This window comes from Bos indicus, chromosome 9 (genome assembly GCF_029378745.1).
Source record: "Bos indicus isolate NIAB-ARS_2022 breed Sahiwal x Tharparkar chromosome 9, NIAB-ARS_B.indTharparkar_mat_pri_1.0, whole genome shotgun sequence".
NCBI classification, from domain to species: Eukaryota; Metazoa; Chordata; class Mammalia; order Artiodactyla; family Bovidae; genus Bos; species Bos indicus.
This window is the reverse complement of record NC_091768.1, coordinates 95,828,841-95,957,310: the sequence shown is the minus strand read 5'-3', so window position 1 is coordinate 95,957,310 and position 128,470 is coordinate 95,828,841. Positions and strand designations below refer to the sequence as shown.

At 46.8% G+C, this 128,470-nt stretch overlaps 1 protein-coding gene across 1 annotated transcript; it reads left to right on the top strand.

Annotated features, from left to right (window-relative positions):
• Positions 1 to 26,223: 26,223 nt before the first annotated feature.
• LOC109563595 (T cell activation RhoGTPase activating protein) lies at positions 26,224 to 114,567 on the top strand. The gene is made up of 14 exons (XM_070796464.1): positions 26,224 to 26,380; positions 40,925 to 41,007; positions 50,156 to 50,314; positions 77,501 to 77,671; positions 105,144 to 105,185; positions 105,771 to 105,855; positions 105,945 to 105,998; positions 106,287 to 106,353; positions 107,608 to 107,771; positions 108,448 to 108,609; positions 109,083 to 109,192; positions 110,602 to 110,797; positions 111,539 to 111,653; positions 112,536 to 114,567. The coding sequence occupies exons 1-14, from the start codon at positions 26,309 to 26,311 to the stop codon at positions 113,789 to 113,791; spliced, it is 2,736 nt and encodes a 911-aa protein (XP_070652565.1). The 5' UTR covers positions 26,224 to 26,308; the 3' UTR covers positions 113,792 to 114,567.
• The last annotated feature ends 13,903 nt before the right edge of the window (positions 114,568 to 128,470 follow it).

The window sequence follows — 128,470 nt, the reverse complement described above, 5'->3', positions numbered from 1 at the left end:
CTTGGACCAAAAGGACAACCATGGAGGGGATGAGAACCAATGAGACTCTGGGAACAGCTTGAAGACACAGGTCGGATGATTCTCTGACTAACTGGATGAGAGGGAATAGAGAAAAAAGGGAACCGGCAATACCCAAAGTCCTACTGGTCTTACCCTAGTCATTAATTCTCCACTAGGGTGTTTTGTTATTTCAGGATTTCACTTTTGGATTTGGTTTTAATAAAATGATCACAGGAGAAGCAGAAGCTCACAGGGAAGGCTCACCAAAGGGTAGTTTCCTTCCTGTCTCCCTTCCTCCTTCCTTCCTCATGAAATACACATGCATTCACCTGTCTCCACAGTTTATTAGAGTCACTTTCTTCTGTGGACATTTCAGAGTAAAGTCTAATGCAAAATCACCTCCAACTTTCCATTTTGATGACAACTTTCCATTTTAGATTAGAACAACTGGCCATGGACTGTTCAATAGTAAATGAAATAACTAACTTTTATGAGTCCGAATCCTGATTTGATTACAAACTTGAGAGTGTGTTTAATCTTAAAACTCATAAAAGAAACTTCAAAGTTTTCTCAAGCCTTTTGTCGTTCTTTCACTAAGTTGTGACTGACTCTTTGCAACCCCATGAACTGCAGCACACCAGGCTTTCTTGTCCTTCACTGTCTCTCGGAGTTTGCTCAAATTCATGTCCATGGAGTTGGTGATGCCATCCAACCATCTCATCGTCTGTTGCCCCCTTCTCTTCCTGCCCTCAATCTTTCTCAGCATCAGGGTCTTTTCCAATGAGTCGGCTCTTCACATCAGGTGGCCAAAGTTTTGGAGCTTCAGCATCAGTCCTTCCAGTGAATCTTCAGGGTTGATTTCCTTTAGATTGACTGGTTTGATCCCCTTAAAACCTTTTAAAAGACCTCAAAACACCTGACCTAAGAACCATGGTCATCTATCCTGAATGTGATCATCTCAAAAATATAAGCTGTCTGAAGTGTCCTTCCTTCTGGTCATTTCTTTGTCTATTCTATTGTTGCAATTGTCCTGAAAGACTTTATTATTTTTTCACATAATTTCTTAAGCTCCTAGTTGTTGCTCTATTTTGTTTAAGGAAGTGATGTCATTCTTGGGCTAAGCAGATCATCAGCTATTTAATTATGATCCCTTACTAGCCTGCCTCCAAGTTATTTCTATGGTTTATGCCTAGCTATGCAAATCAGTCTATGTCCACACACACCATCTCTGGTTCTAGTTAATTTTTTAAATAACCATGCATTCAAAGAGTTCAGCACTCTCTGCACACATTGTTATGGCATTCTTATGTGGCAAAGTAGATTAAAATGCTCTTCTGTTTCGTGTGGAGAAATAGAAACCAAGTTCAAATGCCATCCAGGACCAACTCCAGGAGGGTGTTGACAGCGTGTGTCTCAGACTGTCGTCCAACATCAAGTCTTATTCTGGCTTCAGTTTGGCTCGTGGCTCTTTCGTTCCTTTTTAAGCCGTACATTTGCGTGTGTATCTTCACTGTGACGTTGTACAATACCCATTACACGATGGCGATGTGCACACGACGTTTAAAAGACTCGACACAGAAATAGAATGAAGGAGAAGGCGTACTCATGCCTACTTGGGGTGATGTGGGGAGAGCTGAATGCACAACAGACCTGGAGGAAAATATCAGCCTCTTGGTTTCCATAAACAGAGGGGAAAAGGGGAAAGAGAAAAGCAAAGTAAAATAATGCTTCCCCCAGATTTCTGGAGCAGTGACCATTTTGTTCCACGTCCCACAATAACCTCAGAGGCACCACTCTGATTTTACAGAGAGAAAACTAAGGCCCCGAGAGGGCGTGTATCTTGCTCACCCCACTAGTGACCCATGATGGTGAGAGTCCAGCCCACGCATCTGACCCCAAGTGAACACCTTTGCCATGGCACCAAGGTATCACTGTGGCATCTCCATGGCATCCATCAGATTCTCATCAGGACCAATCAGGACCAGATTCTCATCAGGCAGAGAGTGCAAATAAAAATATGTTTGCCTGCCCCGTGTCCCCTACATTTATCAGACACACCTCCTTGTCGTCCAAAAGGTGAGCGATCCTTCTGAGCCAGCACATACCAAGACCTGACTACTACATCATTCATCTTCCAGGGTTTGGAAGGTGCTCCTTAAACACACTGTTGTGAATCCATCAATGCCTGACGCTTGCTTCCTCTGCACAGAATTTCTGACTTGTTCCCCCTGCAAGGCAGTGTCAATGCAAGTTCTCCTTCGTACAGATAGCCCAGAACTTTGTGAAACATTAAGGATTAAGACATCATATATCTAGCTTAGCATAGAAACTGTTAAATATTCTGAGAATGTTTCTATTGCCATGATAGACAAGCCAACAGACCTGTATCATGGGGTCATAAGTCACACCTACTACAAATGGAAGCAGCTAAATATTCCAATTCTGTTCTCTATCTCTTGTCAATGGGCTTAGGGCTTGGGCTACATTGAGGGAAATCATTCATTAATATATTCCTTTGTTGTTGTTGTTCAGTCACTAAGACACGTACAACTCTTTGGGACCCCATGGACTGTAGCATGCCAGGCTCCTCTGTCCTTCACTATCTCCCAGAGTTTGCTCAGATTCATGTCCATTGAGTCAGTGATGCTATCTAACCATTTCATCCTCTGCCACCCCCTTCTTATGCCATCAGTCTTTCCCAGCATCAGGGTCTTTTCCAGTGAGTCAGATCTTTGCATCAAGTGGCCAAAGTATTGGAGCTTCAGCTGCAGCATCAGCCCTTCCAATGGATATTCAAGACTGATTTCCTTTAGGATTGACTGGTTGGATCTCCTTGCAGTCCAAGGGACTCTCAAGAGTCTTCTCCAGCACCACAGTTCATAAGCAACAATTCTTCAATGTGTATTCCTTTATAGGACCTTTATTGAACAGATATTTTTGTGTCGAGTGATGTGTTAGGGTCCGGGGATACAAATGTGGCTGAGACTCAGGCAGCCCTTGCCTCAAAGAGCTCATGCTCCAGGTCAAAGAGAAACAAGTTGCAATCCAGAGCGCCGTGATCTTAGATCACAGAGCTCACAGGAGTTGTTCTCAGTGTTGCCTCTCTCTGTGCTGCGCTTATTCGCTCAGTCATGTTCAACTCTTTGTGACCCCATGGACTGTAGCCCGCCAGGCTCCTCTGTCCATGAGATTCTCCAGGCAAGAATACTGGAGTGGGTTGCCATGCCCTCCTCCAGGGATCTTCCAGACCCAGGAATCGAACCCAGGTCTCCCGCATTGCAGGCGGATTCTTTACTGTCTGAGCCACCAGGGAAGCCCTGCCTCTCTGTACCCTTACCTTATTTTCTTTTCTCCCCAGTGCTTTAAACCCTGTGTGTGCATTCCATAGGCAGACATCAGGTACATCCACTCTAATTCTGTGTGATTGAAGGAGCCTGGTTGTGGGGAGGTGTTAATAAATTGGGGTGAAACAAGGGCTCAAAAAGTATCATCTTCGAGTTGCAGTTGGCAGTTTCAGAAGTTGGCCCAGGCCGTGTGCTAAGAAAACACGTATCTGGCCACCTTCCACCTGCCTTTGCCTGACCCCATCTCATACCCATGACTGAACAGTTACCCAAAGATATTTCAGGCTTGGTATTTTGTATTTCTGCTTTTTTTTCTGTCTAGTTTTCTGAAAGACTGCATTCCATTTATTCCAAATGCTAGTGGCTTAAAGCAACACTCACAGAGTGCTCTTCATAGTATCTGTGGGTCGGGAATCTGGAAGCAGCTTGGTGGGGCAAACATGCCCTCTGGCAGGTGGACTGAGGAGCCGCACCCCTCACGATCCACCCCCGTCTTGGCTCTGATACCCACTAGATGTGGATGCTGCTACCAGACAGGGGCTCATTCATCCATTCAAGCCTAAATTATCCATTCAAGATTGAAAATGTCAAGTTGTTTAGACTGTGATGTGCGTAAGGGATTAAGCGATACAGTTTCGAAGGCAGGACACGGGTGGTAACAGAAGGATGTAAAGGCAGCACTGGGGCGTTCGGATTTGCTCTGAAGGCCAGAGGAGGGCACTAAACAGAAAGTGCGCCAGCTGATCCGAACGCACTCACTGTGCGGCACAAGAGAGACAACCCGGGCAGCACTGTCCAGTGGCAAGCAATACAGTCTTACAGGGGTTATGCTATAAAAGCAGAATTGCACTCCAGAAAGATGGATCGGGCAAACGGATTGGATGGGGAGGGACTCAAGGCAGAGTGGCAGCAAGGAGGCTACTGACACAATCCAGGAGAGAAAGCATAAGGGCCTGGGTGAGGGTTTCAGGAAAGAGGTAAATGCATAGAGAGGATACTGTGAGAATTAACAGAGTGTGGTATAGGGCTGATGGAAAAGAAGCTTTTATGGGCCCCAAGATCAATCTTTGGGCTTAAAGAAAGGCGGAGATTAAATCCAAGTGCCCCCAACCACTACAGCAGCCTAGAGTTAGAGACATCTTCCATCTCTACAAAACAAACACAAAACCTCTCCAAACAAAAGTGCACCCCAAACACCCTGAGAAGAGTCAACAGAAACAAGACTTAGGCTGCCTAGTACTTTAGATATTAGATTATTAGATTCAAAATGTTAAATGATTATACATGATATGTATAAGAAGTTAAAATAAAAAATAAATAATGATTTGATCAATAGCCAAAACAACTCATAAATGAAAGACACTTCCATGGATAATAAAAGTTGAGTGGATAGTTAAAGAGCAGATTAGAAAGAGTAGAAGAGACAATTAGAGAAGTAGAAGACTGGTCAGAAGAAGTTACCAAGATTGCAGCACATGGACACAAAGAGAGGGAACACACTAAGAAAGAGAGCACCTACAAAGGGCCAAGTCGAGGAGCAGTCTTAACAACAGGAGCCGAAGATGGGGGGATAATATCTCTAGACTTTGAGAGAAAATGACCTCAAGTCTAGAATTGTGTGCCTAGCAAAATTATCTTTCAAGAATCAAATCAAATAAAGGTGTTTTCAGACAAATAAAAAGGAAACAAGGCACAAATAAGAGTAAATAGGAGTTAGGAAAAGAAGACACCATTGCATAAACAGCAAATATTAAAAGCAAAAGAAAATATTATGAATTATACAATTGTTTTATCTGTTCATCATAATTACTTGATCTCATAAATATAATGGTAGTACATTTGAAAACTTACATGAAATAGATTCCTGGAAAACTATCTTACTAAACTTGACTCAGGAAGAAAGAGAAGGTCCAAATGGTCCTACTGAAACAATTATTAGAGGAATTTAATCAGTTGTTTAAAATCTTCCTGTAAAGAAAATAGCAAGGTCAGCCAATTTTATGAGCAAATTCTACATAACTTTCAAGGAAAAATGGTTCCTATCTTCTAGATAGAAAATGAGGAGCTGCTCCTCCAGAAGAATTCCATGAGGTTATATAACCTTAATGTCAAAACTAGACAAAAATGAAGTGATAAGAGAAAATTAAAGACATTGTAATGGATAAACATTGATACAAAAATCCTAAGAAACATTAAAATACCAAATCTGGTCAAGCATAAAAACAAAAATATATCTTGTCCAAATATGCTCCATCCCAGGGATTCAGGGGGAGGTTTAACATTAGAATAAATATTGTCATTCAGTTGCTATGTTGTGTCCGACTCTTTCCAGCCCCACGGACTGCAGCCCACTAGGCTCCTCCATCCTTCACTATCATCCAGATAAATATAATCTATCACATTACTAGATTAGAGGAGAAAGAACATATGCTCTTCTTATCTGACTCAGAAAAAAGTATTAGATAAAACTTAATATCCCTTCATTTATTAAAAAGTCTTAAGAAACTCAAAACACAAGGCAGAGTCCATAAACTGATGAATATAAAGATCCTCTCGGAGTTACCCAGTTTTCCTGGGTCTCTCCCACAAACACATGCTATTAAATTTTTGCCTGATTTCCTCTTGTTTAAAAAAAAGAAAAACTCCACACAGCAAACACCTTCCTTGATTATGAAATATAAGAAGCATGGGGTTTCCATTCTCATCAGCTCTCTATACAGGCAGACTTGGCAACTAACCTTTATCTATTTCAGGCACTTGGCAATTCCTCGGCTGTCAGTTGCACTGCTTGTCATGTGAAAGGCAGTCTTTTCCCCGTATCTTAGTAACAAGACAACACAACTTCATCGCCCAAGTGATCCTCCTTTCTAAGATCCTATATAACACGCAGCGGTCATCAATTTAATTTTGCTTTGTATATTCACATACAGTTACCATACTGGCTGTCAAATATTTTGAATAGTACTTCAGCTCTTACGCAAAACCTTGCAAAGCCCTGTGCCAGCATTATAATTCTCTCTCCTCTGGACATTTTCCATTATTCTCTAAATTTCAAAAAAAGTAGGTGGAGAGAGGAGAGGAGATAAAGTCAAATGTGCTTTTCCCCTATTCACGCTGCAGAATGTTTCAAGAAGTTGATGGTGGGCATAACTTCAATTTCTGCATACTCTCCCTGGTACATCCAATTCCTGGTCGTTAAGTTCTCAATATTGTTCAATGTTATTTATGGTTCCCATTATCCATAAATCACCTGGGGCAATGAACCCCACGTGTATTGCTTTTAGTGATGGAATTTGCCCACATGGAGGATCTGATTTTTTTTCATATGCCTTCAAATTCATATGCCTTCTGCTTCTACAGACAGTTTTCTTAATATACATTTAAAATAAGAATAAAGTAATTGGCAAACATGATGTGAATTAGAGGAACTTTTTGTACAATACTTGCCTGTTTTTTTGCTGATACTTGATGATTATGTCATTGTTTACAGTTGCTAAGGTGACCATGTGAGAATATTCAGTTTTGGAATACTTCAAGTCCAAGTTTGTGGTTCATATCCTTTGTGAATCACTCCACTTATAAATAAAATTAATTTAACCCTGGGCCATTTCATCAGCTACACTTCTGGCAAGATAATACAAGCCTGTCGCATTCTAGAAATAATAAATAAGTTATTTATTGGCCAACCCATTGGAGAAAGTGACATTTCACTTACTTGTTTGGAAATAAAATCACTCTATCAGGAAATCAAAGTGGCACTGTGTCAGAAAAACTGAGTAACACCACACAACTGTTCAAAGAAAATCAAAATGAAGCCCCAAAGCCTCCAACTGTTGGTGGAAGTTTAAACTGTTACTTCAGCTTGGAAAGCAACTAGAGGCATTTGTCAAAACATTAAATACACATATTCTATTATTGACAAACAAGAAAGACATGCCCAGGCTAGATTTGAAAGAAAAACAAGAAAATATAGCGTTAGCAGAATAGGATTAATAACAAGTTCTTGCTTTTGAACTGTGGTGCTGGAGAAGACTCTTGAGAGTCCCTTGGACTGCAAGGAGATCCAACCAATCAATCCTAAAGGAAATCGACCCTGAATATTCATTAGAAAGACTGATGCTGAAGCTGAAACTCCAATACTTTGGTCACCTGATGGGAAGAGCTGACTCATTGGAAAAGACCCTGATGCTGGGCAAGATTGAGGGCAGGAGGAGAAGGGGATGGCAGAGGATGAGATGGTTGGATGGCATCACCGACTCAGTGGATATGAGTTTGAGCAAGCTCTGGGAGTTGATGACGGACAGGGAAGCCTGGCGTGCCCTAGTCCATGGGGTCACAAAGAGTTGGACACGACTGAGGGACTGGAAAACAACAAAAACGGGACAGTAGAGCCTTAGGGCAGAAACATTTAGGCAGATTCTTTAAGGTACCCCTTTTGGCACAGATCATCCCCACCTGTTTTCCATTTTTTGTGTTTCCCAGGAGGCAGTACCTGATTGGCTTGGTTGGGTCACATGACTTCACCTCCCCACAAGAGAACAGGATGCCAAGCTTCTTCCCCAGACAGGGCAGGCACGGCCCCCGCTGTATTTGCTTTTAAATAACAGCAGAAGACAAACATTTGAGGTGTTTTCTTAATACATCTCCATTTCCCCAAAGGAAAACAGGGATGCTATTATCAGAAAGAAAGAGAATGAAGGCTTCAGTTCAGTTCAGTCGCTCAGTCTTGTCCGACTCTTTGCGACCCCAAGGACTGCAGCACGCCAGGCCTCCCTGTCCATCACCAACTCAAACTCATGTCCATTGAGTCGGTGATGCCATCCAACGATCTCATCCTCTGTCGTCCCCTTCTCCTCCCGCCTTCAATGAATGAAGGGTCAGAAGATCAAAACACACCAGATCAACCTGAGTTCTGTGACAGCAGCTCCATGTCAGTCATCCGTCCAGAGAATCTATTCATAGGTGTCACGGAGATGGTAAACAATATTTTTGTAATACTATTCTTAATAGTAGTTAATACAAATAATAGGAATAAAAGACTGGTTCAAGATTGTAAATCCAGACCCCAGAATTCCAGGCAGCAAAGAAAATCAATGGATTGAAATGAGACTGACTCAGGGTGATGTCTCATACATGCTGGTAAGTGACTAGAGGATATTTCAAAAGAGTGTGGAAAGTATAATAATGGTGATGTAAAAAAAAAATGTTAAGATGTATATGGAATAGGGAAGCCTCACAAGATTTGATAAGAAGATGACTTTATTTTTGTCTTCCACTCTTTAAAATGTCTGCAGTGAGATCAGGTCTTCTTCTGTCTCAGGGGGAAGACTCAGGCAGGGTTATGACTTCTGTGAACTCTCAGTCTCTGTCTCTCTGTGTGTGCCTGTCTGTCCGTCTGTGTGTATTTCTTTCTCTCTCTCTCTCTCTCTCTCACACACACACACACACACGAGTGAGTGAAGTCTCTCAGTCGTGTCCAACTCTTTGTGACCCCATGGACTGTAGCCCACCAGGCTCCTCTGTCCATGGGATTTTCCAGGCGGGAGTACTGGAGTGGGTTGACATTTCCTTCTCCAGGGGATCTTCCGACCCAGGGATCTAACCCAGGTCTCCCGCACTGTAGGCAGACGCGTTACCATCTGAGCCACCAGGGAAGTCCACACACATATACACACACCCTAATCAAAGCTTATGTGTGTATATGTATACCTGCGTGCACATGCATACCTGCACGCACAGTCTCTCAGTCGTGTCCGACTGTGACCCCATGGACTGTAGCCTGCCAGGCTCCTCTGTCCATGGGATTTCCCAGCCAGAATACCTCTCCAGGGATCTTCCTGACCCAGGGGTCAAACCCACCTCTCCCGCAGCTTCTGCACTAGCCAGCAGATTCTTTACCACCGAGCCACCTGAAAAGCCCATGTATGTATATAAAGTTGTTTAAAACAATGTGGAAGGACACAGTCTGTATCCACCAGGGGCCTGGAATTAGAAGAGAATTTGTCTGAACAGACTACTTATAAAAGGGAGGGAAGAATTTGGGGGAAAGAATGGGGTTTAACGCAGAACCAAAAAAAGCAGGGAACCATGGAGCCCCAGGGACCTGGAGAAGGTGGCTTTTGGAGAAGACAACTTCTGGCATTTGGTGGAGATGCAACCAACCCACAGTGACCCAACAGGGAGGAAACGGGGAGGAGTAAAAACCGTGCCATCAGCACCTCCCACCCTCCAGCCTCCTCCTGGCGCCTCCAATCAAAGGCTGGAGAGTAAAGCGGTGGTCCCCACCTCCAGGATCTAGTGCCTGAGGTACAGCAGACATAATAATAACAGAAATCAAGTGCACGATAAATGGGATGTGCTTGAATCATCCTGACACCATCCCTCCCTCGCCCAGTCCATGGAAAAACTGTCTTCCATGAAGCTGGTCCCTGGTGCTGAAAAGGTTGCGGATGGCTGCCCTACATTACTCAGTAAGTGCTCACCAGCATTTAGAGCTAAGGAAATCTCAGTGACATGTATAGCTAAGCATAGGCCATTCAGAGCTCTACACGGGAGTGTGGCAGAGACAGCTGAAACCCACCCCCTGCTGTAGCAGAACAATGACCCCCAAAGATGTCCTCATCTCCTGAACCTATAAATGTGACACCTTGCCGAGAGAAAACAGATCCTGCAGGTGTGATTAACTAAGAATCTGGCGATGCGGGAACTATTCTGGATTAGTTACTTGGGCCCAATGTGATGAAGAGGTCCTTAAAAATGGAAAAAGGAGGCAGAAAGTCAGAGAATGATGTATGACAGGGGAAGCAGAGATCAGAGTGATGCGATCATAAAACAGGGAATGTGCACGGCCTCTAGAGACTGAGAAAGATTATTCCATTGAGCTTCCAGAAGGAGTGGACCTCTGCCAAAACCCTGATCCTCAGACCCCCTTCCAGCTTCTCCGACCCCTGGGCCAGAGTGACTAGCTGAGTGACAAAGGGCCCAGACCCCGCAGGGCCCCATACCATCAAGGTCTGAAGCCCGGAAAATGGATACAGCTTCCAGTGTTGGTCCTTGGCTTCCAACTTGCTCTTGGTTTCCAAGATTTTACATCCATCTTAAGTTCCCTGCTGCCTGCCTTTCAGACTTCAAGCTCTAGCATCACACATAGGCAACAGTTCCAGAAAGATCATTGCAGTAGCTCCATGACTGCCTGTGGTCACAGGTCAAATCTCTATAACTGAGATTTATGTATCTGTATATCTATCACTCTATCTATCTGTACGTGTGTGTAGTTCTATATCTATAGATGGGCGTCCATAAGTATACAGACAGATGCTAGACAGACAGACCGGGAGATATAGTTATCTCCCCTAGAGGGTCTGCTTCTCTGCTCAAACCCTGACTGACACAAGGGGCTTGTCAACAAGTCATTGTCAATATCACTGTTGACATTATCCATCATAAAAGCCTTGGTTTTCTCAGGTTGTGCTCTATACTAGCCAAAGTCCTTAAAAAGAGTCATCTATTTCCTATTCTTAATAATTAGCAAGGCAAATAACATCCACCTTATACTACCAAGGCAATGGCACCCCCCTCCAGTACTTTGCCTGGAAAATCCCATGGATGGAGGAGCCTGGTAGGCTGCAGTCCATGGGGTAGCTAAGAGTCGGGCACGACTGAGCAACTTCCCTTTCACTTTTCACTTTCATGCATTGGAGAAGGAAACGGCAACCCACTCCAGTGTTCTTGCCTGGAGAATCCCAGGGATGGGGGAGCCTGGTGGCTGCCGTCTGTGGGATCACACAGAGTCGGACACGACTGAAGTGACTTAGCAGCAGCAGCAGTATATACTACCAATAGGAAAAGAACTTCGTAACAGAAGTCCCTTAACGAACCAGTGTCTGACACACCCACCTTTCATCCATGAAGGAAAGACAAGGAGGAATAACTATCTGGGCAAACGGGTCCCTCACCCTTTTCTACCTTGAAGAGGTCACAGGGCCATCATAGCTCTGGGCCAGATCAGGAGCTCAGTAAGTAGGATGCCTTTATGTGCATAAGAACTAAATCCTTTGAATATTTTGCTGTGAAAGGGCTGACCTCCCTCTGCTTTGTTAGACAAAACTCTTGTGATTAGTTCTAACCAGGCTTGAATTGGGGATTACCTGGCCTTGGACAAGATGAAAAGTGGAGCAAGTCCAAGCAAAGCAGACCTCAAGGGGGTGATTTTTGCACAGGATTTTTCCTACTTGTTGGTTTAACCAACTCTTTAACGTCCCTGAAGGTCTAAGATAGACTTTCTAGAACACACACGCATTGCAGAGCCTCCTTGCACCCATCGAAGTGTCATATGCTCAACGTAACAGCTGCCCTCAGCATCATCGATTGGGCGCTTGTCCCCGTGTTGGTGCTGCATATGGATCTCAATTCTTCTTTTCTGTAGGTCACCTGGATTTCTGTTTTGATGCCTCCTCCTATCAAGATGAAGGGTCATAATCTCAGTTGCTGCTGCTAAGTCACTTCAGTCGTGTCCCACTCTGTGCGACCCCAGAGACGGCAGGCCACCAGGCTCCTCTGTCCCTGGGATTCTCCAGGCAAGTAGACTGGAGTGGGTTGCCATTTCCTTCTCCAATGCGTGAAAGTGAAGTCGCTCAGTCGTGTCTGACTCCTAGCGACCCCATGGACTGCAGCCTACCAGGCTCCTCTGTCCATGGGATTTTCCAGGCAAGAGTACTGGAGTGGGGTGATAATCTCAGTTAACTCCCCTCATTTCCTGAAGTTTAGGAAGCTCAGAGGCTGCACCGTCTATGGGAAGATGCCACCTGGCTGTTTCATCTAACCTCACGAGGGCCCACTGAGACGTCTCACATCCCTGACACACCATCCTTCATACTAGTGGGTCTTCCTGTGAGTTCTGCACCACGCTTGGGACACAGGGACCACTTGGCTCCTCCAGCACTCCACAGGTGGGAGTGAAACAGGAGGGAAGTGCGCAGGCCACAGCCTTAAAAAGAATGACATAGCCGTAGGACATGACAGAAACTGGTTAGAACCAACTAGGTCCAAGATGGCAGAAGATCTGCCTTCTGGGAGAAGGCAATGGCACCCCACTCCAGTACTCTTGCCTGGAAAATCCCATGGATGGAGGGGCCTGGTGGGCTGCAGTCCATGGGGTCGCTAGGAGTCGGACACGACTGAGCGACTTCACTTTATTTTTTCACTTTCATGCATTGGAGAAGGAAATGGCAACCCACTCCAGTGTTCTTGCCTGGAGAATCCCAGGGACGGGGGAGCCTGGTGGGCTGCTGTCTCTGGGGTCGCACAGAGTCGGACACGACTGAAGTGACTTAGCAGCAGCAGCAGCAGCAGCAGCAGACCTCGAGCCTCATTGTAATACTTTAGCTAAATGACACTCCCCCCCACCCCCAGTGCCATGACAGTTCTGAGGCTGACTATAGTAGGCCTATGGGGAAGGAAATGGCACCCCACTCCAGTACTCTTGCCTGGAGAATCCCTTGGACAGAGGAGCCTGGTGGGCTACAGTCCTTGGGGTCGCAGAGTCGGACACGACTGAGCAGCTGACACACACACAGTAACCAAAAAGTGGGCAGTGGTCCCTTTCTGGAAATCCCTGCTCCTTTCCCAAGAGAGTTGGAATCATTTTCCTACTCATTAGCCTATAAAGTTACCCAGCCCATAAAAACTAACCATGCCGTACTTCGGGCTCTCTCACCTGAGATGGCCCACGCTCTGTCTGTGAAGTGTGTTTCTTTCTAAATAAATCTACTTTTTACCTATCACTTTGCCTCTCAATGAATTCCTTCTGCGACATCAAGAACCTGAGCTTAAGTCCAGACACCAGGTGTGAGAGCTCAATTAAAAGCCTGTGGTTCAAGTCCCCACCTGGATTGCATGCTTTCCGGAAGGGCAGATGGCAAACAATGACTGGAGAGGAAAGCAAAAGACGGGCAAATGCGTCTCAAGTTATATCCTGCCCCCAAGTCTTATGGAATTTTATTCTGTATGCCGTGTGTGTGTGTGTGTGTGTGTGTGTGTGTGTGTGTGTGTGTACGCATGCTCAGTTGTGTCCGACTCTCTGTGGCCCGTGGAATTTTCCAGGTAGGAATACTGGAGTGGGTTGCCATTTCCTGCTCCAGGGGATCTTACTGACCCAGGGAGCAAGCCCATATCTCTTGCATCTCCTGCATTTGCAGACGGGTCCTTTACCCACTGTGCCACCTGGGAAGCCCGTGCTTTACATGTCCCAAACAAGATTTTGATTCCCTCCAGGCCATCAGCTGTGCCTTATAGCTCTACATGTCCTTACTGGCCAGCAGAGGACCAACCAATGCATTTTTAACTTTGACCATAATCCTGTGTAGATTACATATACTTAGGTATGTCTGATGCTTTCACCATGCAGGGACCTGTGACTAGCAGAATACTCCAGATGTGGACCCCATGGTGAAGACTCATGTGCAAGAAATGTGCTGACTGTGAAACTAGTTCTCCCAGGGCCAACTGGGAAGTGTGGAAGGCAAGATAGGGGTCGGGGAGGGGGTGGGCCAGCAAAGGCTCAGCCTCAAGCCATCACACACAGGGGCTCGCTGCAGCCTGATCCCTCAGAGAAACCTCGGAGGATAAATGACACCTCAGGGTGGTCCCACAGGAGCCACGGAGCTGGGTCTGTGAGTATCAGGGCTAAGCTGCTCCCATAGCCAAGGGCAATCCTTTAAAAAGTTTCAGGAAGCCCACAGGCATGGAGGGAAAGGACCCAAGAGGATGTGAGCAGAGCCTGGGCACTGACCTGACAGGGGGAGCGAGAACTTCTGAAAGCAAGTACCGACACTGAAGCGCTCCACGGCTCAGTGGCTGTGAATGTAAGACAAACAGAGGGAGAGAAGAAACTGCTTAAAACACTTCAGACAAGGGTGTGCACCCCTCCGGTTCACTGAGATCTTTTCATGTATCATGTCAGCAGTACTGTGACTTTTTGAGCCATGGATTCGAGCCAAGAATTTATCAACTAAAACTGCAAAATGTCACATAACGCAAATCATGGTTGTCAACACACACAATGTCAGCTGGCAGGTGCTAGGACACAAAGTAGAGAAAGAATTTTATCTGTAATTCAATTTACAGGAAATTGGAAATATTGATAGTATGTAAATAATACTTATTCATGCAGATATGATACATAGTTTAAGAAAAAAAAAACTGGTCTCATAAAAAATTCTGGAATTCTTTTACAATATTTTATCTCTAATATTTTAAAGGAGCACTTTTTCTAGATAACTTGGAAAAGTTGGAGAGAAGACTATTACTCCTAACTTTGAAACACCTTTTTCCTAATTTAGAACAATGGTTCTCAAAGTGATATCAGGGTGCTTCCAGGTCAGCAGCAACAGGTCATCCGAAAGCCTGTTAGAAATAAAGGTTCTCAGGCCCCACCCCGGACCTGAAAAGTGAAAGTCTGTCAGTCAGTCCTTGGGATTCTCCAGGCCGGACAGGATTGAGTAGCCTTTCCCTTCTCCTTGGAGAAGGCAATGGCAAGCCACTCCAGTACTCTTGCCTAGAAAATCCCATGGATGGAGGATCCTGGTAGGCTGCAGGGGATCTTCCCAACTCAGGGATCCAACCCAGGTGTCCTGCATTGCAGGCAGATTCTTTACCAGCTGAGCCACCAGGGAAGCCCAGACCTACAGTCATAAATGCTGAGGGCTGGGAAAGCCTGTAGGGGGAGCTGTCACCCCCCACCATAAGTTTAACATACTGCCTTATTATTGGGCTTCCCAGTTGGCACAGTGGTAAAAAATCTGCCTGCCGATGCAGGAGATCCAAGAAACAGAGGTTCGATCCCTGGGTTGGGAAGATCCTCTCGAGGAGGAAACAGCAACCCACCCCAGTATTCTTGCCTGGAAAATTCCGTGGATAGAGGAGCCTGGCAGGTTACAATCCGAGGGGTCACAAAGAGTCAGACACAACAGAGCACGCGCACGCATACTTAGTACTGGATACATAAGCTGTTTCCAGCACTTCACTATTTTAAAAAAATACTTATTTGGCTGCATCTTCATTATGGCCTGGGGGGTGGGGCAGGGGGGGTGGTCTTTAGTTGCAGTCTGCAGGCTCTAAGTTGCAGCATGTGGGATCTAGCTCCCTGACCAGGGATCAGAACCCAGGCCCTCAGCATTAGAAGTTCAGAGTCTCAGCCACTGGACCATGAGGGAAGTCCCCATTCCCCAATTTCGAACAGTGCGTCAGGAAGCATCCTTATGCTAGATTTTTTGTGCAATTAGTTGAGTAGATATTTCACAATCTCCTCTCTCCCTCTCTTTCTGCCTCTCTCAAACAGAAGCTTTAAAAATGAGGAAACTGTCTTGCCTCCGTGGCTTTCTCCCTCTCTTACTCACTCTATGCCAAACCCCAGAATACATGCCAGGAACATGGGCAGGAGGGGAACACAAAAATAAGAAAAGATGGTATTAAAAGCACTTGTTCCAAAGATTATATTAAGAACTCTAGCTTTTGATCCATCCCCTTGTATTTTCTTTTTTACCTCCTGTGGAAAAATCTTGCCTGCCTCCCTGGAAAAGCAGCCCATAATTTTTCCTGAACTGAACCGCAACTGATCCTGTCCATTTCTGTTCAGAGTTTACAGATAGAACTCACAAGGGGGCAGAAAGAGCTACGTCCCCTTTTAGGGTAAAGCCAGGGAGAGGAAAAGGAACAGGGGGAAACTGAAGAGAGGAGAGGAGCAGAGTGTACAAAGGGGTGGGAAAAGAGGTGGGGACCTTTCACAGGTGCAGAGCGAAGTAAAGTTGCCACCTGGTGCCCTCATCCCTGGAGCATCCGTTATACATACTTTACAGAGATACCCTGGCAATGTGTGCTTTCATAAATCCTCCAGCGTTTTTTCTTTACAACCTCAAACAAAATTCCATTTCTGCTACCGTGGCTGCAGGCCATCATAAATACATCTCCAGTAATCTCAGCTCCTGATATTGGCAATGTCCTTGGGCTGAACTTAATGTGAAAAGCTGAGGTTGCAATCTCCTCAGTGGTAAATGTGTTTTCCCTTTGACCACATAATTGGGATAAGAAAGGTAACACCCATGGGAATATAAATGTGCCTCTGAAATTGAAAAAAAAAAAAAAAGATTAAATGAATTATCCATAGGCCAGTGATACAAATTCATCCACATATTTTCCATTCTATTGTGTCACTTGCACCGCTAAACTGCCAACTGCACAGCTTCCCAGTAAACTTGCTGGGGCTATTATAAGTAAAATGTCAAGCGTTACCTGAGCAAGAATGTGAAAGTGACTAAAAATAATATTACTATGCTACCACCCTGTCTGCAGTGACGTCAATCGGCTGTAGCTGGTGGCTTCACCTGCCACCTCTCCTCCTTGATACCCACCAGGCTCCCCCTGGGCCGCCCCCCCACCCCAGACCCCTCACTGTGCAGCTGCTGGTCCTGGAGATGCCGCCCCGCTCAGCTGCCACTGTCTCCGCCTCACAGATCACCTTTCCAGGGCTGCCTGCTGGCGCCTCCGCCCACCACAGCGGGGCTCAAGGTGGGTCACTGCTGGGTTTATTCAACTCTGACACTGATGTTGCTGACTGTGTATCTCCTGCCTGTCCCCACCCCCCACTCAGACCCCGAGTCCTGTGAAGATGGGGCCAGTGTCTCTGTCCTTGCTATTTGGATGTGGGGGAGATTTCTCCCAGAGTCCTCAAGCCCTGGACTCACACCCCTTGGCCTGTGAGTTTTCAGCTTCTTCCTGCCCGGCCAGGTGGAGTCTACTCACCACGTTGACGCTGGGCTTGGCCACGTGAGGCATCTGGGCCAATCGGACATCAGCAGAAGGAGCCCAGGCCAGTCTGGCAGAGGACAACATATGATAGCATCTAATGGATGGCTCAGGAAGGAATCTACCCTAGACCAGCGGGAGGAGGTGAGTGATCATAAATGTCCATGTGTGGAGACCAGTGGCTAATTTACACATGAACAGAACAGGGACTGTCCTAGTTTTCACACACTTTGCAACCTCTGCTTGTTGTTCAGTCACTCAGTCGTGTCTCTTTGTGGTCCCCTGGACTGCAGCACGCCAGACTTCTCTGTCCTTCACAATCTCCCGGAATTTGCTCAAACTCATGCCCATTGAGTCAGTGATGCCATCCAAAACCATCTCATCCTCTGTCGCCCCCTTCTCCTCCTGCCTTCCACCTTTCCCAGGATCAGAGTCTTTTCCAATAATTCAGCTCTTCGCATCAGGTGGACAAAGTACTGGAGCTTCAGCTTCAACATCAGTCCTTCCAGTGAATGCTCAGGGTTGGTTTTCTTAAGGATGGACTGGTTTGATCTCCTTGCAGTCCAAGGGACTCTCAAGAGTTTTCTCCAGCACTAGAGTTCAAAAAAATCAATTCTTTGGTGTTAAGCCTTCTTTATGGTCCAACTCTCACATCTATACATGACTACTGGAAAAACCATAGCTTTGACTAGATGGACCTTTGCTGGCAAAGTGATGTCTCTACTTTATAATACTGTCTAGGTTTGTCATAGCGTTCCTTCCAAGAAGGAAGCATCTTTTAATTTCATGGCTTCAGTCACCATCCACAGTGATTTTAGAGCCCAGGAAGAGAAAAATCTGTCACCACTTCCACTTTTTCTCTCTCTATTCGCCATGAAGTGATGGGATCAGATACCATGATCTTAGTTTTTTGAATGTTGAGTTTTAAACTAGCTTTTTTACTCTTCTCTCACACCCTCATTCAGAGGCTCTTTAGTTCTTCACTTTCTGCTGATAGAGTGGTATCATCTGCGTATCTGAGGTTGTTGATATTTCTCCTGGCAATCTTGAGTCCAGCTTGTGATTCATCCAGTCTGGCATTTCACATGATGTACTCTGCACATAAGTTAAATAAACAGGGTGACAGTATACAGCCTTGTCACACCCCTTTCCCAATTTTAAATCTCTACTTATACCCTTCCATATGTTATAGATACAGAACCTGTGCCTGTAGGCCCTGGTGAGATGGCGCCACACTTTTAAAAGTCACTTACTGACTTTACAGCTAATTAATTTGGAATTAGGAGACACCACACACCTGTGTTTGGGTATTCAGGTTGGAGTCACAACACGTCTGGAGTTAGGAATGCCCCATTCGGAACTCAGGGTCCCTGATGGAGTCTTTCTCAGGGCCTGAAAAATCCAACCTCTAACCAGGTCGGCTCTACGCCCCAAGGTGGCCAGGCGCAGGCCACACCTCCCACAAGCCGGCCACACCCTCACAAGCCTCCAGGCCTCTCAAGAGCCAGCCACGCCTCCCAAGCGCTGGCCACACCCTCACAAGCTGGCCACGCCTCCCATGGGCTGGTTACCACCTCCCACAAGACTGCCTGTGGGTACCTTCCTGCACCTGTACACACTGAGGACAAGGGCCATGGGCCAACCTGGGGAGCCTGCAGATTTCTTAGCCAGGCGGACTGGGCCATGTGATGGCAGAGGTGCCGCTGATAGGAGACTCATCCTATCAAATCCAGGGGCCTGGGTTCTTCAGGAGGAGCCTGGCATGCCATCAGACCTGGTGAGCAATGGGTTTACCAGACACTGAGCTCCCCCTGGAGGCCAGTGGACCTGAGGACACTACCGGGCCACTTCCAGATGACAAGAGTGAGGCTCCAGAGCCCTGGACCGATGCACCTGAGGTACCAAGGCGGGCGGAGGTTTCATTCCCAGCTTCCCAGGAGTCTTAGCAGAAAGGTCACTGCTGGGATGCAGTGAAGAAAAGCAGTGTTGAGGGCCACCTCGCAGGTGAGACTAAGGGGACAGTGTCTGCTCCTTGACTGCCCTGCTTTGCTGCACTGCATTAATTATTTTAAAATCCCACATATGTCTTTCCCTACAGTTTAGTTTTAAACTGTTCTTGGGCAAGGATCACATGTTACACTTTTTAAAGCGCTAAGGAAAATGCTATGAGCAATGTGAAATACATTTTGACTTGAATTAACATGAAAAGGAGGAACATACCCCAATATCTATTATTTTAAAATGATTAGAGATCAGGTCTCCACTGACAAGGTGAAGCAGAAAGCAGAGTTTCTCTATAGCAAAGTAGGTTTTTAAAATCCAGAGGATTCAAGTCTGCTGTGGGGAGCACACAGTTGAGTCTAAACGGCGAATACCTTCTGGGTGTTTCTGGCTCTGCCTTCGACTAACTGCTGGATGCTGGGAGAATGACTCCCTCACCCAGGCCCCAGTTGGGTCATCTCAACATGCACAATATTGGGGCCACTTTTAAAGGGAAAATGTGCTCCCCCCCCACAGGGGATTGCTTCATTTTCTAGAATAACACATAAATATACACAATGATAAACAGTAAATAATTTAAGACTTTCCTGATGGCTCAGATGGGAAAGAATCTGCCTGCAATGCAGGAGATCTGGGTTTGATCCCTAGGTCAGGAAGATCCCCTGGAGAAGGGAATGGCAACCCACTCCAGTGTCCTTGTCTGGGAAACCCCATGGACAGAGGAGCCTGGTGGGTTACACTCCCTGGGGTCGCAGAGTCAGACACGACTGAGTGACTAACACACACAAAGCACCTGCTGTTGTTGTTCAGTCGCTAAGTGGTGTCTGTGTCTTTGGGACCCCATGGGCTGCAGCACACCAGGCTTCCAAACACACGTCTAAAACATTTTAAAGATAAAGTGTAGCAACACCACAAGTCAGTAGAACTCAAACGGTAAAACTGACGTGAGAGAAAATGCTGTATTTCTGAACCACACTGCCTCTCGCCACCCCCCCTTACCTCCAAGTGCAGTGTCGACGGTACAAACCTTTTATACCGGCTTGCTTCTACTGTAGTTGCTGCTGTTGTTGAGTCGCTAAGTCGTGTCCTTCTCTTTTGCAACCTAGTGAACTGTAGCCTGCCAGGTTCGTACTGTCCATGGGATTTCCTAGGCAAGAATACTGGAGTAGGTTTCCATTTCCTTCGCCAGGGAATGTTCCCCCAACCAGGGATCGAACCCAGGTCTCTTGCATTGGCGGGTGGATTCTTTACCGCTGAGCCACCAGTAGCTGCGTGAAGACCTTGTATGGGTGCAGGGAGCCTGAGTCTCACTGGGTCTCCTTTAGCCTCGCAGTAATACCTGGCACCAGCCTGACCAAAAGCACAAGAACAAATGAGAAAACAGTACAGTCAGGTAGTGCTTAGAAGGGGGCCAGCCACGTAAGAAGTTACTGGGCCATCCACCAGTAACTTCCCTGGTGGCTCAGAGGGTAAAGCGTCTGTCTACAATGCGGGAGACTTGGGTTCGATCCCTGGGTCGGGAAAATCCCCTGGAGAAGGAAATGGCAATCCACTCCAGAACTATTGCCTGGAAAATCCCATAGACAAAGGAGTGTGGGAGGCTACAGTCCATGGGGTCGCAAAGAGTCAGACACGACTGAGCGACTCCACTATTCACTATCTCCACGTAATACAGACTATGCTCCTGTTTTACATTGCCACTGAAGTCAAAACGAAGTCTTAATCTGATAGAGAATTCAGAGAGACTTTCCAAAATTGTCATAAACGCTAGCTGGAGAAATACTGGAATCAAAAACCTCTAAAAATCCTTAAAGATTCTAAAGTCCCTTCCATTCAAATCTAACCCTGGGCCTCGGAAACATCAGTTGCAGTGCACAGACCTGCCACCAGAGGGAAGTACAGAGCCATCCCGGTAAAGAAGAGGCAGCCGGCAAGCCGCCTCCTCCTCCATTTGTGGGAGCAAAGAGCTCGTTGGCAATTGCTCCTCCTTCTCTTCGCATGGGTCCCAAAGATAGGGTAGTTCAACCGAACTAAGCATGATAGGGGCTCAAATAATACGAGTGCATTCTTTTACTCAAATAAGAAGAGTTTTCTCTTTTTATTAGTTTTCTATTTATTTGCATCTATTGAACAAACTTCCGTCAAATGCCTACTATGTGCAAGAAAAAGATACGTGAGAAGAAAAAGTTATTCACAGAACTCTAAATACACTTCCAGCATAAGCCGAATTGATAGCTCTCAGAGATTCTCTCCAGAGAAGGCAATGGCACCCCACTCCAGTACTCTTGCCTGGAAAATCCCATGGACGGAAGAGCCTGGTAGGCTGCAGTCCATGAGGTCGTGAAGAGTTGGACACGACTGAGCGAACTCACTTTCAATTTTCACTTTCATGCATTGGAGAAGGCAATGGCAACCCACTCCAGTGTTCTTGTCTGGAGAATCCCAGGGATGTGGGAGCCTGGTGGGCTGCCGTCTCTGGAGTCGCACAGAGTTGGACACGACTGAAGCGACTTAGCAGCAGCAGCAGCAGCAGAGATTCTCTCTGCAAAACTCACTAGTTATTGTCTTCAAGGAGCATACAGAGTGTACAGTAGAAGGAGAAAATGATGCCTTGTTTGAAAATAACAAAGTACCACCACTGACATCATCAACTCAATGGACCTGAGTTTGAGCGCCCTCCAGGAGATGGTGAAGGACAGGGAAGCCTGGCGTGCTGCAGTCCATGGGTCGCAAAGAGTCAGACAGGACTTAGCAACTGAACAGCAAAGAACACCACGGGTGGCTGTACTCAGAAGGAAACGCCCTGCTTCCTGCCCACAGGGCCCATCTCTGTAGAAAATCACTGTTTCCAGCCATTCACTCAGGGAGCAGACAACTCTGGAACATCAAGCTGTGTGCTGGCAGCCCACACTCCGTGGGGTCGCCAAGAATCAGACATGACTGAGCAACTGAGCCCACATGCACTCAGAATGTGCTAGATGTTTTTGGTATTGAAAAAGAAAGTGAAACTGGGTCCCCATCCTCAAGACTCCCTCATAACCTAGAGGAGTAAACAAAATTAATATGCAAGACAAGAGAGAAGCAAGGACGAAATTGAGGGATGGGAAAATAAATGAAATAAGAGTTGGAAGGAAGGGAAAGACACTATTGTTAGTTATGAGGGACGGGACCCTTAGAGGAGGTGTGGGAGGAAAGGAGAAACGGGGCAATCATACCTGAAATGCAGGCAGCTCAAGATGGTGTGAAGTGATGTGGCCTTATCAGATGTATCTCTAAGACTATTTGACTATCCTAACAAAAAAAAATTATATCCTCTGTGGAAGGGAAGTGTCCCAGGGCCTCGCTTGGCTGAAGAGTGAGGCTCAAAGGCACTGGGACTCAGGCTTCAGGATCACCTCCCTGCCTCTCACCCCAGTCTGTTCTGCCCACAAGTATGTGATGGCATCTCTACCTCCCACATCCTATGCCTTGGGCTTCCTGCTGCTGAGCTGAGCATGGGGTAGGAGGGGAAGGGAATGGTCCCCTAATTCTTTGGGGGATTGAGCTTCTGTGCCCCCAAAAGCCACATCACCCGGGCTGCAGGTCACAGGAAGCAGCTCCACTGACCTGCCAGCATCTGCCTGCAGCCTCTGTCTCTAGAAAAGTCCCCACAGTCATCCTGCTGGCCGCCTCCTCTCTCCACCCAGACTGCTCCACCCAGACCCTCTCGCCTCTCTCCAGCCACAAAAGAAAACCTCATCTCCTTTTTAGCACACGAGGAGTCACGCACTAGCTTGTTCTTCTATGTGACCCTTGGGAAGATGGCTGATCCCAGATTCTGTAAATGACTCTGACCTTGACAGGAGGGCGTGCCCTGTGAAAGGAGCCAGGCAGAGAGGCCAGGGTGAAGAATCAGAATCAGTGTGTAGGGCTGGCCTGCTCCAAGAATGATGGCAAATCTAGTTTACGCACAAAGTTTTGCATCAGGAGAGAAATCCTACCCGTTGGGTAGGAAAATTTGGTAATGTTTAAATTGTCAGAAATTATGGTTTTACTTCTATAAACTTGAACTTTCAATTCTCTTCTAACTATACATCCACCCATTCTTTCAAAAAGAAACAAAAAATTGTGTATTTACAAAATGCCAGTCCCTGCTGAGCCTGGACCTACAGAGAGAAATACAGCGTGGTCCCCATCCCGGAAAATGCAGCGGGTCAAGGAGGCAGTGAAGTGTGTTAGTCGCTCAGTCATGTCCGACTCTTTGCAACCCCATGGGCTGTAGCCCACCAGGCTCCTATCCTTGGGGTCACAAAAGAGTCAGACGAGACTGAGCCACTAAGTATGCATGCTGGGGCCAGTAGAAATGAAGGCAGCACCCTAAGGACTTGGATAAGAAACATTTAAGGACAGACAATAGACGAAGGACCCCACACAAGCGAGTTGTGAATAACAGCTGTGGTGTCCGAGGAAACCCAGCAGGGACCGAGAGGAAGGGACCAGGGGCTGCTTGTCAAACCTCCTGCATCTCTGTTTAGCAGTCAGGGGAAGGGGGGAAAGTCATGCCTAACCAAATAACAAAACATGCCAAGGAATGGGTGGTATAAATAACAAAGACCCGGCTCATAATTTGGGCTTAGGGATAAGCAAAGCGTGTTCAAGAACCCACAAAGCCGACAGCCTGGCTCCCCTGGAGAAAGATGGCCCAGGAAGCAGATCAGATTGGATAGTGGGTTAATCCACTCGGCTACCACAACAGACTACCCCAGACAACAGACGTTTGTTTTCTCTTGATTCCAGAGGCTCAAAGTCCAAGATCAAGGTGTATACTTGCTTTCTCACAGTGACCTTGCTCCTTGGGGTGTAGGTGGCCACTTTCTCCCTGTGAATTCACGTGTTCAAACTGTGCACCCTTAGAAAAAGTCTGTAAAAAGTAATTAACCGCTGTCTGGGTAAATGCCATCTGTAGGTTATATCTTTTTTTGTTGTTGTTGTTTAACCTCACAAAGAAAAGTTTTTGATTTGTCTTCCACATCTCCTTTAGCAGAGAATTCCTTGTACAAACGAGATAATTTTGTAGAAATCAGCCCTAACCCCTCTACTTCTATGATGATTTATGGGAGTTAGGGATGTCAGTTTGCCGGGAGGATTCTGGAGAGACTCACAAAACCCAAAATCAGAAAACACGTGGGCCGGGACAGGCTGCTTCTGTGAGGGTCCCCACCTCGCGCCCGCCCTCTCTGTCCGCCTCACTCTGCTTTCCCGTTTGCAGACTGGCTCCCTCCTCTTCCCCAAAACACATGGGGATCAGTGGTCCCTTGAAACACCTCCAACTTTCCCTCTCACAGTCCCTATGCCCACGAGGTGGTTTCTTCTCCTCAGACCATTTGCAAATTTCCTGGGAAACAACTCGGTCCTATTTTGGGTCTGGTGGTTATTCCTGGAGCGAGAATTGACTGTGGCCAGGAGCCGTGTGGAAAAACTCTTGGCCCAGCCAGACCCGACCAGCCACAGCAGCAGCCAGGTCAGAGAACAGCTGCTCCCGCCCAACCTGGGGGACGAGCCCCAAAGAACGGGGTGGAAATGCTATCCCAGAATAGATGCTGACACAGACTAATTGGCCAGAGGCAACATTTATTTCAGATGATCTCACCTTTCAATTGATAATCTCATGAATACTGCCGTGTGGAAAAGGCTGGAAGAGAAGCTGTTTAACTCTCAGAACTGAGACCCTGTCCTAGTTCACTCCAGTTTCTCTTTTCCCGCACTGACATTGCTTTGTTCCTCCCACATTATTTCAATGAAGTTAGAAGGGATAGGCCACCCACTCCATTATTCTTGGGCTTCCCTTGTGGCTTAGCTGATAAAGAATCGGCCTGCAATGCGAGAGACCTGGGTTCAACCCTTGGGTTGGGGAGATCCCCTGGAGAAGGGAAAGGCTACCCACTCCAGTATTCTGGCCTGGAGAGTTCCAGGGACTGTATAGTTCATGGGGTCGCAAAGAATCAGACACAACTGAGCGACTTTCACTTTCAGATGGATGAGGCATGATGCTTTCAATATGCAACCTTAACACAAGGGCTTCATTTTAAATATTTAATAGATCCTCTCTATTTTGAAACTACCATAATGGGTGTAAATCTCTGCAAAGATAAACATAGTGGTGTCTGCCCTTGCTTCATTCCCGTCCTTATGTACGACACACAGACTACACTGGCATGAAATGCTCCTTTTGCACCAAATCCCACTGATGCACGCAATAGCAGAGAGTGTGAAATAACATGCACGCAACAGCAGAGAGTATGAAATAACATTCGGGTAAATGGTAGCAGCCAAAACCACATCAGGCTGCTCGGAGAACTTGAAGAAATTATTGATTTTGAACCTTAGTTTCTTTATTTAGAAAATTGGGAGTTGGGACCAGGTTATCTTTCAGGTTGCCACTAAACCCTAAATTAATGACTGTCACAGTTACTGATAGAAAAGTCTTAAGAAATCCGTGTGTTCCGTTGATCACCAATATGAATGGATTCAGCCAAAAAGGGGATCTTCACCAAGAAAAAAATTTTTTAATTAACGCTCTCATGTTCTCAGAAGAAAGCAAATCATTCGTTCGAGCTTCTATTCTCTCTGAAAAGGTTTCTCTCTGCAAAGGCGGGGAGCCCAGCCCTCCGCCTTCACGAGGGGCTTGTACCGGCCACCTGTGCGCGCTATAAAAAGCAATCGCTCCGGAGCCACTTCCTACTGGACACGCAGGGGACCCGTGCACTGCTTTCCATTCACTGGTCTGCACTGTTCTTTTGGGTAAGAGTGGCCAACAGTTGATGGAAGCTTCTGCAATGAGAGATGCTGGGCGACCCGTTTGGGGCAAGTCACATTTGCTGAAAACAGACCCTTGTGGCATGAAGTTCTTTAGAATTCGGCAGGTCAGACCAAGTGCAGGGTGAAAGAGACAGAGAGAGAAAAGGAAGGAGCGAGAACTCGCAACTTTCTAGCCAGTTGGCAGATAGAGCGAGTCCCCGAGACAAAGGGCAGGCGCATGCGTGAAGCGCCTGAGTCCTCGGCTGGGAACAGCGCTTCTGACCGCACCACCGCCCGGAATGACCAGCGTGGGTCCGGGCTGCTCAGGTCCACTGTGGTCGTGAGACTCTGAGCTCAGCTCCTGGCTCTCCTGGAGCTGCCCCAGCATGCCTGGTCCCCAGGCTCCGAGAGCACCCCCAGGGAAAAGCCGTGATGGGGTCCCCGCTGCAAAAAGCATGGTGAGTAGGGAGGCTTAAGCCTGAAGGTCCACTGGGAACCCAGATACTAAGGGGAGTCGAATATAGAAAGTCTTCCCCCCGCCAAAGGGGACTAAAAATAGACTCCAACTTAAAGGTCATTATTCAGAACAGTATATATTGGTTGACCCAAAATTGGTTTATGTAGCTATCTAGAAGAATATATTAATATGAAGGTCTGAAATAATCTCTACTGGAATGTTAACCATGGTTAGTTTACATGTAAGAATTTTGGTCGATTGTGCATTTTCACTATTTATGTATTACCCATATTTTCTGTTTTTCTACAGTGAACATATATTTCTTATTTTATTTTTAAAAGAGATTTATTTAGAAATCTCGAACTAAAACTCTAGGGGGAGGAGGGGGCCATTTGTTGAGGCTCAGGGTTGGTATTGTATATCTAAACCCCCAAATCTACACCTCTCCTCCTTATGTTGTTGGTGTCTTCTGCCCTTTCCTGTTTATTGTTTTTAGCTCTTCCTCTAAGTACTGGGGGTAGGTCGCACTAGATACTGTGATAAAGGGCTCTCAAAGTGATTTTTTAAGTTCACTTTAAAAGAAACATTTAGCATAGAAGAGAAAAAGCAAGTCTTCACATTTTCAGGAACATAAATCTCTGACTTTAGCTTACAGTCAAGAACAGTCATAATTCTGTGTACAGAGCACCAGCCCAGGCAGTAGGCGTGATGTTAAATGATTGTGATTTGTTAGTTCATTTACAAATGATGTTAAATTGAAATCAACAGTTGCTTGTTGATGCTAGATCAATGTAACACTTGTTAAGTGAAATGAAACTTCTGTTTATTTAAGGAGTGGATATCTTTCTTAAAGATGACTCTGTAGTGTTCACATGAAATGATACATCTTGGAGCAAAGGGAAGGAGAAGGGATAAGAGGTTTAAATGTAGACCACCTCAGCCAAATTTAAAGGCGCTGCAGGGGCACTTGACTTGACCCAGGGCAGAAGTCGTTAGGGAGAAACTCAACCACCCCATAAGAGACAAGGCTAAGGATTTGTGTCACCTCTTGGGACAGCAAGAGCGTGACTCTGTCTGAAGTAGACCCACCAGGAATCTTCCATCTCAGCTGGCCAGTGTTCTTGGAAATGAAGCTTTAGGGGTTGTTTCTTCTTTGTAACTGCACTTAGCAGCTGCCCTCTCCACGTAGACACTTGTGCAGGTGACAAGCATGGATCAAATGCAGGCACGTGGAGGACCTTGGGGCAACCAAACGGAGGAGCCCATGGCTGGTGGAGAAGCCCAGCACAGACTCTGGACAGTGCAGTGAGGTCGCAGGTGTCAGGGGAGTACAGAGAGGAGGCCTTCCCCACGGGGGCTTCTAGAAGAGATGCCCTGGGCCAGGTCTTGCAGGAAGCATAGGAGTTTGCCAGGCAGAGAAGGGACTTGCAGGCAGGGGAACATCCGGCCACAGACCTGGATGGAAGGTGTGTCCAGGATGTGCTGTTGGGATGCAGGGCCTGTGCTCCAGGTGAGGACTCACAGCTCTACTGCAGGAAAGTGGCGTGTACAGATCTGTGGTTTAAGTGACAACCTGAGGGATTTCCCTGCAATCCAGTGGTCAGGACTTCACCTTCCGATGCAAGGGGTGTGAGTTCAACCCCTTGGCCTAGGGATTGATCTAGGATCTAGGATCCTACCTGCCTCTCTCGGCCAAAAAACCAAAACAGGAAACAGAAAAGATATTATTAAAAAATTTAATACAGACTTTAAACATGGTCCGCATAAAAAAAAATTTTTTTTAAGTGACAATCTGGCAACAATAGAGAGCGCAAGTTGGAGGGGGTGGAGAGCAATGACAGGAACACCTCCTGATCTTAATGTTCCTGCAAAAAGAGGAGCAAGAAAGATGAGGGCCTAGGTGGGAGCCCAGAGGATGGGGCGTTTTGTGGGACATTCTGGAGGCAGAAGTCAACAGGGCTCACTGTCAGGTGAGGAGGAGTGGATGTGGGAAATGGGCCACCGTGCATGCACAAAGCTTTTGAGGGGAAAAGGTTGAAAAATTGATTATTAGTTAATAACAAAACTTCTCATTTGCAAGAAAAGAAAGACTGGTTAGAGTTCAACTTTTTAAATCATAAAGCAAAAGTAGTCTAGGGCCTGTAATTTCAGGAGCATTAGTTCAAACAGGCTTCTTTTAAGAACCTTCTGGATGCTGTGGTCCCAATATTTGAGTGGAAGCAAAAGCGAGCTAAATTTTTGCTTTTCCTTCTTTGTCTCTAAACGGTTTTTTCATTGCTGAGGATAATGACCTCAAAATTGCAACAGTATCAGATTCTGGAAGAAAAGACAGGGGGACTCCGGGGACACGTGGAAGCCTGTTTGATTTGAAAGAGCTCATTCAGGTCACCAACCTGCAGCAGCGGCTCGTGTACCCAGCCCAGCCCAGCCCTCACCCTCCACCCTCCATTCACCACTGCCTGGGGTCAGCACGGGGTGGAGGGGGGAGCCTTGCCCCTTCTGCTGTTTCTCTGTAATGATAAACTCTGGCTTTTCTCTTTATTGCCTAATTTCTTTCCATTGTGTGTAGCCTTTATTAAAAAACAAAGGCCACGATGGCTACAGGGAAAGCCAGTGGAAGCCACCAAGGAAAAGGTCTGACGTTTTGTCATCACCCCTGGCTGGGGCCCTCCCAGGGAGTGTGAGCTGCCCTCCCAGCGCCGCCTGGTGCCCCCACTGGTTGTAGCCAACCACCTTGGATCAGGCTGTGACACACCCGTTAGGCTTCACCACAAGCCAAGGCCACCATCCCAACACTGGATCTGGGGTTGCGCCTGGTCCTTGATCCCATTTCCAGCTTCATCAGGCAACATTCCACCAAAGAGGGCCTGACATCAGCCTTCTGTCTCTGCTTCTCACAGCCGCCCCGTTGACTTGACTCTGGGAACTGGTTCCTGTGAGCTTGAGCATGTAGTCCCTTGGGGACACCCAGATCCAGCACTTCCCTCACCTCCTCCGATGTTTGGTGGCTCGCTGTCCACCCCATGACCCCAGATTCCATATTGTCAGTGACGATCACCTACAGAGGCATGGTGGTGGTCCTGCCAGGACCTGACTTCCTGTTAACACACACCACAGCCCCTGAAACATCACTTCCGTATGAGTGAAGGCCTGAGATCGCAATAAGCGCTGTTGCTGGGCGGTTTGTCTGACATCCAAGCATGACTGGTGGGAACTCAGAGTCAGGCTATGGTGCTTCAGATGGATTGCTCTGCAAATCCACAAAGGGAAGAGCCCCTGGGCTGTGTCTTAGAAAAGAAGCTGTATTTTGTCAAAGGCTTTCTAACTTGTGATCCTAACTGATTTCATAGGAATGCCACGTGCCCTCAAAGAGGTGTTGCTGAGTGACCTGTGGGAACGTCTCTGCTCCCTTCTCCTTGCCAATCCTCCAAACACAGAAAGCCCTGGGATTCCTGGTGGGGTGGACTTCAATCAGCAGGGCCCTCGTGGGTGTGGGACCTGCCCTTTGTTGTTCAGTCTCTCAGACGTGCCTGGTTCTTTGCAAGCCCACAGACTGTAGCCCACCAGGCTCCTCTGTCCATGGGAACTCCCAGGCAAGAATACTGGAGTGGATTGCCATTTCCTTCTCCAGGGGATCGTCCCAACCCAGGGATCAAACCCGGGTCTCCTGCATTGGCAGGCAGATTCTTTACCACTGAACCACCTAGAAAGCCCAAGACATGCCCTTACACAGTTACAATCCTACAAAGGTAGTGATGCATCCGGGCCTGAAGTCCTGCTGAGCCGCCCAAACCACCCACACTTCTACCTCCTCTGTAGGGAGCTGGCCCATATTCATGGATTCTGAATTATCTGCTCAAATCTAAGGGTTGGCCTGGTTCTCACGCCCAAACTGTAACTTCATAGAAGCAGGCTATGTGAGAAAGGCAGCCTTGCTCAGCAAAATCACATCTCTGTACCCTCCAACCATGCAATCCATTTCCTTCAGATGTATTTAAAATTACAAAATTTTTTCCCATTTGGAAACTTTCTTTCCAGTGGGGCACAGAATTAAGATAAGATTCAAAGTGTAACAGTCCTTTTGTTAACTTGTAACAAACATGCTCCAGGCTCTTCCTAACAGACAAACATGGGCCAAATGTGAAATAAGCAACCTGAAAGAAAGCAGAATGTAATTCTTTTCCTCAGTAAGCTTTTCAAAAAGGTGCACCTGCTGTCCAGAGTCTATAAAATCTCAAGCACATATACAGCAGAGCCCTCAGTAAGTGCCCGGCCCTGTTCTGAGCACTCTGGTTAAAAACAGTTCATCCAGGGATTTCCCTCGTGGTCCCGTGCTTAAGACTCTGCACTCCCAGTGCAGGGGGCATGCGTTCATTCCCTGGTCAGGGAACTAAGAGATGCCTCATGCATGCGTGCTAAGTCCCTCCAGTTGTGTCCGACTCTTTTTGACCCCGTGGACTGTAGCCTGCTGGGCTCCTCTGTCTGTGGGATTCTCCAGGCAAGAATACTGGAGTGGGTTGCCGTGCCCTCCTCCAGGGCATCTTGCTGAGCCAGGGATGGAACCTGTCTCGTGTCTCCTGCATTGCCAGGTTCTCTATCACTAGTGCTACCTGGGAAGCCCAAGAGATGACTCAAGTGCAGCAGGAAATTAAAAAAAAAAAAATCCAATACCCGTAATAGCGCTGCGGGGATAGTTATCATTATTTCATTTTACATTTACATGTGAATCACTTCATAATTCAATAATAATTGTCACTATTACCATTTTACAAATGAAAGAGAGAGGCATGGAGGTGAAGTAACTTGCCCAAGGTCATGGCTACTCCGTGGAGAGCTGGATATGAACCCATTAAAGCACAGGCTCGGCTCTACAATCCTGGTCCTCTTTTAATGGTAAATAACAGAAGAAGTCATCTATTATAAATTACTTTGTGACTCAGCAGAGGAAAAACAGAGGCATCTCAAAACGTCTCAACCAGTGTCCTCTGGAGTGACCCCCATGGGTCCTGCAGTAAGGGTCCTCCGTCCCACCTCACAGACCTGACCCCAGCCTCCCAGGCACCAGCCCGCCTCGAGGTTCCCCCATCAGCCAAATCCACACCTCCCACGGTAGAGTTCCTTTTCTGGGCCCTGACTCCTTTTCCAAACAGCTGTGCTCTCAGCGTTGACCCTTGTGGGAGGTTAGAAGAATCTCTCTAAGGCACAACTGACCGAAGGCTTTGGTAAAGCATTTGCCTTTTTAAAGAGGAGCTTCTCTGGTGAGTAGAAATACAGGCTATGTGGCAAAGAGAATAAAGAATTCAATTTGAGACACAGTTTTAAAACAAGCATTTTAATTGAGTTATCATTCACATGCTCGGTGGTTCAGCCATCGCCACTAACTCCAGAACATTCCCATCACCCAAATCAGAATCCCCAGACATCAGCAGGGAACCCCCCATCCCATTCTTCCCACCTCCTGGCAAGCATTAATCTACTTCCTGCCTCTAGAGATTTGTCTATTCTAGACACTTCCTATAGGAGAAGGCAATGGCAACCCACTCCAGTACTCTTGCCTGGAGAATCTCATGGATGGAGGAGCCTGGTAGGCTACAGTCCACGGGATCGAAAAGAGTCGGACACAACTGAGTGGACTTCATGTCACAGACACTTTCTATAAATGGAATCGTATAACACGTGGTCTTTGTGACTGGCTGCTTTCTCTTAGCACAATGTTTCCCGTGCCTGTTGTAGCTACATAGTGCTATGTTCCCTGTTATGGCTGAATATTGTTTCACTGTGGGAATAGACCACATTTTGTTTATCCACTCATCAGTTGATGGACATTAGGTTGTTCTCATTTTTTTTTTTTTTTTGGTGATTGGGAATAACGCTGCCATGTACATTCACATACAAGTTTTTGTGTGGACATAGATTTTCGTTTCCCTTGGGTAGATACCTAGGAGCAGAATTGCTGGATCATAGGATGACAGAATGTAATATTTAAAATGGGAAGTTTAGAAGAACCTATTAACTCATAGCATGTAGGTGACTGCCCACAGCCATCCCACCGCTTACAGCTGTGGGACCTCAGGCAAAGCACGTGACCTCTCCAAATTTCAGGTAGCTGTTTTGCTCTGTCTTTACTGTTACTCTTGTTTTGTATGTTAAATGTCTTTGGAAACACATTTGGCTCTCAGTTGTGTAGACAAACTAGGATATATACATAAACGTGTTTATAAACAGTGCATTGTGAGGTTGCTGAGCTTTTATCCCCACAGTCCATGTCAGGCAGGGTGGCCATTGACGTGAACCATCCTGCATGCTGGTGTTGGGAATCAGGGCAGTTCAGTTCAGTTCAGTTCAGTCACTCAGTCGTGTCCGACTCTTTGCGACCCCATGAATCGCAGCACGCCAGGCCTCCCTGTCCATCACCAACTCCCAGAGTTCACTCAGACTCACGTCCATCGAGTCAGTGATGCCATCCAGCCATCTCATCCTCTGTCGTCCCCTTCTCCTTCTGCCCCCAATCCCTCCCAGCATCAGAGTCTTTTCCAATGAGTCAACTCTTCGGAATCAGGGCAGGCAGCCCCAAAATGTGCCTCAATGACATCTCGGTTATTTTGAATTCAAGTTACTTAAGAAATGGACAATGCAAGACGGAAACCCAACCCTGTGTTTCTTTGTCCTGCCAACTCCTCACAAATGCATTGCTTCTTGGTCTAAAAAGTATAAAAACTAAACCTGCTCTCATTTCTGTGGGACCTCCATGCCTGTGAATTAAAATGGGTTTTTATTTTCTCCTGTTAAACTGTCTTGTATCAATTTTACCATTAGTCCAGCCACAGGAACTGAAGAGGGCTAAGGGTGGGAGGGCCAGCACATCAGGGGATGGTTTGTTTATAGTGCCCTTTGAGGGTCTTTGCAAGTGTTACTGCAGTGTAGGTACCTTCTGCTAAGTTGCTTCAGTTGTGTCCGACTCTGTGCGACCCCATAGACGGCAGCCCACCAGGCTCCGCCGTCCCTGGGATTCTCCAGGCAAGAACACTGGAGTGGGTTGCCATTTCCTTCTCCTCTCCTTAAAACTGGTCTTGCTCACAATTTTGTTGCACTAACATATTTCTTGCTTTCATCACTCTCCTGATCCAGAACTTTCCATGTGTATAATTTGAATCCTTAACCCCTTAGCCATCTGGCCATCCTTACTTTCCATTCTTACCTGCGTTCTCACTCACCCACTGACTCCTGGACACCCTCCGATTTCCTGTCCCACGGCCTTTGCTAGAACTTCTCCCCCTACCAGCCCATGCCTCTCCCCACCCACGCCTGCCACCATCTGCATCATCTACCCCAACACCATCTCAGATCAAAGGTCAGGTCACCCTTCCAGCAGGTTCTATCAGATCTGCTCCCACCAGCCCCAGCTCCATTCCAGAAATCACGTTTCCTCCCTGTGTTCCCATAGCAGTCACAGCATTCTTCTAGAACATTCTTTCTGTGTTGTGATTATTTGAATACATGTCTTGTTACCACACTGTGAGTTTGTTATTGTAACACTGTCCTTCATGATGTAGCATTGCTAGGGCCTTGCAGATAGTAGATATTTAAAGTTTTTTGAGTTGAACAATTTGTACCCTTCAAAACAATGGGGTTTTCATAATATGTCCTTAAATAACAAGTATCACCATGCTACAAATCTGTAAAAATAAGAACTGTAAGTCCTGCATTCTGTTGTTAAGAGTCAGCTCATGTCAGCAGGCATACCTTGGTTGATTGCTGGTTATGTAAACTTGGGCAAATTCTGAATTCTTGGTGTTTCGATGTCCTTTTGGTAAAGATGAGAATAATAACTACCACCTCCGAGAGTAGCTAGGAGGAAAACAAATGGGACCATCTACACAATCCCCTGGGAAGGTGCCTGACCTGCAAGAAGTCTTCAGTAACTATTAACTGTTACTCACCCCAAGGGGAATTTCCACTGGACTCTGCCGAGAGAAGTCTGGAAAATGGCCCTTTGGGTGCCGCAGTTACCAACTCTGACCAGAAGAAGGCGCCCAGCCTCCAGAGCTGTAATCATTTAGAGTCCAGCTAGAGCCCCGCAACAGAGAATTCCGTCTGGGGGTGGCCGGTAGAGGTGTTTAGAAACATCAAGAAAGCCTCGGATTTTAAAGGTCACCACAAGGGCGTTTGGCAAGTCCCACTGCGCCTCCATCTCCACCCACCACCTGTTTAGAAAGGGCAGTGGTGCTGAGGCGTGGGCCCAGGGACCCACCAGGAAGAAGCTGGGTCTGAAGCTGGGGACACATACATATACTGGTTTTGAGATCATGATTTCTTCCAGGATTAGCTAAAGTGTATCCATCCAGCCTCGCTCGTGTGGTCACCTCCTGAACGTGGGATACAACGGGCCATGTGAAATCTCTTTCCTGCCCTCTAGTTCCCCCGTTTCCTCCTCCAGACAGACTGTTCATCTATTCCCTGGGCCTGAGCATCCCTGTCCACTCCCAAGTCCCACGTGCCCATTTTTATCGTTCAGTAGCTATGTCCTGTCTGACTCTTTGAGACCCCATGGACTACAGCATGCCAAGCTTCCCTGTCCTTCAGTATCTCCTGCCAGAGTTTGCCCAGGTTCATGTGCTTTGAGTTGGTGATACCATCCAACCATCTCATCCTCTGCTAACCCCCTTCTCCTTTGACCTTCAGTCTTTCGCAACATCAGGGTCTTTTCCAATGAGTTGGCTCTCTGCACCACATGGCCAGAGTATTGGAGCTTCAGCATCACTCTTTCCAGTGAATATTCAGGGTTGATTTCCATTCGGATGGACTGGTTTGATCTCCTTGCAGTCCAAGGGACTCTCAAGAGTCTTCTCCAGCACCACAGTTGGAAAGCATCAATTCTTCTGCATGACCTGCCCCAATCCTGCTGGTATTTCTAGGTCCCGCTCATAAGCCACCTCCTCCAGAAGCCTGCTCTGACAGCTGTAATTCTGCTGAGCATCTCCCATTGGCGTTTCCACGCAGTCAGATATTATCCCCAGTGCTGCCTGTCAGAAGCTTCCCTTTTCACGTAGCTGCCTGAGGACAGGACACGCCCCGTATGTGCCCTGCCAGTAGTCAATGCAGGATCTTTCATGGAGCACCATAGCTGGAACGACTGGAGAAGGGCCAGGTGTCTTGCCAGTGTGCGAGAACGAATGGATGGCTCCTTAATCTGCACCATAAACAGAGGAAAAAAAAACCTATTTCTTCCAACTCTGTAGTCAAAATATGACACATGAAAGCCACTGCAGTTATGTCTTATGTAGCTATGGTACCTTACCTGCTCAATTCCACACTGCCGCTGCTGCTAAGTCACTTCAGTCATGTCCGACTCTGTGTGACCCCATAGACGGCAGCCCACCAGGCTCCCCCGTCCCTGGGATTCTTCAGGCAAGAACACTGGAGTGGGTTGGAGTGGGTTGCCATTTCCTTCTCCAATGCATGAAAGTGGAAGTGAAGTCTCTCCGTCGTGTCTGACTCTTGCAGCCCCATGGACTGCAGCTACAGGCTCCTCCGTCCATGGGGTTTTCCAGGGAAGAGTACTGGAGCGGGTGCCATCGCCTTCTCCCTCTTCCGCACTGTCAGTATGTATTGATGCTTTGTTCACTTGTGGTTGGCTTTATGCATTTAGCGTTTGGTGAGTAAGCCCACTAGATGCTAGATTGCTGGCCTCCACACTGCTGTCAGCCTTGTGCTAGGAAGACGGGGAGGGGAGCAGATGTGCTCTGCCCACCAGGGACTCACGTCCACCATCACCAACGTCGTCTTGCACTTATACACACCTGGCCCTAGGCTGCAAGTCTCTGGGGAAAGGAGATGGAATAAGAAGATACCGTCTCTGTCTTGGGGACATGCTATCTGATGGGGACACAGCTAACCCAGGTTCCAGGCACTCAGGCTGTCAGCTTCTCAGAGGATCTGATGGAGGGCTTAGATAACAGACTTGATTTGATACTGTTCTGAGACAGGAACACTCGGAAGCCTGGAGTAGTGACAGTTCCCTGGTGGCCTAGTGGTTAGGATTCCAGGCTTTCCCTACCATGGCCCAGGTTCAGTCCCTGTTTGGGGAACCACGGTCCCACAGTCTGTGTGGTGGCACAGCAAAAAATAAGTCAGTAAATAAAATTTTAAAAAATAGACAGCAAAGTTGTAGGGATGTGTTGAGGGAATTAGTAACCCTTTACGCCTACCTCCACCTCCCAAATCTCCTACCTGCTCTCTCATATTCTCATTTCCTTTCGTAAGAAAATAAAGTATTTCATTTCACAAGAAATCAGGCTTAGAAAACTGATTTAAATGAATATCCTATTCCTGTTGAAGGGGTAAGGAAAAGCAGGAGAGAACCCAGGGCATGCCCATTTTACAGATCAGGAGACTGAGGCTCCATACAGAAGGCTCAGCAGCTTGGCTCAGCTCACAGGGCAGGTGGCAGCACTCCAACCCAGACCTCCTGAGTTCAGACATCCCTCTCTCCTGGTCTTCACTTCCTTCTGCGTGCCAACTCAGAGCCCGAGTTACAGGGTATTTGGGGCCCTCTGCTGCCTCAGGGGATCCCAGCAGGATCAACTGTCATGAAGCCAGGTGGAGAGAGGCTGAGGTGGAAAACTGGTGTGAGGCCACCTCCACGCAGGCTCCCAGGGCCCAGCCAGCCCCCCAGCCAGTGGGCAGCACCAACCCCTACTCCTGCAGAACCTGCTGGAAGGCACAGAACCACCATGTCTGGAGCCAGGGAGCTCAGCCCACGCTTCAGGGCAACGGTGCGAGGGAAACAAAGAGCGTGACCTCCCTCTGGCTGAGGACTCAGGCGGCAACCCGCCCACCGAGGGCAGTGGCTGGCCCCCGCAGTGGCATGGAGAGAGGCCAGTGTGGAGTGTGCCCGGCCCAGACAGTACCCGGCCCAGGGAGTGCCCGGGATGGTTCAAGAGCTTCCCACTGGCCTCTGTAGGTCCTGCCAGGCCCAGCATGAGCGTGTTTCTCATGCTCACAGCTTCCCTAACGAAGCTGGGTTTCCCTCTGCCACTACTTTGCCTTTCTGGAAAGGGCAGCAGAAAAAGAATGACAAGATTTTGGGGAATCTTCCAAAGAGGCCTTGCCTGACCCCCAGAGCTGGATAGAGCAGAGTTGTGAGGTCAGACCTTCTTGGTTTGCAGAGTAGGTTTCCAGCATCTTCAGCTTCACCCTACTTCCCCTCTTAGGAAAACCTGCTTTTAGGGAAAGAATAAATCACAGCCTGGAGGTTTAAATGAGTACGAGTGTCTTGTAATGTTATCTTTTATCGGGAGGCAGAAACCCTTTTGGATGGGAATGACTCTACAGGGTTGGCTTTTAGGCATAGCTGGGACACAGAACAGGTACTTCAGAGAAGAGAGCCCCCTCTTCACTCCCAACACCAGGCAGGTTAGAAGCCACTTCCTTTGTCCTTGTTCCAGTTCAGTCAGAAGGTTCTTCACGTACCTGCCACATGGTACTCTAGGGAGAGATGGCCCAGCCCACCAGCATATCTTCCTGGGGACCATTCGCCTCGATTTTGCCATCTGCCTCCCTTCCTCCATACACATGTGAACTCCTCATCGTCCCCGTAAGTTCACCCAAAGCTAGAAAGCCATCCCCTACCCCCCATCACTCTACCCTGCAGGGTCAGCGTGGTTGATGACCATGAACTTTCTGTTTGACCTTGGCATGAGTTTTTGCATGTGATTATCAGAGAGTGGGTCCAATATTTAGATTTCTCCCTTTGGTGAGATCTCATGACACGCCTAGAAAGAACCACATCACTAAATGCTGAGCCTAGACCGGGAAGGCCTGGGCACTGGACACCAGGAAGGCACGCAGTCCCCTCTGCTCCCGAACTAGCCGCCTGCAACCTGGGAGTGGCAGGTCCCCCTCCCCTGCCAGAGATCCCTCAATGCCTACAAAGTGGGAGGAAACAGTGTGTGTGCGTGCATGTTGTCCCTTCAGTCGTGTCTGACTCTTTGCGACTCCATGGACTGTATCCCGCCAGGCTCCTCTGTCCATGGGATGCTCCAGGGAAGAATACTGGAGTGGGTTGCCATTTCCTCCTCCAGGGGAGCTTCCCGACCCAGGGATCAGACCCACATCTCCTGCATTGGCAGGTGGGTTCTTTTCCACTGGCGCTGTCTAGGAAGCCCCCAACAGAGGGTGTGAGATGTTTATAAAGCACAATAGATTGGAATAGAAGCCCCCACACACAATTAAAGCTGAAATGTGGCTAAAGTCTTTAACTGTGTGAATCACAACAAACTGGAAAATTCACTGAAGAGGTCAACAGGAGCTGGTTGGATGGCATCTCCAACTCAGTGGACATGCGTGCGTGTGCAGTTGGTCGTATCCAGCTCTTTGCAACCCTTCTGGACTGTCGCCTGCCAGGCTCCTCTGTCCATAGGGTTTTCCAGACAAGAAGAATGGAGCGAGTTGAGTTTGAGATGGAGATGGTGAAGAACAGAGACGCCTGGTGTGCCGCAGACCATGGGTCTCAAAGAGTCGGACACAACTTAGTGACTGAACGATGACAACAGTGTGGCAGAAATCTGTGGCCTTTCTCAGTAAAGTGCAAAACAAGACTCCTTCACACACACGCAGCTAGGTATCATTGAGAAAACACTGCTGCTACTGCTAAGTCACTTCAGTCGTGTCCGACTCTGTGTGACCCCATAGATGGCAGCCCACCAGGCTCCCCCGTCCCTGGGACTCTCCAGGCAAGAACACTGGAGTGGGGTGCCATTTCCTTCTCCAATGCATGAAAGTCAAAAGTGAAAGTGAAGTCGCTCAGTCGTGTCTGACTCTTAACGACCCCATGGACTGCAGCCCACCAGGCTCCTCCACCCATGGGATTTTCCAGGCAAGAACACTGGAGTGGGGTGCCATTTCCTTCTCCAATGCATGAAAGTCAAAAGTGAAAGTGAAGTCGCTCAGTCGTGTCTGACTCTTAACGACCCCATGGACTGCAGCCTACCAGGCTCCTCCACCCATGGGATTTTCCAGGCAAGAACACTGGAGTGGGGTGCCATTTCCTTCTCCAATGCATGAAAGTCAAAAGTGAAAGTGAAGTCGCTCAGTCGTGTCTGACTCTTAACGACCCCGTGGACTGCAGCCTACCAGGCTCCTCCGCCCGTGGGATTTTCCAGGCAAGAGTACTGGAGTGGGGTGCCATTGCCTTCTCCAAGAAAACACTGGGGATCAGTATTTTGCAGAAATAAAACCAAAGTGCTGCTTAAGGGTTGTTGAATTGCCACATCTAAAAGAGGCTGAGTATACAACTTCAGCATCAGTGTCTCCAAATTGGGCCCAGGAATCAAGCCTCTTGACTGTACCAAATGGGCAAAAGACCTCTGGAGGGGGCGTTGTGGGCAGAGCCTAGGCAGGGACTCAGAGACCCAGCCTGACTGCACAGAGAGGGTGATGGGGCGGGGGGACTGGTGAGAAGCCCCCCTGCACCTGCCGTGCCGCAGGAGAGGGTGCTCAGGCCAGCTCCACCCGATGGTCTGGGTGTAGAGGTGCGGCCTCCCCACCTCCCCTGCTCTGAGGACTTGGTGTTTCCTGAGGGTGGCACTTCCCTTACAAAGGGGCAGAGCAGGGCAGCCCCCTCTCTTTGGGTTCTTCGCGCATTTTGGCTTTAATGAAAGATATTCCTATGGACATCTTTTGCAAGAAGACTTTGTGGATGCCTGTTTTCCCTTCTCTCGAGTACATTTGTACAGATGGAAGTTCTGATTATGATATTGTGATTTGTGACATGTAGATTTGGTCATTCAGATGAGTAATACAGGACTTCCACTCACACGCTGTTTGGCAAAACTGACCTCAAGGACTTGTCTAACAACACGGTGGCTGAGAAATTAGAGGAACGTGTGGCTATTAATATAGAGCTATTAAGAGTGAAGAAAGAATTGTTGTTGTTGTTGTTGCTAAGTTGCATCCAACTCTTTGCAACCCCATGGACTGTAGCACACCAGGGTCCTCTGTCCTCCCAGAGTTTGCTCAAATTCATGTCCACTGAATCAGTGATGCCATCCAACTATCTCATCCTCTGTCGTCCCCTTCTCCTCCTGCCCTCAATCTTTCCCAGCATCAGAGTCTTTTCAAATGAGTCAACTCTTTGCATCAGGTGGCCAAAGTATTGGAACTTCAGCATCAGTCCTTCTAAGGAATATTCAGGGTTGATTTCCTTTAGGATTGACTGGTTTGATCTCCTTGCTGTCCAAGGGACTCTCAAGAATCTTCTCCATCACTATAGTTTGAAAGTATCAGTTCTTCAGCACTCAGCCTTCTTTATGGTCCAACTCTCACATTCCATGACTACTAAAAAACCATTTGACTATATGGACCTTTGTCAGCAAAGTGAAGTCTCTGCGTTTAATACGCTGTCTAGGTTTGTTATAGCTTTCCTTCCAAGGGTTAGGGTTAGGCATTCCACCATGCAACTGCATGTGGAAATTAAAATGATTACAAGTGAAAAATATAATTGAAAAAAATAAAAAGACAACCCCACTCTGCTTTGTTTCTGCAGCTTGGGAGCCTGACCCAGCGCCGCCCCTCGGTGCCAGCAACTGGACTGGGCAAGGTGTTCAGCAAGGCATGGCTCCCCGCCAGGTAAGTGGAGACCTCCCCACACCCCGCAGGGAACCACAGTAGTCAGATGGGGAGCCTCTCTGAGTGGAGGTGCCGCCGGGTTCTCTTCTCATTTCGTAGCCCATCACTAGGGGGTCTGTGTCTCCAGGGCACCATCCCTCCCACAACAGAACGGGTCATGCTGGCCCACATGAAGGTGGACCAAGCAAAGGCCTCAGTTTACCCCCAGGCACCAGGCACCACAGGGGCAGAGTGTTGTTGGGCTGCTCATTGGCTCACCCCTGGGGTCTTGGCATTATGTGGGTACCCTCCAAAAAGGACCAAAGAGCAGGAAAGAAACAGTTCACCAAAGTGAAAGGTGGAGCTGAGACTGATGTTTAAATTCAATCTTTTCTTTGCTGAACTGGTCCAGGTTGGATGAGTGTCCATGTACCTCCTGGGATCTCACTCACCCCAGGAGGTACCCAGGGCAGAACAGCAGCAAGGAAGAACTCCTATTCTTAGGCATTTCCCATACGATGCTGCTCCCCGTCACCACGTTGCACCATTTACCCTCCAGCTCTCCTTGGGAATGGATCCAATTTTTATCCCAACAAAAGTGGAGGAGGTTGAGTAACTCATCACAGGATGACAAGGACTGGGAGCCCAGTTCAGATCTGAGTGACGCCAGAGTCTCAGGGCTTCCCTAAAACTCTCTGCACAGAGTGAGTTTACAGGGACCTAAAGCAACATGGCAGGACCCTGGGAAGATGACCAAGCAGAGCCCGCCCCAGGCAGTGGACGGCACGTGGCAAAGCCCGAGCACTCTCGGAGAAAGGAGGCCACCCCTGTGATTCCACAGTGGTGGCCTCCTTTATCCTCAGACCTCACGCTTGGGCACAGAGCCCCCATTCCAGGATGCCATGGACATAGAACTCACACCTACTGAAACACACGAGAAGGTTCCCAACTCATGCTGGGGGCCAGGCTGCACTTGAGAGCCCCCGGGAGCCCTGTAGAGTGCTCCCTCCCTTCCTCAGAGCCTCCCTGAATGTGAAAGCTTAGTTCTTGCAGACAGGTAGTTACTGCTTTCACACATCTCCTGGAAGCTTTTGGGCGGAAGCCATAGCACTTGATGGAAGATAAAATTTTCCATCTGTTTCTAAAATCCCTATCTCCTGTCGTTTAAGAATGAAGGTCATACAGCTACCATCCTGATGGGAGCCTTTGAGTTGTTACGTTTGATATCATGACTTTTGTGAAAGGATGGTTTGGGGGCAGGGATCAGAGGGCAGGAGAGGCCTGAGGGGACACGGCAGACACAGCCCCGCCTCTATCCACTCAGCATCACCTGGAAGAGGTGCTGATCTCAGAAGGTTGCCCTGGCAACAGAGCCGGTGCAGGTGATCAGGATCCCAGGAGGGGAGGGGAGGCTGCCCAGAAGGGGCTGGGAGCAGAGCAGAACACTTAGGGGGCTTGCCTGAGGGTCACTGAGCTGAGTCAGCAACCCTGAGTCACAGACATGTGGGCTCACGAATGAGACACCATGTTGTCATTGTTGAGTAGCCAAGTCGTGTCCAACTCTTCCCGACCCCACGGACTGCAGCATGCCAGGCTTCTTTGTCCCTCACCATCTCCCAGAGTTCGCCCAAGTTCATGTCCATTGAATTGGTGATGCCGTCCAACCACCTCATCCTCTGTCACCCTCTTCTCCTTCTGCCTTCAGTGTTTCCCATCATCAGAGTCTTTTCCACAAAGACACCACAGGTGATGGCAGATTCTCTGGTAAAGTTATGGGAACTCATTGTCTCCATCAGGCAGATGAAGACGGCTTTCCTAGGCTCTCCAAACATGGGGGAGAGTGGACTGAAATCGTAGGTGATGCAGTTGGCCTACAGGAGAGCAAGGGTACCTGGGGGCGGTCGGGGGACCACAGCATCCCACACAGCATGTGTTGCCTGGGAAGGCCACTCCTCACCCCTCCACTTGGGAGAAGATGCCCGAATCTCACAGGGTGGAGGGAGGCCAGCAGAAGCCCTTTGAGACTGTGGCTGGAGATGGTTAAATTCTGCTAGCTGGGTACCAAATATTTGAATCCACATATTATGATTTTAATCATCATCTTTAGTGGTTAAAACTTAGCATGAAGGTTTCAAAGAATATAGGGACTGTAATGGTCTCTCATAAGGTAATATCCACAACAGGGAAGGATGAGAAAAATCAGGACTGAAAATCTGGTTAAGAGAAGAGACAATGATGGTGGGTGTTGAGTAAAACTCTCAAGTGGTTAAGCGTATTCCAGGAGATAAGTGAAAGTAAAGCGTGTCTGGCTTCACTAATGCAGACAGGTTACGTACCTTTCCCGCCACATCAGCACCTGTTTCACCCAGCGCTTTCAGGGGCTGCTTTCAGGAAAGAGAGCAGGTTCTTTCCTCCACTTACGGATCATCTACGACACGCAAGGCACTCTACTGCATTTCCTGCTGAGAGTATGGATAAATTCTGTTTGACTCAGCCAAGCTCATATCAAGCTTGAGGTCTGGAGGTGGTCCCATAGCCACCACCAGCGTGCTCCTACTTAGATACTCTTAGAGGTACCTGTATGTCTTAAAGCTAAATATCTGGTCACAGGGCAAGATAACCACATTTCTTTGGTAAGTCACTGGAAGCAGTGTGATTTGACTAATGAATCGGGTTGTTTATTGATCACAGAAAGCAGCACCTGGAAGTGTTAGTTGCCCAGTCATGTCTGACTCTTTGCGACCCCATGAACTGTAGCCTGCCAGGTTCCCTTGTCCCCGGGATTCTCCAGGCAAGAATACTGGAGTGGATTGCCATTCCCTTCTCCAGGGGATCTTCCTGATCCAGGGATCAAACCTGGTCTCCTGCACTGCAGGTAGATTCTTTACCATCTGAGCCCCAAGGGAAGGCCACTCCTGTAGCTACACTGTTTGCTCAAACCTCAACACAGATAACAGTAGCGATTAATTGTGACTATTATGGCTCAGATATGCAGATGACACCACTTAGGGCAGAAAGTGAAGAGGAACTAAAAAGCCTCTTGATGAAAGTGAAAGAGGAGAGTGACAAAGTTGGCTTAAAGCTCAACATTCAGAAAACGAAGATCATGGCATCCGGTCCCATCACTTCATGGGAAATAGATGGGGAAACAGTGGAAACAGTATCAGAATTTATTTTTTTGGGCTCCAAAATCACTGCAGATGGTGACTGCAGCCATAAAATTAAAAGACGCTTACTCCTTGAAAGGAAAGTTATGACCAACCTATTTAGCATATTCAAAAGCAGAGACTGCCAACAAAGGTCCGTCTAGTCAAGGCTATGGTTTTTCCTGTGGTCATGTATGGATGTGAGAGTTCGACTGTGAAGAAGGCTGAGTGCCAAAGAATTGATGCTTTTGAAGTGTGGTGTTGGAGAAGACTCTTGAGAGTCCCTTGGACTGCAAGGAAATCCAACCAGTCCATTCTGAAGGAGATCAGCCCTGGGATTTCTTTGGAAGGAATGATGCTAAAGCTGAAACTCCAGTACTTTGGCCACCTCATGCAAAGAGTTGACTCATTGGAAAAGACTCTGATGCTGGGAGGGATTGGGGACAGGAGGAGAAGGGGACGACAGAGGATGAGATGGCTGGATGGCATCACTGACTCGATGGACGTGAGTCTGAGTGAACTCCGGGAGTTGGTGATGGACAGGGAGGCCTGGCGTGCTGCGATTCATGGGGTCACAAAGAGTCAGACACGACTGAGCAACTGAACTGAACTGATTATGGCTTCCAGGTTATCTTGCCAGTTGACCCCTGGGACCAGATGTTTAGGTTTAGGAGGTTCAGGTACCTCTAAGAGTATCTAAGCACGAGCACCCTGGATGGTCTGGCTGTGGAACCACCTCCAGACCTCAAACTTGATATGAGCGTGGCCGAATCAAACAGAATTTACCCATCCTCTCAGCAAGGGATGTAGTAGAGCACTTTGCATACAGTAGGAGATCTGTAAGTGGCTGAAATATCTGCCCTACTTATCAGGGTGACCGCACCATTCAAATGCAAGTGACAGTGTTCATATGACATTTACCAAGTCCTGTGTTAATCAGGCTAACCACATCTTCTGACCTGATTTAGCTCGGAATTGGTTTTTGTGTCTAATCTTAATAGCCTAGCTTCCAGGCTGTCAATCAAACAACAGATTTACTGAGCACCTTCTGTGTACCTGACACAGAGCTGGATGCAGGGGAGCTGCGCGATGGATAAAACAAAGGCCCTGCTCTCGAAATGTTCCCACCATAGTGACAGGTGAACAAGTAACCACAGGAGAGCAAGACAGGTGTTCGAGACAGAGCAAGGTGCTGGCAAACTCCAAGGAAGCACCCCCTTGTGCCGAAGAGTCAGAGCTGGTTTCAGTTGGATGGAGAATGGATTCTGATAGACAAGAAGGAATTGGCCAGGCTAGAAGGGGCCACCGCAGGTACACAGGGACATGTCCTAAATGGCTAGTAGTAGTGTGTCGTTTATACACTCGTGAAGTCCCTATGGAATAGTGAATCCTAGTTAGGAGACATAAAGTCCTTTGGGAGTCTGATTTTTTTAAATGATGTCCCCAGCCCCCACGAAGCCACCCTTGGACTCCTGTTTAGAAAATCCTCCTGCAGGATATTTAGAGTCTAGAGACCTGGCTTTATCTCCTCCCGTCAACATTTATCTTCTGTTCCTCACATTTCTGAGCCTTGGGTTGCCCATCTATAAATAGGGCTCACGGATTCCTGCCTGACTCACCAAGTAGATGAGAATTAAAATCAAGAAAGGCCATGTGGGCAAAGAGTAGTCTAAACTCTAAACCATCTGAAAGCCATGTATGAATTTTAGAGAAAATATTAGAGAACTAATGATAACACAATGATAACTAATGATAACACAAGGGCTTCCCTTGTGGCTCAGCTGGTAAAGAATCTGCCTGCAATGTGGGAGAACTGGGTTTGATCCCTGGGTTGGGAAGATCCCCTGGAGAAGTAAAAGGCTACCCTCTCCATTATTATGGCCTGGAGAATTCCAAAGGGGTTGCAAAGAGTCAGACATGACTGAGCGACTTTCGCACTTTCACACGATGATAACATCACAGGAGGAAAAGAGGCTCAGACCACAAGAGCCCTGAGAATCTCAAAGGCAGCGGCAGCTCTGCAGCATTTTAAGTCTGGGACTAGATCAAGCTCATACACTTAAAAAAATCCCCAGAGAGTTATGTGGAGGATGGAGGGGCTCAGAGAGTCAGGGGAATTCAGGTCTGAGACGAGGAAACCCGGAGAAACTATTGAGTTATGCAAGACAAGGCTTACACCCAGACTTCAGGGGAAAACACCTTGAAACAGAGTGCCTGGAGAGAGAGAGGTGTGTCTACATCTTTACTCCGGGCGGCTCCTAAAGCAGGCCACCCCAAGGTCCTGGGGAACAGAAGGCCCACGTCTCGGCTGCCTCTAAACCCCAGCCCCTGCGACACATGACCTCCAGCTCAGGCTTTCTACTGCTGAAATCAGTTTAAGAGCACTTTGTTCCTTTTGAAAAACCACCAGTCACTCAGAGAACCCCTAAATGCTTCATCGTTCTCCATTCCTTATGTCAGATCTAGAGAGAGATTGAGTTCAGGTCAGAGAGTTGGACTAGAGTAGCCTGGTACCTGGCCCTTCCAGTGAGTGGTCCCTATGAGCATACTCACTCTGCTTCCATGAGAAACTTCTTTCTTCCCTTTCTTGAAGCAAAGTGGTGCTGGAGAAGACTTTTGAGAGTCCCTTAGACTGCAAGGAGATCAAACCAGTCAATCCTAAAGGAACTCAGTCCTGAATATTCATTGGAAGGACTGCTATTGAAGCTGAAACTCCAAAACTTTGGCCACCTGATGCAAAGAACTGACTCATTGGAAAAGACCCTGATGCTGGGAACGATTGAAGGCAGGAGGAGAAGGGGACAACAGAGGATGAGATGGTTGGATGGCATCACTGACTCAATGGACATGAGTTTGAGGAAGCTCTGGGAGTTGGTCATGGACAGGGAGGCCAGGCATGCTACAGTCCATGGGGTCACAAAGAGTCAGACACGACTGAACGGACTGACTTGAAGCATGCTCGCAAGCTTGCTCAGGCCAGGAGCTGACTCTGAGTCCAGCAGGGGCCTTCAATGTACTATATAAGTCCCCAGGTCAGGGTCTAGGGCAGCGGCTCGGGTCTCATAAAGCGCAGGCAGCCAGCACTTTCACTGTGAGAAGCTGCCATCCGGCCCCACTCGGCTGGAAACTCATCACTACGTGGAAAGGCAAAGGGCAACGTTATTTCCATTCAGCATGTATTTGCTACATCACTCGTTTCCTATTTCAGCACGTTTAAAAAATTTCCCCTCAGGGGAGAGTGCTGAGGCGCCTTTGTTGTGAAGTATGGTTAACACGAGGTGCTTTTTTTTTCATGACGTCACTCAGAGTGGGTCTCTGTGTATAGGAAAAGTAAAGCCTCTGTGGCTGTACAGTCCTCTGGGATATCAAAGAAATGCAGAGAAGAGGGAAGGGATGGTTAAGGGGAAGAGCAGTGAAATGTGAGGGGAAAGAAAAAACAGTGTCTAGACCAACATCAAAATGTGGAAAAGTGCTTGGCGGGGGCAGCATTCTAAAAAAGAAACCTCACCTACTTCCTCTTGCTGGTCATGGCTTATCTCTGTGTCCATAGTTTTTAAAGCTGAAATGAATAATTATCTGACAGGTTTAGATCTGTTACTCTCAATATAGCTTGTAACATCAGATTTTAAATATTCAAATATTTTGCTCAAATCATCAGAGGCTCTGTATTAATGTTTTTATGTGCTCTAAAGCTGCAGGTGACTAAGGCTGAAAAGAGGCCAGCAGTCAGAGCATTGCCCTCCTGTGTTTAAATAAATGCTTAGAATCACTTGACATTTAATAAGATGCTGGCTTTCTGGCTTTTTAAATAGCCGGCAGGGACGCTGGGCCAACATTCCCGTATGGTGCTGGTGGACCACCCCCTTGGACACAGCAAGACTTCTGCCATTTTTCCACAGACCCCACCACTCCCCATTACACACCACAACCATTCACTTTGCCCACCTGGCACCCAGGCATTTGAGGGTGCAGCCTCTGGGTCAGGCAGTGAGGCAGGCTCTGCTGGGTGTAGCCAGTTGTCCTTTGTACTAGTGAGCTTCTGTCCCTCCAACATATGAAAATAATTAGGCATTTCCGAATAAACTCAGAGGCAACCAAAATACATTTATTTATCTCTTTTTAAACAATGTGGGTTTTTTTAAATTTATTTAACCATAGTTGATTTACAATGTTGTGTTAGTTTCAGGTATACAGTTTCAGATTCTTTTCCATTATAGGTTATTACAAGATACTGAATATAGTACCCTGTGTTATACAGAAAATCCTTGTCATTTATTTTATATAAAGGGGTGAAAGTGAAAGAAAGTGAAGTCGCTCAGTCGTGTCCGACTCTTTGCAGCCCCATGGACTGTTGCGTACCAGGCTCCTCCTTCCATGGGATTTTCCAGGCAACAGTACTGGAGTGGGTTGCCATTTCCTTCTCCATATATAAAGTGGTATGTGTCAGTTAATAAACACAGAAGGGAGTTCTAGTTCCTGGGTCCTGTGGTTTGAGTCCCAATTTCTCTACCCTTGGGCTTCCAGGGGCTCTCTATTTAGGGGCTTCGCCGGTGGCTCAGATGGTAGAGAATCCACCTACAACGCAGGAGACATCAGTTCGATGTCCCTGGCTGGGAAAGATCCCCTGAAGAAGGGGATGGCTACCCACTCCAGTATTCTTGCCTGGAGAATTCCATGGACAGAGGAGCCTGCCAGGCTACACTCTACAGGTGGCAAAGAGACACAGACAGACTAAGTGACTAACACTTCTCTACCCTGGTTCCCTCCCTGAATAGTTAAGTAACCATCAACCAAGAGCTGGAAAGGCTCTACGGCACACACCCCCAGGCTTCACCCGGGTCCCCATCATTTCTGGACCGGAGCTTGTGCTGAGAGTAACTAAGTGAAGGCAGTGGGAGGTGTGGGGTGGGTGGAAAGGTCAGGAGGCAGAGTGGGGTTAACCAGCGGGAACTCTTCATCAGGGCACTCCGTCAAAGACTCGTGCCACATATCATTGATTTCTGGAGAATGCAGAGTATTGAAAATGTTCACGTTTGCTTTAAATAACAGAAATGTGTCCTTAAGCCCCAGCACAGCTTTATTCAGACAACACATCTGAATTAAACAGGTTCCCGGTATAAAAGTTCTGCCTCCAAGAGTCAGTACTGCCGCCTTTAGGATGGAAGGAATGTGAGCAAAATGTTAAAGCAACCATAAAACAGGCCAAGCAGGCAGCCATCTTGGTAGGCTAGTTCCCGAGTCACATAAAAGAGTTGCGCGCCTCGCCTTCTCTCCTTCCACGCACGCACGTAGGCACGTATACACGCCCGCACGCACGCACACTGAGGTCATCCATGTCTGCTGGAAACTGAGTGAATGACCAGGAAGTGAACAACCAACAGGAACTGAGTGGTCCCGACTTGCTAAGAATCACAAGGAGAAGGTGCTGGAATCAAGTCATGCGTTTCCACGGTTTACTCTCCACGCTGCAGAATCATGCTGTGCAGGAAAACCACTGATTTGGAGTCGTAAGATTAGATTTCACTGTAGGCTAAACCTGACCACTACGACCTTTAGGGAAAACTTTTCCTCAGTCAGTCAGCCCGAGCTTCCCGCCCGTGTGCCACAAATGAGTGACAGCGACGCCACCTCACTGCTCCCCTCGGCTTCCCCGCACCTGGACGCCCAGCCAGCCTGTTTGCAGCCTCAGTTCACCTCCTGGTGACACGAAAAGGTTTGGGACGCATTGCCTTGGGTTAAAATTCTCGCAGAAATTCTCAACCGTTAGATTATAAGCATGTATTCGCTATTCACTGACGCAGGACCAACATTTCTTGACTGATGATGCTTGATTGTAAATCCAGTTTTGAAGAAAAAAATAAACAGCAACTTGCAGTTAGCCTCTTCACTGTTTTCCCTCCTAATTTCCACCCCAGTTAAGCCAGACTCCTGGTGACATGCTGTTCTGAGCTGTGTCTCCTCACATCCTATCTGTCTACCGACCACTATCCCTTAGAGGCTCATTCCTACTCTCTTCCACCCAGGAAAGGCCTGGCATCCGCAGTGTCCCTCCAGCAGCTGGACCTGCCCACCCAGCAGACAGAGTCTATCCTCCAGTGCCCCGTGGTGCTGACTCAGGGCCCCAGGACCAAGGAGAGGCACCTCTTCCTCTTCAGGGACTGGCTGGTCGTCGCCAAGCAGAGGTAAGTCACACGACTGGCACTGTCTTCCTGTCTGTGAAAAGGCACTTTCTTTCCGAGTCCCCCCTGCCTGAAGGCATCTCAAAGAGAGCTCCCCCTTCATTTGACAAATGAGACCATGAGACTGGAGAGGCTGCCTGCCTCAGGCAACATCACAGGTGTAGCAGGTTGAAAGCTAGTAGGGCGGTTAGGGTATAGGAGAGCCATCATTTAAAAAGAACTCTTAGTGAACTTGATCTGTTGGGTTGCTAAGAAGTGCTTAAAGTGTTCACAGCAACAAATTTGAAATCAGAAAGTTAGAAACTCAGTAATTAAGTTCATGTTAATTACCATGATAATCATATTTCTCTGGGGGAAAATATGCAATTATACGTCCTCAACGTTTCTATTAGATCAGGAGAGGCTACATCAAAAGAAGGGCAGTATTAATTTTCTGACTTGTAGGCTGAGTGTGTATCAGCAATGTCTCTTGATTTCTTTCCCATTCCCCAGAAGGAACACGTGCCTGTATGCTCCTTTGCCTCAATCTGCTCTGGGCAGAGAGGGAAGGAAAAAGACCAGGTCCCTCTACCCCACTCCTCACGTGGAGCCTGTCCCTTCTCTCCTCCCCTCGCCACAGTGTCTGATAGATTAGCTGCACCCAAATGAGAAATGGGACCAATGATCACCCAGCAACTAAGTAACTCTCTTCATTTCCTCTGGGACAGGGCAGGAGGGTGCCCAAGAGGCTGGTAGTGGGTGAAGAATACCCCCGGCAGAGCCAGGAAGATGACCTGGACCAGTGGGGATAAACCACCCAGTGGATAGCACCCTGCCCCACCTTGCCACCTACCTGCCCTACCCTCCTGTCCTTTGGTTTGAGGGGGTTCCTCTCCTCCTTCCAGAGGGCCCACAAAGCTTAAAGGGAATAAAAAACAACTTTTCCTGGGCAGGGAGAAGGGGAGCACTGGCCTTGAGCAGTTTCCAAGGTGGCAGCCCAAACAAGGAGTGGTGGCAGGAGCCGCTTGGCCAGGCCACCAGTTGACTTTGGCTGCAAGAGGCTGTCTGATTCTGAATGAGGGACACGGCGGCCCTGAGGATGGGACCCAGGGCACCCGGGGTATGACCCCCTGACCACGAATGCACCTGAGCTCCAGTTCAATCCCAGGGCAGTGACTACCTGGAGGAAAGTCACCTTGGAGCCTGCTCATTTGCCTTCTGGAAATGAGCTATGCCTGCCGGCTTCTGCGTCTTTTATTGCCACAGCAGAATTCAGAGAGCCCGAGACTCAAGTGTGTTACTGGGCCCAAGTGCCTGGGGAACACCCACCTCACTTTCGGAACTGAGCACCTGCCAGGCACATCATGCGTGTCAGCTGGCTTAATCTTCCCAACCCATTTCACAGATGAGGAAGTTAAAGCTCAGAGAGACTGAGTGCTTGTCGCAAGTCCCCCGAGAGGAAGTAGCGGAAGCAAGTCTAACACTTGCACCCTGTTTCTCAGAGGGCAACACCCGGATCCCGGGGGGAAGTTCTCTGACTTGAGCTGCACTTCCCAGGGGCACATGCACATCAAATAGGATTCCACGGATTTTTCAGAAAGAAAAGGGTTCGGGAGATGTGTGACAGCCTTCCGCAAATTCCACATTGGCAAAGGAAAGTTGGGATGGGGCTGCTGAACATAGACTTTAGAGACTTGTGGGATTGATTCCTCAGGGAAAGCGTGGGCCCCCAGGGGGAAGTTCTCATGTCCACAGTCAGCTCAGGGTCTTCATGCAAAGTGCAGGCCAGAGCCGTGGAAAGGATTTGAGAGACCTGGGGTTGTCTGTGCAGCAGTGGAGGGAAAGACCCTCCTTTGCATGGATGATGACTGGATGGGGGCAGTGGGAAGGGTATTGTACTTCTGTCTTATAAGAAGGAAAGCATTTGCAAATTTTTTATACTTTCATTTAATTTCCCTTGAAAAGTTCTATTTTAAGCTTTGGGGGAAAACGTGCCCGTTTTAAAGAGCTTCTCACACCTACCCACCATGATTAATTTTCTTAGATGCTTAGAGATTTCAAAGAATTCAAAACGTATCTGGCATCCTCCCCTCATATTCGTCCCAGCCAGGGAAGTGTTGTTTTCAGAACCACGAGAAATCCCCCGAGGCACAAACAGCAGCTGGGGAAGTCCTGCCCAGCACATCCCGAGAAAGTGAAGCGGCCCCTTCCTGCCTGGTCCGCACAGAGCACTGTGCAGGCTGCTGAATCATTCCTCGCTTTCATTCAAACAAACACCTCAAGTCCTTCCTCAAAAGGCTCGCTCCTGCCCGCAGTCAGGGGAGAAACCCAAAGATGCGCACAGGGTGTGGGCATCTGTTCACAAGGCCAGTCCGCCACACGGGCTCTGCACCAAGAGGGGCGCTGTGGGTCGGCTGCAGGCACCTGGTCGCAGCATCCTGAGACCTTGCCAGACCCAACCACGTGGCCTCCCCGGCTGCAGGGCTGCAGCCAAGCCCGGACCTGAGCCTTCACACACTGCTTAGAAAGGATAACACAGGAACCCTCTTCCTCTTCCCAAAGGAGTCAGGCTGACAGCAGTTGCTGAGTAGGTGGATCAGATGTCCACACACTCCCATGGCCCAGCCCTCGAACCCACTGCGTCGTCTCCTCTAATGGACCTTGTGCTTCTGTCCCAGCTGTTCCTGCCACCTGGGAGGCTGCACCCCTCTTCCTGTGGCCAGCTCTAACCCAGGCTTAGGGACACAGCTCTGTGCACAATCAAAGTATATGCTCTGGAACTGCACTGTTCTATATGCCTCAGTTTTCTCATCTGTAAAGTGGGGATAAAAATAGCACCTCCCTCATAGAGTGGCTTGGGGTGGGGATTAAAAGGGTGGCTACATGTACAGAGCTTAGAATGGGCCTGGCACTCATGTTAAGCCAGGAGTCCCCAATCTTTTTGGCACCAGGGGCTGATTTTGTGGAAGACAATTTTCCCACAGGCTAGGGAGTGGGGAGTGGTTTCAGGATGATTCTCATAAGGAGTGCACACAACCTGGATCGCTCGTAAGCCCGGTTCACAGTAAGATTTGCGCTCCTTTGAGAATCTAATGCCCCTGCTGATTTGACAGGAGGCAGGGCTCAGGCAGCAGCTGTAAATACAGATGCAGCTTTAGTCACCCACCATTCACTTCCTGCTGTGTGGCCACGGACAGGTAGTGGTCCATAACCCAGGGGACGGGGACCCCTGTGTAAAGCATTTGCTATGAAGAACAGTCACTTTCTCAGGTGCTTTCCAGGAAGGACTCTGAGGCCCCACCTTTGGCCCAGAGAGAGAAGAGAAGAAAGCTCATAGCTCTCACTAGCCTGGAAGTTAATTGTTAATAATTAATGATTAACTAACTAGTCACTACTAGCGTTGTAGAGGGTGTGCTCTGCCTGAGTCATTCTGCTGTGTCTGGTGGTGATAGAGTCCAAGCTCTCAGGCTCTTTATAATCTGATAGGAGAGGTATGGTGGACAGAAGGGAAGGAATGATGACTGATTCTTGAGTCTGCTTTAGTTTGGATTGTTGTTTTTAATTCAAAGAGTGCAACTCCTCTATGGTTGGAAAGTGTAGTCAATTTATCTAATTTAGTTTAGAGCAGAATGTTCTACTAAGTTTTTAGGATATAGTTGGTACCATGTTCAACTATGCATAATGAGCTATTTTAAAGAAATTTTGCTATATTTTTACAGGGTTTGATATCTGATTTTTAGAACTGTGAGCCGCATGGTTACTTTCCGATCAGTGTGATTAGCATCAGTGAGTGAAAATCAGTAACAGTCTATTGCAATCTATTGGCAAGAACACGCCCTTTGCCTCCACAGCCAAAGGGAAATGTTTTCAGTTGCATTTTACTATAAATAGTGTGAGACACAAAGAAGTTAAGTGTATTTCATAACATGCCCAGTTGTTTTGAAATGTCCTTAACCCAGAGCAATAGCAGTTCACGGTTGGTAATAACCACCCCCAGGACTGGCTGCAGAGCCTGGGGTGAAATGAAAATGTGGGGTGCTCGGTTCAAAGAGCAGAAAATGAAGCCGAGCACAGGGGTCTTCTGAGCACGGGGTCACCGCACAGGCCACGTTTGTTCGTGAGGCTGGCTTTGGCTGTCCCCCTTATGAAGTTGATGTATTTTAATATTGACATTAATGTATTAACACACTTAAGGAGCTTCCAAGCTCAAGGCCTTTACTTGACATATTTACAAGCATTTACCAATACCTAACAGGATTTCCCTGTAGCTCAAACGGTAAAGAATCTGCCTGCAATGCAAGGGACCAGGGTTCAATCCCTGGGTTGGGAAGATCCTCTGGAGAAGGTTATGGCAGCCCACTCCAGTCTTCTTGCCTGGAGAATCCCATGGATAGAGCAGCCTGGTGGGCTACAGTCCATGGGGTCACAAAGAGTCAGACACGACTGAAACGACGTAGCACACAAGGACCCAACGTGCCGAGTATTGCGAACATAGTATGTGCTTGCTCTGGGGCTTCCCTGTGGCTCAGCTGGTAAAGAATCTGCCTGCAATGCGGGAGACCTGGGTTCGATTCCTGGGTTGGGAAGATCCCCTGGAGAAGGGAAAGGCTACCCGCTCCAGTATTCTGGCCTGGAGAATTCCACGGACTGTATAGTCCATGGGGTTGCAAAGAGTCAGACACGACTGAGTGACTTTCACTTCCTGCCAGTCATTGTACTAAATCCTTCACATCTAGTAACTCACTTCATTCTCAAAAAATTCCTATCAGGTAGGAAATGACATCTTGTCACTCATCATTGTCTGTTTGTAGAAGGGAATCGACAAGTCCAGCCTGCACATGAAAGGAGAAAAATTAAACTTCAGCTTTTGGAGGGGGATCTGCTAAAGGACTCACGAACGTGTTCATGAGCGTCATATCAACATGCAAGCTGCGGGGACTTCCCTGCTGGCCAGTGGTTAAGGACCACCTCGAAAAACAGGGGATGCAAGTTCGATCCCTGTCTAGGCAACTAAGATCCCACAGGCTTCTGGGCAACTGAGCCTGCGTGCCACATCAAAGATCCCACGTGCCACAACTAAGACTCAACACAGCCAAGTAAATAAATAAATATTTAAAACAAATATATAGATTGATTGATAGATAGATTGTGTTTAAAACCATGAGGTTAGTTAAAATCACCATAATAGTGAGTGTCCAGAAAAAAAGAGAAGGGGACTCAGGACTGAGCCCCGCAATGTACAACATGCAAAGGTTCCTTTTCTGCTCTCTAGATAGGAAGCCAGGCATTTCCCAAGGTCACCAAGTCCGTGGGTAGTGGAGCTGGACCCAGGCCCCAGGCACTCGGGTTTCAGAGCCTGCACTCTTCACTGCTCGGCTGCTCTGAAGGAAACCCACAAAGGCCCAAGTTCAGTAAATGAACAGACGAATGGAGATCTGTAAACTGATATTTGCCATTTGGCCTGGTGTTAATGATATCCATGAAAATTATCATTTCTTCTTGGGTTCTTGGCCTTGATATGCCTGGCACCAGATGATGGTGCCCATGATGGAACCACTCGTTGGTCGACACATTTCTTTGCTGAGCATCTCTGTATAACAGACACCGTTCCAGGCACTTAGGATAAAATAGACAAAAAGCCCTGCTCTTGTGGGGCTTATATTCTAGCAAGGGGAGACAGAAAGTAGACAAGAAACATAATAAACGATCTAGAGATTCCCTGGTGGCTCAGAGGGTAAAGAGTCTGAGTGCAATGCGAGAGACCCAGGTTCAGTCCCTGGGTAGAGAAGATCCCCTGGAGAAGGAAACGGCAACCCACTCCAGTATTCTTGCCTGGAAAAGCCCATGGCTGGAGGAGCCTGGCAGGCTACAGTCCATGGGGTCACAAAGAGTCGGACACAACTGAGCACTTTCACTTTCAGTATGTTGGAAAGTGGTATGTGTCTTGGGGGAAAAAATTAGAATTGGGTAAAAGAATCAGCAATTCATGGCAAAGGAGGGGTCTTCACTGCAAAGGAGAGTTTTGAGCAAACATGAAAGAAAGGAAAGTTGGCAGGGTGGATAGCAGTATTCCTGGCCCAGAAAACATCAAGAGCAAAGGCCAAAGGCTGGCATGTGCCTGGCATGATGAAGGGCAACACGGTGGCCGGGGGGGAGGGGAGCAGAAGGAAGAAGGGCAGGAGGATGGGAGATGTGGCAGCAGGCAACAAGTGCCGATCAGACACCCCAGCGGGCTCGCAGGAGGCAGGACTCTGGCTTCTTTTCTTTGTTGGGTGAGATGGGAGCCTGGAAAGGGATGGAGCAGGATCGCACTGGCTGCTTCGTGGGAAGTGGCCCGGGGTCAGGGCAGAAGCCAGGGCAGAGAGAAGGGTCACCTCACAATCTGACATGGCTCACCTGGGGATGTGTGATCCAAGGGAGTGAGGGATTGCCCCGTATGGAAGCTGCAGCCTGTTTGTAACCTAATCTCAGAAACGGCATTTGAGTTCTTCTGCCATAATCTGTTCAGTAGAAGCCAGTCAGGAAGTTCAGATCACACTCAGAGGGAGTGAAATTAAGCTTCGCCTCCTGAAGAAAGGTGTACAGAAAGCTGTGGGATCATGTTTTTAAAACCATCACATCGACACGTGGGTTATATTTAACAGCATGAGATTGGATAAGATCACCAGAAAAAGAAAGGGGGACCAAGGGCTGAGCCCCAGGATGTATCAACATTAAAAGGTTGAGGGGAAGATGAAAACTACCCAAGGAGGTCGGGAATAAGAAATTTGTGAAATGAGAAGAAAACCAAGAGAGTGTGGTGCTTTGGAGCTAAATGAAGAAAGTGCATCAAGGAGGAGACTGGTCAGCTCTGTCAAATACGGCCGTCAGCAGGGTATCCCTCCTGGCCCAGGACAGGCCGAGCTCACGCCTGCTTTTGGCCTGACGTCATTACTAATGATAACCTCCCCCGCCCCGCCACCATTCACTCTTAAGAGCAGCCCAGTTTAACAATGAATTATGTGCACATCCCAAACAGAAGTCAAGTAACATGAACTGTGAGGTTTGTGAATTGGATCCTGAAGTGCAGAGATCATTGGTAACCAGGGGAGACGATCTGATTAGTGGTTTACTGTAACACGTATATCAGCATTCTTTTCATTCAAAGTACTTTTCTATTAGAAGTTATTAATTGGACTTCCCTGGTGGTCCAGTGGCTAAGACTCCATGCTCCCAATGCAGGGAGCCTTCAATCCTTGGTCAGGGGACTAGTAATGGATCCCACATGCCACAATGAAGATCCAAGATCTGACGTGCCAAAACTAAGACTCAGTACAGCCAAATAAAAATAAATATTATTTGAGTTATTAAAGAGCTAAGCAAAATATTAACTATGACCAGTATTAACATAAATTTGGTACATTCTTTCATGTTACAAGATTCGAAAAATCTCAAATGCAATTAGTTCACTAAATTTTAACTCTTCTCAGTCATTATTTGTTGTAATCAACAGTTACACTGACGTTTGATTCCGCTTTAACCCAAACTCACATTGTGGGTTTGGGATCTTGAAAAATTGTGACTGTTAACAATATTACAGAATTAATAGGTTCTTCTTGTTGTTGAAAGAATTTGACCAACTGGCAAAAAAGAGCCTCTTCAATGCAATACAAATAGATAAAGTAGAAACAGACACCCCAGGATTTGTGTTTATTCATGAAATGCTTTTCATTCGATAAAATGCATAAGCTATGGGGTCTTCCCTGGTAGCTCAGCTCGAACAGAATCTCCCTGCAATTCAGGAGACCCCGGTTTAATTCCCGGGTTGGGAAGATCCCCTGGAGAAGGGATAGGCTACCCACCCCAGTATTCTTGGACTTCCCTGGTGGCTCAGATGGTAAAGAATCGGCCTGCAATGTGGGAGACCCGGGTTTGACCCCTGGGTTGGGAAGATGCCCTAGAGGAGGGCATGGCAACCCACTCCAGTATTCTTGCCTGGAGAATCCCATGCACAGAGGAGCCTGGAGGGTCATAGTCCATGGGGTTGCAAAGAGGGACTGAGCACACACACATAAAGGCTGTGGGGCTTCCCAGGTAGCACAGTGGTAAAGAACCGGCCTGCCAAGCAGGACACTCGGGTTTGATCCCTGGGTTGGGAAGATCCACTGGAGAAGGGAATGGCAACCCACTCCAGTATTTTTGCCTGGAGAATCCCATGGACAGAGGATTGTCCTCTGTGGGGTTGCAAAGAGCTGGACACGACTGAGTGACTGAGCATGCATGAGTGCATAAAGGCTATAGTTACGGATTGTGCGGGGCTGCCCCAGTGGCTCAGCAGTAAAGAATCCACTTGCCGATGCAGGAGACGAAAGAAACTCAGGTTCAATCCCTGGGTCAGGAAGATCCCCCGGAGGAGGGAAATGGCAACCCACTCCAGGACAAAGGAGCCTGGCGGGCTACAGTCTTTGGGGTCACAAGAGTGAGACATGACTGAAGCAACTAAGCAAGGCTTGTTCCCTGACTCTCCTTGTTGCCCTGGCTTTCAGCTTCCCTGCTGGCTACTTCTAAAGAGATGACCCTTGTCCCTCTATTGCACCCATCTCCACTCAGCCTGTGTCAAATTTAATCAACATCTGGCATTTACTTGCCCATCAGTTTGCACCTCTTGGTGTGTTTAGTCACCTGCCACAGCTGTGTGCGTGTGTGTGGTCCGTGCCTGCACTTTCACACCTGCTCGGGTCACAGGGCTCAAATACTACCTCACAGGACCGTTTGTCAAGTGAAAGATGACTGTTATTAACCTTGTTGAAAATTAAACTCTGGCTTATTTCTGGCATGTTTCCGAAAAGGAAAGCTGATGACAAGTTTCATTTTACTTATTTGGTCTGGGATCATTTTTTTCTTTGGAGAAGGCAATGGCACCCCACTCCAGTACTCTTGCCTGGAAAATCCTACGGACAGAGGAGCCTGGTAGGCTGCAGTCCATAGGGTCGCTGGGAGTTGGACACGACTGAGCGACTTCACTTTCACTTTTCACTTTCATGCATTGGAGAAGGAAATGGGAACCCACTCCAGTGTTCTTGCCTGGAGAATCCCAGGGATGGGGGAGCCTGGTGGGCTGCAGTCTGTGGGGTCGCACAGAGTCGGACACGACTGAAGTGACTTAGCAGCAGCAGCAGCATTTTTTTCTTGGGGTCTTCAGCTTCACTGAAAGAGCGATTTCCATTCATAGGGAGAGGAAATGATCCTCATGGCTTAAGTGAACCCTGGTGAGGGGAAAAAAAAATGTTAGAAAGGAAAATTGTTTATATAATCTTTCTAAATGTTTCTGATATGAGTAGTGTTCTCATTTTAACTATCAGAAACTCTAATATGACTGCTTCCGTAAAGGATCCTACCAGATAGTCTCCATCTCTGACTAGGGGGCTCTGTCTTGAGGAACTGGCCTGGATTCATGACCAGTACAGGGTGTCTGGGTTTCTTTTCACAAGAGGGTCAGTCCCAAGCTGAAAAAAACTCAGCCTGCTGGGAAGAGGCAGTTAGGGAGCCAGGGCATGACCCAGAGGGTTGGAAACAGACTAAAAACCCAACCCTGGCTGAGCAGTTATGGTGAGATGAACTCTACAGCCTTTATAGAGCACTTAATTTTATCTTTACAGTCACCCTGTACCTCAGGAGCTGTATTAGTCAGCTAATGTCACAGAAATGACACAGAACAGATCATCTCAAAACGCGATAGCTTACAAAAACAAGTGTTTGCTTCTTGCTCACACAGCTGTAAGTCACCTAGCACTTGAAGGCTGCAGCCAGGCTCAGCTGGGTGTGGGTGCCCGCCACAGGTTAAGTTCACGCGATCCCCAGTGTCTCTTCTTCCGGGACACTCAGAGCTTGTGCTTCTAGTGGTAATGTGGAGGTGCAAGAGGGCACACCCAATCTCACAGGCATGCTTCAGGCCTTTGCTTGCCTCTTGTACACTAACCACCTGTCCCAACAAGTCCAACGGCCAAGGCCAAAGTCAAGGGTCAGGGACAAGACACTCTGCCCCCCAGGAGGCCTCGTCAGGAGTGTGGATGTGTAGCACTACTATGGGAACATGAAGACTGGGACCAATAACCAAATCCAGCGTGAGTGCTATTGTTACAGTCGTCTTAGGGATGAGGATATACCAGGAGAGGGTGGAAGGCTTGCCCAGTGGCCCGCTAATGTTAAGTGGAGATGCTGACATTTAAATCCAAGCAGACAAACCCCAGAGCCCGCAGTTATTCACGACAGCTCAAAGGGGACCAGGCAGATGCTCCTGTGGGGCAGGAAGGACACATTAAAGGTCAGACACAGGGTGGGAAAGTCCAGGGGAAGGAGCAGGCTAGGATCAGCCAAGAGGACTCCCGCCCGTGCCCTTCTTGTATCCACTTGTACAGATAGCTTCCCACAGGCTTGTCTGTAGAGGTGTCTCCTCTAGGCCAGGGGGTGGAATCACAAATTGGCACACTTATATCCCCAAATAAGGAAGATACTCCCCAAATCATTTCATAATTCCAGTAGCTGTATCTCCTTATATTTTTCTATCATTTAAAATAGTATGTAAGGAGTAAAACAAAACACCCCTTTATAAATAAACAGGTCGATAGATAAATAAAAGTTTAAGAATATAACTCTAGTATCTTCCTAGTGCTTGAGAATTGGTTCATGGGAAGTTTTTCTGTTACACTTTGGATATGTTTGAATTTATTTTTAAGTATATATATATATATATATATATGCTATATATACTTGAACATATATATATATTTTTTTCATCGAATTCCAAAATTTTTTCCATTTCCAAAAAGCAAATTTAAACTTTGAGAATTTTGATCAGAAGCTAAAAATCTACCTTATTGCCATGTCTAAGATAGGAATAAACTTCAGTTATTTTAAAAACTATTTTCTACTATTGTAACCAATTATTGAATGTATTGGGTCAGAAAATGATAACTTCAATATAGCTTATTTTTTAATGTTTAATAACTGTTTATCCCTGGTGGCTCAGTAGTGAAGAATCCACCTGCAGTGCAGGAGATGCATACAGGAGATGTGGTTCAATCTCTGGGTTGGGACAATCCCCTGGAGTACGAAATGGCAACCCACTCCAGTATTCTTGCCTGGGAAATCTCATGGACAAAGGAGCCTGGGAGGCTACAGTCCATGGGGTTGCAAAGAGTCAGAGACATGACTTAGTGACTCAATAAGAAGAAGTTGGGCTTGAAAGTAATAAATTCAAGATAGCTTATTTTTTAATGTTTAATAACTGCTTATAACAAGAACAAGGTAAGTATAAAGATTGGTGAGAGGAGTTTTTTTCCATCTAAACTTTTTAACATTTTGGTTTTCTGTTATAGCAAAGTGGCTCCAATTTGGGGCAATATTTCTTAAAGTTTCAGTGAAATACAGTCAGTTGTGTTCTTTTATCAATTGCCTTCTTATTTCTGACCAAACCATAAGAGGCTAATAGATTGTGAAACAGCGATTCAAAGAAAGTACCATCAAAGGAGAAATGACAATCCTGTTTTAACCCCAAAATAGACCAAGTTGTAATTCCTTCACATAGAGGTGACGCAACACTACTGCTTTCATGGAAACAAGGGATTCTCATGACTGACACTGTTGCACAATTGGCATACACCTCTCGTTCATTGTGAAGCGTCTACCTTCATTTCTATCAGCTGCTGATAATTGCACGTACTCATTTTGTCTTTGTTTTCAAAATCTTTAAATACAACTGTAGTAAAATTTCCAACCATATTAATAGGATAAATTTGCTATTTAAAAATGGGATTTCTTGTTTCATTATTAGATATAAAAATTTTAAACTAGTTCATATTATATAATATTTTATATCTTGTGTGTGTGTTTTAGTCGCTTCAGTCTTGTCCAACTGTTTGTGACCCTGTGGACTATAGCCCACCAGGCTCCTCTGCCCATGGAATTCTCCAGGCAAGAATACTGGAGTGGGTTGCCATTCCCTTCTCCAGGGGATCTTCCCAATCCAGGGATTGAACCCCAGTCTCCTGCATTGCAGACAGATTCTTTACCGTCTGAGCCACCAGGGAAGCCCCTTTACATCTTAAATGTGATTATTAGAAAATAATGCTCACAATACATCGATCAAAATGTAGAAAAGCAATTTTTAAAAACATCTAAATAAGTAGAAGAATTAAAAAGAAAGTTGAGTTGGAAATAAACAAATTTTTAAATGTCAAAATAAAGGTAAGAAAATATCTGGTTTGCAATAGAAAATAAGAACATTAAAATATAGGAATAAATCTAAGAAAACTGCTCAAGAGAAAGTTACTGCAGTACACTCGTTACTGCAGGAGCAAAGCAAGGTGGGAGGAGAGCTGGGGACACGTCGCATGATGGGACCCATGCTTAGAAATGTGGGCCCTGGGACAGCTCTGATGGGGACCACGTGGTGATATGATTCAGCAAGCTGAGTATGCCTTCTCCATCTGGGCAGTAAGCTTCCATCTCTGCAAGTTACCTAGCAATGCTTCGCATTGTCACAGACCATTGTGCCCGATGCTGATACGTGTGTATAAATTTACTATCAGTAGTTTCCAGTTTTCTCATTTTCACAGAAATAAAATTTTCCTCAACTGTGCTAGTTAACAATGAATCCAATTGAAATCACTTTACTAAAAATCCCATCCTTAAAAATTTTTGTTTTCTAATGTTACATGGAATGTCAAACCCCTTTCTGTAAAATGTATAGTACGGTAAAAAAAAAAAAATAATAATAATAATAGGCTATTTTCTTTCCTGCCACTGTGCGGTGACATTCTTTGCAGGAGCCTTGTCATGTTCCAGTTTGGTGCTTGGAGGTCATTATCCAACATAATTCGCTTTGTCCTCTTTTCTTGGGAGATGAGTGCTGAGCCAGCAGGGCGGGCTTGTCTCCTTTGGGTGAGGCTGCTGGGTTTGGTAGTGGGCGCATAGAGTTCTGAAGCGAGTGGCGGCTCTGGAGACAGTTTCAGTCCCTCTCGGGTCATTTCTGGGCTCTGTCGTCCTGGGTTCCCTCACCTGCAAGATGACGTAATCAAGCTCCCTGCCTGCCAAGTCACTTCAGTCGTGTCCGACTCTGTGCGACCCCATGGACTGCAGCCTACCAGGCTTCTCCCTCCATGGGATTCTCCAGGCAAGAACTCTGGAGTGGGTTGCCATTTCCTTCTCCATCAAGCTCCCTGGTAGACTCTTACTAAAGATGTGATGCTACTATGTCACCTCCTTGGCGCTCAACAGATACTAGTTTTTTTCCTTAACTATTGCTGGAAAAATGGGACTTCCCTCTTGGCTCGGTGGTAAAGAATCTGACTGCCAGTGCAGGGGACATGGTTCAATCCCTGGTCGGGGAAGATCCCATATATTGCGGAGCAACCAAGCCCTTGTGCCACAGCTATTGAGGCTGTGCTCTGAAGCCCAGGAGCCACAACTACTGAGCCCTTGTGCCCTAGAGCCCGAGCTCCAAACAGGAGAGGCCACCACCACGAGAAACCCACACACCACAACTAGTGAAAGCCCAGGCAGCAACAAAGACCCAGTACAGCCAAACATAAATAAATAAAATTATAAAAAATGGAATGAATTTGTAGAATAGTGTGTGGAGGATTTAAGTATGAATACTTCTGAAATCTTGTAAATTTGGTTTGTTTTTTTTCTTAAGTCATGGAGTCCCTTGTCCCAGGTCTATTTTTCACGGGAATTTGCTAATGTAATATGGGCTTCCCTCAGAGCTCAGTTGGTAAAGAATACACGTGCAATATAGGAGACCCGGGTTTGACCCCTGGGTTGCGAAGATCCCCTGGAGAAGGGATAGGCTACCCACTCCAGTATTCTTGGGCTTCCCTGGCGGCTCAGCTGGGTAAAGAATCTGCCGGCAATGCGGGAGACCTGGGTTCAATCCCTGGGTTGGGAAGATCCCCTGGGGAAGGGAAAGGCTACCCATTCCAGTATTCTGGCGTGGAGAATTCCATGGACTGTATAGTCCATGGGGTTGCAAAGAGTCAAATAAGACTGAGCGACTTTCACTTCCCTTCACTTCTGAATGTAAGGATAAGGGAAAGCTAAAGGGTGGACACCCCCATCACAGAGTGGGGACCAGGAGAGCAGCCCTGGGGGATCAGCACCGAGGGCCCCCTACTCCCCTTCCCTCTTTCTTGAGTCTCTGTGGTACTGTTGGCAACAGGAATGAGGCATGAGGGTTATGTTTTTTAACAGGAAAGGAAAAACAATAAGACCCTTAAGAGTGTGTCTTCCTTTTTGATGGAGACCATTACGCTAACCACCTGAGCCAGAAGAGAAAGTCAGAAGGTCTCTTCCTTTCTGTTTGCACCGCAGCACTTGGTGCAGAGGGGACTCCCCCGTGGCCAGTCTCCTGGGCAGGCCACTTTCCCACTGGCGGATGTGGGCAGTTACGTAGCCCAGCGTCACAGAGGGACCACCTCCTGTGATGCACAGGGTGGGATGGGCCGTGAATTGAGATGGAGTGGGGGCAGGGGTGGGACGGGCTATTTAAAGTGTCTTTCGGGCTTGCTGTGTCCCGTTCGCACCAGTAAAGCGTGACCTGAACGGCCTCTGCCAGGTGTCCAGTCCTGTGCTGCATTGACCCCAGTCCAGCTTCTGTTCTCTTGACCCAATGGATACTCGCTGCCCACCTCCACCTCCAGAGAGAAACTAAAATAGACAAACTCCTTCCACAGAGAGAAATCTCTGCTGGGCCATGAAACCTTCCAAGTGCCTTCCAGTGCCCAGATGCCACTGCTCCTGAGTTCGCTCGCTGTGGATTGAAGGATGCAATAACAGCTAACATTCTACTGTTTTGATTCTCTGCCGGGCACTGGGCTAACGTTTTTTTATATTATTTACGTAATTTGATCCACGTAGCAGCCCACCGCTGGTACATTTATTCTCACTTTGAAGGTGGGGTAGCTGATGCTCGGGTGGCTGACTTCCTTGCCTGGAATGACAGCTTGGGGAAGCAGTGAAGTGCAGATTTGAAGCGGGGTTTGCCCACAGCCAAGCCTGTGCTTTGAATGGCTCCATGGGGGTGGTGTAGGTCTGGGCCCAGGTGTGTTGTCACTAGTTAATTTAGGCTTTCTTGATACACTAGCGAAAAAAATTGCAAAAACAATTTACGGGAAAACTATGAACACTTGGTCACAGGAGGCTATAACCCAGTTTTACCAAGGGAATCTGGCTACAGAGGTCATCTAAACTTGCCTTCCCCTCCTCCTCATTCTAGAGCCCACGTGTTCTCTGGTAGCATCGTTGAATTCTTGGCAATTCAAAGGTCCTGGAAGAGCATCCATCTTTTAATTGTTCCGGGTTAATATTTACACATTGCAGGTCTCTGTTTATTTTAACTAAGTGCCAAGTATTTTTATTTTCTGCCAAACTACGAGCCTCAGAATGCTGTACTCTGTAACCCCGGGGAAGACCCAGAGCAATGCCAGGAGGAGGGGAAGGGCAAAGCGAGGGCCATGCCATCTTTGCAGGTTAAATCCCATTGTCTCTGAAAGAACTTCAGCTTCCTCTACCAGTATTCACTGGAGTGAGTTTGACTTGCAAATTTATACCAGGCCGACAAATAATAGAAGTGAGCAAATGAAATAATAGAGGAACTTTAAACTCTTCATCCTCCACTTAGATCATGCCTCTCCCGGACACTCATTTAGGGTATGTGTACTGACTCAGCCTTAAAGAATCCACCTGCCAATGCAGGAGACTTGAGTCCGATCCCTGAGTTGGAAAGATCCCCTGAAGAAGGAAATGGCCACCCACTCCAGTATTCGTGCCTAGAGAATCCCATGGATAGAGGAGCCTGGCAGGCTACAGCCCATGGGGTCGCAGAAGAGTCCCCCATGACCTAGTGACTAAGCAACAATACACACGAAGTCAAGACAGAGGCTCCTCTTCAGGGAGGGGCTGAACAGTGTGGCTCAAACAAGAGCCAAATGTCCTGCTTTCCTTTGTGAGTGTGTGTGTGTGTGCTCAGTCACTCAGTTGTGTCTGACTCTTGCAACCGCACGAACCATAACCTGCCAGGCTCCTCTGTCCATGGGATTCTCCAGGCAAGAATACTGGAGTGGGTTGCCATTTCCTCCTTCAAGGGATTTTACCCACCCAGGGATCGAACCCACATCTCCTGCATCGCAGGCAGATTCTTTACCCCTGAGCCTCCTGGAATGCCCCCTCTTCACTTCCTTCCCCCCAAATCCATTCAGTGCTCCAAACCATGAAACCAACCCCTTGCCTGGTCTCCATTGCCTGCCCAGCCCCATCTCATCCTCCAGACCTTGAAGACTGATCCCAACACAGCTCCCCACTCACCTCTCTCCCATCATTTCCAAACCTCAGTGTCAGACATCTGAGCTAATTAAACCACCAATCACATCACACCACTCCTGCCGAAAGCCCAGCACCTCCATGTGGCCTTGAGGACACTCTGCTCTCCAGTCTGATGGCCTCTGCCTGTCCGCCCCCACCCCACTGTTTCGGGATACTTACAGTTTCCAGAACACCCCGTGACTCCCATGCCTGGGCCTTTATCCTTGCTGACTGCTCCACCACAAGTCCCCTTGTCCTCCTATAATCGTGCTGGACCACAGCACCTCCTGGGTGGGGTGAGCATTAGTCATCCTGGACCCCCACAAAGCAGAAGCTCAGCAGAAGCTCCCCCCACCCCCAGATAAATAGAGAAGTGCCCACCCAGTAGGAGGATTTGGGAGTGTCAGTCTCTCAGTCGTGTCCAGCTCTGCGACCCATGGACTATAGCCCACCAGGCTCTTCTGTCCATGGGATTTCCCAGGCAAGAATACTGGAGTGGGTTGCCATTCCCTTCTCCAGGGGATCTTTCCCACCCAGGGATCCAACCCAGGTCTTCTACATGGCAGGCAGATTCTTTACCATCTGAGCTACAGGGAAGTCCCTATCCCACGAAGTCTCTTTTCAGCCAGACCATTTCAGAATGGCAGTACAGGGCAGTGCCATGATCAAGGGCAGCATCATGGTCAAGGGCAGAAGCCGGACCCGAGGTCAGCCCCAACTCTGCCCAGGGAGCTCCTCAGCAGAGTGTGGGGAGTAACAGAACCACAGCACAGAGTGGCAGGAAGGTTAGGAGAGACGGCTGTGCCAGAACAGTGGGGAAAACGCCTGGATCCATGTGGCTCTCATTTTATTTCTTTATTTCCCCTTAATCTCTCTCAAATCAAAATCCAGCTTGAGAAGTGCTTTCCCTTTTCCCTGGGAAGGAGCCAGATGTCTGCTTCCCCAGGGGAACAGGCTTAATGACAGAGAGAAGGGCGTTTGGTCCGGAGGGTCAGAGGGTGGGCGGCCACAGAGTGGTGGGCTCTGCATTCTAAAGGCCTGGAAAACCCATGGTTTACCACGGAAACCATGACAGGACTTTAGATTAACACCCGCCCTCCATTCCTCCCCCGGGGCCCCCTCGAGTGAAAGGACAGAGGCCCCCAGCGCCCGCGGAGAGAAGCCCACTCTGTGGTTTGGCTTTTCCTGTCCTCCCACTCGCTGCAGAGTGGGCCGAGCTGCTGTTGCTCAGGGACCACTTCCCTCGGAGCTCGCAGGCAGCAGAACCTGCAAGGCCAGCGCCTCTGACGGGGCCCCTGAGGCCCCAGCAGAAGCCAAGACACTTTCTGTGTCCGCCAACACCTCTCCCTTCTCTTCTGAGTCCAGGAATCTCACCTCTAATTGCTTTTGAGAAAAAAAAAAGCCCCCATGGCAGCATCATTTCCCCGCAATAACCACATCTTCAAAGGAAGTATGGTCCTACTTTGATAAACACCAAAAGGTGCCCTAAGAGCCATAGATCTGGGAAGTGTTTCCTTTAAGCACAGACTGTAAACTGCGTCTTTGTGCGCAGTGATCCCTGAAGGTTTCAGCGTTAGAATCCTGTCCATTTCCCTTCCTCGGCTCTTCTCACATCAGCTCTTCACACCCTTCTCTGCCTCTCGAGTGCTGGCCCAAAAGGAAGCTCCCATGGAGATCATGGTAGTTCCACGGACCAGACAGGACCTTATTTGACTTGAGCTGGAGGCATTAAGTGGTTAATTTGATTCCCAAAGCAAGAAGTTGCTATCGCAAATAAATTAATGACTCATTCTCATGGATGGGCTTGGAGGCGCTGGGAATGGATTAATGTTTTTTATTATCAACAAGCTTTTGTTAAACTTAACCCTGTGTCAGACGCTATGCTGGTCCCTGGGTGCTCTGTCCATTCCATCTGGAAGGGCAATTGATCTAAATAAATAACAAGAGTTCAGGTCTCAAAAATCAGCTGGACTCAGAATCCTCTTCAGTGTAAGCTTTGAAAGGTGTCCTGTAGTTGTTGAAATTGAAACTGCGGTGTTTATTCAGGGAGATGGTATTGTCTGTGCAGAAGGCAAAAGATCGATTTGGCATCAGAAGACCCGGGTTTCTGTCTCAGCTCTCCTGTGTGTTAGCCGTCAGGTTTTAGCAAAGTCCTTGCACCTTGGTTTCCTCATGAGAGCACCTCCTCGGTGAACCAGAGCTGGAATTAAATGAGACAGTGTGTGCAAAGCGTGCCGTGCAAACTCAGCTTCAACACAGGCTGATTCTTTCATAGGCTTTACACATGAGGTCATTAAAACTTTACAGAGTCGTGTTTAAAAGTTGTTTTATAGGACCGCTGGCAATGCTTCCAAGCATGTTCACAGACTCAGTAAGATTTCAAGGTTGAACAATAACATTCCAACCCAAACAACAAAATTCTGGGCAGCCAAAATTCAAGGAGGAAATGATAAGAAGATAGGGAAAATGTGGAAATGATAAAAAAAAAAAAGGAAGGATGTGAGACAGAGGGACAAGAGAAAGGATGTATATGTGGTTACATCTGACTCTTTGTGACCCCATGGACTGTAGCCCACTGGGGTCCTCTGTCCTTGGGATTCTCCAGGCAAGAATACTGGAATGGGTTCCCGTGCCCTCCTCCAGGGAATCTCCCCAACCCAGGGATCATCCCTTATGTCTCCTGCATTGGCAGGCGGGTCCTTTGCCACTAGCACCACCTGGGAAGCCTAAGAAAAGACGCGAGGGAAGCGTAGTAGGCGGGAGAGAGGCCAGGGAGAAATCCAGCCTCCCCGAGCAGAGGATGGGGACCTAGAAGAAGTGAGGGATGTGGAGGCTGGGGTACCCGATGGCTTCATGCAGGAAGGGAACCGTGGTTCCTCAACCCAATAAGATCTTGGCCATCTCAGTGTCTTTGCATTTGCTCCTCCCTTTCTCTGGAACATTCTTCCAACCTCAGCCAGTCACTCCCCTCACTCGTAACAATACCCTCATTCCCCCGCTAAAGTCTTCAGTTCTCGGCTGAATTGTCTCTTTTGCAGAGATGTCTTCTCTACCACTTTGCCTGACATCACTTGACTAAATGAATGAGTAAATGGCAGGAAAAAGTTGCATAAGCAGATGGAGAGCCTGGGGTCTCGGATGCTGAATTTCAGGTAGTTTAGCACCTACTACTGTGATCAGCATTGCTGTTACTTTTTAACAAAGTGTCAAGTATCTTCATAAATGATGAAGAATTCAAATACCCATAGATTGAAGAAAAAACAAGTCTGATGCGGTGTTTTCATCTCCAATGAGCTCCAGTGAAGGTAGAGGTTTTGTTTATTCCCTGACACATCAACACTTAGTATAGTTCCTGACATATGGCTGGCACTTATGAAAAATTGACTGAACAGAGGAAGTTTAGTTCAGTTCAGTTCAGTTCAGTTCATGTCCGACTCTTTGCAACCCCATGGACCATAGCACTCCAGGCCTCCCTGCCCATCACCAACTCCCGGAATTTACCCAAATTCATGTCCATTGAGTTGGCAATGCCATCAAACCATCTCATCCTCTCTTGCCCCATTCTACTGCCTTCAATCTTTCCCAGCATCAGGGTCTTTTCCAATGAGTCAACTCTTTGCATCAGGTGACCAAAGTACTGGAGTTTCAGCTTCAACATCAGTCCTTCCAATGAACACCCAGGACTGATCTCCTTTAGGATGGACTGTTTGGATCTCCTTGTTTTAGTAAAACACTGTGGCACTTTGGCCCCAGTCGGTTGCTTCTGCTGTTCCTTTTCTAGCTTCACGAGGAAATCACAGCAGAGTCGATGCCAAAGTTGAGTGGCTGGGATAGAGCTAGAACCAGGAGCCAGCCACCCTGTTCCCTCTCATGTCACTTAACTGCTGAGTGTGTGACCAGGAGCCAAGCAGAGCCCTGCATCAATAATGTGAATGTAGCTTTTCCTTTCTTCAGATGACTTTGATCCCTTCAAAGGATCACAGTGTACTCACAGATTAGTTAAAATTATTGTTAGTACTAAATTTTTATCATCTAAATGTAGACATCATTTTATTTACATTTTCTTTGTTGAATTGCTTTTATCCCCCCCCCCTTTTTTTTTCCTCTTGTGAAAAGAAGGAAAAAGCAACAGAAAAGCACTTCGTGGAATGTTAGAGCTGCCTCTACCTGGCAACAAAAACAGAATTTGCCTTTTGTGAAAATGTGAGACGGTTCTGGAGAAGATAATAAATGATGCTCCATCAAAATATGTCTCACCAGAATTCACCCTTTACCATGTTTGGTTTTGTTTTTAATTATCCTTTCTCTCTCTTCCCTTCCACAACCCTTGAGGAATTTCTGTGCTGGATTCTTAACTCTTGAGTCTTTGCAAATTTGAAATCTTCAGGAGTGTTACAGTGTTAGGTGTACATATCTCATTTCCTGCTTTCTACTAGAACTTTGATTTTGTTCAGGAATCTGCTCCACCCCCTAAGCCCATGTTTCTTTAAAAAAAAAAACTTAGCTGTTTGTTTATTGTAGGCTGCATCACACCACATGCAGGGTCTTAGTTCGATGACCAGGGATCAAACTCCTGCCCCTTGTACTGGAAGCACAGTCTTAACCAGTGGACTGCCAGGGAAGTTCCAAGCCCATATGTCTAAGAGGAAGCTGAACCACCCTCAGTTTAATTGGGGTGGACTTGACCAGTCTAAAGCCTTTCTCTCCTTTTTGTGAGTGACTGGCCCGAGGATAGACATACAGGCCTGTGACTCCATTTTGCTCTATGAGATGAGGCATCTGGTTAAAGATACCTCTAGATGCTTTACCAGAAGCCTCTAGAAAACACCAAACGGCTCCATAGGGATATTCCCATAAGCAGTATCATCTATGGCAAACAACCTTTTCTAAAACTATATTCAGAATCCAAATTACAATAGGAAACAAGTTACCAAAAGGGGCAGTTAGTAAATATGAACAATATTTTCACATCAAAAACTGGAGGACATAAAACAATCTAAACATATTTAAAATACAAGGAAACACTGTGAAGGGAAAATATAGATTAAAAATTCAATTTATGCAAGTGAAATAAAAATAATGGATATGAAGCCTCAAAAGGTAGGCTTAATAGAAAGTTACACACAGTTGAAAGAAAGATTAATGAATTAAAATATAGAACTAAGGAAATCACTTAGCATGTGGTTCGGAAAGAAAATGTGAAGTAGAAAAGGTACAGGATAGAATGAGAAAGGCTAACGTGCCTAATTAGAGTTCTAGAACAAGAAGATAAAGAAAAAATTAGAGACTGTAGTCAGCCAATAAGTGTCTGAAATTTTTCCAGAAGAGAGAAAAAATATGAGTCTTCAAGTTGTATGAGTCTACTGAATCTAGGATAGTATATGGTAGTAAAACTGCAGAATATCAAAGATAAAGGTAAAAAGAAAAATCAGAAAGTTATTTAAAAAAAAAACCAGACAAGTTACAAAGGAATAATTAAACTGACAGTGGATTTCTAAGAAGCAATAATAGATGCCAGGACCATAAATAATACCCTTTATAATAAATACTCAGGGAATAACCGTTATCATCACAGGAATCTTATTTCTAGCTAAATTACCATTCAAAGTTAAAAGTTAAATACAGACAATTTCAGACATATGAAGTCTAACAGTTGAGCCCCCACAGAGTCTTGCTGACAAAAATTACTGAAAGGTATACTTTCAGTATACCTTCAGCAAGAAGGATATTGAGTCCAAGAGGAAAGATGGAGCTCCCAAAACACACTAGTGGCCAAAGAAATCCATCAAATGCACTGTCGAGTCTAAATAGTTGCTGTACAGATAATTATAATAGCTAACTGAATGTGTGAAACTAAAGTCAACATGGACCCTGCATAACAGATGATAATATCATAAAAGATGGAAGAGAAGCTCAGATGTTAAGTCATTTTTGACTTGTTCAAGAAAAGAATAGACATGCCAATCATCTCTAGATTTCGTTAGAAAAACATAAGGTCAAGTTTAAATTTTAAGAGGTAGTGGATGATGGCTAAAATAAATTTTTAATATATGCTTTCCAAACAATTATATGGGAAATAAGGAAGTGAAAGAAAATCTGATCCATTCAGTATCAGCCAGGAAGGGAGGAGCAAAAGAAACAGAGCTATAAGATACAGACAGGAGCTGTAGTTATTCCTCAAATTCAGCCACAGTCCCGCCTAAATATCATGTAACCTGTAGACTGAATTGGAAAGTTGGTTTCCAATAACACCATTCAAAGTCTTAAAGAGAAGGACAGAGAAGAAGAAATATGTTAGCATATGCACACACATGCACACAGAAGGAGCACATAAAAAATAGACATAGCTCCAGCAGCCCCCTCTCCCTCTAACTGGTTGAGACATAGAACTTCCTTCCCCCACAGCTCATTCTGTGCTTCCTCCAGCCTCAGCCAGGCTTCCTTCAGGCTTCAGCTGATTGAAGTTCTCTATCTGATGCAGTGACTCAGCCCCTCATTCCAAAGGGGTCTGGACCCTCACTGCCCTCTCTCTCTTTTTTTTAGTTGCTATAGTTTTCCACTGGACATAGAAGTACTAAAGAACAACTCCAAATGCTCTGGGTTCCAAGTAGAGCTCCCCCCGACCCCCGTGGTGTTGAGCAAACGAATTTCCTCTCAGTGACTGACCCAGCCCAGCCTGGCAGGGGTAATGGGGCTACCACATGATTCTTGTGACATCAGATGTGTGGAGTTTTTCCACCAGCTGGGCACCTACAGTTCACATCAATCCTGACTATAACTGGAATTAGTGCAGACTGAAGCTCATTCGGTAAAGAATCTCTGCCTGCAATGCAGAAGACCTAGGTTTGATCCCTGGGTCAGGAAGATCCCCTGGAGAAGGAAATGACCCACTCCAGTTTTCTTGCCTGGAGAATCCCATGGACAGAGGAGCCTGGGTTGCAAAGAGTCAGACACGACTACGCATTCACATGCACAGATGAGAAGGTCCACGGGACGAGATCCAAACGAGTCCTGAGCACAGAAGCATGTGTCTCTGTGGGGTTGGGATGCACCATCCTCCCAGCTTGTGGGTGTGCTCACCAACCTGTAAGCTTTCCAGACGCCATATTTTTGAGGGTTTTGTGGAGGCTTCATCATATAGGCATGATCAATCACTATCTCAAGCTCCATCTTCCTCCCCTTCTCAGTGGATGAAAGTGTGAGCCCGAAAGCTCCATGTTTCTGATTATGGCTTAGTCTTTCTGGTGACCAGTATCCCCAGAAGCTATCCTGGAGTCCACCCAGAGTGACTTGAGGCACTCTTATCACCCAGGAAAGTCCAAGGAACCCTGTCGGGAGCCAGGATCAAAGACTGAAAGTTAAAATAGTCTCCTAAATGCTCTTAGCACTTAAGAAATTACAAAGATGTCAGAAGCTGTGTGCCAGGAACTGGGAGCAGAGACCTGGAGACAGATTTTCAGCGATTCTTTTCCTTTTGGTTCTGTGGTACCTGGCAGCCCCTCTGGTCAGACGGCCATCTCAAGTGCCAATTCAGCCGGTCCCCTGGGGACACATTCCTCCCTTATAACACAGTCTCCTAGAATGCCTTAAGTTTGGGGGCAAGAGGAAGAAGCAAGAGAGTCTAGACGTGTTATCAGATGTAGTCTTGAGATTCCTGGCCCATGGGTACTGGCTAAGGCAGAAACGGCGTGGCTTGAAGAAACCCAGTGGACTAGCACAATCATGTCCATTAACTGAGAAGGTGAATCCAGTTCACTTGGCTCTCCTTTTCTCCCCAGCTCCATAGGCATTCCCCATGTTGCTTCACCAGCCTCGCCTAATTCGACCTTGTAGGTGATCCACATTTGTAATCTCCCTAGCCTGGGGCACTGGGAGCTTTGACCTCTCTGAATTTCTCAGCCTCTCACCAGACAGCATAGCCATCCAGGCTACCAGCTCGTCTCGGCAGAGAGAGGACCTCTCGTGGCACAGTCCCCTACTCTGAGGATACAGAAGCTTGTCCTCGGAGTAGCAGGGCTGTCCTTCCAGGAGTTGGGGAAAGCAGCTCTTCCAGGGCCCTGAGCTGCCCATCAGTTTAAGACACAGCACAACATATTGAGTCCACTCTACCCGGTCTCGTCACCCTGAGTGAGACAAGACCTCGGGCACTTCAGAGAGCTTGGCCACACCACCCGGCAGGCACAGGCCCCTCCCGGAAAGGCCCTGCCCTTGTCCTCCTCCGATTGGACTCCGTTGCTTTAACAACCACATAGCAAGTGTAGCCGCAAACAAGATGGTAGTCTCCTAGGTCACTTCTGACACCCATGTCACTACTTTGCAATCATATTTCACAGTTTATGTTTTCATCTGCTGTCTTGGCAAAAATAGAAACAAAGTCCAAAAAAAAAAAAATCCAAGGGCTGACTTGGTGGGCATTAAACACCCTACTCTGTCTCCCAGGAGAAAAAAACACTGACCATTTATTGATTCGCATTTTCCTTCATGTGAGCAGAAAATGTAACATCTTGGTGGGTTGAAGTGTCCTTGTGCCCCGCCATCAACTGAGTTTGTAGAAAAGGGAGAAGTCGTATATTTGGCTTGTAGTTTGCATAGTCACCCACAGGGAAGCCAAAACGAGGCAGACCAACACAAAGCCAGGCTGCCTCCATCGTGACGAAATGGGAAAACACCGGCAGGTGTTGGCAGGGGGTAAAGCAGGAGCTGGGAGAGCAGCTGTCAGGTGTCAACAGCATAGCTTTTAAAGTTTCAAGTCATAGAGGAATCGGGCTGTCTCTGGAGTGTGAGCGCCGTCCCAGGGTGTCTTGTTGACAGGCCAGAGATGCGCTGCTTGCAGTGTGTGCTAAGTCACTTCAGTTGTGTCTGACTCTCTGCGACCCCATGGACTGTAGCCCGCCAGGCTCTCTGTCCATGAGATTCTCCAGGCAAGAATACTGGAGTGGGTTGCCATGCCCTCCTCCAGGGGATCTTCCAGACCTGGGGACCGAACCCACATCTTTTTACATCTCCTGCATTGGCAGGCAGGTTCTTTACCACTAGCGCCATCTGGGAAGTCCTGTGCTTCTTGCAAAGAGCATGCCAAGACAATCTTCTTGGCAAAAAAAACGTGCTGGGGGAGAAGATGCTGAAGACAGCCGTTATATCAAAGTCTGGTCCTTCGTGTGCTCTGGCTCTCACAAAAATAGGTTTAGGAGGAAGACGCCAATGTCTGTTTTCTCCCCAAGATCAGTCTGTTATCTCCCAGTGAGGGTGACATCTTTAAGGAGAATGAATTTACACGATGATTTAAAAAAAAAAAATCACAGAAAAATTCAGGGCAGCATCTTCCTTGGGACCTGAGGGTGCTGCCAGCCTCTTGCCCTGAATCTCTGCATGCAGATAACCAGAGGTACCCTGGTGGCAATGTGAGAGATGGGAACTAAATGCAACCATAGTTCTTGTTTATTATTTCAAGCAGAAAATTGTTGCAAATATATATATTTAGGACTGACAGGTCAGCCTGCCCCACAGAGTAACTGGACTTGGTCCAGATGGCCAGCACAAGGCCTTATGTTAATCCCTGGAAAAATGAGAGAACTGCTACAGTGACCTTGTCCCTGCCCTCTCCCCTGTCCTCCACCTCTCCCTCCCCGCCAATCAGAAGCCCTCCCCGTGCCTGCTATCATCAAAGTTTGCTGTTCTGTGTTAGCACTGCCACGTGCCTCTGAGATGCTTGAAATGTTTTGAAAATATGCTGCGGTTAAGTGATATTTATGGGCCTGTGTTTTGCACTGGCTATTATTCTTATTATTCAGTTGCAAGCTACATCCAGATAAAGTGGTCCTCCCCTCCTAAATCAGGGACGGTGAGGACCACTGCCCACCCTTGGCTCTCAACTTCACGCCCCCACTGCCAAAGTCATGGTTCTTTTCTGCCCCCAGTTCTCCTGGTGAATTGCAGCTAGGAGCTTCATAAAAAACAGAGCTTGATAAGGGTCCAGAAGTCCAGACATATCTTGCTTTTAGGGTGAGTGTTCCCTGCGTGTCCAGAATGTGTTTTCTCCCATGCCTTACAATAATTATGTTGTGGTACATGGAGTGGCCACTAAGATTGAAAGGGAAACTTTCAAGCTTGTTCTTGTCAAGAGGGAATGTCTTAACACTAGACTGTGCTTTATTCATCCTTCAAAGTGCCTGCTGGATTCCAATTCTTTTTGTAATTTTTTTCTTTTCATTATTAAGTGCCTACTATCTGCCTGGCCTTAAGCTTTTCTTTTGATCTACCGTGTGGTGCTTTTTATTTATACTAACAACACAGCTGGGACTCTCTTAAAATGAGGCAGGAGGAAATGTCGTTTGACATGTTCTGCTGACTTTTGGTGCTTGCCACAGAGAGCGATGAAGACAAAAATCCCCATCTGTTATCATGGCTTTTATTATCAAAATGCTTGGCCACTGAGAATGTCATTGTATGAGTTGGGGGCTGAGATGGGAATGGCACCCACTCAACTCTACTAAAGACGCTGTATCTCTGGTTCTGTGCCAAACCTCCAACACAAGCCTACTCTCCGCTTGGAACTGGGGACTTGGGGGAATTTCAAGGCATATGTGCCAGTGGGTGCCTTGTCGAATCAGGCCCACTGACAGCTGCTTCCTCAGAGATGATCCACAGAAAGTTTTGCTAGTGCTCAATCTTTCTGAGTACTGTCTGGATACTGGATGGCCGGCTAACCAAATGACAGGGATGGATAACAAAGAAGGCGAGAGGACCCCGCCTCTGAACTGGGGCTGCTCAGGTCTTACAAGGCCGCTGGCTTAACCTGAAGCATGTCCACAGTAGCACTCCCAAGTCAAACAGAGAAGACAAACCAGATTCTCACTTGCTTTTATCCAGGTCTTCCAGGAGCTACAGATTCGAACAGAAGCTGCCGCTGTCCGAGTTGGGGGTGGTCTCCTGTGACAGTGAGGAAGAGGTGGACAAAGATGAGGCTGGCCGCCTCACCCCCAGGGGAGGAAACACCATCTTCTTTACGATGGCCTCGAAGCCTTGTGTCACCGAGTTTCCGTAAGTGCCACCAAGTTCAGCAACAGGTTTTCAACCCTAAGATCCACAGGAAGGCCCTGGTCCTTTAATAAACTCACAGCTGTTACAGCAAATCAGAATGTGAAAATTTGTCCCCTCCAGAAGCAACCAGGGGCGATCTGCATTATTATTGGCAGAGGGCTGCCTCAGAGTGTGTTTTGGCTTTTTCCTGCATTTCATCCAAATCAATGCTTTTAAAGAAATAAGGTTGTGAGCAAAGATGAGAAAGGAAGAGAGACAGCTGAGTGCTGGTCATTCACTACCGATTCGAGGACTCAGGCTACCAGTTAGGTTTATTTCCCTCAAAAAGATTTTTTACACAAATAATAGTACTTCTTTTCGTTAAAGCATGTTTGTGAGCTGGGAGCCCCATGAGTGAGTGTATCATATAGGAGGTTCGGTGAGGGAACAAAAGCGGCTCAATGTCCCAGTCTTTCATGAGAAGACTCAGAGCAAGCTTAGTTTTCTGCTCACAGCAGGGTTGATGGGGGTGTTAATTTCCTTATTACACACCATCCTCTCCAAATGCCTTTATGCGTCACGGGATTCTCACATATATCAAAGCGCTGCAAGGATTATGATACAAGCATAAGCATTATTATGACTGTTCCTTCTTGACATTGGGAACGAGTGTCCATGTCAGCTGTGTCAAGAGACTGAAGCCTCAGGAAGGGCAAGACTCGTTCCTTCCTGTGGGCCTAGAAGGTAGCCTAGAAAAGGCCCACTTTGTCTCCCGCGTGCTCCACTTTGTCCCCCACGTGCTCCACGTGTCTCCCGCGTGCTCCACGTGTCACCCACATGCTCCACGTGTCTGTCTCCCACGTGCTCTGTGTCTCCCGCATGCCCCGTTGACCCTCACAATCCACACGCAGTGCTGGGTGTCCTTGAATCGTCACCCCACACAGAATCGGGTAGCCCAGCCCACGGTTTGCTGTTGGCCTCTGAGCCTGGCACATGATAGCACTCAAAAAATTAGTGTTGAAGTGAATTGGATCGTCCTGCTCTTCTCTCTACACCATCTTCATCTGCACTCACCATCCAAACTCAGCTGTGCCCTCGGTTGGCTGGCAGGAGCCATCTGACTTAGAGACCCAGGTGAACGGCGCTCAGGGCAGATGGGGTAAGTAAAGTCTCAGGCTTTATACACACATTCACCAAAACCAGATTTCGAATAAGGAACTCTGGACACCTGGAGAGAGCTTGTGTGTGGGACCCTCAGTGCTCAACAGCAGTCTGTCCTTCCTTGTCTGGACAGTGCCTGACTCAGGTTCTAACTCAGGCTCGCCAGCCTGAGAAGCCTGCACGTGTGCTCAGTCGCTTCAGTTGTGTCCGACTCTCTGTGACCCCATGGATGGTAGCCCACCAGGATGCTGTGTCCATGGGGATTCTCCAGGCAAGAATACTGGAGCGGGTTGCCATTTCCTCCTCCAGGGGATCTTCTGGACCCAGGGATCAAACCGGGGTCTGTTAACGTCTCCTGCATGGGCAGGCAAGGTACTTTACCACTCATGTCGCCTGGGAAGCCCAAGCTCTGTGGGACTTGGAAATGGCTGGAATCTGAAGCCAAGGAGACCTCGGTTAGAATCCCGGGCCTGTCTTTTCCTGCCTATTTTCTGTGGCAGATCCTCCCACATTCCCCAGCCTTGGTTCCCTCACCTGGACAGGAGATGACCTTAGCTGCTGGATGGAATCGTGTGGACGGGGAAGGGGTTGCCACACACGCAGTTTGGAGGATTGAGAAATGAGGCTGCTCAGATGACATCCTGCACACTCAGCAGGCGCCTGGATACCTACGCCAGCCTCTCACTGTTTTTTCTCGGTGGGGAAAATCTGAGTCAGGGAATATGGGCTTCTTTGCCAGGATGGTTGATAAGATTGGAATCATCCCTCAAAGCGTCTGATCTCAGCCACTCGGGGGTGACTTCAGAAACTTTCTAACAAACCTCCCTACTTGTTTCAGCTTGTTCTGACAAACCACTTAGTGGCCCAGTATGGAGTCCGAGTGAGTGATATAGAGCAGGCACACACCTGCAAAAGGGTCAAGAAGAGGGTTCCCTTTGCAGCTTTGGAAGGGACTGTTTGCACCCAAGAAGTACGGTCACGTAAGACAGAGAGGTCCACTGGGCATCTCTGTGAGGGAACTGGATCCTGCCAACTTTGTAGCCAGAGGCTCGGGGCTTGCGCAGGAAATGGCTGGTGTTACATCACCCTCCTTTACTTGCTACAGTCCTCTAGAAAAGTGGCTTATGTCTTATCCTTGCAGGAGGTAACTGTGGTCCTATAAACTTTACAGGAGTAGCTCACATGTATAAGGTAGGAGCCAAATGTTTCTGGTACACAATCTTGGGAGGAGTCTTCGGAGAATAGTAACAGCCAGCAGTTACTTCGCGCTCACTACTCGCCCAGCTCTGTTGTAATCACTTGACATACAATAAATCACCCATTTCCCTTCTGACACACAAGCCCGAGTCTCCGATGAGGTAAGAGTCTTTCAAACCGGGCTTCACAGACGGATTTTCTTTTTCCAAAATAGTTTCCTCTAAGTCATACACAAAACTGTTTCTCTTACTAATGTTGGAAGTCCCATGCCATCCTCTATCAGGTGACCACGAGGTCCCCTGTGTCACGCTGGACTAGGTGCCCGAGGATGGACGTGCCCTTCAACCAGCTCCTGCAGTGTGGTCGCCAGGATATTATGGAATCTTACCTGCTCTCTTTCGTTTGCCCAGAAGAACTCTATTTATTGATGTAATACCCCTGTGGGTCAACCTGCAAATGCAATGCTTCTTTTTATGAAAAGGAAGTTTCCAGATACCATGTTGTTATGAAAATTAAATGAGGAAATACACGAAAGCCTCCTAGCCCAGAGCCTGTCACATAGCTGTGCTCAATGAAAGTCAAGGATTTCACAGCAGTAATACAGAGGAACTTTCCAACCAAAGGAGACAGCGTATGCGAAGGGAGAGGCTGAGTGATCGGAGAACTACAAGGATGTACTGGTCAGCTCCAGCTGTGTAACAAAGTGCCCCAGACTACAGGGCTCAAACAACAGAGAGTTACTGTTGCACAGTTCTGGAAGCTTGAAGGTCAAGATCAAGGTGTTGGCAGGGTGGCTCCTTCTGAGGGCTGAGGGTCTGCAGTGGGAGAGTTGATGAGGGGCAGGGCAGGCCAAACAAACAGATAAGACAAAATGACCAGAGACCAAATCCTTAAGGGCATTAGAAGATACTCAGCGACTATCAATATGTCATCGGTACTGGGCTAAGGAAATTCACAGGTAGATAAGGTGTGACCTCTGACCCCAAGGAGCTGTAAGCCTGGTGAAGTCAGGCCCTGATGAGATCATCCGAGTGGTGGGTTGAGTTGACAGTGAGGATGACGGAGAGCACCAGGAAGGAGCACCTCACCCAGTGCTTGCCTGGCGTGGACCAGAGAGACGGGGTGAGGACACCCCAAAGTCCTGAAGCACCCGAGTCCTCAGAGCTGGGCCAGAACTGGGCTGTCCCCCTGCTGTGGGGGGACGAGCAGCCACAGAGGCTAGGCTTTACTGAAGCCATGCTGGTCACTTCAGGGGTGTGTGCTGCTCTGTGCTCACACCCTCACACGCACTGCCCCAACTCTGCAGGAGGCACACCTGGACACCCAGGGATAATCAAGCTGGATCTGGTAGGAGGACGCAGCCATGGATGTGAGAAGTGAAACATGGAGGCAAATTGATGGGTCTCAAGAAGGAATCCTAGAAAACCTAGACAGCAAATTAAAAAGCAGAAACATCACTTGGTCAACAAAGGTCAGTCTAGTCAAAGCTATGGTTTTTCCAATAGTCATGTATGGATGTGAGAGTTGGGCCATAAAGAAAGATGAGCGCCGAAGAATTGATGCTCTTGAACTGTGGTGTTGGAGAAGACTCTTGAGAGTCCCTTGGACTGCAAGGAGAGCCAACCAGTCCATCCTAAAGGAGATCAGTCCTGAATATTCATTGGAAGGACTAATGCTGAAGCTGAAGCTCCAATATTTTAGCCACCTGATGCGAAGAGCTGACTCACTGGAAAAGACCCTGATGCTGGGAAAGATTGAGGGCAAAAGGAGAAGGGGACGACAGAGGATGAGATGATTGGATGGCATCACCAATTCAGTGGACATGAGTTTGAGCAAATTCCAAGAGATAATGAAGGACAAGAAAGCCTGGTGTGCTGCAGTCCATGGAGTCGCAAAGAGTCAGACATGACTTAGTGACCAAACAACAAGAAAGAAAGAATCAGGTGGGATGGTGGGCGCATCTTGGTTTCCTGAGGCTGCAGTTACAGATCAGCACAGACCCGGGGGCTTGAAACAACAGATATTTAGCTTCTCGCTGTTCTGGAGGCCAGAGTCCAAAGCTGCAGCATCGGCAGGGTGGATTGCATCTGCACACTCAGGAAGAGCCGCTCCAGCTGCCCTCCTGACTCTGGGACGCGGAGTTCCAGGCATGAGTTCAGCCTCTGCCTCCGTCCTCACACGGCCTCTCTTATGAGAACGCCCTTCACTGGATTTAGGGCCCACCCTACTCTGGGGTGATCTCACCTCCAAAACCCTTACCTGAGTTACATTTGCAGAGACTGTTTTCCGTACGAGGTCACATGCACAGGTGCAGGGGGTTAGGACTTAGACTGCTGGGAGAGGGGCCACAGTTCAACCCACTGCAGGCAGTTAACCTCAAGTCCAGAGAAGGAGGGTAGGATTTGCTTTCCTGTTGCTTTTTTTTAACCTTTTATTTTGTATTGGGATACAGACGATTAACACACAGCGTTGTGATAATTTCAGGTGAACACCAAAGGGACTCAGCCAGACCTGAACAGGTATCCGTTCTCCTGCAAACTTGCCTCCTACCCAGGCTGTCACATGACATTGAGCAGCGCTCCGTGGAAACGGGGAGGATTTGGGTTGGGGGGCCAGTAGCATCTGAGCTGAGCCTTGCAGGGAGAGGCAGGTTGGACCTTCGAGAGGAGGGAAGGCAGTTTCAACAGAGGGAAGAGAAGTGAGGACTCAGAGACAGAGCACCGTCCTGCACAGAGCAGCAGCCATGCCGGAGGAGGGGTGACCTGGGTCCTGCCTCTGTCTTTCTTGCTGTTTCGAAAGTTCCCTCCATCACAGCCACGGCCACTACCGCAACCCGACACTGAGCTCAGCCACGTGGCGGGAGGTATCAATGAGGAATGCCCCCTCCCCCGTCCCCACGGGGCGGTGCCCGCTTGGCCTGCCCTGGACCACTCTGCTCCAGATCCCCCACAAACGTTTGTGCTCAGTCACGAGTGTCCAAAGAAACCTGGGTGACCCGCAGAATAAGCATCTCCCGGCACCCCAGCTTGACGAGGTACTTTGATAGTGAAAAGGTGTTATTTGTATTGAGAAAAATAACCCTTGGTATCTGAAGGAGAAGACTACAAAAGCTCCATGAGATTTTAAGGAAGAGGGTAACGATTCCCACCTGGTGATTGTGGCAAGGCGCTTATTGGCTAGTCTGCAAAACGCCTAGCCCGTAGGAAGACCCTGGCAGTGGCAGGAAAGCAACCACTGGCAGAGTCTGGAAGACTGTCTTGGGCTCTCACTTGTTGTTGAGTCTGTTCACTAGAAAGGCTTTAGGGACGCTGGCCCCGTAGGAGGCAGAGTGCGGCGCGTTGGGTGGAAAGGCACCATGTGACCTCACTCTGAAAGGGCTCAGCTGTCAGCCTGAGGGATCGTTGCTTTATCCTCCAGCTAAGGGGACCTCTGGAGAAGGAAACGGCAACCCACTCCAGTATTCTTGTCTAGACGACAAGAGGAGGAGCCTGGTGGGCTGCTGTCTATGGGGTCACACAGAGTCAGACATGACTAAAGCGACATAGCATGCATGCATGCATTGGAGAAGGAAATGGCAACCCACTCCAGTATTCTTGCCTGGAGAATCCCAGGGACTGTGGAGCCTGGTGGGCTGCCGTCTATGGGGTCGCCAGAGTCAGACACGACTGAAGCAACTTAGCAGCAGCAGCAGCAGCAGCAAGGAAAAGCTGCCTACATGCTTAGTTGTGTCCGACTCTTGGCAACCCTTTGGACTGTAACCCTCCAGGCTCTGTCCATGGGGTTTTTCTAGGCAAGAATACTGGAGCAGGTTGCCATTTCCTCCTCCAAGGGATCTTCCCGACCCAGGGATTGAACAATGTGTCTCCTGTGTTTCCTGCATTGCTAGGCAGAGTCTTCACCTGCTGAGCCTTAGGGGAAGCCCAAGGGAAAGCTAGTCCTTAACCATCAGCAAGGTCAGTGTTTTGTGCTAGATTAAAACAACAGAATGGGAAAGACTAGAGATCTTTTCAAGAAAATTAGAGATACTAAGGGAACATTTCATGCAAAGATGGGCTCAATAAAGGACAGAAATGCATGGACCTAACAGAAGCAGAAGATATTAAGAAGAGGTGGCAAGAATACACAGAAGAACCGTACAAAAAAGAGCTTCACGACCCAGATAATCACAATGGTGTGATCATTCACCTAGAGCCAGACATCCTGAAATGTGAAGTCAAGTGGGCCTTAGGAAGCATCACTATGAACAAAGCTAGTAGAGGTGATGGAATTCCAGTTGAGCTATTTCAAATCCTGAAAGATGATGCTGTGAAAGTGCTGCACTCAATATGCCAGCAAATTTGGAAAACTCAGCAGTGGCCACAGGACTGGAAAAGGTCAGTTTTCATTCCAATCCCAAAGAAAGACAATGCCAAAGAATGCTCAAACTACCACACAATTGCAGTCATCTCACATGCTAGTAAAGTAATGCTCAAAATTCTCCAAGCCAGGCTTCAGCAGTACATGAACCATGAACTTCCTGATGTTCAAGCTGGTTTTAGAAAAGGCAGAGGAACCAGAGATCAAATTGCCAACATCCACTGGATCATCAAAAAAGCAAGAGAGTTCCAGAAAAACATCTATTTCTGCTTTATTGACTATGCCAAAGCCTTTGACTGTGTGGATCACAATAAACTGTGGAAAATTCTGAAAGAGATGGGAATACAGACCACCTGACCTGCCTCTTGAGAAACCTATATCCAGGTCAGGAAGCAACAGTTAGAACTGGACATGGAACAACAGACTGGTTCCAAATAGGAAAAGGAGTACGTCAAGGCTGTATACTGTCACCCTGCTTATTTATCTTATATGCAGAGTACATCATGAGAAACGCTGGGCTGCAAGAAGCACAAGCTGGAATCAAGATTGCCGGGAGAAATACCAATCACCTCAGATATGCAGATGACACCACCCTTATGGCAGAAAGTGAAGAGGAACTAAAAAGCCTCTTGATGAAAGTGAAAGAGGAGAGTGAAAAAGTTGGCTTAAAGCTCAACATTCAGAAAACGAAGATCATGGCATCTGGTTCCATCACTTCATGGCAGATAGATGGGGAAACAGTGGAAACAGTGTCAGACTTTATTTTTGGGGGCTCCAAAATCACTGCAGATGGTGATTGCAGCCATGAAATTAAAAGATGCTTACTCCTTGGAAGGAAAGTTATGACCAACCTAGATAGCATATTCAAAAGCAGAGACATTACTTTGCCAACAAAGGTCCGTCTAGTCAAGGCTATGGTTTTTCCAGTGGTCACGTATGGATGTGAGAGTTGGACTGTGAAGAAAGCTGAGCGCCAAAGAATTGATGCTTTTGAACTGTGGTGTTGGAGAAGACTCTTGAGAGTCTCTTGGACTGCAAGGAGATCCAACCAGTCCATCCTAAAGGAGATCAGCCCTGGGTGTTCATTGGAAGGACTGATGCTGAAGCTGAAACTCCAATACTTTGGCCACCTCGTGCAAAGAGTTGACTCATTGGAGAAGACCCTGATGCTGGGAAGGATTGGGGGCAGGAGGATAAGGGGACGACAGAGGATGAGATGGCTGGATGACATCACTGACTCCGTGGATGTGAGTTTGAGTGAACTCCAGGAGTTGGTGATGGACAGGGAGGCCTGGCGAGCTGCGATTCATGGGGTCGCAAAGAGTCGAATACGACTGAACTGAACTGAAAACAAAGCAAAGGGCTAACAGTTGTCTGATGCTCTGGGGCAGGCTCAGTGAGTGTTAGGTCGCTGGCCTCTTTTTCTGCTCCCTTCAGGGTAATTCAGGACTATCCAGAATGCTATTATCTAACTAACTGGAGACACATTTCTTTTGCCTGCAAAAGATCGGGTTGATACAGTCTTTAGAAAGTTGTGTTTGTGAGATGAGCCGTCAGTCCTGGCTGTCAAGAGAATCCTTTTCAACCAGTCATTTAGCTGCTAGTTATTTTGTAACCCACTTGCGCTCTTACTGTTAAAAATTTGTTAATTTCTTAATTAAAAAAAAAAGACTTGTAAAAAGAAAAAACCCCCCATTGAGTCAGATTGAGTTAACTCTGCCCTGGGCATTTCCATCCCTTGACACTGAGCTTCTTAGCAACAGCCAGGGGTGGGGCTTTTTGGCAAATGCTGTTTATTCACCTTTCAAAGAGACACTCATTGCAAGCAAATTTAAAAGGAAATTCCTGTAAAAGCTTTTTTTTTTTTTTTTCAATGATAGTCTTTTGTTTTTTTCTCTTGCCCATAACTTTCTGGAAAATTCTACTTTGGGCTGAATCTTCTCATTATTGTTTTCAGTATAAATTTGTTTTGTTTTTCATTAATGGAAAGTTCGAGGGGTGAGGGAAAATCCCTTCAGTAGCTTTTGAGTTATAAGATTATGAAAAATTTACTTTTTCCAATTAAAAGAAATCTTTGGACTTTTTCTTCATCAAAGCTTTTACCGGTGAGGACTGCTGTTAGACTCTAAGCAGGGGTTTGCAACACTGACTTCAGCTTGGAACTCTTTGAGGGGCTTTTAAGGTACGGATACCTGAGTCCAAAGATTCCAGAGGAGTTGACTGGGTCCAGCCGGTGCCCTGGGATCATTCCAGGGGCCCCTGGGTGGCTCTGACGTCCAGGCAGCCTTGAGCAGCGCTGTTCTAAGACACAGCCACCCTGACAGGCAACCTCGAAAAAGGATGCAGCGGTCTGCAGATTCCAGAAGGGAGAGCCAGTTCTCACTCAGAGTAGTTTTCTTCCTGTTAAGAAAAAACTAGTTATACTATGTGAAACATAAAGCTCTGAGGAAGACGTGAAGGAATGAAAGCCTTTCTTTTCCCCCGTAGCATCACTAATGACCACGGGCATGGCACCCCACTTCCTGTTGGTTGGGGGGAGGCGGGCTCATTCATTAAAACTAGCAGTGAGGAATCCCCCGAGCAGCTTCAGACAAGGTATTTCTCTCCGGGCTTGTGGGCACCAGTGGATGAGAGAGGGGCTCCGGGGAACCAGCCAAAAGGCTTCCTGGCCCTGTGGCCACTTCCTCCCTCTGTTCAGGGAGCTCTGCCTGAGCTCTTGTAGATATTTTCTACAGAGTCTGTCTACTGGGACAGCCGAAGTAGACTTCTCTCCACTGGTCATGCTATTAGTGGGACTTTCAAGGCAGACCGCAGAGAAAACCAGACTCAGTACTGTGTAGGAAGTACCTTCTCCCTTCCCATAAAGGCCCCCAGGCGGGAATTTGACCCCGCTTCCTCCTCCTCCCTCCTGACTCCAGGCCAACACTTGGATGAACCCAGCTAGTGATTCTGCCACCACGTGAGGACCTCCATCAGCTTCAGCTGCAGAGTCAAGGCCATGCATGCTCTATACTCACAATGTCCCTTAGAGGAATTTATTTCTTCCACCAGCCTTAACTGGATGCCCCTACATGCCAGGCAATGTGGAGAGAGTATTGCTCTTGTAATGAGACACAGCCCCCTGCCCTGACAGAGACAGAAGCAAAGCACTGCCTGAGATGTCCCCCAGGGCCTCCCTATCAGCCTTGTTTGAGCATCAGTCACCTAAAAGTCCTAAGGAAGGGTTTTGATCACCGTGAAGTGTTAACATGCTGACTTTAGAATAACTATAATTTTGTACCAAGTCAAATAGCAGCACAGAGTAGATTAACAATATAGACAAGTGTTGGTGACAAATTCCCAATAAATATGGCTGCACGCATGTTCAGTCACTCAGTTGTGTCCAGCTCCTTGCAACAACCCCACAGACTGTAGCCCACCAGGCTCCTCTGTCCATGGGATTTCCCAGACAAGAATACTGGAGTGAGTTGCCATTTCCTCCTCCAGGGGATCTTCCTGACCCAGGGATCAGATCCATGCCTCCCGTGGCTCCTGCATTGGCAGGCAGTCTCTACCACTGGGCCACCTGGGAGACCCCATAAATATGGAGGAACAACTTAAAACAAGTTATCAGTCACTTAAAGTCTGTGTAATAGGAAGTGACCAACATTCATCTGTTGAGCCACAGACCCCTGGAGACCCGTTGAGAGACACCAGGCAGGCTCCCCAGGAAGACAGTGGGGGACCCTCTGCTGTTTGACGGTTGCAGCCATGCCAGAGGGGTCCCCGCGTTCCTCAGGGGACTCGGGCTCCTGTGTTACTCTGGGTCCCAGATTTGGCTTCTTTTTCAGGGGAAGAAGTAAATTCCTTTCTTGAGAAAAAAAGCAGTACAGGAAATATTTATATGTTTTATTCATTTAATGGATTCTGAGCAAAATTTGTAATCTCCATGTCCAGAGATGATTGCTGAGATACCGTAGAAGCTCCCTTCCTTCCTTAACGTCTTTCAACCCACCATGACTAAAACCAACCAAACAAGCAAAAGTAATGCAGGAAGGCAAACGAACCACAAAATCAAAACCCACAGGAAGGGAGGTATCCCGCTCAGGACTCAAAGGACACAGGCGGCCTGCACCCAGGCTGCTCGTGCCAGCCTCTGCCTGGAGGACTCTTGTCTGCAGGAGTCGATGTCTTTCATCTTTGGCCATTCTCGTTGACAGTTCCGGTGGCGGGATTTCCATGTTACGTTGTCCCACTGTTTGTTCCTGGGTGGACCTTGCATGTTTTCTTTTTGAAACCCTGTCTGCCCCTCCCTCCACGGCCAGCAGGAAGGTAGCACCTCCTGCAGCGATGGCTCCAGCCCTTCTCGGGAGCGAGGAGAAGGCCACGGGAGCCCCTCTGGCTGGCTCCAGAAGCACTCCGCTGTGGAGGATGAGCAAAGATCGGCTAGACAAATTTGGGAGGCATTCCCTCAGACTCGAGTGTTGAATAGATTCCATAGCACAGTCCATTGAGTTTGTAGATTAATTCCCGTTGTTGGATTTAGGCAAACATCCTCTATCCTGCTCTCAGAGTCCCTAGTTATCTATAGAATTCCCCCCCTCAGTTAAGAAATGTCTCACATATTTATCTGGTAGCCTGGCTTTTTCTGTGAAATGCTTCCAATTAGAGAAAATGGGAACTGAGTGACTTTTGTTTAAGGAAGTCCCATCTGCCTGATCACATTCAGGAGAGTTTGAGAAGGAGAAGGAAGAGAAGAACCGCCAAAATTTCCTCTTCGGTGATTATTTCTGAATAAGAACTTGAGCAGTCTCACTCAAGAAGGTGGGGTTTTCATCCCAGTTAACTGACGCCCCTCTGGAGAGCCAGAGCCAGCTTACAAGCCCCACCACCACCACCACCACCCTGCCCCGGGCCCTCCGGACTTCCTGCCCCTCTCCCAGCTCCTCACTTCCAGTGACTCAGGCTTAAGCGTCTGCTGCTTCAGAGCCACTTGCTTTCCTCTTCCCTTTGTCGTTATCTGTAGACTTTAACATCAGGCAGAGAGCTGATGCTAAGTCCTTAACAGGGAAACAAATGCAGACATCCTTCCTGTCAGTGAAATATATGTCTATGGATTTACACATACACACACGAATCCATATGCCAAATCCTTAACTCGAATGAAGTACCTTAGAACATGACGGTGTCTTGAGGGGCCTGGTGTGAGGTGATTCGGCTAAAATGAGGCTGTTGGGATGCTCTGTGACACAGTAAGAGCCAGTGTCGTTATGGAAAGAGGAGGTTAGGACACCCAGAGAGACCCCAGGGACGTGCACCGCAGAGGAAAGGCCGTGTGAAGGCACCACGGGAAGGTGGCCGCTCTGCAAGCCAAGGAGCGAGGCCTCAAAGAAACCAACCTGCAGACACCTCCATCTTGGCCTGCTAGGCTCTGTGCTTAGTTGCTCAGTTGTGTCTGACTTTGCGAGCCTGTGGACTGTAGCCCGCCAGGCTCCTCTGTCCTTGGGATTCTGCAGGCAAGAATACTGGAGTGGGTTGCCATTTCCTCCTCCAGGGCATCTTCCTGACCCAGGGATTGAACCCAGGTCTCCCACGTTGCAGGCAGATTCTTCACCATCTGAGCCCCCAGGCAAGTTCTAGCCTCTAGAACTGTGACAAATACATTTCAGTTGTTTAAGCCACCCAGTCCGTGGTGTTTTGTCGTGGCAGCACTAGCAGACCAGTGTGTGTGTGTGTGTGTGTGTGTGTGTGTGTGTGTGTGTGTGTTCGTGCACATGCAGGCACATGAGTGTAATATGAGGAGGTAAAATCTGAGTGGTTAGTTAGGAGGCACAGCCTTCTGGTTTAATTACTCCTAGATGCTGAATCACATGAGTATGTTGCCCAGTAGAGGCCCTTTCGAAACTGTGGCGTGAGAAGCCCCATTCCCCACCCCCGCCCCGGCTCCACCCTCCTGTCCACAAAACCCTAGTGGAGCTGGGGCTGCCCTCCTTCCACTGAAGAACCAGACTGTCTCCACAAGAGCTAGGTTTGAGTTCCCACCATCAGAACCGAGATTATGAATGCTGTCAGCAGTTACTGACTTGGAAAACTGAAGTGATGGGAATGCAACACAATACATGCTCCTTGAGCCTGGGAACCATGTCCTTTTCCCAAACTTTTCAACACCCAGTTAAGCACTTAGCCCACTGACTGACTATAAATAATATCAGAAGTAAATTTACAGAAGTAGTTCAATTCCCGGAGCCCTCAGAGACAATTGTTCTTTTCTGGAATTTGTTTCAACGTATTATTCAAAGTTCTGGCAACTTTAGCCTTCAGTTTTGCATCTGAAAGCTTCCTGGTATATAATTTGTATCCATGGGTACTGATTTTTTTTTAGCATCCTTCACTGGTTGATTTTTATTTTACATCTCTACAGTCTGCTTTAAATTTTGTTATCATGAAAAATGGATCACGCTCAGTGTGAGAAATACCGTATCAGTAGTTCCTGTTTATTGTTGTTGTTATTTAGTCGCTAAGTCATGTCGACTCTTTGGCAACCCCATGGACTGTAGCCCGCCAGGCTCCTCTGTCCATGGGATTCTCCAGGCAGGAATACTGGAGTGGGTTGCCATTTCCTTCTCCAGGGGATCTTCCCAACCCAGGGATCGAACTCGTGTCTCCTTGCATCTCCTGCATGGCAGGCAGGTTCTATACCACTGAGCTCCCAGAGAAGTCCCAATAGGTCATGAAGCTGCTTTAAAATGAAGACTCCGGCTGAGAAAGAGGTTAAATCAGTGCTTTTTAAAATCAGTACTGGCAATGCAACGAAGAGCTGGCCCCATGGCCCTTGTGTAGAAGTCACGAGAACAGTTGCTGGAGTCCCTGTTGGTCTCAGGCTTCTATTCCTGAGTAACAACCACCCCAAAAACAGTCTCTTACACAACAGCAGTTTCTGATTTTCCTGACTGTATTGGCTGGAGCTCCTTTGCTGGTTTCACATGTCCTCACTCAGATGACACCCTTCAGCCGGAGAGTCCCTGCGGTCTGCGAGTGGGTGCTGGCTGGGCAGGGCGGCTGGCCGCTCCTCCACGCAGCCTCTTATCCTCCGGGAGGCGAGCGTGGCTGCCCACACGGCCATCTCAGAGCCGCATGCAGGAGAGCAAAAGTTGGAGCTTCTGGGCAACTGCAGACCCAGGCTTCAGAAAGCACATGACATCCCTTTTGTCACACCCTACAGGGCAGAGCAAGTCGTGAGAGCAGCTCAGCTTCAGTGGGTGGGGAAGTAGATGCCATCGCTTGCTGGGAGCAGCTATACAGAATCCGTGGCCACTTTTGATCAACCGCAAGATTGCAGCAGATCCTGTCACACGAGCTCCCTCCCTCTGTCCCAGAGAACCAGGACAGTGGTTCTCTGGGACTGGTGTTCTTCTGAGAAGGGAAACGGACCCAGCCTCCCGCCCTGCCCAGGAATGCACCTGCTTTTTCGAAGCTTGTCCAGGGCTGGGATTGCAGAAAAGGATCCAGGTGTAGAATTAACAGATCAGTTTACCCCGAAAGCTGTTGCTAAGATCTCTGGACCTCAAGTTTGGCTGCCTATTGCAATTCTCTGTAGAATTCTTTTTTTAATACCGATGTCTGGATCCCATCTTCAGAAATGACAGTTTCACTGGTTGGTATAAGAAGTGGCTTTGGTATTGGGGATTTTTAAAAGCTCCCCCAAGGGATTCTAGTGTGCAGCTAAGTGTGCAAAGGACTGCTGCTTAAACTTGAAACTGCCTTTTCTTGTATGGCAAGAAAGATTCAACTAACGTTTATGTATCCTATCTACCCGGTCATTGTGATGTGTAAGAGAAAGGACAATGTTATACACACACACACACACACACACACACACACACACACAGAGAGCATGTTCTGGTAGATAGCAGTAAAGGAAGCTCTCCTTCAAGTGTTTAGGAATTTGCAGAAGGGCGTCTGTAGATAGCCCAGCCCTCCTAATGAGGAACAGACACCCTGTGGGCAAACAGCCGACTCCAAGGTTCAGAACAAGCCAGTTTAACTTGCGGTCCATTTGGTTTCCTTAACCCAGGGCCACTGGAAGTGAGTCACCAACAGGTGATTACCACATTTATGTGAAAAAAAGTAAAATCAGCAAAGCTTCTGTTTCATTCGATTTTAGGCCTCTAGGTGAATCAACAGTGGCTGTTATCTCTCTGGCGGTCTATTAAAGGTTCTTGGGATTATTCTGGATACCAGAGGTTGCACAATTCCTTTGGAGTAGCCCCTGCCCCAGAGTCTCATCTGGAAGAACAACATCGAGCATAGCAACAAGGATCCGAGATACATTCAGTATCTGACAAAGCAGAAGTGTCACTTTTGACTGGGGAAGCTGTCATTTTTCTCATTCTTACAAACGTTTTTGAACTTCCTACTGGGCCCCCGGGGGCTGTCTCAGGGTGTCAGAATGAATTTCTCTGTTGTAAGGACCTGCAGGCTCATTTCAGGGGCAAGACAAATCCTTGCAAGCCAGCAAAGTGCTGGGATTGTGGAATAGCCCAGTGATTATAAAGATGTCGCCAATGCCCAGGATGCAGGAGTAAACACATTTACCTTTTCCTGACACTTCTCTCGGAGGCTTCCCAAGTATGGTCTGCAGCCCAGTCTGGGACTGTTGGGGGATGTATGGTTCCTGGGCCTTTCCCCAGACCTGCTGAGTCAGAGGCGCTAGGTTCAAGGCCCATAGTCAGGGTTTTAATGTGTCCTCCAGGTGATGCTGGGCTGAGCTGATAGCTCAGCTGGTAGCTCAGCTGATAAAGAATCTGCCTGCAATGCAGGAGACCCTGGTTTGATTCCTGGGTTAGGAGGATCCCCTGGAGAAGGGATAGGCTACCCACTCCAGTATTCTTGGGCTTCCCTGGTGGCTCAGACAGTAAAGAATCGGCCTGCAATGCGGGAGACCTGGGTTCAGTCCCTGGGCTGGGAAGAACCTCCAGAGGAGGCTATGGCAACCCATGGAGAAGGAAATGGCAATCCACTCCAGTATTCTTGCCTGCAGAATTCCTGGCAGGCTACAGTCCACGGGATCACAGAGTCGGACACGACTGACTAACACACACCAGGTGATGCTGATAAGTGCTCAAATTTGAGCAACACTATTTGGCAAAATTTGGGGGGGAAAAAACGTTGCTTTTTGAGATTTACTGAACTTCTCACAAAATATACATCTCAGAGAAATGGCATTTGGGCTCAGTTTTGCCATCAACATATATAAAATTTAGGACAGATACAAGAACAGTTTTTTAAAAATATGTGGTTATTAGCATTTTGTATAATGTTTTATGGCCCAAAGGCAGGAGGCAAAACCTTGGAATTCTTTTATCTGTAGGAAAAACCCAGGAGTCACGGGCTACAAAGAACACAGCAGAGCCCTGGTTCAGTTCATCCACTCCCAGAAGGGGAGAGCTAAGCAATTAAGAATATCAACAGTGTGTACTGGTGACCACACACTCTCCCATGGCTTAGTGTAAATGTGTTCTTCTTCTTTCAATCCATTTCCTCATCCCCCTTCCTCTAAGGGAGGTTATCAGGCTTACCAGAATCATCATAGATTCCTCTTGACCCCTCTGCCCAAAGGCTCTTCCTGTTTAGTCACTCAGTCGTGTCCGACTCTTTGTGACCCCATGGACTGTAGCCCACCAGGTTCCTCTGTCCTTGGGATTTCCCAGGCAAGAATACTGGAGTGCATTGCCATTTCCTACTCCATCTGAGCAACATCCTGAGATCTAAATCAGAACCAGTCTGGACTGGAGCATCTGAGAGGCTCCCATTACCAAGGGAAAAGAGGCACTCATGGTCCTGGCCACTAAGGGGTGGTCGGTGGCTGAACCTGAAAACAGGGAGACCAAGCCATCCTTCGATCACAGAGCCCTCATCACTGACAGCTTCGCTCAGGCTAGGTTGGAGCTCGCATAGAAACCCCTGCCTCTTGTGGGAGCTTCAACCACACTGCCCTACTTATGGCCACAGCACCCTGAACCCCCAGCCCCGGGAGTTGACGCCACCTTCAGAGGCCTTTCCCAGGAGACTTTCTCTGGAGACACCAAATAAGGCATAGTGGCTGAGAAAAGGACCACACAGATTCAAAGTGACAAATACTTTTTAAAAATTTAAGCAGGGAGGTAAAAACCCTGGATAATTTTTTTCATGTGACATATGAAAAAAGCATTGCGTTCAAAAAAAAAAATCAAAGAAAACTAGAAGAAATATCTCTTTAAAAGGTATTTTGGAAACTTAGGCTAACTAAACATTTTTCCACAGTTACTACTTTTTTAGTTCGATTTTGTTTTTTTTTTTTTTAATGCCGCACATGAGTTTTGCAGACTGCTAACAAAGAACCTCAATTGTCATAATTTTCTCTGTTTTTCTTCAAAAAATCTGCTGAATTATGCTGTAGTTAAATGATGCTCAGGATTGCCAACTTACCCTTTTTTGACATCGTGTTTTCTTTGAGCAATTTTGGGGGCCAAAATACAATCATGAAGGCTTCTTTAGTTCTTAAAATGATCTCTGCAAGTAAGTTGGAGCGTTGCCTTGCCTATGACATGGAGCTGGTTATATCATCAGCAATTCAGAGATTCTAATCTCCTAATCTCAAGATAGTTTATTTCTAATTCTTTATCGTGATCTCAATAAGTGGGGAAGGCAGTTTTGAAAGAACATTTTGTTCTAGCCTTTCTTATTTTTCAAGCCAGCTTTCTGAAAACACTGAGTTCTTCAAATGTCATTTTATGCTGAGGCGATTTTGTATTCCAATACAAAGATTAATTATCACAAAGATCTGGGAGACAGATTTAAAATATGTATGTGTCCACCGCAAAAATGCAGACAGCAGCAAACCATTCTGCAAGACACAGTAACACCTGCAATATTAGGGACGCTGTGGCCCAGCAAACCTCGGGCTGTTCAGGTAACTGTCAAGCCGTGGCAGAGTTAAGGTTTGGCTGGAGGACAGCCTTTTTCCTACCAGGAAGAAGAATGACCCTAAACGATGTGGACTGGATTTCCTCTGCCCCAGCCCAAACCCCCACCTAGCCTCTATCCTGAGCACCTTTCACGAGCCCTGGGCTAGGAGAAGCTGGGACATCTCTTCCCACCCCATCCATGCACCCACAGACTTTCATGGATGTTTCTTAGAGGAGAAGCAGGCAAGGAGTTTTACTGTTAGTTCACTACAACCACAGTCATCTAATAAAGGGAATTTAGCACAGCCGAGTGCTCTGCAGGTCAGTGAATCCCATGCCCTCACTTAACGGTGAGACCTGAGCCCAGTCTGGCTGGAGGACTTAGGACAGTGGAGAGTTCACAGCAGAGAGAGGAAAAGCCTTGGACCATGGTTGACTCCACCGCGCCCTGGTCCTTGATTCTAAGTCCTGGTGTCCAGGCCTCCTCAGCTGCACAGAATGGAACCTGACCCCTGGGGCCAGTTCAGTTCAGTTGCTCAGTCATGTCCGACTCTTTGCGACCCCATGGACTGCAGCATGGCAGGCCTCCCTGTCCATGAGTTTACTCCCAGAGTTTACTCAAACTCATGTTCATTGAGTTGGTGATGCCATCCAACCATCTCACCCTCTGCCGCCCCCTTCTCCATGTGCCTTCAGTCTTTTCCAGCATCAGGATCTTTTCCAATAAGTCGATTTTTCAAAGTAAGTGGCCAGAGTATTAGAGCTTCAGCTTCAGCATCAGTCCTTCCAGTGAATATTCAGAGTTGATTTCCTTTAGGATTGACCGGTTTGATCTCCTTGCTGTCCAAGGGACTAAAGGTGCAGTGCACTTTCTAGGGAATAACAAGATTCTGTGGCTGAAACGTGGCAGGTTGGGAGGGGGGCTCATAATCAGATTATGATTGTTTACGATTATTATGTTTACGATTATTTTGAAGTTTTTTTATTTGTAACTTGAAGAACTTTCTAGAAGGTCAGGGTATCCATCAGTCATCAGGCACTGCCGTGATGTAAAAGTCCTCAAGGAAATTGTGACATCTTTGGGAAAAGACTCCTCCATGCAGGAAGTATGCCTTACATGTATGTTCAGTCGTGTCTGACTCTTTGCGTCCCTATGGACTGTAGCCCACCAGGCTCCTCTGTCTATGGGACTCTCCAAGCAAAAATACTGGAGTGGGTTGCCATTTCCTCCTCCAGGGGATCTTCCCAACCAAGGGATCAAACCCATATCTCCTGTGTCTCCTGCATTGCAGGCGGATTCTTTACCACGGCGCCACCTGGGAAGCCCTAGTACGTGGTTGCTGCTGCTGAGTCGCTTCAGTCGTGTCCAACTCTGTGCGACCCCATAGACAGCAGCCCACCAGGCTCCCCCGTCCCTGGGATTCTCCAGGCAAGAACACTGGCGTGGGTTGCCATTTCCTTCTCCAATGCAGAAAAGTGAAAAGTGAAAATGAAGTCGCTCAGTCGTGTCCCAATCTTAGCGACCCCGTGGACTGCAGCCTACCAGGCTCCTCCATCCATGGGATTTTCCAGGCAAGAGTACTGGAGTGGGGTGCCATTGCCTCTCCAAAAGTAGTTGATATCACTCTAATTAAGAAACTCAGGGCTCTGGGTCACAGAGAGAAAGGAAGAGTGAGCTTAGAATGGAAAGACTGGTTCTCAAGTGGCAGTTTCCATGGCAAGATGGGTAACACTGCACAGTCCATCTGGAAAATATGGGGTGAATGACTCGTAAGTCTTGGTCACAGCTGTCAGTACTGGAGTAGTAACAGCCTTCATGAAGGGGTATCCAGAGTCAGCCTGGAGCAGCAGGAAGAAACCTGAGTGCTCTCAGTAACACCCAAAAATACTCACCCAGCTTAGAAATCACAGAGTCCATCACGAAGTTTATTGTCTTCAGACATTCGTCCCAGTAAAAACAGAACCAGTTCTTGGGAGAAAAAATCATTTGTGACCTAGAGCTAAGTAATAAACATCCTAACACAAGAATCATCTTACAATGTGTTTCTTCAACCCGGCTGCCTGTCTTGCCTATTTCTTATTCTTGTTCAGTCGCTCAATCGTATCTGCCTCTTTGTGACCCCATGGACTGCAGCACGCCAGGCCTCCCTGTCTATTTCTGCTTGCTAGCAAAAGCCGTTTAAGTTCCTTTCCATGTTCTGAAAACTCTTGTCATGCAGGGTAAGAACATGCTTTCTGAAAGAAATTATAAGACTACAGAGAGAGTGAAAATGATCTTTTCTTTTTTGGTTGTTTTTTGACAGTGAAGTGAAAGTCGCTCAGTAGTGTCCAGCTCTTTGCTACTCCATGGACTATATAGTCCATGGAATTCTCCAGGCCAGAATACTGGTGTCGGTAGCCTTTTCCTCCTACAGGGGATCTTCCCAACCCAGGGATCAAACTCAGGTCTCCCGAATTGCAGGTGGATTCTTTACCAGCTGAGCCACAAGGGAAGCCCTTCCAAATTTCACAGTGTATTCACAGATGTTTCAACTCTTGTCCAGAGACCCTGCAGTCAAACTTACTCTGAGATTTTCAGAATCAGCGGTGTAGGACCTGGCCCTTCCTACTTGGTTTCCACAGTGGGAGCCACATGTCGAGCAAGGCAGAACCCACGGTGGGCGAGGTGGTCATCTCCTCCGTCACCACCAGGACCACCTGCTGATGCAGCTTTCCATCAGTTACAAAACTTACCTGCTGTTTAGATGATGACCGTCAGACTCTTCCAGGGGCATGGAAAATGGCCCTTCCCACTTGGTTCTCCCATCAACCGACCAGTCTATAAGAAGAGCCAAAAGACATGACTGCTCTGCAATTGCCAGGGCTCTAACTCACTCTTCTTTTGACATGTGGGAGTGTGTGTGCCCAGTGCTGTCTGACTCTTTGCAATCCCATGGACTGTAGCCCGCCAGGCTCCTCTGTCCATGGGATTCTCCAGACAAGAATACTGGAGCAGATTGCCATTTCCTACTCCAGGGAATTTTCCTGATTCAGCAATCAAACCTGCATCTCTTGCGTCTCCTGAATTGGCAGATGGATTCCTTACCACTGTGCCACTTGGGAAGCCCCTTGTTTTGATATACTTACTACTAACTTCACTAAAATAGGATGTTGTTGGCTGATGGAGGAATTATAGACAAGTGAAAAGTGCTAATCTGTCTACGGAACTGTTTCTGTAGGTCACTGAGCCTCTGGTGCTGTGTATTTTTTTAAAGATGATGTAAATTGTATTCTGGTGGTTTAGCAGCTCAGTCGTGTACAACTCTTTCTACCCCGTGGACTGCAGCCTGCCAGGCTCCTCTGTCCATGGGATTTTCCAGGCAAGAGTACTGGAGTGGGTCTCCATTTCCTTCTCCAAGGGACCTTCCCAACCCAGGAATCAAACCTAGATCTCCTGCATTGAAGGCAGGTTATTTACCAACTAAGCGTGAGGGAAGCCCCTCAAATTGTATTCAACTGATTATTACTAATGAAACTGACGGAAGGAAATTTTGAAGTTTCAGGACAATGTCCTAAATCTGACTCTGTCTACTAGGTAAGAGCTCCCCATAGGGATGCACCTGGACTCGTCTGGTCTATATCGGTATACTGGGTCTAGACATCTCGTTTCCACTGATAAATGAAGCCCTTGAAGGATTATCCTTAAGGGAAATCATGGAAAGACTACTGGCCTTAGTATCCAGAGACCCAGGTTCAACAGAGTGAACTTGGGTAAGTGAACTGACACATGGAGCCCCAGGTGACTCAGCTATAAGACAGGGAGGGTGACTACTCAGTGTTGTCCTAAAAATGATGTCAGATGAGGTGTCTGAAAATGCCTAGGACGACACAGTGCGTGTAGTAGGTGTTCAGTAAGCGTCTCACCAGCCCTCTCTTTAGCCTTGAACTGTTAGAATGCAGAGCTGATGATGGATGTCATGCAAGAACGTTGCCTGCTGAGAAGGGTCTTGGTCTGTTTTGGGGGTGGGAGGCATGGGGGCAGCAGGGGTTGAATAGAAGAAGTTGGAAGCCCCTATATCCCAGGAGAGAATGGGATTTAAATCAGGGAAGGTTTACAGGAGAGGGGACAGGTTTCACTCTGACATAGCCAGGAGCCTTCTGCTGAATCAGGGAATGGCTTCCTCAGGAGTAGGAATGCCCTCAGAAAGAGAAGACTTCAAGAACAATGTTGAAGAGACAATTTGGAGGGGGTGCTGCAAAGATAAAAACATCGGGATATGAGCAGAATGTTAAATTCATTGCTCACTTAAAACCCATTCAGCCCTGATTCAGGGTCAATAAATATCTGTGTCTAGTCCCATAATTCAGTCTCCAAAAAAAGAAGAGGAAAAAAGTGGAGAAGAAGGAAAAAACAGAATTGAATATAATTTATAGCATTTGCATTTTAAGTATTTCCTTCCTTTTAAAAAGGCCCAGAGTTATCACAACATAATTAACAAACACACTATTCTGTTTTTTCAAGAGTTGTTACTGAAACACATAATGGACATGCTCATATGTGTTTCTTATAATACCAGATTCACTAATTCATAGTAAATTTAAAGACATGATCCTCTACATGAAAACATATATATAACCCCCCAGCAACAATCAAATTTCATTTAAAAATTCACAGTTTTAAATGACACATCCAAAGAGAAATAGCACTTCTCTTATATCCAGCTTCCTCATTTTTCATATGTCGATGGCTGAGTTTAGAGTTTATATATAGAAGGGACATTTGTGTCATTAGGAGAACTGAGAATAAGTGTAGTGAAGTGACCACCATAATGGACACAAGACTCGGAAATGGAGGGAAGGGGGTAAAGACCACCCTGGGAAGCTGCCAACACAGAGGCATCATGGGAAACGTGGAGAATCACAGTGCTGCAGATGAAAGTGAGCAGGAGAGAATCTTGTCCTCCCTCCAAGACTTGTCGAGCCACTAACAGACAACATGCAATGAGGAGCAATGAACCATCAGACAATGCACCTTGGCAAGGATGTGCATTTGAAAATGGCTATGGAGATGGCAATAGCAACCCACTCCAGTATTCTTGCCTGGAAAATCCCATGGACGGAGGAGCCTGGTGGGCTGCAGTCCATGGGGTCACTAAGAGTCGGACACGACTGAGCGACTTCACTTTCACTTTTCACTTTCATGCATTGGAGAAGGACATGGCAGCCCACTCCAGTGTTCTTGCCTGGAGGATCCCAGGGACGGGGGAGCCTGGTGGGCGGCCATCTATGGGGTTGCGCAGAGTCGGACACGACTGAGCCACTCAGCAGGAGCATAGTGAAGATAATAGGTAAACAAGACATGTATGTGGAATTTTCTCACCTGGAAAGATATGATGGATATTGGCAGTTCTCAAACTCTGTTAGTCTCAGGAAAACTTCAGAAAATTATTGACAACTCTAAAGCTCTCTGATTTATCTAAGTTATATCTACCCATACATATCTTAGGAGAAATGAAAACTGAGAAAATTTTAAAACACAGGAAAATGCAAGCCTGCATTCCCATAGCTATCAAAACATCCCATATCATGCAGCTTCTGGAAAACTGCACTAGATACTCTTGAGAGAATAGTCAAAAAGGCAGCTAGCATCTCCGTATTGTTACAAAATAGTTTGACCTTGTGGACTCTGCTGAAAGGGCCCCAGGGATCCCTGAACGCACTTTGAGAACCTCTAATAACATGAGTTTTTGAGCCCCAGCTTGGGCTTGTCAGAAAAGGCAAAATGTGGGTCCACGATTCCCTCACCCGTCTCTCACTAGAGCAACCAACTTTAAAAATGCTTTTTTTCTTTTTAAATTTTATATATCTGGATTCTAGATTCATCTGCTTTTGAATATGGGGTCTTCCCTGGTGATCTAATGGTTAAGCATCTGCACTTCCACTGCTGAGGGCCTGCGTTTGATCCCTGGTCAAGGAACTAAAATCCCACATGCTGTGCAGTGCAGCCAAAAAAAAAAACAAACCATATAATCCCATGGCAAAAGAAAAAAAAAATGGTTTTAAATCACTGGTAGAATGTGGGGCATAGGACATACATAACAGCTGTAAAGATGAGGAAAAAAATATGGTCTTCGTTTTTTTTAAAAAAAGGAAATATGTCAGTTGAGGCTGGATGGTTTGGTTGTAAGAGCAGTGCCAACATTAAGTTTCTTAGAATAACTTAAAAAAGTATCCAATTAAAAATTCATAAAACATATATATATCGTAGTAATACTCTATGTGACTACTTCAAAAGTAAATGTACTTATACAGAAACTATTAATTGAGTACCTACCACTTCCTGACTCTAGGATAGGATAGCATCCTGTGCTGTGCTTAATTGTGTCGGACTCCTTGTGACTCCATGGACCGTAGCCCCCCCACCAGGCTCCTCTGTCCATGGAATTTTCCAGGCAAGAATACTGGAGTGGGTTGTCATTTCCTCCTCCAGGAGATCTTCCCGACCCAGGGTTCAGACCCACGACTGTTGTATCTCCTGCATTGGCAGGTGGATTCTTTACCACCGAGCCACCATAATGCCCTTTTTTGTAGCAGTAAATTGAAATCAGTGAGTTCATTTCAGAGTTTTCTAAGGGGAAAGGGAGGCTGAAAGAGCAGTAGCATCTGCAGTTGTGGTAGGAGTGCTGCGTGAACCCTGGCAGTTTTAAGAGAGGGTGCCTCCAGCTGGAAACCTAGACACCAACTCCCTCCTGAGGTCATCCCCTGAGACACCGAGTTAGGCGGCAAATTTTAACAGCTCTGTGCTTCAGTTTCTCAAAGTGTGCCTCGTCATGACCTCCTTTCAGTATAAAGACATTAGTACTATCCATATGAAAAAGGCTGAGAATTTCAGGTGCTAATAATGAATTAAGTCAAGGTATTTGTCAACTTTTTGTTGAAGAGTAACAAACACACAGAAGTGTACACTTAAGACTAGCAGCACTAGCTTTAATCCTAAAAGCTGATGCTGTTAAAGTGCGCCACTCAACATGCCAGCACATTTGGAAAACTCAGTGGCCACAGGACTGGAAAAGGTCAGTTTTCATTCCAATCCCAAAGAAGGGCAATGCCAAAGAATGTTACAAATACCATACAATTGCACTTATTTCACATGTTAGCAAGGTTATGCTCAAAATCCTTCAAGTTAGGCTTCAGTAGTATGTGAACCAAGAACTTCCAGATGTACAAGCTGGGTTTCAAAGAGGCAGAGGAACCAGAGATCAAATTGCCAACTTTCATTGGATCATGGAGAAATGAGGAGTTCTAGAAAAACATCTGTTTCTGCTTCATTGACTACCCTAAAGCCTTGACTGTATAGATCACAATAAATTGTGGAAAATTCTTAAAGAGCTGGGAATACCAGACCACCTTACCTGTCTGCTGAGAAACCTGTATGCAGGTCAAGAAGTAACAGTTAGATCCAGACTTGAAACGACTGCCTGGTTCAGATTGCGGAAGGAGTGCATCAAGGCTGTGTATTTTCACCCTGCTTAACTCATATGCAAAGTACATTATGCAGAATGCCAGGCTGGATGAATCACTGGCTGGAATCAAGATTGCCAGGAAAAATATCAAGAACCTCAGATATGCAGATGATACCAGTCTAGTGGCAGAAAGTGAAGAGGAACTAAAGAGTCTCTTGATGAGGGTGAAAAAGAGTGAAAAGCTGGCTTAAAACTCAACATTCAAAAAACTAAGATCATGGCATCCAGTCCCATCACTTCATGGCAAATAGAAGAGGGAAAAGTGGATGCAGTGACAGATTTTATTTTCTTGGGCTCCACAATCACTGCGGATGATGACTGCAGCCATGAAATTAAAAGATGCTTGCTCCTTGGAAGGAAAGCTATGACCAACCTAGACAGCATCTTAAAAAGCAGAGACATCACTTTGCCAACAAAGGTCTGTATAGTCAAAGGTTCAATTTTTCCAGTAGACATGTACATGTGAGAGTTGGACCGTAATGAAGAATGAGCACCAAAGAATTTATTCTTTTGAACTCTGGTGTTGGAGAAGACTCTTGAGAGTCCCTTGGACTGCAGAGAGACCAAACCAGTCAATCCTAAAAGAAATCAGTCCTGAATTGGAAGGACTGATGCTGAAGCTGACGCTCTAATACTTTGGCCACCTGATGCGAAGAGCCAACTCACTGGAAATAAGACCCTGATGCTGGGGAAGATTGAGGGCAGGAGGAGAAGTGGGCAACAGAGGATGAGATGGTTAGGTAGCATCACTGACTTAATAGAATTTGAGCGAACTCCTGGAGATAGGGGCTTCCCGGGTGCTTCCCAGGTGGCACTACTGGTAGAAGACCCACCTGCCAGTGCAGGAGACATAAGAGACGAAGGTTTGATCCTTAAGTTGGGAAGAACCCCTGGAGAAGGAAATGGCAACCCACGCCAGTATTCTTGCCTGGGAAATTCCATGGACAGAGGAGCCTGGGGGGCTACAGTCCACAGGGTCACTAAGAGTCGGACACGACTGAATCGATTTAGCAGCAGCAGCAGGTGGTGCTGGTGGTACAGAACCTTCCTGACAATGCAGGAGACGTAAGAGGCATGGGTTCAGTCCCTTGGTCAGGAAGATCTCTTAGAGGAGGGCATGCAACCCATTCCACTCTTCTTGCCAGAATTTCCGGGTCAGAGGAGCCTAGCGGGCCACAGTCCATAGAGATGCAAAGAGTCAGACATGACTTAGCAACTGAACAACCACAACAGCCAGATCAAGAGGCGGAGCCCTCCTTGGAGTCAAGAGATGGACCCTCTCTGACCCCCTCAGAGCCACTGCCCAGCCCTACAGAAATGCCATGCTGGCTCTAATAACACAGATTACTTTTGCTATTTGGGGGCTTTGCATGCAAGGTACACTCTTTGGCGTCTGGCCTCTTTGACTCAGCGTTATTTTCTGAAGCCCAATCGTGTCGTTGAACGTAATTGTAGACTATTCATTCTCAGGGCTCCGTAGGACTCCACTGTGTGAAAATTCGCCACGCTGTATGTATCCATTCTGTTGTCAGGGTATTTGAGTCATTTCATATACAGCCTAAGCCATAGGAAAGACCAGAGATTCTCTTTTATCCAGAAGGTCAGATCCGCAAATGAAATTCACCATCTCCTTTCTACTTTCAAATGTCCGATCAAAGGAAATCATTTTCCTCCCACGTCAGAATTAGAGCTGATCTGACCGTGACTTAAGTACTGAGTTAAGGAAGAGGTAACATGTAGACAGCCTGCTCTCGTGGACTCGTCACAATCCCAAAGGAAACTGACCTGACTCTGGATGATGACTGCGTTTCAAGAGGCCGCATGTCTTGGCTTTCTTGGAGGGACCACATCCCGCAGCTAGAGGGTGCTTATCAATGTGCCGATGAACAGAGGAGAAGGTGGGTGGGTGGGGAGACCGCACCCAAACAGGATACCAAAATAAAGGGCACCTGAAATGATCACTTTAGAAAATACGATGATGTTTACGTACAGAATAACACAATTTCTTATTCACACATCCCACCTGAGACATGAATCAGAGCCTTCACCTATGGCCATATGTCATCTTTTCCACTCTCGGTGGTTTACAGATGGTGGACTTTGAAGTTGAAGAAGAAGAAAAAAAAGAACCAGAGCTGCCCTAAAAGAAATGAGGAAGTGAGAGCTCTGCAGTGTCTGGCCCGGGCGACAGCCCATGATGCTCTTTCCGGTCTCAGTAACATTCTGAATTTCCACCTGCCCGCCCCCTCTCCCTTATAACGCAGAACACGTGAAGTTAGAGCCATTCAGTCTCCTCACTCACGCTGGATTAGTAGGAGCAGAGTGTCATGTTATTTTTCCAATTTTCCACAGTTCACGGGAGGTAAAAGAAGTCTGGCTGGAGGCCCTCCGAGGGTAAGTACCATAAATCGGCCTGTCAGTCAGCTGCCGGGCGGGGTCACTGGGCTTTGAGATCGTATCCAACAAAAACGGGTTTCACCGTGCAATATGCTACACGTAGTGTCACGAAGAGTGAACTCAGACAGCTTTGCTTTCATGGGAAGCCAGCGCTTCGGGGGCTCTAGGAATTCTGTACGTGTTATCTTTGTTTTATGTCTGCCTTAAGCAGCGTCCTGGGGAGCCACTGTTTTCCCTTCCAGGTTACATGAGAAAATCTGTGCAAAGCCGGCACATAGTGAACCCTCCTCCCAAAACACTAGTTGTCATGGTAGCTGTTACTCAGATTATCTCCTGATGGGAACTTAATAAATGAAAAGCAAAGTTTGGCGTGATGAAGATGTCAGGTTTAAAGCTTTCAGAAAGTAGTGTGTTCAGATGCTGTGTTTAATAGCGTAAGACATCTGGTAACACATAACTGACTTTAAATGAACACTTTTCTAACTAGTAGTTTCAGACTTTGTCTTTTGTCAGAGTGGGGCTGAAATTGGCCATTGCATTCCGTAGTTCCCTCCTCACTCTTTCCTGAATCATTTTTCGTAGACAGAGCCAAGGCCACACAGGAGCAAAATTCATCACTGGACCGTCAGCCCGAACTCCAATGAAGTTGACAAGCAGCTGCCATGCTGTATGTGCCCTGCTTACACTTACTGCCTCAGATTTTCTCATGGCAAGGGTCAAAGATGTTTACCTAATTTGACTTTTTTTCTCTTGTAGTCAAAAACACTAAATGCCTGTGATATGGAGACATTAATTGAATGTCAATCAGAGGTAAGAAGGCTGTTTTTCAAACTTTTTATCTGCACTATGAGAAAACTTTGTTTTAATTGAATATCATGCATGTTGTTTAGTTATCAGAATAGAAAATCAACATGATAAGTTGTAGTAAACACTAATATTAATTGAGATCTTGTATCATGATAAGCAAGATATTAATACTGATTCTGAAAAAAATTAATGGACAACTAACTGTTGATATGAATAAAATGGTGAATATATTTTGTGGGGAAAGACTCAGCAGATTTCTTCAATCATTAATTTTAATAAATATATTTTTAGGGTAATATCAAAGAACATCCTTTGTTGGCATCATGTGAGAGTGAAGATAATATTTGCCAGCTAATTGGTGAGTTTTGAAAATACACTGATCTTTTATGTAAATGCTAACAACCAGTGTTCTTGGTTTGCCAAACCACAGTGCTTTACTAGGGATTTTTTTTTTTCGAAGTGTTCTCTTAAAGACCACAGAACATTAACACTTGTGTGGCAGGAAGGTCCGGCTCACTAGACAGCAAGTTCTGAGAGAAAAGATCCTCCCCAAGTCAACCTCTCCCCCATCCAGAGGGGCCTTAGTGGGGTTACAGATCTCCTGGCCACTTCTGCTCTGACAATTAAAGTGTGCATATGTTTCCACTCTCACCCTCCTCTACTGGAGAATGATGCTAAGAGCACATGAAGCAACTGTTGCTGTCTTAAATCCCAAAGAACCCGCCGTTCAGTCAATGTAACCCTGACCCAGTTCTCTTGAACTATAAGGACAAGCCAGTTCTGTATCCATCCTCTTCACTGGCTGGTATAAAAGGTATAGAAACATGTGCTAATGCATTTAGAAAGTACAGCTTTTTTTTTTTAATTAGGAAAAAAAAAAAAAAAAGAAAGGAGAGAGAGGAAAACAGAGAAAGAAGTAAACTCATGAGTGGTTATACCCATTGTGCAGACATCTTCAGGATTTTGCAAGGACAGATTATCCTGGAAAATTTTTCCTGAGCATTTCCAGTTGCCAGGTCTAGGTTCTAACCTCCCGGCCCTTTCCTAACACATCCTCTGGGAAAACCCTGCTGCTGACTGCAGACGGACTAGCTCCCTCTAGTGGTCGGTGCTAGTGCGGCCGCTGAGGTTTAACAGCCCGCCCCGCCTAGAGCCTTCAAAATGGTTTTGAGCAAGTCACTTCCTGTAAGTTTCGTTTTCTTCACTCGTCAGAGGAGGAATTAAAATAATCTGTTTCACATCAGAAATAGCCACCAACTATCCACCGTGGTTATTAAGGTCAATATGTTAAGATGGTTGTTTATGACCTGCCTCGTTGGGCTTTGCTCATTTTCTATAGCAAACAGCTGGTAAAGAGTAAAAACAGGAAAGGTGGAGACTTTGAGGAGCCTTGGTGTTGCTGTTGAGGGGCTGGTTTCCCTGGTAACAATGTGGTTGTTTTTGGGTTGATTTTTCTAGATTAAGGTTCACACCCGTTGCTTCCTCAGTTTTTCGAAACTGTTTCTCCCACATGGCAAACCATAAATAACAATATCTGTTGTCTTATGTGGATCCTTCCTTGCTTATCAGTACGTTAATCTAATTTCTCTTTGCCTTGTTTGCTTGGCCATAGAAATCAAGAAGAGAAAGAAGGTGTCTAACTGGCTCCTTCTCATGAGAAGGCTTTCTTCTTCATCAGATGTTTCTGCAGCTTCGGAGCCAGAATTGAAGACATCCCTTTTCGATCAGCCCTTGTCAGCCATCTGCAGTGACAACACGCTCCCGGGACCCATTCAGGTAGGCACACGTTCACCCAGAACCTACTTCAGTTTTCTGTGAAAAGTCCTCAGGAAACCTGAGTGGCTTTCTCATGCTAAACTTGTTGGGGTGGGGTTTTCCATTTTTTCCCCACGTTTGGAAATGGTGTTCCCACCTAAGAATGCAGTCAGGAGTACACATGGTGGCTTACACTGTAGAAATTAGTTGTATTTGTCAATAAGCTCAGGTCAGTGGTCCCTCCATCCTTCTGACTTAATGGAGTGAAGAAGGCTGAAAATGTGTAGCTTCTGAAAAACCAACAGATTCATGAAGTTTGTGATCAGACATCCAGTGTTTACATGGAATGACTTGAGAGGAGGGAGGCCCAAAATCATTTTAGGCTGTGCAAATTCCAGCTTTCCCAATGTACCTGCTCTTAGAAAAACGGCAGTGTGGAGAGAGACGGTTGACAGCAACCGGACTGAAAGGAACCAGACTGGGATTAATAGTCTCTTGTTAAGACTGTCTTAGTATCCTGGAGAACTAACTTTTATGGAGAGGATATTGTATAGCAGGTAAAGTTAGCTACTGTTCATGTCCACTATTTAAAGTCTTTCTCCTACCGAAATAACAGATTTTTCCTCTATTGGTATCAGCAAAGTGTGTCTTCAAACCACGGGTAACCATTTCCTATTTCTATACCCCTTCCCTTTAGGATATTCTCACGATTCTATGCCTGAAAGGCCCTTCCACTGAAGGAATATTCAGGAAAGCAGCCAACGAGAAAGCCCGCAAAGAGCTGAAGGAGGAGCTCAGCTCCGGAGGTGTGGTGGACCTGAGAAGCCTCCCTGTGCACCTCCTGGCGGTGGTCCTCAAGGTGAGCCCCCAGCACCCGTGCCAAACAGCAGGCTGACGGGCTCTGACACACTGACTCTCCGCGAACAAGAAACGGGCTCTTCGCCCCACACAGCAAAGGCAACTGATCGTGGAGTCGAACTGTTTTAGTTAAACCTTCATTTATTTGTATCAGCATCTTTGTTTCTGTGATCCCAGATTCCAACCAAAAAGTGTTGCACTGAAGTCTTCCCAGATTTCTCTGAGAACAGGCGCTGGGACTGTCCCACAGCCCAGTCCATTCCCCTGAGTCTGGTGGCCCCTTGGCTGGTGGCCTTAACCGTGCCCGTTGTTAGAAAAGTTGCTGAGGGGCAAGTTGGGGGCAGACTTCAGGCTCCCTGGATGCAGGCAGGAAGGGGTGATGAGCACAGACTCCTGAGAGGGATCGAATGAGACGGAGGTTAGGATGGCAGCGCGTTACGTAACATGAACGGTCGGTCCCCTTCCTCCCTCCAGGACTTCCTCAGAAGTATTCCACTGAAGCTCCTGTCCTGTGACCTGTTTGAGGAGTGGATGGGTGCCCTGGCCAAGCAGAGCGAGGAGGACCGGATCGAGGCCCTGAAACAGTAAGTCACCCCTGCAGCCTCTGTCAGACTGTCTCTGCCCAGGGGTTCCTCACTGAACTGTCAGAATGTTTCAAGTATGTTGCAACGTTGAAGGAATTTGAGTGGAATCGCTCACCTACTCCTAGAATACAAATCTAAAGGTACCCTGGAAATGTTTAAGAAGTAGCTTTTTTTTTTAGCCAAATGAAAGGAGGCACCTCTGTCAAAAGGTAGAAAGTGAACTTCAGTACTCACAAATCCCAACAGTTAGGGAGTCTAAAAATATAAATAGTTCAAGAAGGTATGAAACAAACTCACAGATGAAAGCCTTGGAGCAGGCTAACTAGCCACATGTAGGAACCTGGGGTGGTCTTCACCTGTTCACATTGATGCCGTGCAAAGCAATGATTCTCCCATAAAACATCCCTTAGTAAATAGTCTGCAAGGGCTTGTTTGTTGACAAAATTCCATAGTGTATTTATTTCATATTCTTATAACCAACCAAAATGAAAACTCTATAAAAATAAATTCCAACAGCAACAGAAACAATACCAAGTAGAAATGAAAGTGTGACCTGTTAGTGCCTAGAAAATCTTACACACCTAACTTCACAATATCAGCACTTTTGCCAAATCCTATGAAAGTGTGTCTATATATGATTGTCTCACGTGGCTAAGTATTATCAATGACATATTTATTGAACTGAAGGCATTAGTATGTCTGTCCCAAAATAAGAATCCTGAGATTACAGTAAACTTCTGCTTATAGACACAAAGGTCTTTCTTAACAGTATCTTATGAGAAACGAATGATCCTTATGTTAGAACCACCATTTCTTTTTTTGAAAATATGAGGCTTTATAATTCTAATTGATTAGTCATTGTACCAATGTTGCCCTTTTGGTGCTGACCTCATTATTTTTATGAACATGCTCTTCTAAACTGATTTATTCTTCATAAACTTTCTCAGAATGGTTAAAAATGTGTCTTCTTCATTTGATGAGCACAGTTCAAACAAAGGCAAATGACTGTATTCTTTAGAAAAACCAGTCTTGCAGTATTAGAAGCAGAAAGACATTCTATAGGGCTAAATGGTTTCTCAACAAAATGATTTTCAAAATGTATTAAAGTTTACTGCAGGAGTTAATGATTCATAATCTAAGATCTGTGTAAAGAGTAAATGGCCATGTTACTGGTGTCAGGATCATAGAGGCCAGTTTTCTAGGGCTTCAAGCTCTTGTGGTTCACTGATTCATGCTATGTCAGTTGCCACTGCATGTATCTGAATGAACCTTTCACAATGTTTCTTGTGAAAACAGACCTTCCTCATTTTAAAGGAAGCCTGGGTCAGGCAGGAACTTTCAACTTGCTCCCCTCAAGCTAGATAGGCCATGAACCTCCCCTAAAACCAGCTTCCCCACCTCCATTCCAGGGTTGCAGATAAGCTCCCACGGCCCAACCACCTGCTGCTCAAGCATCTGGTCTCCGTGCTCCACGTGATCAGCAAGAACTCCGAGGTCAACCGGATGGACGCCAGCAATCTCGCCATCTGCATTGGGCCCAACGTGCTGAGCCCGGAAAACGAGCACAATCTATCGCTGGAAGCCCGGAGAGACCTGAACGATAAGGTTTGTGCTCGGCTTTTTCTAAGAAACTCGACATCTGCTTGTCAGAGCCAAGCAGTGAGGTCTGCTGTGGCCCCAGGTCCACTATCTGGGTGCACCCACTGGATGAGACCCGGTAAAGCCAGGTCATCCTACGAGACAGAGGACGTGATGCCCATCTCTCCAACACCGTTTCCAGAATGGAAAGGCCCTTTCACTTTGCTCTTTTTCATGCATCACACGAAAAAGTTCTGTCAGTTCAGCTACCAATCCGGGCAACTCCTTTAATGAACATTTTGGTTACTTTAAAGTAATACATTTTTTAAATTCACAAAGTTAAAAGGCATAATCTCAAAAATAATTTTCACAAAGGTGATTGTTACCAATTTTCTGAATGCTCCTCTCAGACACAGTAAACATCTGTTATGTCAGTTTTGAAAGTAAAAATGTTGGTTGCTCAGTCGTGTCTGACTCTTTGTGACCCCATGGACTGTAGCCCACCAGGCTCCTCTGTCCATGGAATTCTCCAGGCAAGAACACTGGAGTGGGTAGCCATTCTCTTCTCCAGGGGATGTTCCCAACCCAGGGATCGAACCCAGGTCTCCTGCATTGCAGGCAGATTCTTTACCACCTGAGCCACCAGGGAAGCCCATTTTGGCACCTCCCTAACTGCTGACCCTCCCTATGTCCCCCTTGATAACCTTCTTCCTTTAAAAATAAATAAAGATCTCATTAAGCTGACAAGCTGTTAACTTCTCCTCACAGGTTAAGACACTGGTGGAATTCCTCATCGATAACTGCTTTGAAATATTTGGGGAAGACTTTCCAGCACATTCCAGAATTGCTTCTGATGACTCCCTGGAACACACGGACAGTTCAGGTATGGAATGTGTTCTCAGTGGACTCTGACTGTGGGGTTAAGTTCATGCCTGGCTACAAATCCAGCCCAGTAACGTACAGCACCCCAGGTATCTGAAGAAGTTACCAACACACATCACCAGATCAGAGCAGACACAGGTCTGTAGGGAAGTCATCAAGCAGGCAAACTTTTCTATTGAATTTTCCTGCACTATTTCCTCAGGCTGCAGCCTGGCACCTTCCCCTTCTTATTCTAAATCATGAAGAATTGCTCCTTTTACAGAGTAATCTTTGGCGAGAGGGTTGGGGTAAGAAACTTTTGTTTCCACACAATGGAATATGGGTCTAATGTGGGTCTGTTAAAGTAGGGATGAAAGTGAAAGTGTTAGTTGCTCAGTCCTGTCCACCTCTTTGCAACCCCATGGACTATAGCCCGCCAGGCTCCTGTGTTCATGGAATTCTCCAGGCAAGAATACTGGAGTGGGTAGCCATTCCCTTCTCCAGGGGATCTTCCCAACCCAGGAATCGAACCCACGTCTCCTGCCTTGCAGACAGGTTCTTTACTGTCTGAACCACCAAAATGGGGATGGATCCAATGAAAAGAGCCATCCAAACGATCAGCTTTTAAATCTAAGATCAATAAATTTTCAGTGGAGTGCTGTTTTCTCTCTCTTTTTTTCTCACCCTCTCTCTCTCTCAACCTCTCTCTCTTCGTTTTCCTACTTATCTTCTCCAGCTCAAAATAGTAGACATGGAAAGAAACAAAACTTGATAACAAGCCCCAAATTAGCTTAGCTTCACCGAATTCCCTAGTGCCATACTTGATGTTAGTAGGGTGGACGGTGCTAAAGTGAATTTCTAAAAGGAACTGAACAAAAACTCAACTGTCCTTACCTTCCCCCAGACATGTCGACCCTGCAGAACGACTCAGCCTACGATAGCAACGACCCTGACCACGACGTGGAGCCTGCGGGCTCCCCAAGCTCGCAGCCCCCAGGGCCCCCGGAACTGGCTGCTGGCGGCGTGGAACCCAGAGCCCCGCTGCGCCCTTGGGAGCCCATGGTCAACACCACGGCCAGACTAAAGGGCTTCCTCGGGCAACCTGACCGGAGGTACTCAGACCCCAGCACCACATTCTCCCCGGAGTGCCTCGAGGGCAGAAGAGCAAACCCGAAACTCACGCGAAGCGAGGACGACTTCACTGCCGTGGCTCAGGCAGCCTCCCGCTTTGCCGGCGAGGAAGCCGAGGACCCGTTTCCAGAGGAGGTGTTTCCTGCAGCCGAAGGCCGGGCCCAGAGGCCCCGGGACCTGGGGGAGTGGAGCCCGACTCAGGGCTCCGTGTCACCGTGCGCACGGGTCCCCAAAGCCCCCTCCAGCGGCTCTCTGGACGCTTTCTCCGACAGCTCGCCCCTGGCCTCTCCTTCCAGCCCCAAAAGAAACTTCTTCACCAGACACCAGTCTTTCACCAAGGCTGAGAAAAGCAAGCCCAACAGAGAAATTAAAAAGCACTCCATGTCATTCTCCTTCACCTCTCACCAAAGAGGGCTGACCAAAATGCGCAGCTTTGGAGCCACGAAGTCCAAGGGCTGCCCCCGAGACCAAGAGAAGCGAGGTTCCAAGAAAGAAAGCCAGCTCGCCGGCCGGATCGTCCAAGAAAGCTCGTCGGATGCCCCCGGCCAAGCCGTGGTAGGCTTTAACTCGGGGGCCTACGCCCTCTCGGTGGAGGATGTGTTCCGGCTGGTGGATCAGAGGCACCCCGGCCGCCCCCCCTCTTACGAGGAGGCCGTGAGGCTCCAGGCGCTGGAGCTCGCCCCCCGCGGGGGCCAGACAGTGGGCAGCCTGAGGGCCCGCGTGCTGAGCCTGGACGCGGGGCTCCTGCCTCCCCTCCCTGCCCACCCCCACGGGGACTCGAGAAACATCCGCGGGCCGGAGCCCCTGGACGGGCTCCGAGGGGGGCTGGGGACTGAGACCTGGAGGCAGAGCTGCGCCCCTAAGGACGCGGCAGGACGGGTGATGGTCCCCGGGACATCCGAGCTGCAGCGGCTGAGAACCGCGTCCGAGTCGCAGCAGAAGGGCAGGCAGGCCGTCCTGGCCCGGCGGTGTAGCCAGCCCGTGTTTGACGCCGAGCAGCTCCGATTCGCTAAGGAATCCTACATCTAGCCCCTCTGTACACGAGAACTGCCTTTAGACTCTTGTTTTCCAAAAAGTCGTGAATAAGCTTCTCTGGCAAGTTGTTTGAGACCTCCTCCGAGAGGACAGCCACACAACTTCACACCAGCACTCTGTGGGCCTGATTTGTACAACGTGTAGCGCGTGTATAAAACGCATTCTAGACAAGGCATTGGGTACACGTACGCAGATACGTGTATATATTTGTTTGTGAACTTGCGCCAAACTGCATTGCTGTTCTTTGCCTCCTGGAGTATTGTTTTGTTTTGTTTTCAGTGGTTACTGTCTAAAAATAATGTTTTCTTTTTTTGGCATTGCTTCAAAGGGCATGCCAAGTTTCTTATTTTCCACAAACTCCATTTAGGAGAAAAGGTCTAAGTCTCTTAGGAGTTTCCTCTAATAAGCCGCTTTGTGATCACCTCAGTAGGATGGAAGGAACAGACTGCAGGAGTAGAGTTCAGTGTTTGGAGTTATCAAAGGGCATTATAAACTCCAGCAAAAGAAAAAAAAAAAGGTTGTTGTTAACAATGCATGAAAAATATTTCAATGTGTCCTTTAACTGTCTGATTTGAAATTTGGGTAAGTTAGTGAAAATGCATTATATTGTGCATCATTAACTGATGTCAAGCACTTTGAGTTTCTTTGTAGTTCAATAGTGTCTTCTCCGATAGTGTGGAGGAAATTACTTCATACACATTGGGGCGTTCGTATGTAAAACTTCAATATTATCTCACTACAATAAATTGCCTTCCTTATTTCAAAGTAAACATGTTCATTCTTTACTGATATGTTGCCTCTGCTCCCTCAGTTCATAGAAACCCACCAGAAAAATCATTTACACGTTGGTTCATTCAACCAGCATTTATTACGTCTGCCCAAAATGTAGGAGACCTGGGTTCGATCCCAGGGTTGGAAAGATCCCCTTGAGAAGGAAATGGCAACCCCACTCCAGTACTCTTGCCTGGAAAATCCTGTAGACGGAGGAGCCTCGTAGGCTACAGTCCATGGGGTCGCAGAGAGTCGGACACGACTGAGCGACTTCACTTTCACTTTCACTTTCACCCTGGTGGTACAGTGGATAAGAGTCCACCTGCCAATGCAGGGGACATAAGTTCCATCCCTGGTCTGGGAAGATCCCACGTTTCGGAGCAACTAAGCCCGTGCACCACAACTACTGAGCCTGTGCTCTGGAGCCCATGCTCTTCAACAAGAGAAGCCACTGCAGTGAGAAGCCCACACACAGCAACTGGAGGTAGCCTGTGCTCTCCGCAACCAGAGAAAGCCTGCGCGCGTAACCATAAGTATAAATAAATTTTAAAGAAACAAGCATTTATTGACTACATTATTCTCCTTGAATAATGAGACAAGGAGTTCAAACCAGTCAATGCTAAAGGAAATCAACACTGAATATTCATTGGAAGGACTGATGCTGAAGCTGAAGCTCCAATACTTTGGCCACCTGATGTGAAGAGCTGACTCATAGAAGACCCTGATGCTGGGAAAGATTGAAGGCAGGAGGAGAAGGGGGAGACAGAAGATGAGATGGTTGGATGGCATTACCGATGCAATGGACATGAAATTGGGCAAATTTTGGGAGATGGTGAGGGGCAGAGAGACCTGGTGTGCTGCAGTCCCTGGGGTTGCAGGGTCGGACATGACTGAAGGACAACTCCATTGTTCTAGACTGATAGGCAGAGCAAGATGTGGATCTCATGTTTAAGAAAAAGAGACAAGCCCTGTTGTCTCTACAAATTTGCAAAACCATAATAATGTACCTTCTTTAAGCCATTTTTGGGCAGTCACTCAGAGGCTAGAAAATTTAGTGTACAAATATCAGTATTTCCTGGTTTTAGTGACTTCAAGTTTTCAGTACTTTCAAAAATTGTATTTTTACAATGCTCAGTTTGCTTGATTATTAGCAAACACAGTGGTAAAACATCATACATTAGAACATTCATGCTCAATGATTAAGATATTTATCTGGTATCTTTGATACTGGACTTTTATTTTCCTTACTTCATCAATTTTTCATAAAACACTGCATGTTTTTGATATGTTAAAGAAGGGTTTTTGTGTTGGCTAGCTACCAGATGGTGAAGACCCAGTCTTTTGAGAAGTGATTTATTAGTAACGTGTGGCATCTGGTCCCATTACTTCATGGGAAATAGACGGGGAAACAGTGGAAACAATGTCAGACTTTATTTTTCGGGGCTCCAAAATCACTGCAGGTGGTGACTTCAACCATGAAATTAAAAGACGCTTACTCCTTGGAAGGAAAGTTATGACCAACCTAGATAGCATATTCAAAAGCAGAGACGTTACTTTGCCAACAAAGGTTCGTCTAGTCAAGGCTATGGTTTTTCCTGTGGTCATGTATGGATATGAGATTTGGACTGTGAAGAAGGCTGAGTGCCGAAGAATTGATGCTTTTGAACTGTGGTGTTGGAGAAGACTCTTGAGAGTCCCTTGGACTGCAAGGAGATCCAACCAGTCCATTCTGAAGGAGATCAGCCCTGGGATTTCTTTGGAAGGAATGATGCTAAAGCTGAAACTCCAGTACTTTGGCCACCTCATGCGAAGAGTTGACTCATTGGAAAAGACTCTGATGCTGGGAGAGATTGGGGGCAGGAGGAGAAGGGGACGACAGAGGATGAGATGGCTGGATGGCATCACCGACTCAGTGGACGTGAGTCTGAGTGAACTCCAGGAGTTGGTGATGGACAGGGAGGCCTGGCGTGCTGCGATTCATGGGGTCGCAGAGTCGGACACGACTGAGCGACTGAACTGAACTGATATACAGTTTACAATGTTCTCATCCAGACTGCTCAGATCTGTTAATCCTGTTCAGATTTATTAGTGTCATTTAAATACCTTATTAAGCACCACCGATCATGCATAAATTTCCACCGGTAGACGTTCCCCTTCTAACCGCTGACCTAAGGAAAGCAACCCCTTCCCCATAATTGGACGTGTAACAGTGGTAGTTGGGACTTGCCTGGTGGCTCAGACAGTAAAGGCAGTTTTCAGCATCTTTCAGTTCAGTGCTAAATATTTCAGGATTGAAAGAAAAATCCTCCATCATGTTTTTAGCAACTTCTCATTGAGAATCAGAGAGTTTTCATCAATAGATGACTAACACGATAAGCTAGGTAAGCTCCTATCTATTCCGCCTTACCATTGACCTGACCTCCTCGCGACCCAACTCAGATCACGAAAACTCTACCCCAGTTTCCTTATTTTACCAAAGCAGGAGTAAGACTGAAAGTCTTCTATTGCATGCAAACAGTCTAGTTTATTGACAAACATTGATGAGCTTCTTGTAGTCAAAAAGCTACTGTATTTGCATAGTGGAGAAGAAAGTATGATGTGTGTATTAGTCACTCAGTCGTGTCTGACTCTTTTCGATCCCATGGACTGTAGCCCACCAGGCTCCTCTGTCCATGGAATTCTCCAGGCAAGAATACTGAAGTGGGTTTTCATCTCCTCCTCCAGGAGATCTTCCCAACCCAGGGATCGAACCTGGGTCTCCCACATTGCAAGCAGATTCTTTACCAAGCCACCCAATGCACCGTGTGGTATTCTCACTTCTTACCATGAAGTCCACTCACTTTTTAAAATAGGAGAGCCCTACCTGGTCTCCAGGCATGGTCGTAGGTTAGAGCTGCCATAACCAAGTATCACAAATGAGTAGCTGACACAAAAGAAGTGTACAATCTCACAGTTGTAGAGCCTAGACCTGAAATCAAGGTGTCAACAGAGGGCTTGTGGTTGCATTGAGATTGGGATGATATTAAAAAATGATACAATAGACAAGGACCCAGAACAGCACAGTGCTGTCCTCCATGGACCCTGTAAGGGCCACACAGTCACACATAGGTCTGACACTCTAATGCAAGGTGAATGGTAAACCAGGTTGGAAGCCATGGCCTACATTGGGGCTTTCAACCTGAATCCAGGTCTGACACCCACTTCCGAGCCACTGGACCTCTCCATCACCCAGGGTAACCCTGCATGGGTCAGCTTGGGAGGGATCCCGACCCTCTTACCAAGGGAAGAGGTGGGGAAGCGTGTGTATCTCACGTGCCTGTTGGTAGGTACTGGCATTCATGCTTGGAGTTCTGGCTGAACGGACAGAATTTCTTCCTCTTGAGGAAGGTAGGAGGTTTTTTCTCCTCCTACAAAGAAGGGGACGGGTGGGCTTCCGAATGCATCCAAATGAATTTCTGACTGCATGGTACACCGATTACCTCCCATCGTGCCCTGTGCCCAGCACCGCTCAGGACTCGATCCAGAGTCTGTGGTTGTTAACCAAGCTGGGGTCTGGCCCTAGAACTGAGCAAACACAATCGCCTGCGAGCTCAAACCCAGCAAAAATAACCTATGTCACCCGGGGTCTCACAGCGTTGGAGTGGCAGCCATGGCTTGTATGCTAATGAAGCAGCTAATAGTTACTGACCGCAGTGCTTCCCATGGCTGAGCATGAAAACACCAAAAGGGCGGTCAGCACTGTTTACCCTAATGCACTATTAAAAGAATACATTCTAGCTGAAGTTTCCTGATTGTGATCTCACAGGAAGGACCACCAGTGCATGCTTTCCTCCTGAAGGGTCAAGTGCTGGAAGTGATGGAAAGCCACATCAGATGAGATCTCGCATATTTTGAGTTTCTTTCTTAATTGACTTATGTAAGATCGTAATGCTTTATTTACAAAGGGAGAATTACTGAGGAATCGGAGTATAAACATTTTGCTAGAGGCAAAAGTAAATCACTTTTTGGCATGGTATTTTAAATGTCTGCATCATGTCCTCTGGACAAATGAAATGTGAATGAGGAACCAGCAATGGAATGAAGAGTTACCCTCTTCCTATTACAGGCTTCAAAGAGAGACCAGATGAGACTAGCAAACCTGAAGAATCCAACAGCTCGCCAGAAAAAGGAAACACAGAATGATCATATCTCTAGGAAAAGAAAGACAATTGTGTTGGCACAAGAATATGTGAGCCAGATTCACAGGGCCCGAGTCCACAGCCCAAATGGGCGACCAGGGATCAGTTTCCAAACTATCTGAGCATCAGTTTCTCCCCCTGTGAAATGAAGATAGTCATAGCACTGCAGCAGTTTCGGAATGCACCTCACAGCAAACCCACATCACAACGTAGGAGAGGTCTGTATAACACAGCTTAAAATCCAGAAGGTGTAAAAGAAAATGACAAGTTAACACCGTCAAGATAAAAAATGTCTATATGAATAAAACACCATAAACAAAATCAAAAGACAAAGGAGAAACTTGGAAAAACATTTGCATCTTATATAACGGAAAAAGAACTAATTTCCATAATAAATACAGTTCCCATAGTTTGATAATGAAAAGAAACAAAATTGAATTCTTTTTATTGGAGCATGGTTGCTGTACAATGTTGTGTCAATTTCTACTGAACAGCAAAGTGAATCAGCCACACATGTATGTGTACATATATACCCCCCTTCCTTGGATTTCCTTCCCATTTAGGTCATTACAGAGCTCTGAGTAGAGTTCCCTGTGCTGTATAGAAGGTTTTCATTAGTTATCTATTTTATCCACAGTACTGTATATGTGCCAGTCCCCATCTCGAAATTCATCCCGCACTCCCTTCCCCTCTTGGTGGCCATGTGTTTGTTCTCTACAGTTGTGTCTCTATTTCTAATTTGCAAATAAGCTCATCTATACCATTTTTCTAGGTTCCACATGTATGTGTTAATAGATATTTGTTTTTCTCTTTCTAACTTCCTTCACTGTTTGACAGTCTCCAAGTCCATCCACATCTGCAAATGGCACACATTTAAAATTCAGTTTTAAAATGTGAAAGTGATATGATCATAGAAAAAGAATAACAAATGGCCTTTAAACATTTGAAAAGATGCTCAATCTCACTCTTTTTTTTAAAGCTACACTAAGACACGGTTTCTCCCATTGGGTAGGCAAAACTCTAACAGTTTAATGACACAGTATGTTGGTGAGGTTGTAGGGGAACTAGTGATTCATGCATTCTTGTTGGAAGTGAAAACTGATATGACCCCTATGGAGCACAGTTTGGCAGTAAGTATTAAAATTACAAGTGCATAAATCATTTTTCTGACCAGTTCTGCTTCTAGGGATATACTTCATAAATAAGTTCTTAGGCATGCAAAATTATATGTAAATATTTTTAGCATTGTTTATAATTATATAAATGTTTGGTTAGAGAATAAGTTATGAATAATTAATATATGGCACACGCACACAGCTATAAAAATTTCTTTCACCTACTGATACAAAACCATCTCCAAGATATATCCAGTAGAAAAAAACAACATGTATCAGGTCGGTATGTACACTATGCTATAATTTATCTTTAAAAGAAGGATTAATAGTAGTAGCTTACACATTGGGGTGGGGAATGGGAACTGAGATGATGGAGCCAAAAATAAGCAGAAAACATTTCAGAATACATTTCCATATTTTTGGTGTTTGAATGATATAACTCTATTACTTATTCAAATATTAAATAGAAAATAATGCTGCTGCTGCTGCCAAGTCACTCAGTTGTGTCTGACTCTTTGTGACCCCATGGACTGTAGCCCACCAGGCTCCTCTGTTCATGAGATTCTCCAGGCAAGAATACTGGAGTGGGCTGCCATTCCCATCTTCAGGGTATCTTCCCAACCCAGGGATCAAACCTGAACCTCTTAGGTCTCCCGCATTGGCAGGCGGGTTCTTTACCCCTAGCACCACCTAGGAAGCCCATCTGGTGCTCAACTAGTTTTCTCTGTGAACATAAAATGTAGATTGTGAGTGTGTCAGTCTCTCAGTCGTGTCCAACTCTGTGACCCCAGGGACTGTAGCCCACCAGGCTCCTCTGTCCAGTATTTCCCATGTACTCGTTTGTTATATTATTTGTTTCCCATAAACTCAGATAAAGAACCCTATATAACTTCAGATTCAGAGAAAATTTTTAGACTTCTGAAACAATGTGACTATTTTGCTGTTTAGATAACAAATGCTTTTTAGAAATGTAGTTTGAACTATGCAGTTCAAGCCCTTTGTATGCATAGTTAAGTATCAGAAATCATGAAAGGTGATCATTTAACTTTGCTTAGATAATCAACGCATGTGAGCTCAGGTATGAGTAAGGGCTCTTCCTTTGAATTGGGCTTCCCTTGTGGCTCAGATGGTAAAGAATCCGCCTGCAATGCAGGAGACCTGGGTTCAATCCCTGGATTGGGAAGATCCCTTGGAGAAGGGAATGGCAACACACTCCAATATTCTTGCCTGAAAAATCCCATGGACTGAGGAGCCTGGTAGGCTACAGTCCAAAGGGTTACAAAAAGTCAGACATGACTGAGCAACCAATACTTTCTTCTTCCTTTGAATTAGCAGTTTCATTTTTCTTACCGTGAAATTTTAACATTAATGTCAAACTTGGTGTAACAATCATTTAGCATATCAGCAAGTTCAAGATGACAAAATTGCCCTTTTGGGGAAGACTATCAAATTTCAGTTAAAAGGATTCCTAGGCCCAATTCCAACCTGTGTGTGGTAGAGGCTTCCCCACACCAACTAGCAAGTCTTGTAACATCAGTTGAGTGTCCTATGACTCAACTCAATTCTGACACTATTTACCTGGAGATAACCTAGATTCCATACTTTAAGGGAAAGTCCTACAAGACCCCTCCATCCCATGTCCTCTCCAAAGGCCACCCTTCCAGCACCTCCACATGGTCACCCACCTACAGGCTCTCTGAAGCCTCTCCTTTCCGGTTTTTATGAGGGTTCATTACACAGCCATGATTAATTATCAATAAATCATTAGCCATTGACAACTGATTTGATGTCCAGCCCTCTCTCTAATCTGGTGGTTCAAATGGTAAAGACTCTGCCTGTAATGCGGGAGACCCAGGTTCCATCCCTGGGTCAAGAAAATCCCCTGGAGAAAGGAATGGCTACCCACTCCAGTATTCTTGCCTGGCAAATTCCATGGACAGAAGAGCCTGGTGGGCTACAGTGTATGGGGTCCCAAAGAGTTGGACAAGCATGAGCACCTAACACTTTCTATTTTTCACATCCTCCTTCCAATCACCTGGCATGTTCTCCTCCCAACAAACCTCTATCCTTAGATGGGATCCAAAATTGACCTCATTAGCATAACAAAAGACACACTTACCTCTTCAACACTTGGGAAATTCCGAGGGTTTTAAGAGCTATAAGCCAGAAACTGTAGATGAAAACCAAATATGTAGAAAAATGTTATGTTGGTCATCTGAGTGTCCAAATATATTTCTCATAAATCACAATATCACACAATGAACTTCTTCTTAAGCCCAAGAAAAATGTAGGAAAAAAGTAAGAAATTACATTTAATAAAATTAAATATATTGTAATATATTAATTTAATAATAAGCAAAAAATAACAACAAACTTAACATACTAATTCTAAACAGCATTAGCTCAACACATTCTCTGCACTTTCTAATTCTTCCTAAATTCTTTGCACACTTTTTTTTAACTATTTATCTGTTTTTATTTTGGGCTGTGCTAGCTTTTCTCTAGTTGAGCTGCTGGGGCGTCTCGCTGTGGCGCCTTCTCTTGCTGTGGAGCACCGGCTCTAGAGCGCGGGCTTCCGTAGCTGCAGCCCGTGGGCTCAGTATTTGGGGCTCCCTGGGTTCTAGCGCGCAGCCTCAATAGTCGTGGCGCACGGGCTTAGCCGCTCCAACGCATGTGGGATCTTGCCAGATCAGGGGTGGAACCCATGTCTCCTATAGGCTGATTCTTTACCACTAAGCCACCTGGGAAGCCCCCTTTACACATTTTTGATGCATCTACATAACTTAAGCAGTTTCCAAAGGACGTTTACTGGTGATCGAAAGCGTGCCCCCAAAGTTCCTCGCTCACGTATCCTAATGGTATGCGGTGTAGGTCACTTGAACTTTCTATTTCGATGTATATGATTCCAATTGAGTCTGTTACAATTAGGGAAGAGAAAGAAAAACAGGGAAGCTCTTTTGAAAGTTTGAAACTTTTCACAGGTGAAACAAGATGTGACTTAACTGCTGTAGGAAAGTGTTTTGAAGTTACCAGTTGGGACAAGACTAAGGGTCTGAGTTACAACAGACCAATTCTCAGGACTCTTGTTTCTCTTCTTGTTTTTCCTTCTTATTTATTCCTAAATTCAATGCACAGCAGCATGATCTAATTGGAAGAGAAAATAATGCGGATGAAAGTCTGATCCTAGCTACACTTACTACATGAATATCATCTTGAGCAAGTGCCTGAGCATCTTTGTATCTTTGGTTCTTCATCAGGATAATAAACAATTTTTTAATTCTTCCATAGGCCTCTTTAAAAATCAGCGGCATTGAGGTTTAATTCACATATTGTAAACTGCATCCACTCAAAAATATTCAATTTGATCAATTTTGCCTGATATATATACTCATGAAACCACCATCATCAAAATATGAAATAAATTGGTAATACTGGTATTGTCATATTTGTTCATTTTGTTTTACCAATTCTATTGAGTATGTAATAGTATCTCACTGTGGTTTTAATTTATATTTTCCATTGACTAACAGTGTTGAACATCTCTTCATATGTTTACTGGCCATTTGTGAAGTACTCAATCTATGCCTATTTTTTTAAATGAGTGTTTAAGTACTAAGTTTTCAGCATACTTTATATATTTTATTGACAGATAGTCCATTTTAATACTTCTTTGTGCTTTTCATGTTCTGTTTAATAAATTTTTTCCTCTCCAAGTGTCACAAAGATCTTTTATTCTGTTATCTGCTAGTGGGGGCAGGAGGAGAAGGGGACAACAGAGGATGAGATGGCTGGATGGCATCACTGACTCGATGGATGCTGAGTCTGAGTGAACTCCGGGAGCTGGTGATGGACAGGGAGGCCTGGTGTGCTGCGATTCATGGGGTCACAAAGAGTCGGACACGACTGAGTGACTGAACTGGAAGTGGAAGAGTCTGCATTTATAGATCTAAATGTAAAAATATAGATTTTGTTAATGCACTTAATTCTATGATCCATTATAAATTAATATCTGTGTATGCTGTGAGGAAAAAATCAATGTAATTTTTTTTCCCATATGGAAAGACTACTTTTTAAAAAACTTTTGATGACTAATAATAAACTAGTTGGGGGGGGTGGGGGTAGGGGGAACCACACTGCACGGATGTGAGAGTTGGACCATAAAGAAGGCTGAGAACCAAACAATTGATGCTTTCAAACTGTGGTGTTGGAGAAGACTCTTGAGAGTCCCTTGGACAGCAAGGAGTTCCAACCAGTCCATCTGAAAGGAAATGAGTCCTGAATATTCACTGGAAGGACTAATGCTGAAGCTGAAGCTCCAATACTTTGGCCACCTGATGTGAAAAGCCAACTTACTGTAAAGACTCTGATGCAGAGAAAGATTGAGAGCAAAAAGAGAAGGGAGTGACGGAGGATGAGATGGTTGGATAGCATCATTGACTCAATGGACATGAGTTTGAGCACACTCTGGGAGATAGTGAAGGACAGGGAAGGCTGGCGTGCTGCAGTCCATGGGGTCACAAAGAGTCAGACAAAGCCTTAGCCACTAGACAACAACACTGGCATCAGGACCTTGGTTTGTTGTGGAAAGCTCAGCTTCTCTGTACACAGGTGTGGAAACAAATCTCAGAGACAGAGTTCTGGGTGAAGCAGGAAAGGATAGCTTTATTGCTTTGCCAGGCAAAGTGGGCACAACGGGCTCATGCCCTCAAATCATGTGTCCCAACTTGGGGAAGATAGCGAGAAGTTTTATAGTAACTTTTCAAAGAGGGCATGGTCAGCTTGTGGACATTCTTCTGATGGGTTGGTGGTGAGGTAAGTAGGAGTCAGCATCATCAACTTTCAGATCCAACTGGTCTGGGGTCTACATGCTGGTGGGCAGCTTATCATCATTAACTTCTCCCATCTGGAGGGAGTTTCAGTATTTGCAAAACAGCTCAAAGATATTGCATCTGCTGATGGAGAAATAGGACCTTGCCCCAAGCCTGCTCTTGGTTTCTCCCAGGTCTCACGTCCCCTCCCTTCATTAATTTACAACTGCATGTATCTGCCTCATCCCTGGGTTGTGAAGATCCCCTGGAGGAGAAAATGGCAGGTATCCTTGCCTGCAGAATCCCCATGGACAGAGGAGCCTGGTGGGCTACAGTCCATGGGATCACAAAGAGTCGGACATGGCCAACTGACTAACTCTTTCACTGAATCTGCTCACTGGAACTCAGGGAAGGTCATGGAGGCTGAATGAAGGCTGTTTCCTATAATCAAAGAAACGGGGGACACAGAAAGGCTCTGTGCCCAGGAGCCCCACAGTTTATCAAGTTTCCCCAACCAGGGATCAAACTCATGCCCCCCTGCAGTGGAAGCGCAGAGTCCTAACCACTGAATCATTCTCATATGATTTCCCATAAGCCTACTGAATCAGTAAATTTAAATATTCCATTAAACTTGGGATTCCATGAACTTTTCTGTCGTTATTCCTTCAGATATTTTCCATCTCATTCTTTTTATCCTCTTCTTCTGGAACTTCAACTATCTATATGTTAGCCTTTTTGATATTGTCCCACACATCCCTGAGGGCTCTCTGGAATGTTTGTATTCTTTCTCCATCTCCCCTTCCTCCTCTTCTCTTCCTTCCTTCTCCTCCACTTCCTTGTCTTCTCTCTTGACAACAGGCCACTTTCTCCTGGTTCTTCTTGTCTTGAATAGTCTGGGATTATAACCCGGACATTGCGAACGCTTTGCAGTCAAGACTGAGTTCTGCTGTATTCATCCCAACGTTGTTGATACTTTGTCTTAACAGGCAGTTGACTTGATTCAATTGAAACAGCAAGCTCTGTCTCACCTGTGGTGGGTGGCAATGCAGATCTCAGTCATGCTGTCCCTCAGGATCCTTGGGGAATTGATTCTGGAATACCCACCTCCTCCATCAAGACCCCTGGATGCTCACAACTCTTAGTTGACCCTCCTGTTCTCGGGGTGTAACCCGCAGATAACCAGCTGTACTCCAAACCCAAGTCTGCCTTGTGCAGTGTTCAAACACAGAATTCAGGTCACCTCTCTTCTGGGCAATCCCTCACTTTCTCATTGCTGTGATTGCCCCAGGCTCCACCCTCTGCTTCCTTGGGCCAGAACACGATAGATCTTCCATTGGAGTTTCCAATCAGTCACACACCCTTTTTGACCATGTCCCATCCTCCGGTCAGAGCTGATGCCAGGAAATATACACCTTCCTCTGACGTTCAACTCCCCTCTGCCTGCGTATCCCTTTGTTCACTCTCCATATCCCTTTGTTGATCTTTGTGGATTGTCTGGAGTTTATAGTTGCACTGTGCTGGGGGGGTTGGTCCATTCAGTGCCCATTCCGCCACACCACTGGGCATGTGTCTTCTCCAATGTGTGTGCAACACCTAACAAAGAACTCTCAGCCTTGGGCGGGTGTTTCTGACAACCTCCCCCCGCACTCCCCAGTAGGCTTATTGAAGGGATAAGATGTGATCTTTCTGCATGTTCCATATTTAAAGTATATGGAGGCATTTACACACATAAAAATTGAGCAGCCTGTAAAAAGGCAATGCAGCCCAAACAAACATTACAAAACATATATTAATGCCTTAAGGAACCAGAAACAACTGGAGGTCCTCACCTAATGGATATGTAGGTATTGGGAAATGAGAAAAAGCGTAGCTTGGTTTCTGGCAGAATTGTAGGTGATACGACACTTGGATAGCAATGCATTCATTGCTCAGAAATATTTTCTATGGCAAGATTTAAATGTCTAAATCCTGAAAGTTACAGCGAACATCCACAGTCCTCAAAACACACTGAGATGCACACGACCTTAATGTATTCCTTCTGGGATTTTTAATTATAAAGTTCAATAACTCCTTTAAAGATAGGAATTGTTTGTCTGTTCAACAAACATTCCATCAGAGCCAAGCAATAAAGCCATCTGTAAAACTGGTCTTGCCAGGTGACTCAGTGGTAAAGAATCCACCTGCCAATGCAGGAGATACAGGTTCGATCCCTGAGTTGGGAAGATGCCCTGGAGGAGGAAATGGCAACCCACTTCAGTAATCTTGCCTAGAAACTCCCAAGGACAAAGGAGCCTGATGGGCTACAGTCCATGGGGTGGGAAAGAGTCAGATACAACTGACCACGCACACACACACAGGCCACAGGCAAGGAGCCTAACCTGCTTCAGGCCGCCGTTCGCTGCATTGGGTTCTCGTGCTCATATGAGGAGCAGTCAGGAGGCTTCTTTATTTTCCCAGTGCCCAACACAGTACAGCTTTCAAAACTGGACATCTGGCCCCAAAAGAGATTCCCGCTCTCAAATGGCTAAACCAATGTTGCTAAACTTAGCAGCTCTTGCCTAAGAATTTTCACAGGTGTTCATTTGCATGCATGCAATTCCTCTTGTTACATTAGCATTTAAACAAATTGTTTGAGTCCTGTTTCGAATCTAATTTGTGAATGTTGGTGTAATTCATGAATGTTTATGTCTGACTATGCAACCCCATGGTGGAGATAGTAATTTTTCAAAATGTCTGGCCATTCCCAGAAATTAAAGAGTCAGAAAATAGGCAAAATTTAAACTACCATCTGCTGGCCCCTGCTCATATTATCAAATGCCCAGGCTTTAAAAATGTCATCTTATTTAATACCCTTGCCTCTGTGGATGAAAAAAAGTTGCTTGCCATATCATTCAACAAAGGATGTTGTGGCCACTAAGCCAGCAGCCACTGGAGCCACCCCCAAATATGCACCCAGAAGGCATCTAGGGTGGAGCAAAGCATGATACTGGCCTGGAGAGCTAAATTTTCAAATTGTTTAGTCCTTAAGTCTTGTCCAATACTCTTTAAGACCCCATGGACTGTAGCCTGCCAGGCTCCTCTGTCCATGGGGATTCTCCAGGCAAGAATACTGGAGTGGGTTGCCATGCCCTCCTCCAAGTGATCTTCCTGACCCAGGATTGAACCTACATCTCATGCATCTCCTACATTGGGGGTGGGTTCATTACCTGCTGAGCCATTGGGGAAGTTCATGGTGAATATCAGCATCTATATTTTATAGATAAGAAAATTAAGTAACTTGCCAAAGAATGAAGTTGGCATTTGAACACAGATATTCTGAAGACATGCTCTTTTTCTTCATACCAGCATGGGGGTGGGGTTGGGGGGGAGGCGGGGGGCGGTGCGGTGAGTAGTAAATACTCTAGGTTGGATACTGGTTTTAAGTTCTTTCTGTAATAAACCTGCTATAAATAATCTGTAATAGAGCTTCACAGACCTGAAATATTTTTAGAACCACAGAGTAATTCCTGGGTTCAAATTAAAATCACATATATGTAAAAACAATTTTGTCATGCAAGTCTATTTTCCCCCTGTGTTTTGAAACTGTAAGACACCCAAGCACAGAAGGAGCATGGTGGAGGGGCTGCCCCAGGTAAGAAATCTGGGCTCATGGGCCTTATCACAGTCTGCCAAGTTCATTTCAAAAAATGTATTTTGGTCTCAGATCCTCTGACAAAAACAACTTTTATTTTTAAGAATAGGAAGAGTGAGGGGGGTTTTGGTATCTTTTTATAGGAAATTTCCATCCACTGGCTTTAAATT

What these genes read in the sequence shown, in the direction of transcription:
- LOC109563595 (XM_070796464.1), top strand. Translation starts at nt 26,309, where the DNA reads ATGCCTGGTCCCCAGGCTCCGAGAGCACCCCCAGGGAAAAGCCGTGAT. An exon ending in TCCCCGCTGCAAAAAGCATG is followed by an intron (nt 26,381 to 40,924) that starts GTGAGTAGGGAG and finishes TTGTTTCTGCAG; the next exon opens with CTTGGGAGCCTGACCCAGCG. An exon ending in GGAGAGACCTGAACGATAAG is followed by an intron (nt 110,798 to 111,538) that starts GTTTGTGCTCGG and finishes TTCTCCTCACAG; the next exon opens with GTTAAGACACTGGTGGAATT.